This window comes from Schistocerca americana, chromosome 1 (assembly GCF_021461395.2).
Source record: "Schistocerca americana isolate TAMUIC-IGC-003095 chromosome 1, iqSchAmer2.1, whole genome shotgun sequence".
NCBI lineage: Eukaryota > Metazoa > Arthropoda > Insecta > Orthoptera > Acrididae > Schistocerca > Schistocerca americana.
In genome coordinates this window covers 933358934-933503112 of record NC_060119.1, presented here as the reverse complement: position 1 = coordinate 933503112, position 144179 = coordinate 933358934, and the positions used below count along the sequence as shown (strand labels likewise).

At 42.7% G+C, this 144179-nt stretch overlaps 1 pseudogene; it reads right to left on the bottom strand.

Annotated features, from left to right (window-relative positions):
• Positions 1-49928: 49928 nt before the first annotated feature.
• LOC124558144 lies at positions 49929-50046 on the bottom strand (annotated as a pseudogene).
• Positions 50047-144179: the final 94133 nt, after the last annotated feature.

Here is a 144179-nt window from a genome sequence, read left to right as displayed (position 1 = left end):
TACTCTGCCAACATTAAAGTCTGTCGCATCCTGTCCATTTTACCATCTGCCCAGCCTTCGGCGCCCGAGATCCGTAATGGGGTATGCCCTCTCAACCCCACGACGTCTGGGCGTGGTTTCGCATGGTTTCGCCACGTCTTGGAGACACTCACCATAGTGCTCCTCGACCACCCGACAACTCCTGCAGTTTCCGAAATGCTCGTGCCGAACCTCCAGGCCATCGGAATCTCCTCACGGTCAAACACAGATAGATCGCTCGCTTTGCCTATTCTGCACACGAACAGAACGCTCACTGACACTGCTGCACCGTGCGTGCATTTGGAACACTTCGTGCGACTTTTCTGTTTCAAATGGATTCCACCCTCATCAGTCCCAAAGCTGTGACAGTGTAACTGACTGACGAAATGTTGTTGTCTTATCTGAATGAACAGACGATTAATTAACTAACTCTTAAATCTTGCCGTTTCTTAGAACACTTGCCATTTTTTTGGTTTTACAATGGCTTTTTCTTTTTTTAAGAATACTTGCCAACATCTAATTGTGATGCCAACCTTTTATGAAAGTTTGAAACAACTTCTTCTGGATTACATGTATAAATCGTTAAACATTACTTTGATATAGGATTAGTTTTTTGAAACAAGGCTTTTTGCACATGGCTGTTTTGCCCTATCTATGCTGGTATGTAATGTCTTTTCTGGAAGCCTTTCATGTTTGCCTATAACAAATAGTGTTTCGTGGTTCAGAAAATGAAGAAACATCAGGAAAGAACGCGACGTTTCACCGCACGTTTTACCAAATGAAAACGAGAAATACTCGCTTGAAGTTTGTATTTTTCCCGCACGAAGTCGGCATCATCATTTGAATCGTCGGTATCGTCATCCGCACTGTCATTGTCAACAAGATCTTGCTCCAATTCACAAAAACTTCCGTCGTCCGTAATACAACGTGAAGTAGCCGTGTCTTTCGTTTCTTCACGTAATCAACGCACAGCTGCCGCCGTCCATCAGCTTCACTTCATTCAACATACGGCTCTTTCAGGAACCACATGAAGATCTATCGAGCCCATCAATATATGCAACTTCGTATTTAAAAGCGGGAGAAATTGTACCCCGTCACATGTCGGAACCGGCAATCGATCGAAATTTTCACGTCCCATCAGTTGACAGGATAAGCAGTCAAAGGTTTAACAACAGTAATTTTACCTACAAATAAATGTATTTTGCAATACGGGACACGATCACAAAGGTTTACCAAATGTCTTGAGTGTCGTTTTTGTTCTATTCACTGCGTTGCCTTGCTACAGTTTCAATTCAATTTCGTATTCCTTCCTATAAATGTGTACCTCATTTGAAGATGACCGTCTCTTTAACACGTATTCACGAAACTGAATTACTTGCGTTTGAAGTTTTTACCATAACATCTAATCGGTAAGAGGCACATCCGGCAATGAGTTGTCAGCTCTGGAAGACAAACAGGAAAACTTTATACTTATATGGATATGGTGTCTGTTCTTTCGGAACCGGCCGAAGTGGTCTTGCGGTTCTAGGCGCTGCAGTCTGGAACCGCGAGACCGCTACGGTCGCAGGTTCGAATCCTGCCTCGGGCATGGATGTGTGTGATGTCCTTAGGTTAGTTAGGTTTAACTAGTTCTAAGTTCAAGGGACTAATGACCTCAGAAGTTGAGTCCCATAGTGCTCAGAGCCATTTGAACCATTTTTTTGTTCTTTCGGAACAGACACCATTGATGACCTGAAGCCGTCTATAAAAATTAGAATTATATATTAATACCTTCAGCTGCTGACGGGCGTTGATTATATCAACGGGAACAGGTAAAAATGTTTGCCCCGACCGGGCTTCGAACCCATGATCTCCTGCTTACATGGCAGACGCTCTGTCCAGATGAGCCACCGAGGGCACAGTTAATAGTGCGACTGCAGGGACTACCTCGCGCACATCTGCCATGAGACCCAGATTCTCACCTTATATGTCCACACACTACATTCGTAGTGTCCCTACCCAACACACTCATTACTTGTGGAAGATGTTTCTTTCCAAGTCCCGTAGAGTTCGGGTAATATGTGCGCATCTGCACAGAAGAAGAAGGTCATGGCCGATATTGCCAGAACTATACACTTATATGGATATGGTGTCTGTTCTTGGTATATATCAACGCCCGTCAGCAGTTGAAGGTATTAATATATAATTCTAATTTCGTTCTAGACGGCTGCAGGTCATCAGTGGTGTCTGTTCTTTCGGACATGTCCTAAAGAACAGACACCATATCCATATAATCATATAGTTCTGACAATACCGGCCATGACCATCTTCTGCGCGGATGCACACATATTACCGAAACTCTTACGAGACTTGGTAAGAATGTCTTCCACGAGTAATGAGTGTGTTGGGAAGAGACACTACGAATGTAGTGTGTGGACATATAAGGTGGGAATGTGGGTCTCGCGGGAGGCATGCGCGAGAGTTCCAGCAGTCACACTACCCCCTGTGCCTTCGGTGGCTCAGATGGAGCCGGCACGGAAGCTCAGCGTGTTCGGTCAGAGGGTTAGCTACCCTCTGTAATTAAAAAACTGAGTGAATGAACCAACGAACAACCTGGACGGGTGTTATGAGACGTCCTCCCCGAACATATACAACGAACAAAATAAGATAAAAAAAGATGGATAGAGCGACTGCCATGTAAGCAGGAGAACCTGGGTTCGAGTCCCAGTCGGGGCACACATTTTCACCTGTCCTAGTTGATATCAACGCCCTTCAGCAGTTGAAGGTATTAATACATAATTCTAAGAACATAACTTTCCCCCTCTGACATCCTCTAATCCTGCAGTGGTCGCGCTGACCCTGAAGCAAGCGGCCAACTTCGCTTAGCTCACGGTCGAATCTGCGAACTCGAATTAAAATGAACTAAATCTTAGACTATTACTTTCTTTAAAAGTATTTGTGATTGTTATTGAGCAGAAAACTGTACTCTAAAGAAGCTGTTAACGCTAGTTGACGTTTATGTATTCAGCTGTTAGATGCTAGATGCATATTGTTAAAAAATACTGCTGAGAACCGAAGGCCACACGAAAAGTTGATTGCGGCTCCCGGGCAGCAGTTTGACGACCGTTACCATAGAGGTTCCCTGCCATAAGGAACATTACTGTTCTACTATGTGGTACCCATCAGGAGCAGCCGGCCGCTTTGACCGAGCGGTTCTAGGCGCTTCAGTCCAGAACCGCGCTGCTGCTACGGTCGCAGGTTCGAATTCATGGATGTGTGTGATGTCCTTAGGTTAGTTAGGTTTAAGTACTTCTCAGTTCTAGGGGACTGATGATATCAGAAGTTAAGTCCCATAGTGCTTAGAGCCATACAGGAGCATTTTCTTGTCTCTAGGGTGAGACGCGGCCACAACACGTGGAAAGTACGAGATATGGTAAAAGAGGGCGGGTAATACTGAGAACCACCTGTGCGCTGCGAGCGCCGTGTTGAGTCATGTGGGGTGCAGCGGCAGCGGCAGAGTAACGACCGCGCCGCCGCGCCGCGCCGCTCCGGCCAGCGGCCGCCGTGTGCGCGGGTCTATTCCTGGGCGGCGCCGGCGCAGCGCGCTGCCTACGGTCTGCCTATTTTAGTTGCGGGCAGCCGGGCCGGCTTGTGACGCAACACCGGGCCTCTGCAGAGACAGTGCGGTCGCAGCCCGCCGGAGGGCGGCGTGTGCTACCGGATGCGCGAGTGCTGCTCGCAACGAGATGCTGCAGCGGAGCCTGGCACTTATGCCTCCGTGTATCGCAAAGTGGAACCTCGAGACAGATATAGTGACGAAAAAAAATCGCAATATAAAAAAATAATTAACGTAGAGTAATGAAATTTCGTGACTAAATTTGTCTAGGTAACATATTTAAGTGATTAACATAGCAAGATCACAGGTTAATGTAAGTGCGAGATAAGCCATTTGCAGATGTGAAATGCTGCTAAAATAATTACCGGTGTAACCACCAGAAGCTGGCAGGGGTAAAATACAGGGAGCGAAAGGCTATTTACAATTTGTACAGAAAGCAGATGGCAGTTATAAGAGTCGAGGGGCATGAAAGGGAAGCAGTGGTTGAGAAGGGAGTGAGACAGGGTTGCAGCCTCTCCCCGATGCTATTCAATATGTATATTGAGCAAGCAGTAAAGGAAACAAAAGAAAAATTTGGAGTAGGTATTAAAATCCATGGAGAAGAAATAAAAACTTCGAGGTTCGCCGATGACATTGTAATTCTGTCAGAGACAGCAAAGGAATTGGAAGAGCAGTTGAACGGAATGGACAGTTTCTTGAAAGGAGGGTATAAGATGAACATCAACAAAAGCAAAACAAGGATAATGGAATGTAATAGAATTAAGTTGGGTGATGCTGAGGGAATTAGATTAGGAAATGAGACACTTAAATTAGTAGAGGAGTTTTGCTATTTGGGGAGAAAAATAACTGATGATGGTCAAAGTAGAGAGGATATAAAATGTAGACTGGCAATGGCAAGGAAAGCGTTTCTGATGAAGAGAAATTTGCTAACATCGAGTATAGATTTAAGTGTCGGGAAGTCGTTTCTGAAAGTATTTGTATGGAGTGTAGCCATGTATGGAAGTGAAACGTGGACGATAAATAGTTTGGACAAGAAGAGAATAGAAGCTTTCGAAATGTGGTGCTACAGAAGAATGCTGAAGATTAGATGGGTAGATCACATAACTAATGAGGAGGTATTGAATAGAATTGGGAAGGAGTTTGTGGCACAACTTGACTAGAAGAAGGGATCGGTTGGTAGGACATGTTATGAGGCATCAAGGGATCACCAATATAGTACTGGAGGGCAGCGTGGAGGGTAAAAATCGTAGAGGGAGACCAAGAGATGAATACACTAAGCAGATTCAGAAGGATGTAGGCTGCAATAGGTACTGGGAGATGAAGAAGCTTGCACAGGATAGAGTAGCATGGAGAGCTGCATCAAACCAGTCTCAGGACTGAAGACCACAACAACAACAACAACCACCAGAATGCACTTGCATTATGTTGTACAGGTGGCAGGCGTTCGTTTATGGGATGCAGTTCACGCGTGTTGCACTTCGTCAGCAACTGCAGAGACAGTTTATGTTGTCCAATGATTCCCATATGTGCTCGAGTTCAGACAGACCAGGTGTTCGAGCAGGCAAAGGAAACATGTCGACACTCTGTAGAGCATGTTGTAACCCGACAGCAGTATGTGGGCGAACATTATCGTGTTGGAAAACACCCGCTGGAATGCTGTTCATGAGTGGCAGCACGACAGGTCGAATCACCAGACTGACATACAAACTCGGAGTCAGGGTGCGTGGAGTAACCACGAGAGTCCTCCTGCTGTCATACCAAATCGCTTCCCAGACCATAACTGCAGCTGTAAATGCAGTGTGTCAATTGCGCAGACAGAATGGCCTTCTTCTAAACAACACACGGCCATCACTGGCACCGAGGCAGAACCAGCTTTCATCACGAAACACAACACACCTCTAGCCTGGCCTCCAATGCGCTCGCGCTTGAGACCACTGAAGGCGCAAATGGCGGTGGTTTCGTGTCAGTGGAATGCACGCTACAGGGCGTCTGGTTCGGAGCTGTCATTGAAGTACACAATTTTTAACAATTCGTTGTGTCAGTGTCGTGCCAACTGCTGCTCAAATTGGGGCTGCAGATGCAGTCAAATGCTCCAGAACCATACGCCTAACACGGTAGTCTTCACTCTCGGAACTGCCACCTTTCCGTCCGCAGCCCGATCTTCTTGCGATGGTACTTTCTTGTGACCACCGCTGACATCAATGACGCACAGGGGCTACATACCTGCCAAGTCTTTTTGCAATATCACAGAAGGAACATCCGGATTCTCATAACCCTATTACACGACCTCGTTCAAACTCAGTGGGATGTTGATACGGCATCTTTGTCGCCTTATAGGCATTCTTGACTAACATCAACCCACCACGTCCAATCAGAGAGATAACTAACGCTCAAGACCGTTACAGCTTCTACTTAAAGCAAACCTGATTTGCATCCTCATAGTGGTTCTACTAGCGCCATTTTAATGCGACTCGCTTAAAATTTGAATAGACATTATCTCTCAGATGTAGAAACACGTCTATCAATTTTCGTTTATGCCACAAAACTCCATATTGGTTTTGCGATCATTAAATTTTACAAACAGTGGTACTCATTTGGCAGACAGTTATAACACTGATAACTGCTGAATACCGCGACCGTCCTATTCGACACAGACTTTAAATCAAAGTTAAACTCAACTAGGACGAAATTAGCAAGCAGTACCACACTGCAAGATTCTGACTTGATGAATATAAAAATGGGAAAGAGACAGCAGTGGATGTGAAAGAATTGTATTATGAAGGTAGATGGTCAGGGTGAGACTGCACATCAGAATTAGATTAGTGCAGGGAGTACTGATAGTAAAAACTGACACGGAACGGCGGAAGACAACCTTGAAACTGTACGTCTGAAGCACAGCGTTGTGGAACATAGTGAAACAGCAGAAAAAAAACGGTTCAAGTGGCTCTGAGCACTATGGGACTTAACTTCTGAGGTCATCAGTCCCCTAGAACTTAGAACTACTTAAACCTAACTAACCTAAGGACATCACACACATCCATGCCCGAGGCAGGATTCGAACCTGCGACCCAGCAGAAAAAGAAACGAAGTGTTTTACACTAGGTCTTCGGAGGGATGTATGCAGTTCGATTTGAGAAAAATGTCGGAAGTGAAGAGATGCTCTACATCCATATGACTACTCTGCAACTCACACATAAGTGCTTGGCAGGGTGTTCACCGAACCACCTTCCTCTAACAGCTCGCCTGAAGAACGAACATTTAACTCGTTCCGTCCGTGCCCTGATTTCTCTTACTTAATTGTAACGACCATTTCTCCAACAAAATATTTTCGCATTCGGAGTCAAAAGTTGGTGACTAAGATTTCGTGAAAAAATTCTGCTGCAACGAAGAACGCTTTTATTTTAATGATCACCACCTCAATTTGCGTATCATTTCCATGACACTCTCTCCCTATTTTGCGATTATGGAAAATTGCTGCCTTTCTTTCAGTTTTTTCGGTACTCTCCGTCAATCCTATCTGATGTGGTCTCACACTATTCAGCAATACTGCAGAAGAGGGGGACGAGCTTAGGATAAGCAATCATTTTAGTAGACCTGTTACATCTTCTTCCTGGCAGTGAATCACAGACTTTGGCACGCCCACAATATTATCTAGGAGATTGTTCCAATTTAAGTTATTCGTAATTCTAATCCCTAAGTATTTAGTTACATTCTCAGTCTTTAGATTTGTGTGATTTATCGTGTAACCGTAATTTAGCGGACTACTTTTAGTACTCATTTGGATGACTTGACGCTTTTCATTATTTAGAATCAATCGGCACTCTTCTCACTATACAGGTATCTTGTCTAAATCATTTTGCAATTGGTTTTGATCTTCCAGTGGCTTAACTAGACGGCAAAGGACACCATCATCTTCAAAAAATGTAAGAGGGCTGCTAAATCGTTTATATGAAGTAGGAACAGCAGAGAGTCTATAACACTTGCTTCGGAATATCACTTCTGTTTTATTGAATGACTTTGCTTCGGGTGTTTTGTCATTACAGAGAAAGTAGAACTTAAGGACCACAGCGTAATAATGTAACATAAGTAACCAGTAATACTTTTTGTAATCACTTGTTCGTGTTACTTTTCCCGATATGCTAAGTACTGAGGGAACCTGAGTGCAATGGAATGGAACGAACACTTATATTCGGAAGAACCCAAGTTAAAATCCCCGTCCAGTCACGTAATATGCTCTCTATGGTTTCCCATTCTCATCAGGTAGATTTCAGAAAAGTTTGCCATGAAGACCATAATTGTATCCTTCCCCATTGGTCTCCAGCAAGTACTTTGTCACAATTTGTGCCTATACAGGTGGAAAATTGGACTCCACGCCACTAGATACCCTGCCAGATGCCTAGTTTTCGTAGATTATAGTATAAGCACAACGACCGGACTCAGTATCACAAAAAATCGCACCCCCTCATTGACTGAAAGGGCCTATTGTGCTAAGGCAAAACTATAAAAGCAACTATATCAACACATGCACGTTCGATTGTGGCATTTGAGTCTATTGTAGCAGTGTGCAGGAAAAAAGCGTGTTTTAAAGACTTCACTTCCATTGCATAACTTCACATTTCTCTTGGTTGACGTTTTCGAATTTGAGGCCACGTTTTACTATGGACAACATAATATTTGACATGGATCAAACTTTCATTTGCATGTGTTCATAGTTGTGCTCGTAATAGAGGCGAATCGAAATCTCTGATGGTCTGTAACTTTTCACACTGAAGACACGGACAAAGAAGACAAAACGAGCGAAGGAGGTACGGAACATTAGGGAGTGGTATGCAACGATCTACTGGAACAGTAGAATCCTTAACCACCTGAGAGAGAGAGAGAGAGAGAGAGAGAGAGAGAGAGAGAGAGAGAGAGAGTGAGAGAGAAAAGAAGGGACACATGGCTACATATTAAAGTTTTGCAGTGAACACATAGTGTGTTACGGGGCGATCACTCTATTGTATAAATAATTCAAAAGCCAAGATCGCTTAAACACTGTTTACTAGATGACCGGCTTCAACACACTAAACGTGCCATCATCGGATCTGAATGTAGCTTAACATGCATAAATCATTTGGATATAACGATACATGAGGCAGACCAGCTGATATAAAATCATTGTCGCAGAAATAAAAATTAAAAAACAACTGCTCTCGTGGTCATTCTATTCAATCAGATACATAAAACCGAAGTCAAAAGTTTTCTCTTGTGACTTCGGTTGAATAGAATGACAATGAGAGCAGTTGTTTATTTAATTTTTATTTCTGCGACAGTGATTTTATATCAGCTGGTCTGTCTCATGTATCGTTATATCCAAATGATTTATGCATGTTAAGCTACATTCAGATCCGATGATGGCACCTTTATTGTTTCGAAACCAGTCATCTAGTAAACAGTGTTTAAGCGATCTTGGCTTTTGAATTATTTATACATATTAACGTGCTGGAATATTACCTGACGTTACAGGGACTGAGTAAGGAATCGGATATGACCATGCTGAGCAAACTACACAGTCCAGTCACACTAATGTGACCACCGCATATGTTCGATGTCAACTTGCAACACCCACTCACAGACGGCAGGTGGCGGCAATAGCAATGGAGGTATGTAAGGTATGTTGGGGGAGGGGGAGAGGGGGAGGGGCGGAAAACGTGTAGTAATTGTTGTAATGCGGAAACGGAGCCATGTAACAGATGTTCAAACACAACATCATCATTGGTTTTCGGGCCAAGGGAGGAAGCATTTTCGAAACGGCTAACTTTGTAAATCGTTCGCGTGCTGCCGTGGTTAAAGTATACCGTGCGTGGCATAATGGCACTATCCAAAACCAGCGCCAAGGCAACTACGGTGCACCATGGATCATAGATGACAGATGTTAACGACGGCTGCAGAGATGTGTACTGGCGCATAGACGTGCAACTGTTGACCAACTGATCGTCCAGGTGAGGACCTACGCAGCAGGCGTCTGGTTTATGCGCACATGCTGACTGATTTTCATGGCAACGAAGGCTATAATTTGTACGGCAGTGCCGCAACTGGAAGTCACTTGTGTGGCGAGAGGTGGTATTTTCAGATTAATCATGTTTTACGCTCCATCGAACAGATGGTCTTCGGCGTGTATAGGCCTGCAACAATCGTCGGAAGGGTCCTGCCCGGGCGGAGGGAGCGTTATGGTCTCGGGAATCTGGGTGACATCGTCGTGCTGAAAGACACAATGGATCGACACACGTAAGCATCTATCCTTGGGAACAATGTCCACTCCTTCATGCGGTTTGTTTTTCCTCGTGACGATGGCATCTGCCATCGGGACAATGGAACGTGTCGCACAGCTCGCATTGTACTTGCGTGGTTCGGAGAGCACCAGGGTGAGTTTACTGTACTCTCGTGGGCCCCAAATCGCCGGGTTTAAACCCACTCGAGAAACCTAGCGCAGTTGCGCAAGGCATGGGAGTCGACATGGTTCCACGTCCCTTTCGCTACCTTCCAGAACCCCACTGACGCTCTTCCGCACTGCAAAAGGTGGTTATTCAAGGTTTTTGACAGGTGCTCACATTAATGTGACTGGACCGTGTATCTCACACTTTCGAGTAAAGTGCTTTAATGAAATCACTTATTCTCAATCAGAATGGAGAAACGGGTTTTATATGCTCACTCCGACTGTATTAACGACTGTGTCATCTCACTTGGTTCGGATTTTCGAAACATGGTAGTCGTCTTCAGTCCCAAACAGTACTGTGGCTATCCCGTTTCAAACAGACTTAAAAATAGCTGACAGATCACACATTAAAACGTGGAGAACAAATGCATTAATTGTCCACTTCAGTTTTTCTTGTATGAAATGCTGTTTTGAGATCCTAAGATTAAGAAGAGAGGAAGGAGAAGGAAGATTAGGGTTTAACGTACCGTCGACGATGTCATTAGAGACTAAACGAAAATTGGGGATCAGTGGGGAAGGAAATTGGCCTGTCGTTTGAAAAGAACCATCTCAGTGTTTGTCGCAAGCATTGATCTAAATTTGGATGACCGGCTGGGGATATCAACCGCCACCATTCATAACGGAAATCCAGTGTTTAACGAGTTGCATCAGTCGGTGAGGAGTAGGAGGTAGTCGTCTTTCTCTTTCTTTCTCAGCGTGCATCAGCAAGCACTCGCCTGTGTGTGTGTGTGTGTGTGTGTGTGTGTGTGTGTGTGTGTGCGTGCGCGCTTGTGTGTGTGTGTGTGTGTACGCGCGTAAGTAGCACACGAGCATTAGTTCTCGAAGAAATAGCTGCATCAGTGACAGAATAGAACCGCCTGGAGAACTCGTGTCGGTTGGGGCGGCGGGTCACTTGAAACTCAGAATCAGTCGCAGAGTGGCGACGTGTTCCAGCCGGAAGTCCTCACCAGAGTCCACAAACAAGAGCCGGCTCGGCTTTCTGCGTTTTAATCATCCTGTCCTCTCCATTGTGGGCCGGAGGTAGAGCAAAATAAACACACCACTCACGCTTTCACGCCTTTGCTGCTTTCAACGTAACAGTTCACACACGGGTGACGAGTTAACTTTAGACGCCCAAGGTTAAAAGCTGTGAGTTGGTGCACGTGTAAAGGAATTTGTGCGGCGTTTGTAACTTCGGTCAGTAATCTTTCTATTTTACAAAAGTACGCCGGTTTATAGGTACAGCGTAGAAAATGTTTACAATTACATTATTGTAACTTGGAGGTGGAATCTGCCGACGAGTCGAAGAGAAGCATAGGTGCTAAAATAAATTCTGAAAATCAGCGTTACTTTACATTAACCCATCAAGAAAGTTTTAAATATAAATTTTGTTTTCCTTCGCACCAAACTAAGTTTCTGTATGATAGAAGTATACTGCCTCATTTGCATACACATGCGAAATGGAATAAACAAGCAGATAAGAACTGGCTTAAACCCAGACTTATATCCTCGGAAATATTATTAAACATTACTTTATCAGACATTTGTTCCACAACCCACTTCTTCCTCCGTAACATATGTACACGTCTTTTACCGGGAAAAGTAGCGCCGTTTAAGACACTAGACTCGTTTTCGGAAGGACGACGGTTCAAATCCTTATACGGCCACTCAGATTTCGGTTTTGGACAATTTCGCTAAATTGCGGTGTGCTTCATTTGAAGGGTGTGGCCGATTTCCTTCCCCGTTCTTTCCTAATCAGAGCCTTCACTTAGATTCTAATGGCCTTGTCATCGACGAGATTGTAAATCCTAACACTGGTGCACATCTTCACGTTTTCGCGGTGCAATGACTGCTCCATTAAATTTCTGGTGAGCAACTGAATAATTCAGCTTCTTCTTCTAATATTTTGGCTGTATGCCATTCACTCATCTTCAGGGTGAGTCTGAAAGACTGATGCTGTAGCACTCGCTCCGTTCTTTTAAACTGGTAGGACGCGCCACTGCACTTGTGGCCACAGATACACAAGGCGCCGCCGGCCGGAGTGGCCTAGCGTTTCTAGGCGCTACAGTCTGGAGACGCGCGACCGCTACGGTCGAAGGTTCGAATCCTACCTCGGGCATGGATGTGTGTGATGTCATTTGGTTAGTTAGGTTTAAGTAGTTCCAGAGGACTGATGACCTCAGAAGTTAAGTCGCATAGTGCTCAGAGCCATTTGAACCATTTTTGAACACAAGGCGCCGGAGACGGTGATCGATGGCAAAGAAATGCAATGTTCATGAATTATATCTGTGTCTGCGCAGTAGATCCACGCTGAGATGCTAGTGTATCACTGTGAGCTGCACTGTCGCAACATCTTTGTAGGTTTATTACAGGAAGCGCCGGATTCCATGACTCGTCCAAGCTGAAGCCGTCATCTCTATTAATTAAATTCGAATTTCAGTTGCCTCTTTCGTCAACGAGTCCCAGAAATATGTTGTAGACGCTAAAATATCGACGTTACCGTACAGCATACAGTGACCAGTTTCAACACAGTGTTCTGCCACAGCCGATCTACGAGTAATTGACTGTAACAGACGTGTGTACCAGCGGTGTTGCGTACTTCTTTCATGAACTGTTCGAACCGCGTGTCCTATCTATGACAGGCCCCATTCGCAGGGGATCTTCTAATCCCCAACCTTCCGGGGCATCAAATGATCTTTAATGGAATTTGAGGGTGCTGCTCTCTGCGGCGGAGAACAAAAAACCAGTTTCACTTTGTGGTTGCTGAGGATCCGTCCTATTTTTGACGACGAGCTTCCCAAATACGGCAGGAGAGCCATAGATTTAAATCTTTCTGTGTCTTCTTCTGCATTGCTTAAAGTCACCTTAGATTTCATTCGTAGCGGCTTGCATATCTGCTGGTGGCCAATTTATTTATGGAGGATTTCGAGGAAAAGACCTGGAATCTTAAAGCCCACAGTATTTTTGGAGTATGTTTACGACAGGTTTGTAGTGTGACCCCATGGTGAACTACAAGAATCTTTAAACCATCTGCAATCTATCCGTGCCAAAATACAGTTTACAACGAAACTTGAAAAGCAGGAATGCCTTCCATTTTTGGATGTTTTGGTTCGGCGCAAGGATGATGGCACATTAGGACATGCAGTATATGTAAAACCGACGCAATAGCGCAAAATAGCTGCCACCATCCTTCGAAGACGATGAGTGTTATCTGAACTTTGGTTGAAGAGTACACATCATTGCTGACGAGAGCAGTCTTCCGGACGAGCTCCTACAGTTAAAGAGAGTTTCTGAAGCCAACGGGTATTCTCCACAGCAGAAATATAAGGCGCTACGAATGAAACCATCTGCATTGCGGAAGAAGCCGAGTAAATAGGTGCTCAATGTTGTACGAAAACGTCGAATTTTTATGGCCTACATCATCTACATCTACAAGGCTCGATAGTGAAAGACGCAACTGAAATTCGCTTGGCGCCGAATTTAGTTAATAGAGATAGAGGCTTCATCTTGGATAACTCATGGAATCTGGCGCTCACTGTAATTAACTTACAAAGACGTCGCGACAGTGCGGCTCAGAGTGGTACGTCGACATCCCAGCGTGGATAGACTGCGCAGACGCAGATGTAATTCAAGGACGTTGTTCTTCTTTCTTGTCTCTAGGACCTTGTGTATCTGTGGCCGTGTGTGCAGTGGCGCGTTCCGCGAGTGCTGGGGAGTCAGTCTTTCGGCTCATTCTGAAGATGACTGAATGGAATACAGCCGAAATATTAGAAGAAGAAGCCGAATTTATGCAGCTGCACACCCTACATTTACCGGAGAAGCACTAATCTTGCATCCTCGTTCTAAGTCTTTGATGATTCTCGTGAAGACATGTCTCATTGTTTGAGAGAAGGTCCTGGTGTAGTAATTAATAACTACTCTGCCCTTCTACTCATCCATGATGGTGCTTGGAAGGATGACTGTCTCTATGTTTCTGTACGTATGCTGATCTCTTTTGTCACTACTTTCTCTGCGCAGTACGCACAGGGCATGTTGGGGTGTCCTCAGAGTCTTCCCTGCGCGTAGAATCCAGAAGTTTGAAAAGCAACCTTTCACGTGATACATTACGCCTTTCTTGTCGAATATCACATTTGAGTGGGTGGTATGCTCTCACTTCAACCGAATAAACCTGACACGATCGCTGTATCTGTTGTATGCATGGTGTCCCAGAAGCACCGGTCCATTTTCAGGCGTATGAAAGGCACGATCATTCGAAGCAAAAAATTGTAGTAAACATGGACTCTGAAGTGTATACCTTAACCCTGTGGTCGCTTCATTGGCGTTTTCAATCAGTCCTGAGGCTGCAAATGCACACAGTCCACTACGGTGGGCACTCCCTACTGGTTTTCTACCCTGCATACATTTGCGACCTCAGGATTGATTGAAAACACAATGGAAATGACCATTTACAGCTGTCCACTGCAGTCAAAATCAGACACCACAGTGCTGAGAGCTTGTTAACAAGCAAGATACTGTGAAAGAAATTTCTTCTACTGCAAGCTTTTTGTTTTACATATTTTGTGAGCAGGTAGTATGGACCAAAACAAAAAAGAAAATTGTAGTAAGCAATGCCTCTAAAATACATACCTTAAGAAAGATGAGTACATGTTCAGTAGTTGAGATGTATGTTACAGTAGCGATGATGAAGAAGTACTCCTAGTTGCATTTTAGAGCCCATGTTTACTAGACTGTTTTGTTTCGAATGATCGTTCCTGTCGTATCAGCGAACATTGACCATTCCTTCTGGGTCGCCCCGTAGATGAACTTGACATGGCTTCCCATCCAATTGATGGGCAACAAGGACCTCGTCCACTCTACGAGGGTGAATCAAATATAAACGGGATGTTTGGTCCTGAGCATCAACAGTTGGTATGACCGGTCCTGCGGTTCTGGTATTGTAGGGTGGGGCCGTTAGGAGTGGACAGACCCGGCCGTTACGTACTTCCAGCAGCTTCGTCGGTAACGATCGCAATGTCGGAGCAACAGGTGCACTCCTCCACTGCACACCATCTAATTTCAATTTTCTTGCTCGTGAAGAAAATCAAATGATGGAAATTTCCCATAGATTGATTGCAAAAGTTCGGTGATCAGACATTGTCAGGGGAGCGTGTATTTGCCTGGCACAGAGAGTTCAAAGAAGGACGATAACGCGTGGAATATCAGCAACGCGATTTCTCTCCTCACACCAGCATTACCGACGAAAACATTCGTGTGGTTAGAGTCATTCTTGAAGGCGATCGACGGGCGAGAGTACCAGAAACCGCAGAACCGGTCGGAATAAGTTAAAGGATCTCTCAGGTGATCCTCATAAATGACCTACAGTTCCCTAAAGTGTGTTCCAGATGGATCCTTTGCCTGTATACCGAAAATCAGAAGTTACGACGTTACAGCATGGTTTGCGAAAGAAGGCGATGTATTTTGCAGTCGGATCGCCCCCTGCAACGAATCCAAAGCAGCCAATGACGTGTGTCGGAGGAAAGGAGAGGAAGCCCCAGTGAGAGTCAAGACTCAACTGCCTGCTGGTAAGGTTTTTTCACCTTTTTTTTTTTTTTTTGACCGGTGAGGCATTTTAGTGAGGCCATTTACTTATTGATTTTCTGCACGAGCGACGCACAATCAATGCTGCCTACTACTACGAGCTGCCGAAGAAGGTGAGGTATGCATATCGCCGCAAAAGACGAGACCGACCGATTCGACAGGTCATCCTCCTCCACGACAGGGACGAATCCAATACTGCAGCTCTAACGGTCTCCAAACGACAGGAAACGCACTGGACTCAATCAACCTGATTACTCTCCTTACAGCCCGGGCCTATCACTCTGCGTTTCTGTTTGTTTGGACCGCTTGAAGCAGCTCAAGAAGGACACCAATTTGAAGATGACGGTGACGCGGAGGAATTCGTGCGCAATAGGCTCCTGACACACCCAGCATCATTCTACGATGCTGCGGTAGAAACTTTCCTTCCCTCCGGGAAAAATGGACTCTTAAGTCGGGAAACTATGTGGAAAAATAAATTGTAACTGTCTTTTGTTTTTCATGAAATAAATTTAAAAATTATCGTTTATATTTGATTCTCCCTCGTATATCGATTATACATTAACTACATCTTTCCAGGTCATTCTTAAAGAATCGCATTCCCAGCAGTCGCACCTAGATACTTAAATAAGATCGCTGATGCTATATTAGTCAGCACAAACTGTTGACAATAAACAGCATATGCCGGCTGAAACATGAAGACACCTCCATAAAATTGTACTTACTTACAGTATGATGCACACCTTTGTTGGTACCTTCTTCTCCGCATTTACTCGTGTGCACATGTAGGTAAGTCTCTACGATCACAGTAGTGATCCTACGATTGATACCGCTCTCCTGTGTCTTCCTAGTCCTAGTGTTCCAATTGCAGCTCTTCTGCATAGAAGGTCTTTCTTTTTTTCCAGAAGGAAAAAGGAGAGGAAGATTATAAAGCTTAAGGTCCCGTCGACATCAAAGACGTTAGTGACGGAGCACAAGTTCGACTTAGAGAAGGATAAGGAAGGAAATCGGCGGTGCCCCCTTTCAAAGAAACCGTCCTGGCACGTATCTTGATTTACAAAAATCGCAGACAACATATATCCGGATGGTCGTACAGGGATTTGAATCCTCGTCCTCCCGAAGTGTTCATCTATTCCGGGCCCATTTTACACCCTTTGTATTGGAACATATAAGATTGCTACTTTTCTGTCTTCTTTCATTCTCATCACATGCGGGTACCACTGTAATCATCTTTGTTCTAACAATTCGATTATTATTTTTTTATGTTTATCTGATTTATTAATTTTTAATTCTTGATTTGTACACTCTTGATATGTGACATCTTTGTCTCAGGTGATTATCGGACGCTTAACGTTTTTCGTTTTTATTTAGTGGAAACACTATAGATCTTTAATATTAAAGGAAGAAAGAAAGCAAATAAGTACCGTGCAAGTGTTATATCAAAATGCCAAAAGAGTAGGAGACATACACGCAATAGATTAACAGACGAGGTGTAATGATTCACATTCTCATTATTGCCCCTGTACAGTAAAATGAACATAAATACAGAACCCCATATGAACACAACAATTGCAGACCGTCAAACTACTTGTACAGTGGATCGAAATCTCCTTATTTTTAAATATGCTTCAGCTTTTGTTTACTGTTTAGTTCAGTATCATTTAAGCTACGTCCGCCCCGGTAGCTGAGTGGTCAGCGTGACAGACTGTCAATCCTAAGGGCCCGGGTTCGATTCCCGGCTGGGTTGGAGATTTTCTCCGCTCAGGGACTGGGTGTTGTGTTGTCCTAATCATCATCATTTCATCCCCATCGACGCGTAGGTCGCCGAAGTGGCGTCAAAGCTACGTTTCACGCTGTAATACTACCATACTTGTTTGATTACTGAAGAGTATAATTCTTGTTTAAATACTTTGCTGTATCTAGCGCCGTTCAACATAGGTCCAACAATATTTACCTTAGCTTGGCGTATTCGGCTTCAGGCGACTGGAAATTGCAAATATTCTGTGACACGGAGTCACCCGATGTCTCCGAGTTAATATTTAGCATATGTGTTTGCTTCAGTCAAATTGGAATACATATTTTGTACATTTGATGTTTCCCATTGCTAATTCAAATGTACTTTTCGATATCAAGTTTTTCTTGTGGTACAGAGTTGCTTGATTTTTCATGTGGTTAAAAAGATAATATTTTCATCCGGAGCACATAAACATCTTACTCAGACATTTTTCGATATATTTGCATATGAACAAATAATTTGACTTTTTTCGTTTCATTTTTTCACTGTTATATGAACGAATTCCTCTCAGTACTTCTCAGAGGCGACGTTCAGTAATTAGTGTAATTGGCAGTGCATTCTCACCAGAATGTATCGCTGATTAGAAAGATCACAACTGCCAGATAAACAATGACGACGATGACAAAGGCGATTTGATTATTAGAGTCATTGCTATAAGCACTATAAGACGACATAATTAAAACATATAGTCAGATACAAAAAAAATTCTGAGAAAATATTTAGCACATTCTCGCTTTCATACACACAAAATTAGGTTCTATTAACATAAGATCTATGCGAAATTTATCTGTAAAAGACAGTTATGAAAGGAAAAGTGAATTATGATTTATAGAAAGAGACTAAGTCAGCCGCTGCAAGTAGCCATTAGACGTTGCTCTCAAATAATTTGCATCATAAATAAAATTAAAACCCATGTTACTTTTATGCCATCAAAGGCTAAAAACGAGAATAATAGCACTTATTTCCACAGCCTATACATATTTAAGAAGAGTACTACAGAATTCATAGCTTAATTAAAAAGATCAAATATTTTACCCGTTCGGGAACATATTCTGTCACACAGTATATCTACAGCAATTCTGTAAACACGGTGTGTAATTATTTAATGGTGCATTGCTTTTACGAACATGGATTGATACAGTACAGGGTGACAGTTATTGAGATATATGAAAAAAAATAACGGCAGTTACAAAGTACGGTGTGCATACACATTACTCAACATGTAAACGTCACTACAGATATTCGGATTTAGGTTATGACATGTTCGATATGCCTGCCATCATTGGCGATGAGGTGGTGCAGACAAATAGCGAAATTCTGCATGACCCGCTGAAGTGCGGGAACATCGATGCAGTCGATGACCTCCTGAACAGTTGTTTTTAGCCAATAAATGGTTTCGGGGTTGTTGCTGTACACCTTTTCTTTAATACAGCCCCATAGAATTGAGTCGCACGTATTCAGATCCGGAGAAAAGGGCGGCCAATCGAGGCCCATGCCAGTTGCCTCTAGGTACCCCAGAGCCAGTATGTGGTCCCCAAAGTGCTCCTCCGGGACATGAAACACTCTCCTGTTTCGATGGGGTCGACGTCCGTCTTGCATGAACCACATCTTATCGAAACCGGGGTCACTTTGGATAATGGGGATGAAATCATTTTCCAAATCCTTCACGTACCCTTCTGTATTAACTCGCTTTCTTTTCTGGTGTGTGGTGGAGAGTAGGTTCTTGGTGTAAGAACTGGATGACACTGCAATATTAACTCGCTTTCGAGTCTGGTGTGTAGAAGAGGGTACTTTGTTTTTTCGGTCTGTCTTTCTGTCTGTCTGTTAGGTACAAACAACAAGAAGACATATTCGTGTGTGCGTACTAATTTCCACCATGTCCCGCGCCCAATGTGCAGCTTGAACGTCCTAACGCAAACCGTTCGGAACTTGTGACGATATTACCTCATTTTCTTTTTTTGAAGTCATCAGTCTTCTGACCGGTTTTATGCGGCCCGCCACGAATTCCTCTCCTGTGCCAACATCTTAATCTCAGAATAGCATTTGCAACCTACGTCCTCGATTATCTGCTGGATGTATTCCAGTCTCTGTCTTCCTCTATAGTTTTTGCCCTCTATAACTCCCTCTAGTACCTGTAAGTCATTCCCTGACGTCATAACAGATGTCCTATCATCCTGCCCCTTCACCTTGTCAGTGTTGTCCACATATTCCTTTCCGATTCTGCGCAGAACCTCCTCTTTCCTTACCTTATCAGTCCTACTAATTTTCAACATTCGTCTGTAGCATCACATCTCAAATGTTTCAATTCTCTTCTGTTCCGGTTTTCCCACAGTCCGTGTGCCACTACCATACAATGCTGTACTCCAAACGTACATTCTTAGAAATTTCTTCCTCACATTAAGGCCTATAGTTGATACTAGTAGACTTCTCATGTCCAGGAATGTCTTTTTTGCCAGTGCTAGTCTGCTATTGATGTCCTCCTTGCTCCGTCCGTCATTGTTTATTTTGCTGCTTAGGTAGCAGAATTCTTTAACTTAATTTACTCCGTGACCATCAATCCTGATGTAAAGTTTCTCGCTGTTCTCATTTCTGCTGCGACTCATTACATTCGTCTTTCTTCGATTTACTCTTAATCCATATTCTGTACTCATTAGACTGTTCATTCCATTCAGCAGATCCTGTAATTCTTCTTCACTTTCACTCAGGATAATTCCACTCCTGAACCTTTCTTTCAATTCCATCATTCCTTATTCGATGTACAGATTGAACAGTAGGGACGAAAGACTACATCCCTGTCTTACATCTTCTTTAATCTGACCACTTCGTTCTTGGCAGTCCTCTCTTATTGTTCCCTCTTGACTCTTGCATGTATTATATATTACCCGTCACTCCCTGTAGCTTACCCCCACTTTTCTCAGAATATCGAAGATCTTACAGTATTTTACGTTGTCGAACGCTTTTTCCAAGTCGACAAATCCTATAAACGTGTCTTGATTTTTCTTCAGTCTTGCTTCCATTAACAACTAAACGTCAGAATTGCATCTCTGGCGTCTTTACCTTTCCCAAAGCCAAATTGATCGTCATCTAATTCACTCTCAGTTTTCTTTTCCATTCTTCCATATGTTATTCTTGTAAGCAAGTTCGATGCATAATCTGTTAAGGTGATTGTGCGTTAATTCTCGCACTTGGCGTGTTTCGAACCAGGGACCTATGACGTTTTGGTGATCTCATTTTGTTCATTAATGTCCTTTGCTTTTGTCCGTGGCGGACGTCCCATGACACGTGTTCTGGTTCATTGTTGATCCGTTCACGCAGTTTTTTTTTTTATTACTGAGGGCAGCTAACCCTCTGACCGAACATGCTGAGCTACCGAGCCGGCATCCCTAGCCCACGGGTGCACCCGCCTTTCATATAGATAAATAATTGTCACCATGTAAAACTATTTAAGTTGGATGATAAACTGGCATTCTGGCTGATCTTCGTCTGCATAATATCGAAACGTTATCGCTACAACTCGCCATTGTGTCTCTGCAAGACCGCCGTTAGAGTTAAAAAAAAAGAAGAAGAAGAAGATGTGATTAATTGAAGAAACAACTGGAAAGTGAAGTATACCACACGACGACAGAGCGAAGCAATTAGTTCAGTATCATGTACACTCCTGGAAATTGAAATAAGAACACCGTGAATTCATTGTCCCAGGAAGGGGAAACTTTATTGACACATTCCTGGGGTCGGATACATCACATGATCACACTGACAGAACCACAGGCACATAGACACAGGCAACAGAGCATGCACAATGTCGGCACTAGTACAGTGTATATCCACCTTTCGCAGCAATGCAGGCTGCTATTCTCCCATGGAGACGATCGTAGAGATGCTGGATGGAGTCCTGTGGAACGGCTTGCCATGCCATTTCCACCTGGCGCCTCAGTTGGACCAGCGTTCGTGCTGGACGTGCACACCGCGTGAGACGACGCTTCATCCAGTCCCAAACATGCTCAATGGGGGACAGATCCGGAGATCTTGCTGGCCAGGGTAGTTGACTTACACCTTCTAGAGCACGTTGGGTGGCACGGGATACATGCGGACGTGCATTGTCCTGTTGGAACAGCAAGGTCCCTTGCCGGTCTAGGAATGGTAGAACGATGGGTTCGATGACGGTTTGGATGTACCGTGCACTATTCAGTGTCCCCTCGACGATCACCAGTGGTGTACGGCCAGTGTAGGAGATCGCTCCCCACACCATGATGCCGGGTGTTGGCCCTGTGTGCCTCGGTCGTATGCAGTCCTGATTGTGGCGCTCACCTGCACGGCGCCAAACACGCATACGACCATCATTGGCACCAAGGCAGAAGCGACTCTCATCGCTGAAGACGACACGTCTCCATTCGTCCCTCCATTCACGCCTGTCGCGACACCACTGGAGGCGGGCTGCACGATGTTGGGGCGTGAGCGGAAGACGGCCTAACGGTGTGCGGGACCGTAGCCCGGCTTCATGGAGACGGTTGCGAATGGTCCTCGCCGATACCCCAGGAGCAACAGTGTCCCTAATTTGCTGGGAAGTGGCGGTGCGGTCCCCTACGGCACTGCGTAGGATCCTACGGTCTTGGCGTGCATCCGTGCGTCGCTGCGGTCCGGTCCCAGGTCGACGGGCACGTGCACCTTCCGCCGACCACTGGCGACAACATCGATGTACTGTGGAGACCTCACGCCCCACGTGTTGAGCAATTCGGCGGTACGTCCACCCGGCCTCCCGCATGCCCACTATACGCCCTCGCTCAAAGTCCGTCAACTGCACATACGGTTCACGTCCACGCTGTCGCGGCATGCTACCAGTGTTAAAGACTGCGATGGAGCTCCGTATGCCACGGCAAACTGGCTGACACTGACGGCGGCGGTGCACAAATGCTGCGCAGCTAGCGCCATTCGACGGCCAACACCGCAGTTCCTGGTGTGTCCGCTGTGCCGTGCGTGTGATCATTGCTTGTAGAGCCCTCTCGCAGTGTCCGGAGCAAGTATGGTGGGTCTGACACACCGGTGTCAATGTGTTCTTTTTTCCATTTCCAGGAGTGTATAACTACTCTGCATCTGCTGAGTCGATAACAGCAGTTGTAAAGTTCTTCTGAAATCCCGTATAAAGCACCGGCTAGCCTTGTTAGTGTGATTTAATTGAATAACACCCGAATATAATTTTCCAGTTAAAGCATTCTCTCGTCACATCTCTCAGTAAATGCACACTTTTGTGCATGCAGCCATGATGAGCAATTGAATTGGACACAACTTTTGCATGTATAGTTGCTTTTAAGCGTCATGATGTGGTGTTCATGAGCCACAGACAGCGTTGGGTAGCCATCCAAATTCATCACGTCTACCAACATTTTACGGAGATTTCTCGGTGCTGAGTCGAGGCGACTATTATGGGTCAGAATGGTTCGAGCGTTGGTGAGACTGTAGCATGTGAAATGACGTTGGAAGATGGTTGACTGGGCAGCAGGTACGAAGAACCAGTCCCTCAGTCATCACGGGGTCATAAATGCGGTTGTAATAGCTACATATTTGTTCAGCAGAATTCATACTGCCGAAGCAGACAGGGTATCGGTAGCGTGCGATGACCCTGGGAGGCGGCGCTTGCCCAACTCAGCATGCGGCAGTGGGAAATGGCCGCCGGCACAAGGACGACAAGGTGGCTGCAGCGTAGGAGGAGGAGTGGTGTCAGCGCCTTGGAGAACACCCTGCCAAGCCAGGCCTGCAGAAGTCAGGCGCGCAGGGCCTTGTCAATGGATCGGCCGTGCCATTGAACACAAATAAAGTGGGCAGCCAGCAGTTTGCAGTGGCTTAGGTGCTGAAGACGCCCCAGCGCTGGCTGCGAACCGAAGACCCCCTGGAGGCGCACAGGACTCGTTTGACATCGGCCAGCAGCAGGCCCCAGTTGAAGCCCCAGCGTTGTAGATGAGAGTGGATGACCCAATGGAAACGGCGGCTGGTGTGGAGGTGTTCCTAGTGTAAGCAGCAGGCGACGACAGGAACTGTACGACCGGAGCAGCCATTTTTTTGTACAGGCTCAGTGTGGCGTTATTAAGAACAGGTGCAGCTGTTCGTCACATATGGAGCCCAGGAATCAAGTGTCACGGTATGATGTGTGGTAATCACACACACTGTAGTGTCAGAGTGGCCATGTCAGCTCCGCGCTTTTCTGCTCTGCACATCAGAACTGTGCAGGCAGGGAACATGCCTATCTGCTCACCAAGCGTGAAGTTCACTAGGAAGGTTCTGGACTAACACTCTTCTCCCTTCAGGAGATCGAGTCCACTGCTCCGCAAACTTTTATTGACTCAGCGCTTTATTTAAATATTGAATTTTACATTTTTCCCCTTTTACATTTATGTACACTTTTAGTCCCAACGGATCATATTCTACGCTGAGGTGACAAAAGTCATGGGATACCTCCTAATATCGTGTCGGACATTCTTTTTCCCTGCGCACTGCAGCAACTCGACGTGGCATGGACTTAAGCAACTCAGTGGAAATTCCCTGCAGAAATACTGTATTGTACTGTGGTGCCCCTACAGCCGTCCTTAATTGTGAAGGCGTTGTTGGTGCAGGATTTTGTGGATGAACGAACCTCTCCATTAGGTCTCATAAATGACATTCGTGTCGGACGATCTGCATGGCCTGACAATTCGCTCGAATTGTTCAGAATGTTCTTCAAACGAGTCGCGAACAACTGAGGATCGGTGATATGGCGTATTGTCATCCATAAAAATATTATCGTTGTTTGGCAACATTACGTTCATGAATGGCTGCAAATGGTCTCCAAGTGGCCAAACATAATCAGGACCCAGTCCATTCCATGTAAACACAGCCTACACCATTATGGATCCACAGCCAGCTCGAGAGGTGGCTTTTTAACAACTTGGGTCCATGGCTTCTGGGGTCTGCTCCACGTTCGAACCCTACCATCAGGTCTCACCAACTGAAATCGTGACTCATCGGACCAGGCCACGGTTTCCTAGTCGTCTAGGGTCTAACCGATAGGATTACGAGCCAAGTAGAGGCGCTGCAGACGATGTCAAGCTGTTAGCAAAGGCACTGGCTTCGGCCGCCCTCTGCCATAGCGTATTAACACTAAATTTCGCCGCACTGTTCTGATGGATACGTTCGTCGTACGTCTCACATTGATTTTTGCGGTTATTTTACGCAGTGTTGCTTGTGTGTTGGCACTGACAGCTCTAGCAAATGTCGCTGCTGTCAGAGTACAAGTGAAGGCCGTCGGCCACTGCGTTGTCCGTGATAAGACGCAGTGCCTGAAATTTGGTATTCTCGGAACATCTTGACACTGTGGATCTCGGAATATTGAATTCCCTAACGATTTCCGAAATGGATCATCGGATGCGTCTAGCTCCAGCTACCACTCCGCGATCCAAGTCTGTTAATTCCAGTCGTGCGGCCATTATCACATCGGAAACCTTTTCATACGGATCACGTGAGTACAAATGACAGCTCCGCCAACGCACTGCCTTTTTATACCATGTGTATGCGATATTACGACCATCTGTATATGTGTGTATCGCTATCCCATGACCTTTTCTTCACCTCAGTTTAGTTCTGTCCTGTTCGCAATGCCCGATAACTGGTATGTTTACTGACCAGCTACTTTCTAACGGTGACCTTCTCGGTTGGTGTATGGTGGACAGGACGTTCTTGAGGCTGGACGGTTTTCTACCGTAGATAGATGTATGCTGTGCAAACAAGAACCAGAATCAAGAAGGCACCTGAAATTGTGACGCTCGTCACCATGATTCTCTGCTGGTACCTGCTGCCATACTGGTGTAACTGTGCAATCATTAGATCCGCATCAGGACGCCCCTTCTGTGTTGCTATAAACTTGTCCGGAGAACTGAGTAGTTCATGACCCACGACGCTGTTCAGAAAGGTTAATTTTTTGGTACGTACTATCTCCAAAGGTTTGTCAGTCAAGTACAGTAGGAAATATGTACGGTTCAGAGTTCTAGCCCCTTATATTGTTTCTGGTAGCTCAAAAGCTGGCCCGAAATATCACATGTCATACCATCAGTTTATATTGGAGTTCTAATTGTTCAGTTCCTCTAGGTAGCCCTTACTCATAACAATGCTCGATAACTGCCGATGGGTCATTTACGGAATACACCAAGAGGAGACCTGCTTTCTGGAAGAAGGATTCGGTGCAAGGATGTCCCACAGGTATATTTCCAAAAATTTCCTTTCCACATGTCCTTGTGGCGGTCTGGATCAACCGGCACGAGTAAACACAAAAACATTTCAACATGGCAGCGTTTCACGCCAAAAATTACAGGTTATGGCACTCTCTGCCTGAACCTACACACAATCAGTCACAACAAACAAACGTTATCTCAGGTATAGTACGAAACAAAACAAGTGTAGTGGTTACTACACTAACAAGACCAACAAACAATGTTTCGGGCAAAGAAAATGCACAAAAACAAAATAAACTGTGCCGGCCGAAGTGGCCGAGCGGTTCTAGGCGCTACAGTCTGGAACTGCGCTGCTGCTACGGTCGCAGGTTCGAATCCTGCCTCGGGCATGGATGTGTGTGATGTCCTTACGTTAGTTAGGTTTAAGTAGTTCTAAGTTCTAGGGGACTGATGACCTCAGAAGTTAAGTCCCATAGTGCTCAGAGCCATTTGAACCAAAATAAACTGTTTCCGAATATTTACTAAATCCTTCCTCAGTCAGCAATGATTCCCATTTATCCTACCAAAATATTATTGAGGCCAATGATTCTATAGCTCCGTGAATGTACCACTTAGATCAAGGTTCAAGAATCCATCATCCTTAATACTCGAGGCAAAATAATTCTTTGAAGGAAAGAAATAATTCATGTAAGGAAAAAAGAGGCTAATAATTCATTAGCTCCGTGAATGTACCACTTAGATCAAGGTTCAAGAATCCATCATCCTTAATACTTGAGGCAAAATAATTCATGTAAGGAAAGAAACTGCCACACAAAGAATCTAAAAACAAGGCAACCCACTGTTTAATTCCCAAGAATCATTTCCAAGTTCTCCAGCGCAATTACTCATAGAAAGCACACAACAATTCTTACACATTCCTCATAAAAATTAATAAGACTCCAGAGATAAGTTTCAACAACCTATGCTTTCCACACGCTATATACCCAAAAAATGAATAGTCTCAATTCCCTTTATCTGACGTTCCTTTGCAAACACTGTGTCAACATGAAAAATCAATTCTGGTAAACTAAACAAAATAACCTCCAAAATAATTTTTAACTCATCATAAAATGAATCTACCCACATCGTAGAATATGCTAACAAGAAGAGTAGCTCGTCTTATAGTATTACGAAGTAGGGGAGTGTCACGGATGTGATTAACGAGTTGGGGTGGAAATCATCGTCGGCCGGTGTGGCCGTGCGGCTCTAGGCGCTTCAGTCTGGAACCGCGTGACCGCTACGGTCGCAGGTTCGAATCCTGCCTCGGGTATGGATGTGTGTGATGTCCTTAGTTTGATTAGGTTTAAGTAGTTCTACGTTCTAGGGGACTGATGACCACAGATGTTGAGTCCCATAGTGCTCAGAGCCATTTGAACAATTTGTTTTTGTTTTTTCGGAAATCATCAAAATAAAGGCGTCTTTCGTCGCGGCGGGATCTTTTCAGGAAATTTCAATCTGTAGCTTTCTCCTCTGAAACGAAAGTATTTTGTTGACACACACCTACATAGAGAGAAATGGACATAGTAACGAAATAAGAAAAATCAGAGATCGCAAAGAAAGAAAGAAGTGTTCTTTTTCCCGCGCGCTTTTCGAAAGAGGAACGGTAGGTTCGATGAACCTTGTGCGAGGCACTTAATTGTGACCTGCAGAGGAGTCATTTAGATGTAGATGGAGATCTCAAAAATACAAGAATACACTCCTTTATAATATGTACAAAATTCACACATAATCGTTATCATAAGACGCAACACGACAGATACACTCAGTAGAACAGTAAAAATCTTAATGCACTACCATTTCGCCGGCCAGAGTGGCCGTGCGGTTCTAGGCGCTACAGTCTGAAACCGAGCGACCGCTACGGTCGCAGGTTCGAATCCTGCCTCGGGCATGGATGTGTGTGATGTCCTTAGCTTGGTTAGGTTTAATTAGTTCTAAGTTCTAGGCGACTGATGACCTCAGAAGTTAAGTCGCATAGTGCTCAGAGCCATTTGAACCACTACCATTTCTGCGGCCTTAACGAGTACATGTAGCTTGCGAGGGTGCGGGCTGTCTTTCGTTCTTACTGCAGCATCCCCCTTTTATGAGAGTGGTGCCAGTACTCGCGGCAGTAAATCTGGCCACACCGTAAAGGATGTATACGTTCTACATTTACGACCGTTGTGTGCGTCGGAAGCTGCAGTTTAACGTTCAGTGCCGAGTTCATCTCAGTAACCTGATATGAATCCTGATACTGGGTGATGAGTTTCTTCATTATCCCCTCCGTGGTGTATGAGCGTTTAAGCATTACCCACTGACCAACACGCAAATTCCCAGTTCGGTCTTGACGTTCAAGGCCATTGGCGCTCTGTACGCGTTTTCGTACTTTTCGCAGAGTATTCACGAAGTTTCGCACCTTAGGTTTGGTTATCTCAGATGCTGACGGAATTTTGCAACCATACACCACTTCGTATGGATTTTTCAGTTTTAAGCCACGACAGAGTATGACAATAATTCATTCCGATCATTGTGATGACTGCTCACATAGTGGCTTAGCGTTTTTCCTCTCATTAAATGTACACGCCTCTGTTCTGCCTTTCGCCTGCGGGATTAGTGGTCTCGTCTTCGACTTACGAACAAACAACAAATGGCGTAACCGCTTCGTCTATTCTGAAATAAAACTGTTGTCTGTTGTCTTGACTCGTGATTAACGTTCCCGAAACACCGATTTTTCAACTGATTTGAGCAATGCAGAGAGACAAAAACAATAGTAGTCATTGCACACTTGTAGTCCGCACAAAAACTGAGTTTACGGTGCGGTTTTGCACCCTCTAATTCTAGTAAAGTCAACAGGTACTCTTAAAAGTAGAAGTTTCTTGCTACACACGATTTTTTCAGGACTTAATAATTCTGTGTCTATGCCCGCCAACGCTTCGGATTGGAAGATTAGGCGTGGTGCCGTTTCATCCTTCGCATCACATAGTTCACACTCAGGGGCTCCTTCCTGTATACCCATCGTGTGCAGGTGTTTCTCAAAGTTTTCATTGTCAGACATAAGTCCTACCATGAGTTTAACCTGTCTCCTGTTCGAGTTTAGGATTACAGTACTCTTTAAACATGGTCTGAACATCATTAGCTTGCCATGTTTTTATTGTGGATCATAGTGCAATATTCTACGTGCTACCTTCTGACTCCACTATTTAGTTCTGGTTTGATAGTTTGATGACTGGGTGGTTAGGACAGGTTTCGGTCCAATAATTGGCCACATCGCGCCTGTCCTTGCCAGTCTATCACCTAGTTCATTGCTGGTAATTTCTGAGGGACCAGGGACACACAGCAGGTTGGTTTACCCCGTTGCTTTCTTCCATTGCATTCTGCAACCATCTTTGATTCCTTGGAGGAGCTGATAGAGATTTCAGAGCTGCTTGGCTATCTGAATAAAATTAGGTGCCACGACCTTTATCCACGTACACAACTTTTCCTCTCCGCATACTGTAATAGCGGATATTTCTTCCTGGAATTATGTGGCCAGCTTCCCTAGAGAGATCACTCTAGGTTGTATCCTGTATACTCTAGGCCCAACAGCTTCACCCGTTTCGACCTGTCAGTAAACTGGTCTATGTCTCTTGAACGGAGTCAGAGTTCGTTCTTCCATTGATTCTTTCTTACAACTGTTATACTGAACGGTTTTTCTAGCGACTGGATGTTACTATATGGTCAGCCTCCATTTTTCCAACCATTCCCATATTTGCCACACTCGCTATGTTGGTGTGAGACTGTGGATATCCTAAAGGAATCTAATACTGTCATGGGGGTGTTCCAGCACGTCTCCGTTCCAGCAGTGGATAAGGCTCTAGTTACATCTGTTATGGCTAGGTAGGCCAGTATCTGCTCCATGCTAAGATTCTTAGCATCCATCTTACATTCTACTTTATTCCACCATACTCTAGCCCCATAAACTATCATAGGTCTTCTTACAGTTTTGTATGTCCAGTACTTACTTTTTACTACAGGCCCTTCTAGTGTTCATAAGTGTACACCGAATTTTAGTTAGCAGTTATTCACTATTTCCTGTGCTGTCACTTCAGCTTGATAATTTGGGAAGGTTAGAGAGGTTATAAAATGTAGACTGGCAATGGCAGGGAAAGCGTTCCTGAAGAAGAGAAATTTGTTAACGTCGAGTATAGAATTAAGTGTCAGGAAGTCGTTTATGAAAGTATTTGTGTGGAGTGTAGCCATGTATGGAAGTGAAACGTAGAAGATAAATAGTTTGGACAAGAAGAGAATAGAAGCTTTCGAAATGTGGTGCTACAGAAGAATGCTGAAGATTAGATGGTTAGATCACATAACTAATGAAGAGGTATTGAATAGAATTGGGGAGAAGAGGAGTTTGTGGCACAACTTGACAAGAAGAAGGGATCGGTTGGTAGGAGGCATGTTCTGAGGCATAAGGGGATCACAAATTTAGCATTGGAGGGCAACGTGGAAGGTAAAAATCGTAGAGGGAGACCGAGAGATGAATACACTAAGCAGATTCAGAAGGATGTAGCTTGCAGTAAGTACTGGGAGATGAAGAAGCTTGCACAGGATAGAGTAGCATGGAGAGCTGCATCAAACCAGTCTCAGGACTGAAGACCACAACAACAACAACAAAATCATTCCCATACAACGTGTTAAATGATCTTTGATGGACAGAACACAGCGGTTCTCCAAGCTGGCGTCTCACTAAAAGTTCCTAAAATGTCCATCCCAATCGTTTTAAAAGGTTTACTGGTTTTTGATAACGTTAGCGTTGGAATACATTGATGGCTCAGCTTCACCTACTGTACACCTTGGCACACAGTTTTTAACACACCACTCTGTATCTCATCTACGTGTGCGCCACCATTAATATTCAGCTATTAGTCACTCTGTGGTCCTGTGCCCCCTATGTCCAGATAATACACGATTATGTACCTGTTTCAAGACTTCTTCTCGCAACGTTACTCTAACCGTAAAAGGCGTTCCATACTTTGATGTTTTACACAACACCTCTCTATGTACAGGGTGGTTATAATTAAACTTTCACTGCTTGAGAGGACCCCTACGGAAAACGAATGATCGTAGGAGAATGAAACTTTGTGGAAGCATTTCTAATACATGCAGAAGAGAAATAATGAATAAACCATTGAAAGAAACGCATTTTAATTTCCACATGGGATGGATCAAATCTGGAGATCATGCTGGTAACACAGTTTGGAACAATCAGGCAGTCATTCAGTTTCTCCTTTGAAAAGTCAACGGCCAGTTGCTGCACAGATTGTTAATAATGTTACTGTTGCCATGGATGAGAATGCTGGATTCAGTCTTCGACCTTCAAGCAGTGCATGAGCTGTGTCACAAGAGTTGAACATTCCATGGTCTACCCTTCGAAAAGTACTGCGAAGAACTGTGAAACGGTATCCGTACAGACTTCACATTACTCACCAGCTTTTGCCACGTTACACAGACATTTGAGTAGACCTTGCTCTTACATTTCTTGCAAGGGTTGAAGTGACGACATGTGGCCTTGTAACATTTTGTGAACCGATAAAGCACACTTTACGCTCACTGAGGCAGTGAACATTCACAGTTCTCGCATTTGGGGACTGTCACTACCGATGACTATTCATAAAGTTTCCCTGCATAATGAACACAACACTGTGTAATAAGTTTCCTTTAATTTACGTCTATGGTCACAATCTTTTTTTGTTTAACAGATTACCGGTTTCGGTCTTTAATCTGGTCGGTAATCTGTTAAACAAAAAAGATTGCGACCATAGACGTAAATTAAAGGAAACTTATTACATATACGAGTCACTGTGTTTTTTCGCGACGATGTCGCAGCTTGTGACAACGCTGTGTGGTGTGGCTTTATGGCACAGTATATGACTGGTACATTTTCTATGAGGAACTCGGATCCCACGGACCGAGAACGTGGTGAGTGAACAGCACACGTTATTATGATCTGCTTTGCCAACATGTGATCCCTGTCTAGAGGAGAGAGGTGCTTTGGGTGTACCTGTTTCTACTTACGATGGTGCTCCGCCTCACATTGCTCTTGAGGCCACTCGGTTACCCTGTAATACGTTTTGAGAAAACCGATCCATTCGCATATCACTCCAAACTGCGTAACGACAAAGATCACTAGATTTCAACCCTCTCATGTGGAAATAAGTGTTTTTCTCTCAATGGTTTATTTATTTATTATCTCTCTTCTGCATGTTCTTAAAAATGTTTCCGCAAAGTTTCATTGTTTTTCATGGGGGCCCTCTCTAATAGCGAAAGTTTAATTATAACCATCTTGTACAATGGACTGTGGCTGCATTGCGAATCGTTTACACCCATTGCTTGTCAGCAGCATGTTCTTCTTGCCCCTCGGTAACAGTACAATGTACTGTCTGTAATATGCAAACCTTCCTAAGGCTACTGCTTCTCTTACTGCGATTTCTACCAAGATTATGGAATATTTCATAATCAAATTCACTCAGTTTCAGCACCCAGTGCATTAGCCTACTAGATGGGTCCTCTAATCTTAATAACCACTTCAGTGGCGCGTGATCTGTTATTACCTTAAACTTTTTGCCATAGAAAATAAGTCACGCCACATATGAGGCTCAGAATTTCCTTTTATGACGTAGAATGTGTCCTCACTGCTTTGATTATTTGTCGTGAACCATAGGCGGCTGGATCTTCCTTTGCCTCTACATATTAATTCAATTTCAATCTCCGGGATTGGTCGCATCAGACAGCGTACACAGTGGTATTAGTAGACACGATGCCACCGCTTCACAGATCCACTGACCACCTCGGAGAGAGACAGTCGCAGCCGCAGCCGCAGCCGACTGTCTACGGGCCGGTCTCCACGCTCCGTCCGGACCCACCGCACTCCTCTAAACACCTTCTCTCGACCGCCGTCCGCACGCGGCTCTCCGTTCGCGTCGCAACCCCGACCCCTAGCGGCTAGTTTCTGTACTCGACCCCTAGTCCTGAGCGCCATGGCTCAGTCACAGTTAATTTTGAACGCCGACAAAAATGTTACTTAGAAAACCCTTAAAACTTTGTTGCCCCAGAAATGTTAAGTTTTCACCGAGGAGTACACGATACCAAACAGGAAAAAAACATGGTCAAGATCGATCAGCGCTCCGCAGGCAAAGTCATCCAGCAATTCCTAAAATCAATTCAGTAAATACCGCAGGTCATTCTTGGCAGCTGTTGGTATACCAAAAATCTCCACTAACATCTGTAACGTGTCCTATGACCCCGCAGAACGCAAAATTCGTTAATCCTTCTCATGCCACACGCAAAAATCATCTTTTGCAATACACTATGATTCGCTACATCCTTCAAAACACTACGACAGGGGACATAAGCTAATGATTTCCTCCAAAGATTATTTCATTACCTCACTAGAAAACTTATTACATACACCATATGGACTCAGCGAAAAGAAAGAAAACAACTAAGTGAAGCACCATATGAAAAACGGTTTTACAGGAATATTATCATTCTTTGTTACCCTATATTCTTCGTACTTCTGAAAGTCAACTACAAGAATGATGCCAGGATTCTCTGATAGTTAATGAAGGATTTGTAGTTTAGTTGTTGATGTTAAATTTTTGCAAGTGGCTTTCAATTTTTTACTTCTCTACACACAGACAGGGCTAGTTGAGCGCGGCCTCGTGAGGAGAGGAAAATTACGGTGAGAGGACTCGATGGTTCCAGAGGATCTGAACTTTTTTTTTGGGGGGGGGGGGGGGGGCGCACCAGCACCGAAAGCCTTGCATGGAATCCATGAAACCGTAGCCGCAATCCAACAAAGTGGAACTAGTGTGGTTTGGGAAACAAAATGAGCAGTAGCACAGAGCAGTTCTCACTCTGGAAGCATCGAGGATACTGCATTGAGGGTAAATGAAATGCCAGAAAGAGCGGAGGCAGGCTAAGAGACAAACAGGAAAGCCGAGTAAGATAGAAAATTAGCCGAGGAAGACCGGAAAAAAATTGCGATTGATATAGTAGTATTACGAGGGGAATCGATATTATGTCGGTGGGTGGAAAAATAGTTGAGGTATCTAAATCAGTTGAAAGCAACCTGACCAGATTGGTCCAAGATGAAAGAAATTTGAAGAAAATGGAGGAGACGAACAACTCGGTTTCTCAGTAATTACAGGCTCTGGAGGAGCTAATGAATTCTGTGATCACTATACCAGTGAAATTCTTGGAAACTGAGGAGTTTGCCTCACTAAAACAAAGTCTTCAGAACCTAAGAAAAGAGACTGAAAGCGGCGAGTCACTGAGCCACTAGTACCTCGGGCAGAGAAGAGGAAAAGAAGTAAGAATAAACAACACGCACATAATAATTTGATATGCAATGGCACGTCGTCAGCGAAGCAAATTGGGATCACTGTAAAGGAAAAGTGTCCTTCATCGACATCCGTACCCGTCAACAAACAGGACTTTGATGATGAACAGTTCTTTTCTTTAAGGAATTTTCTCACCTACACTATAGGCGGAAACCTGAGAATTAAGACTTGGCTAGGGAAATTTACGGACAGTCTACCTCAATCCTGGCCAATCGAAAGGAATCTGGGATTTATGAGTATTCATATGAGAGAAGAGATTATCTCAAATGTTTTTCCAGTCATCAGACATGTACATCCTTCGCAGAATTCGAATCAAAGTCTATGAAATGGTACTGGTAGACTGCCGAACAAAACAGAGTACGATTAAGTATCATAAAAGCGTCTCCAGTTGCAGCAACACGTTCTCAGTCTTATTCACAATATCGTGCGGAAACTTTAAAATGGTATGAGAATCTCGACCATCCATACAGTAATGGTGAGCTGATTCAAATCTTTATTAATATCATGCCAACTGAGGGCAAAAGACCTCTCCTCTGCGTTGAGAAGAGCGATCTGGTGGCATTTAAGCTAATTTCAACAGATCTCAATGACTACATTCGAGAAGCCAAGAGGATGAGCTCTGCATCAGAGCGAAAACAATACGGTAACTAACGAGACAATGAATGGACGCATGGAATATCGGGGATAATAGCAAAAGCATTCGGCCTCAAAATCAGAGGTACAGTTGGCGCAACCTAACATCCAGGCATTACGAGGATAAATGATGTTCGGGAGACATACAACGTCCACAGAGGGAGCAGGAAAACAGGGGACCAAAAACTATTGACCGGAAAAACTCTTCCCCAGATCTTAATCATCAAGATTGAATATGTAATGAGCAGAAAAGCACTTTTTTAAACGCAAATGTTTTTGTTTAATAGAGTTATCTTTGGTTGTGGTGTAATGTGTGTAATTGTGATAAGTATGTACGTGACTTAGTTAAGTGCTTCTTCACCAAACATTTTATTAGTGATTCACATTGTGTATATGTTCTGTAATCTGTTTTGGTAGTTAATACTTTATGGTTACAATGTTGTGTACGTACATATGTGGTTATCTTTTGAGGTGAGCAACAAATAACTAGATGTGTAGGACATCGGAGTTAGATGCACCTTGAAAAGTAGCTTTTATTTCTAGATTTGTGGGTATGCCCTGGTCTCATCACCGAAAAATCGCATGGTGTTATAATTCTTTTTATTGCAGGAGCATAATATGTTTTTCACAAATGTTTCAGGTTTACAAGCTGTCACCAAAAATATATTTTAATAAACTCTCCCAAAAAAAAAAAACAGGTATACACAAAACATCAATACACAACAAAAAGGTCCATATGCGCCATGCTATCCTGTGCCGTAGTTGCTAAATCAAGCATACATCAGTGTAAAATTGGACAAAATGATCGCTACAATGTTTTGTACTCCGAGAGTGCAGGAAACACATAAAAACCAAAGCTAAGATCCTGGACCACGGTCGCCATGGATCGTCATCTCATTGTGTGCAGTGATGCAAGTCGAACACACGCTGTGCTTGTTGCTTTTACGCAACAAACTGGTGGTATACCGGTAAAATCGAGAGAGTCCATTGGTTGTAACCCTGACAATGGATACCAGGAAAAACTAAGTCATATTGATATAAGACGAGCGGGTGCAATGTTCATTGCTTTGACAAAATAATAAGTAAGTTGTCCTTGTAGTGCGCCACTGTACACAAGGACATTACCCTACGCAGTGAAATGAACTATCTGGGAGTACAATAGGTTATATTTGCATTTTAATGCGTCGCTTAACGAGGGTAAGTTCTAGAACAAGTTGAAGGATCTTGAGAACTATGTCAAGACTGAGATCAGCAGTTATTTATTTGTTCTAATGATTAATATAAATCACAATGAGAGTGTATTATATCTCATCTAAACCCATACTGACACAGTGGTGTACAATGTATATGCTGCTTATTTTAATGCACTTATCATGATAGACACGAGGCATAAATGTCCACTAGCATCAGACTAAGCCCTTTGGAGGTCTGGAGCTGCGAAACTAAATGAGGCCACCGTCTGCTTAGAAATTGATGTATCAGTAGTGTGCATTTTGTAAAAAGTGACTAATACCGATATAATGACTAAAAATGAAGCATTTGTAATATGTGTATTCTACCCTCTAACAATTTTGACTTATTTAAAGATATAGGTGAGAAACTCAGAATATGAATCAGCATTTAGCATAGTAACTATCAGATAGAGGGCAAAGAAATAATAAAGAACAACATAAGAAAATTACCTTTTATTATATATGTTTGGAAATAAAACTTTTACAATTATAGTATCAGTTGGTTCTGCAAACTTAGTACAAGATAGTCATTGTGGTTGATATTGTTCTAGTTCATGTTATGTGCCTTTATTTTACTGAAATTATCAATGCCGTAGTTCAAATCTATTTCATTTGAAACTCTTCTTTTATCAAGTGGACAGATTGGCTAGTCGTTCTAGATTCATCATAGAGTGAAGATGATATTTTATTAGTTACAGTTTAGAAGAATTTCTCCCACATGATGTAACTGGGACACAAGCCGTCAAGAAGTGTTGGATTATAACTGATGTACAGAGTAATGATTCACTGACGTCCAATTTAATCATCAACTGAAAGATTTCTCGTGCTGTCCACCTAGCAGCAACGCCAATACTCATATCAGTTGCTTGTAAATGCCTATGATACATTTTTATTTCTCGAAGCACCTGTTTCTTATCAAACTCATGGTATATTTCTACCAGATTTTCCAGTGATACAGCCTCCATCACTGGAAGCTTCAAGCATAAGTTTTTTTCAACAATTTTGAAAATTTGGTGATTTCCTTCATGGCAATGTATTATTGCAATAATTTTGTATAAATCTGTCAATGATTCAAACATTAATCGACGAACTGCTGCTTGAATCTATAATCTAGTGACGTGACCCAGTTCATTTGGTATGATTTTATTTACCCTCCTTTCTTGATGGCCAATGTTAATATCCATATCATTGCATTTTAGTGCCCAAAGTAACAGTGTTGTCTATAACAGCAGTTTCTTACGTCACTAAATACTCATTCATGTCTAAGGTTTGGCGAAATCCTTTATCCAAAGTCATTTTTGCTGAATTTACTTCCTCCAGTATCGTGTGCCAGAAGTTGACGTAGGTCAAAATAGTAAAATCGCGTATGACTGCAAGAGCGAGTGCTGACGATTTAGTATAGAGGTTTTCCTTGGATGGATCTTGCATACCTTCCAATGTGCTCACAGTCGTTTTCTTTTTATATGACTTTATTAGCGCTCTAGCGGGTAACTGACATCCTTTCACAGTTTTTCCTACTTTTCATTTTTTTCTACAAGTAATTTCCATTTTTATACAGAAGACGAGAAGAGTGAACATAACTTTTCTACAGTTCCAAAATAGGTGACGCTAGAGGTGATAAATGAGACTGCACGAATTCCACAAAGGTTTAAGGAATGACGAGCTCAGGGACTGAATAGAGTTTTCGGATTCACTCCTCGAATTTTTCGTTGAACTCTTCCGTGTACACCTATCACTGATGCGGCATTCTCATAACCTTGAGCCCTGCACAGCGCATTATACGGCTCATCTTTCTCCAGCTGCTATTGAAAATCTTTTGACATATCTTCTGCAGTATTTCACAACATATGGAAAACCTGAGAGGAATTCTCAAACTTCCACAATGTTGTCTTCTGTATGGATTTATCTAGTTGTTTGATTCATTTGCTCAGTTCTGCTTTCATTGGGTGTGTTGTTAAAACTTGTTTCCTAATATTTAGCGTTTTCTATATCTTATTTGTTTCTTAAATATTTATCCAATATTAAAACATTTTGCATCACTTTTGATCCAACAGCGAACTCTTCAAGTTTCAAACAATGCTCTCTGAATGCTAGATCATGTTTCACCACCAACTGTACCAGTTATAACGAATTTCCTCTGTTTTCCGATGAAACGTCTTCACGATGACCACAGAAAGCAAAGTTATAGTCGGAAAAAAATAGTGCAATATCCAAAAGGCGATGTAAAATGCAAATAATCAGCACCAAAAACGGCACAGTTTCCTTATTGATGGTGAGTATAGCACCCATTTCCTCCAATGTTTGGTCTTGTTCAAATGGGAATAAAACCACGACCAAGTTAAGCAGTGATGTGTTCCTCTAGTGTGTTCACTTGGTCTATGTACAGATTCAAAAGGTATTTCTTTGTTTTGATATACTTCACTACTCTTTTCAATGATCACAATGCTCTGATATGCTGTGGAGCACGTATTGGCCAATGTTCTGTATCATTGGATGAAGAGGAGTCGAAGTTAGATGCATCAGAAATATGTCCATCCTCAGTAATTAGCTCATCAATAGTATCTTTATCCTATTATTTTCAGTGTCACATACATTAAAGTCTTCATTAAAATCAAATACAGCAGTATTTTCAGTTCTGTTTGTAGTCTCAACATGAATAATTGTCTGTACGCCGGAGTTAGATTCAACGGTTTGATTTCTCTTTCCTTCGTCATCTTCATTTTAAAGATATCTGAGTGAGACCCAGCGAGTGATGTAGCCTGTGCAGTCTTTGAGTCTTTCCTTTCCTTAGTTTTCTTTTCGGAGAGCCACATGGGTGAATTATTTTCACTAAAAAAACTGTATCTAGATAAAGATTTATGCGATATTGACTGTTTTCAGCAGAAAAAAGTTACAAAATGTTTTTCTAAGTTAGTTCCGGCGCAAGAAAGTCAAGGTAACTCTAGTGATTACTTTGATGTCTACAGCTGGTAAAAGCTCTAACCTAAATCTGGATGCTTCCACTGCAGTTCATCTAGTTGGATTTTCACAGTCATAAAATAAGCTTTATAATAATTATCAGTATCTTTTGAAAAAGAAATTTTTAGTATGTTGCACTTTAGTTAAGAAATTAATAAATCACTGCACCTCTGCGTGTATTCTGCTCGTTGATGGTATAAGTATCAAAAAACGTTTCTTGAAGAATAATTGCGTATAGGAGACAACTGGTCATCATTCTGCAGTTTTCAAGTTTCATGCAACTTTTTGCAAAAATTCTAAAATTTTTGAAAACATCTATTGCCAATTGCCAGGGCTTGGTAATAGATAAGTGGGTACCTACGTTTATATTTTGCACACTTGTCGGACCTCGAACTCTAAACTACCTCTTATTTACTGAACATACTTCGTACTTGTTTGAGATTTGATTCAAAATGGTCTGGTCCTGGGGAAGTGGGGGGCTCAAAATCTTACAGGCAGCTTGCTGAGAATACCACTTCTACCATGTACAATGCGCATACTAACAGATGTGTTACATTACTACACGGTCAGTGGGTCCGCGCACATTAGTATATACCACGTCAAACATTCACCCATCAGTTGTGTGAAGAAAGGAAGACGAGCCATTTAACCAGGACCTTATTTTCCATTATCACGTGAAGAAAAAAATGAGAAACACAACTAGTTCACTGTTTCCCTGTAAGACTTCTGTGTAAAAACCAACAGTTATTTCACTAAAAACTTCATACATTAAGATGTAAGTTGTAGGCTTTGTTCATTACAGTTTGGGAACTATAAATGTGTCCATTGACCAGTTTGATAGGTATGATTTCTCAGATGCACTCTTGTACACTGACGGAAAACAAGTCCCTACAACAAAAAATAATTAATGTGGAGTTACGAAATTACGGAAATACATTTGTTTGGGAAATATATTTATGTGATTAAGGTTGCAAGATCAGAGGTTAAGGTAAGCACGAGAAAAAAGCATTGCAAATGTGAAATGATAGTGCATTAATAAGCGATGTAACCGCCAGACTGTTGAATGCAGGCATGCTAACGTGTACGTATTGAGTTGTACAGGTGCCGGAAGTCAGTTTGTGGGATTGAGTTCCATGCCTGCTGCCGTTGGTCAATCAATACAGAGACGGTTAATACTGTTTGCGGATGACGCTGGAGTTGTCGTCTAATGATTTCGGGTGTGTGTTCGATTGGAGACAGATCTGGTGATCGAGCAGGCTAAGGCAACATGTCGACACCGTAAGCATGTTGGGTTCCAACAGCGGTTTGTGGGCGAGCGTTGTCCTGTTGGGAAAGACCTCTTGAATGCTGTTCGTAATGGCACCGCGACAAGTCGAATCACCAGAATGACGTACAATTTTCCAGACAGGGTGCGTGGGATAACGACGAGAGTGATACAACTGTCATACGAAACCGCACCCCAGACCGTAACATCAAGTGTAGATCCCGTGTGTCTAGCACACAGACAGGTTGGTTGCAAGCCATCAACTGGCCTCCTCCTAACCAACACACGGCCGTCGCTGGCACCGAGGCAGAAACAGTTTTCATCAGAAACACAATAGACCTCCACCCTGCTCACGAATGAGCTTTCGTTTGACACTACTGAAGTCGCAAATTGCGATGGTTTGGAGTTAGTGGAATGAACGCATGCGGGCGTCTGGCTCGGAGCTGTTCTTGAAGTAATCGATTTGTAACAGTTCATTGTATCACTGTGGTGCCAATGCTGCTGAAACTGCTGCTACAGATTCAGTACAATGCGCCAGAGCCATACACCGAACACGATCGTCTTTCTTCTCGCTAGTGACACGTGGCCGTTCGGAGCCCTGTCTTCTTGCGATCGTACATTCTCGCTATCACCGCTACTAGAAGTGATGTACAGTGACTATAGTGCTGCCAAGGCTTTCTGCAGTATCGCAGAAGGAACGTCCAGCTTCCCATAAACCTATTACACGACCTCCGTCAAACTCAGTGAGGTGTTGATAATGGCATCTTTGGCGCCTTAAAGGCATACTTGACTGTTCACGACTGCTACCGCTTGTACGAGGATGAGTCAAATGAAAACATTAAATTTTTTAAAAATATTATTTATTGTGCAGAAGTGGTACAAAGTTGTATCTCTATTCAACATAATCTCCCCCACACTCAATGCAAGTCCTCCAGCGCTTACCAAGTGCATAAATTCCTTTGGAAAAAAATTCTTTTGATAGTCCGCGCAACCACTCATGCACCGCATGGCGTACCTCTTCATCAGAACGGAACTTCTTTCCTCCCAATGCGTCTTTGAGTGGTCCAAACATATGGAAATCACTTGGTGATGAGGAATAGCGCGATTCCTTGCTTGCTCTCTCGTTTCCGGTTGGTAGAAGTGAACCCAGGTATCGTCCCCAGTAACGATTCTTGCAAGGAAGCCATCACCTTCTCGTTCAAAGCGGCGAAGTTCTACACAAGCATCAACACGTCGTTCTCTCATTTCAGGAGTCAGCTGCCGTGGCACCCATCTTTCAGACACTTTGTGGAACTGGAGCACATCATGCACAATGTGGTGTGCTGATCCATGATTAATCTGTAAACATGCTGCAATGTCATTCAGTGTCAGTCGGCGGTTTTCCTTCACTATGACTTCAACTATTGCAATGTTATGTGGAGCCACAACTCGTTGTGCCTGACCTGGACGAGGAACATCTTCCACTGAAGTCACATCATTTGCGAACTTCCTACTCCATTCGTAGACTTGCTGCTGTGACAAACATGCATCACCGTACTGAACCTTCATTCGCAGATGAATTTCAATAGGTTTCACACCTTCACTACGCAAAAACCGAATAACGGAACGCTGTTCTTCCCTGGTGCAAGTCACAAGTGGGGCAGCCATCATTATACTGCTACTGCTACTGTATGTGTGCATCTGCACTCTGCTGCCACCTACAGGCCATTCTGTACGCTGTTTGTTGCACGCTTACCAACTTACAGGATAACGGTGCGAAATTTTGATTTGTTATTACAAATTTAAGGTTTTCATTTGACTCACCCTCGTATTTAAAGCAATCCTGATTTGCATCCTCATGGTGCCGCTACTAGCGCCAGTCTTACGCAAGAAGCGCGAAATTTGGACAGACATCACCTTTCAGATGGAGAAACACGCCTACCAACTTTCGTATATGTCATACAACTCCTTGATGCTGCGATTTTTTTTCTGTGAGTGTATTTTGTACTAAATCACGTACGTTAAATTTCTAGTTGTGAAGATCCGCCATTTTAATATTATTGTATATTGTATTTGGGAGCTTAATACCACAAACATCAATTGTTTTCACCATTATTCTTTGATGTAAATTTCGGTTATACTGTTCAGTCACATCTGGAAGAATATCCATCCATTTGTATGATCCATGAAGATTAAAATCTCCAATAAAGGATTTTTAACGTTCTACTCAAATGTTCGAAGACACCGGTTTCCATGAGGCAGGAAGTTGAGTAGAAGTATATTCCATACTCTCCATAACCTTGTTGACATGTTTATTATAAAACGCACCACAATGAACTGTTTGATGGCTGTCGAGACATCAATTTGCCCCTGTCTGCACCTGTTGATCCGTAAACTGTGCTACTGTATTCCCCACGTTTGTTTTTACATGTTATGGCCACGCTAATTTGGAACATGTGGCACTGACCATCAAGATATATTCCAAGCATTTGTCCTCTCGTGAATATTGTCTCATATCCACAAGATCCACTTTCCACAAATCACTCAAGCCTCGAATTACTTGTCTACAAGGGTTGCGTTGCACGCTGGTTTGTGGAGTTCTTGAACTTCTGTCTCCACAATTATTCGATTATGTGTCTTTCCCTGAACTTTCAAATGTGCGTTAGTCATATGCAATATTTCATGAAACGTTTCTGACTCTTTCGGAAAAATGTAGGTTTGAAATTTTTAAGAATATTAGATCCATTAAACCAGATGCTCTTTCAGCTTCATTGTTTCCTACCACCACTGCATGCTTGGTTAAACTTACAACTTGCGTACTCAGCGTATACTGTTCCTCCCTGCTGACTCCACATGTTCCCTCTACCTCAGAATCCCGATGATGGTTAATGAAACATTACTAATGAAATCGCGAGTAGTATATCTACACGTACACCACTGGGTGGTAGGTGGGGAAGGGTACCTTGTACCACTACTAGCCATTTCCTTTCGTGTTCCACTCGCAAATAGAGGGAGGGAAAAACGTCTGTGTATATGCCTCCGTATGAGCCCTAATTTCTTTTATCACAGCTTTGTGGTCCTCACATGAAATGTGCATTGGCAGCAATACAGTTGGTGCGTCGGTGCTCTAAGTTTTCTCAGCAGTTTTTGCCGAAAAGAACGTCGTCTTTCATCCAGGGGTACCCATTCGAGTTCCCAAAGCATCTCCGCAATACTTGTGTGTTGATCGAACCTACTGGCGACAAACCTAGCAGCTCACCTCTGAATTGCTTCCTTTAATTCAACCTGGTGGGGATCCCAAACACTAGAGCAGTACTCAAGAACTGATCTCAGTAGTCTTCATATGCAGTATCCTTTACAGATGACCCACACTTTCGTCAATTTCTCTCAGTAGACTGAAGTCAACCATTTGCCTTCCTCCTAAAGTCTTTGTAGATTCGTTCCATTTCATAACGCTTTGCAACATTAGCCTCGTTATTTAATAGATTTGACTGTGTCAAGTAGCACATTACTAAATCTGTATTCGAACATTTTGATATTGTCATCTGCGTTAACTTACAGTTTTCTACTTTTAAACAAGTTGACATTCATCATACCAGCTATAAATTCTGTCTAAGTTATCTTAAACCCTCCCACGACACCTTCCCGTACACCCGTATCATCAATAAATAGCTACGGATTCTTGCTAACTCTGTCCATCAGATCATTTATATATATATAAAAGAGTAGCGGTCCTAGCACACTTCCCTGGGGCACTCCCTCAGGCCACTCCTCTTGTCTATGATGAACACTAATGATAGAGGTAAAGGTACTGGGTTGTATTACTTAAGTCTTCGAGCTACTCACATTTCTGGGAACTTAATCAATATGCTCGTACCTTCGCTAACCATCTCCAGTAGCTCACCATGTCAAACGTTTTTCGGGAATCTAGGAATGTGGAATCTGCCTGTTGTCCTTCATCCATGGATCACAGGGAATCATTTGATAAAAGGAAAAACTGAGTTTTGAATGAGTAATACTTACAAAATCGTACTGATTTCTGGTTTAAAGCTTTCCAGCTTCAATGACTTTCATTATATCTGAAATGAGAACATGTATAAGAATTATGTAACAAACTGATGATAGGGATATTGGTCTGCAATTTACCGAGTCAGTTATTTTACGCTCCTTATATACAAGATCCCCCCCATGAGCCATGGACCTTGCCGTTGGTGGGGAGGCTTGCGTGCCTCAGCGATACAGATAGCCGTACCGTAGGTGCAACCACAACGGAGGGTTATCTGTTGAGAGGCTAGACAAACGTGTGGTTCCTGAAGAGGGGCAGCAGCCTTTTCAGCAGTTGAAGGGGCAACAGTCTGGATGATTGACTGATCTGGCCCTGTAACACTAACCAAAACGGCCTTGCTGTGCTGGTACTGCGAACGGTAGAAAGCAAGGGGAAACTACAGCCATAACTTTTCCCGAGGGCATGCAGCTCTACTGTATGGTTATAAGGAGAAAGAAAACTGGCGTTCGGATCGGAGCGTGGAATGTCAGATCCCTTAATCGGGCAGGTAGGTTAGAAAATTTAAAAAGTGAAATGGATAGGTTGAAGTTAGATATAGTGGGAATTAGTGAAGTTCGGTGGCAGGAAAAACAAGACTTTTAGTCAGGTGAATACAGGGTTATAAATACAAAGTCAAATAGGGGTAATGCAGGAGTAGGTTTAATAATGGATAAAAAAATAGGAGTACGAGTAAGCTACTACAAACAGCATAGTGAACGCATTATTGTGGCCAAGATAGACACGAAGCCCACGCCTACTACAGTAGTACAAGTTTATATGCCAACTAGCTCTGCAGATGACGAAGAAATTGAAGAAATGTATGATGAAATAGAAGAAATTATTCAGATAGTGAAGGGAGACGAAAATGTAATAGTCATGGGTGACTGGAATTCGGTAGTAGGAAAAGGGAGAGAAGGAAACGTAATAGGTGAATATGGATTGGGGCTAAGAAATGAAAGTGGAAGCCGCCTGGTAGAATTTTGCAAAGAGCACAACTTAATCATAGCTAACTCTTGGTTCAAGAATCATAAAAGAAGGTTGTATACATGGAAGAAGCTTGGAGATACTGACAGGTTTCAGATAGATTATATAATGGTAAGACAGAGATTTAGGAACCAGGTTTTAAATTGTAAGACATTTCCAGAGGCAGATGTGGACTCTGACCACAATCTATTGGTTATGAACTGTAGATTAAAACTGAAGAAACTGCAAAAAGGTGGGAATTTAAGGAGATGGGACCTGGATAAACTGACTAAACCAGAGGTTGTACAGAGTTTCAGGGAGAGCATAAGGGAACAATTGACAGAAATGGGGGAAAGAAATACAGTAGAAGAAGCACGGGTAGCTTTGACGGATGAAGTAGTGAAGGCAGCAGAGGTTCAAGTAGGTAAAAAGACGAGGGCTAGTAGAAATCCTTGGGTAACAGAAGAAATATTGAATTTAATTGATGAAAGGAGAAAATATAAAAATGCAGTAATTGAAGTAGGCAATAAGGAGTACAAACGTCTCAAAAATGAGATCGACAGGAAGTGCAAAATGGCTAAGCAGGGATGGGTAGAAGACAAATGTAAGGATGTAGAGGCTTATCTCAGTAGGGGTAAGGTAGATACTGCCTACAGGAAAATTAAAGAGACCTTTGGAGAAAAGAGAACCACTTGTATGAATATCAAGAACTCAGATGGAAACCCAGTTCTAAGCAGAGAAGGGAAAGCAGAAAGGTGGAACGAGTATATAGAGGGTCTATACAGGGGCGATGTATTTGAGGACAATATTATGGAAATGGAAGAGGATGTAGATGAAGATGAAATGGGAGATATGATACTGCGTGAAGAATTTGACAGAGCACTGAAAGACCTGAGTCAAAAAAAGGCCCCGGAAGTAGATAACATTTCATTAGAACCACTGACAGCCTTGGGAGAGCCAGTCCTGACAAAACTCTACCATCTGGTGAGCAAGATGTATGAGACAGGCGAAATAAATGGTTCAAATGGCTTTGAGCACTATGGGACTTAACATCTGAGGTCATCAGTCCCCTAGAACGTAGAACTACTTAAACCTAACTAACCTAAGGACATCACACACATCCATGCCCAAAGTAGGATTCGAACCTGCGACCGTAGCGGTCGCGCGGTTCCAGACTATAGCGCCCAGAACCGCTCGGCCACTTCGGCCGGCCAGGCGAAATACCCTCAGACTTCAAGAAGAATATAATAATTCCAATCCCAAAGAAAGCAGGTGTTGACAGATGTGAAAATTACCGAACTATCAGTTTAATAAGTCACGGCTGCAAAATACTAACGCGAATTCTTTAAAGACGAATGGAAAAACTAGTAGAAGCCGACCTCGGGGAAGATCAGTTTGGATTCCGTAGAAATATTGGAACACGTGAGGCAATACTGACCCTACGACTTATCTTGGAAGCTAGATTAAGGAAAGGCAAACCAACGTTTCTAGCATTTGTAGACTTAGAGAAAGCTTTTGATATTGTTGACTGGAATACTCTCTTTCAGATTCTGAAGGTGGCAGGGGTAAAATACAGGGAACGAAAGGCTATTTACAATTTGTACAGAAACCAAATGGCAGTTATAAGGGTCGAGGGACATGAAAGGGAAGCAGTGGTTGGGAAGGGGTGATACAGGGTTCTAGCCTCTCCCCGATGTTATTCAATCTGTATATTGAGCAAGCAGTGAAGGAAACAAAAGAAAAATTCGGAGTAGGTATTAAAATCGATGGAGAAGAAATAAAAACCTTGTGGTTCGCGATGACATTGTAATTCTGTCAGAGACAGCAAAGGACTTGGAAGAGCAGTTTAACGGAATGGATAACGTCTTGAAAGGAGGATATAAGATGAACATCAACAAAAGCAAAACGAGGATAATGGAATGTAGTCGAATTAAGTCGGGAGATGCTGAGGGTATTAGATTAGGAAATGAGACAAAGTAGTGAAGGAGTTTTGCTACTTGGGGAGCAAAATAACGGATGATGGTCGAAGTAGAGAGGATATAAAATGTAGACTGTCAATGGGAAGGAAAGTTTTTCTGAAGAAGAGAAATTTGTTAACATCGAGTATAGATTTAAATGTCAGGAAGTCATTTCTGGAAGTATTTGTAAGGAGTGTGGTCATGTATGGAGGTGAAACATGGACGATAAATAGTTTGGACAAGAAGAGAATAGAAGCTTTCGAAATGTGGTGCTACAGAAGAATGCTGAAAATTAGATGGGTAGATCACATAACTAATGAGGAGATATTGAATAGGATTGGGGAGAAGAGAAGTTTGTGGCACAACTTGACTAGAAGAAGGGATCGATTGGTAGGACATGTTCTGAGGCATCAAGGGATCACCAATTTAGCATTGGAGGGCAGCGTGGAGGGTAAAAATCGTAGAAGGAGACCAAGAGATGAATACACCAAGCAGATTCAGAAGGATGTAGGTTGTAGTAGATACTGGGAGACGAAGAAGCTTGCACAGGATAGAGTAGCATGGAGAGCTGCATCAAACCAGTCTCAGGACTAAAGACCACAACAACAAACAACATATACAAGATATATGCGCTTTTTTTTCTAGATGCTTGGGACTTTGTGCGGTGAGAGATCTACTATAAATGCAAGCTAAGTAAGGGGCCAATGCCGTAGGGAAGTTTTTGTAAAACCGTAATGTGGTTCCACCTGGATCAGGCGACTTATTTGTTTCCAACTCTTTCACTTGCTTCTGCTTCTCTTCTGTCTCCATACGTCTTACTGGGCGTGTTTGAGAGATATTTAAGAGTTTCATTTACAGTTTTGAACGTTTATGATGGAGAATGATCTCCTTGCAACTGTCTTAATCTTATCAGTTGTACTTTCTGCTAAACAGCCTTCCACACTACGATAACTCTGTTTTTTGTTGAGATGCTGGTACACACTGAACTGACTTCGAGGTAATATGCACCCTACATACTCTCAGACTATGCGAACTTATGCACGTAAACTTCAATGTATGGATTTCCTGACAATTACAAATTTTTTTCAGTAACATGAACTTTTGCATCTAATATTTCGATTCACCTCATAATGGTTCCAAGCGCATCTGATATTGTTCTCTTCTCGAACACTTATAGCCTTAAGTCTTTCAGTGAACAATGTAACCAAGCTAGAATAGGTTTTGAGAGGTTTGTTGATGACCTGAATTTTCATATGATGATGTTTAAGTTTTTCGTTGAGAGTCTGAATCATTTGAATTTTCGTTTTATATCTTTCGGTAGTATCTCTGAATGCTACAGTTCTCCCAGACTGGGTTTTCATAAGTTCGTTGATCATTATCATTCCCGTAAAATGACGTTTAAGGCTCTCGATGATAAGTTCAGTTTTTCCATCAATGTGCAAACGGCGGTTCGGTCTGTGCATCAGCTCCTCAGAATGAATGCATGAGAGTGTGCAAATTTGTCCACGGTGAAATACATACGGATGTAATAACATATTTTTTAATTTATAAATATATGTTAGTTTCTCAGTGTAACATATCGACCATTATCTTTTAAAAGGAAACTCTCGAAAATCTCTTTTATATCACCCATCATTCAATTTTCTTGCTCTATCAAGAACCAAAAATCTATGCTGTTTGTGTGATTCGAGCAAACTCTGCGTAATAACTTCTTGTCAGTTGCTACATATGCTTTATAAATGTTTTTTTTTTAAAGTTTATATTGTCTTATTTGAAAATGATGATAAGGTGTGCATTATCCCTTACCAGCTGCTTCGAAATTGTGACGTGCGAATGGAGTGATGTTGCTGGGGTTTACAGGCATACGTAATGACATTCCAGTGAACAAAGTTTCATGCTTTTACTACACTGAAATATTTAAACAGAAAACTGATGCGTTGAAACCCCAGTCAGCCTTACAAGAGAATCGATAAAACAGTTTTATCACACATTGTTTTTTAATAAAACTTTTAAGTTGAATGAGCAGCGAAAATTTGAATTTCAACTTATACCTTTAAGAAAAAATAATATTAAGACAGTAGTTAATGAACCAGCATGACATAAAAGTTCTTGGAGTCAGCCAAAACAACTTTCAAATCATGTACTGGTTCACCTTCCTGCATTTAGAATAAACAATTTTAAAACACCCACAGATAATCTTTACATAAAAAACAAATCCAATCAACTAACATGGCAGACAGAAATCGCACAAATCTCACTAGCAATTAACAAGAAACCAGCATTACATAACTGTACTCGGAATGAAAAAAAACCTTCAAATTATGTAATGGGTGCACCTTCCTGCATTTATAATAATTTTAAAGCGCCCACAGATAACCTTTACATAAAGAACAAATTCCATTAACTAACATGGCAGATAGAAATCGATCACATATCACTAGAAATTAACAAGAAAGATTTAAATTTACACACTGAGTTCGCCGTCCTGCATTTCAGAATAAACAATATTAAAATGACCACAGGTAACCCTTACACAATAGACAACCCCATTACTACGTTGAACTGATAGCTCACATGTTGATATTACCCATATATAGTCCTCCTTCGAAAATGTGAACTACACTTTTTTCAACAATAATAACAGGATACAAAGTATTCAAAACTAAACTCCTCCCGAAAAGGCCATGAAGGGCCAACGGTACCGACCGACCGCCGTATCAGCCTACAGGCGTCACTGGATGCAGAAATGGAGGGGTATGTGGTCAGCACACAGCTCTCCCGGCCGTATTTCAGTTTCCGATACCGGAGCCGCTACTTCTCACTCAAGTAGCTTCTCAGTTTGCCTCAGAAGGGCTGAGTGCAATCCGCTTGCCAACAGCGCTCGGCAGACCAGATGGTCACCCATCCAAGTGCTAGCGCAGCCCGACAACGCTTAACTTCGGTGATCTGACGGGAACCGGTGTTACCACTGCGGCAAGGCCGTTGGCACACAGTACTCAGCATAATGTAATAAATGATTCTTGTTAAGACAAGCACGTGCATCCAAACCCACGTGGACCCAATACAATAACCACGATGCGCACCAATAACGTACTTCAATACAACCAAGTCATTCAATCGTCTGAGCAGTGAATACGCCTTTACCAGCTGTAACAGCTACACGAGTCCACGTAGGCTAACAGCTGCAAACGGCCATCTCGACCATCACCATCTTTTTTTATGAGGCTGTTTAACATCTCTCAGAGTCCACAATGCGACGAATGGCGGTATGCACCAGTTCCTGTGGGCCCCTTCGTGAAAGGCTTCTTGGCCATTCTATCCAACAACAGCTTGCCAACGGCCTGGAACCTCCGGTTGAGACCATGTGCCCCGACCAGCCCAATGGATCACCAGGGCAAGGACCGCAGCCATTCTTCATCAGCCGTCTCTGTCGCAGCGAGAAGTTTCCGTCGTCCCCCTCCGGAAGGTTCTGCCCGTACGCCGCCAACAGCTCGGACGCAGCCGATCCCGGTACGCCCTCTGCCATTACGGCAGTAGTTCAAGGTGGCGGCCGCTGGCACCGGAAACGAACCGTCACAGAAATCCTAGAGTATGTATGGATTAGATAAAAGACGTCGTCTCCATATGACTACCAGAACAAAAGTATTTCTGTATTTGTTCGTGATTTTCTACCGCAACAGTCAAATACAATCGCAATGTTTGGCTTTACCCTCTCTGGTGGCAGGATATTGCCGCTTTTGCTGAATGTTGCGTATGTTACTCCATCAATGCCATGCATAATCTCCTGTGATATCGATATTTGGACTGGAATAATACTTTTGAAATACATACACATTGTTGAAGGGAATCTCATTAAGGTGTGTGAACAATGACATAATAACATCGCCTTGCCACTGTCTAATAGACCAACAATTATCAATCGTATATTATCAGAAAGGAATGTTCCATTGTTCTTCTTCTTCTAGTTCTCAGTAGTATTGTAAGATCAGTCAGCTACTATAAAGTTCTTGTGACGAGCGTGTTTCGTGCACTCAGTCACGGTGATAACTGTATATTTACACTAGCACGAAAGGGCCTTTACAGAGAAAAAACGCTTGCATGTGGCTCTTACACTTCTTGTTTATAAATTCTTTCATTTAGTTGTATATACGAACATGCTTAAATAAGAACGTAGTTCTGCACCTACACGGGGCTTGGTGGGTTCGTAAATATTTTCGTGTATTGATGCAACACATGACTCATGAAGTTGAGCAATGATTTATTCTAGTGGATGTAGAGCTTGGTACCCTACTGCTAACAAATTGGTCGATATTTTCTCATATTGTCTATATGTATATGGTTTCTAGCTTAGGTATTAGTAAAGATGATGCTGTATCTCGAAACTGGTACACATTAAATTTTTAAATGTTTCTTCTTGCAGATGAGAGCACTCTCCATGGTAAAAAAGTTGAAGCAGTCATGGTAAGTCCACTGCGGAAATGGTATGACCACCTAATATCACTGAGCGAGTTTGACCACTTTCACTTGTAACACTATTATCAATATTACCTATTGAGCCGTGCGTGGCTCTTGTTCACGCCATCATGTATTTTGATCCTTGTTTTTAACGTACTTCCATCTCACTACGTTAATTTAAATTACTACTGTCACCGAGTTGCTGCTTTGCCTGACTGTGAGCGGCCTTAGCAGCGCGTATCGATATGTCCCCTCTCGTAGTATCTTTGCTCGAATGCTGTTACTTCCCGCTCGTTGTCTGTTGTAAGTTGGTTGGTCGCAGTTCGGGTTGCGAGTTCAGGTCTGCCAGTCAGTGGGAACACGTGTGGAGCGCAGTCTGGACCTGCCAGTCGGGGAGTTGCGATGCGGCACTAGTGCAGTCGGGTTGGAGCAGCAGTGAGCTCTGCGTCGACGTGGCTCGCCCGACCATTGCCGCCACGCATCACTTGAGCCGGGCCACGGTCTTGGTGGATCGTCGGTCGGTCGTCCTACCGCACGACGCGTTTTGGCTCGCCGATCGTTCATGAGTCGGCTCTGTGTGTGTGCATCGGTTCCCGATTTGTCTTCGTGCGTGCTTAGTTACTGTTGGGTATCATTCAAGTCTTCGTGCAAGTGTTTGTCAGGTTGTGTGTGTAGTTGGCGTTATTTCCTTGACAAGTTATCTTAAATGTTGTCGGCGTACTGCCTCTGAGAGGTCGGTCGTCTCACCGGACGACGTGTAACTGGTTCTCAGAGCGCTTTTGGGCCCCTTCAATTACCATCTTGTGGAACTTGGGTCGCCCCTTTCCTGGTGCAGGGATGTCGTTTAGCCAGTGGGCGTGTTTCCTCTGCATGGTTGGGTCCGAGCCAGTATTTCCGCCGCCGTGTGTCTGGAAATGAGTGAGAGACGCACCGGCAGTGCAGTCGCGACGGAGCAGCATTCGTGACGGACCAGTAGGCAGTCGGTCGGTTGTTGCGGACGAGGGAAGTTATCTCCGCGCGGTGCAGTCGGCTGGGGCCGCTGGCAGTCCCTGCGCAGTGTCGGAGCGTCTGTGGAGCTGTCCGATCGCTACGAGCTTCGTGGTTCATCGACCCAGGACGTCCATTCATGTTGTGGTTCGTTTCGGTGGTTCGCTGTTGCGGAGGTTTTCCTGTGAGAAACACAGAGTGTTTGCACATATTTGATTGCGAATAATTACGTCCGTAACATTTGGTATTTGAGTTTTCATGTACTGCTGATTGACGGGAAGTAAGTCGTTGTGTCGGTCGATCCGTGGCTGCCCCCCCCCCCCCCCCCCCCTGGTTGGGTTCCGACGGATCAAGTATATTTGGGCTTGCTACCTGTCTCACCTAAGTGAACGAGTGCAGACCGACCTCCCTGGAGGCCTTCTGAGTGCCACCAGTGTTTTAATATGTGTTGTTAGCTATTTTAAATTTTAGGCTTATGGTTATTTGTTTTGTTTCTTAAAATGTTGCAGAATTAATTTTTAAATTTATTTTTCAAGCTTAAACACTGCGGCCTTCTGCCTTTAAAGATTATGGAATGTATTTTAAAATTTTGAAGTTTAATTGTGGCCCTTAGCCATTGGTATTGCACCTTGCATATGTTGCTTCTTTAAATTATTTTATTGCTATCTTAACTGGATTTTTATCTTGTTGATTTATAAGGTTTCTAGTTGTTAAACATGCTGACCTTCTGCCTTTAAAGGTCTATGGTAATATATTATGAAGTTTTGAAATTTGATTGTGGTCCTCAGTCATTTGTATTGCAGTTTGCGTATGTTGCATTTTTGAATTATTTTATCGCTATATTAATTGGATTTTTATCTTGTTAAGTATTCTTGTTGAAGGCCTTCAGCGTGAAAGAGTTGCGTTCAGTAAAGATTCGGCTATGTGCCGCTTTGGTTGTAAAGGTTATTAAATCACAATAAATGACAAGTAGAAGCAGAAACTGACCTCAACCCTTGGCCCTTTCCACAATCCTCTTACCTCTCCTGCCCAGCGGGTTTAGTGGGCGTTTCACCTATAACTGTCTTATCCTCTTTGTCTGCGAACCTTGCAGAACTAACACTCCTGAAAGAAAGGATATTGCGCAGAGCTTCTGTAAAGTTTGGAAGGTAGGAGACGAGATACTGGCAGAAGTAAAGCTGTGAGGACGGGGCGTGAGTCGTGCTTGGGTAGCTCAGTTGGTAGAGCACTTGCCCGCGAAAGGCAAAGGTATCCAGTTCGAGTCTCGGTCCGGCACACAGTTTTGATCTGCCAGGAAGTTTCAAGACTGTTCACGTTTATAAACTTTAAATATACATTCGAAGTAAATATGAATGGGGAGAAATAAACTGCAATAGAATTTTGAAAGCAATGTTATTTAAATAGATGCGAAGTCTCGTCTTTTATAAGTGGTAGGTGCACACCTGCCTCCAAAGTACTGATGCAATCTAGGTTATCAATTACAGTGGTGGTCACGTTGAGGTCATCTTGGATTGTAACATTATAGTTCCGGCATCTAAACCCTTTGATCTCTGGAGAGGCGTGTGGGGGATATGGATGAATAACATCCTATAAGAGCCAGTGAATTTTAGACAGCGATTTTTTACACCACTTTCAGGTGAAATCTGGTGACTGCACCTGTGAACATTAGGTACACAGTGGGACAGTCGATGACTAAGTGCCCACCAGGACTACGGAATTTAAAACAGGCGCTCGCCACAGGTGACTATGACATTCAGTACACAACAGCTGTTGACCGTTGCTGCAGATTTCAATGCTGGCCCATCAACAAGTGTCAGCCTGCTAACCATACTCGTGTATCCTTGATGACTGCACGACAAAAAGCTTTACGCCTCGCCTGGACCCGTCAACACCGATATTGGACTTTGATGGCTGGAAACATGTTGCCTGGTCGGGCGAGTCTCGTTTCAAATTCTATGGACGTGTATTAGTGTGGAGACACCCTAATGAATCCGCGGTCCCTACGTGTCAGCAGAGGAGTGTTCAAGCTGGAGGTTCTGTAATGATGTGGGGCGCGTGCATTTGTAGTGATATGAGACCCCTGATAACGTCTAGATAGGTCTCTGACAGGTGACACATACGTAAGCATCCTGTCTGATCTCCTACATCCATTCATATCAATTTGCGTTCCGACGGGCTTGGGTAATTCCATCAGGACAATGCGACACTCTACACGTCCAGAATTGCTACATATTGGCTCCAGGAACATCTTTCTGGGTTTGAACACTTCCGCTGGCCACCAAATTCCCCAGACATGAACATTATTGAGCATATTTGGGATGTCTTGCAACGTGCTGTTCAGGAGAGATCTCCACCCTCTCGTACTCCTTCGGGGTTTACGGGCAGCTCTGCAGGATTCATGGCGTCAACTTCCTCCAGCACCACTTCAGACATTAGTCGAGTCCATGCCACGTCGTGTTGCGGCATTTATGTGCGCTCGCGGGAGCCCTACACGATGTTAGACTGGTGCACCAGTTTCTTTGGCTCTTCGGTGTATGTAGGTGAGTTTTCGAGTATCACAATTTGACGTATTACAGTGACTGAGACACAAATTATTTACGCCGTCAAGGGACCGTAGACAATATTAGACATAAATTTCACCTCGATTCCTCAAATGGTTCAAATGGCTCTGAGCACTATGCGACTAAACTTCTGAGGTCATCAGTCGCCTCGAACTTAGAACTAATTAAACCTAACTAACCTAAGGACATCACGCACATCCATGCCCGAGGCAGGATTCGAACCTGCGACCGTAGCGGTCGCTTGGCTCCAGACTGTAGCGCCTAGAACCGCACGGCCACTCCGGCCGGCTCGATTCCTCAACCTATCCGTGAATAAAGGGGTCTCACCATATTGATAGACAACAACAACGACAACAACAGAAATGTGAAATGATTACAAATTAACAACTTTCGCTACTTTCCTTTATCTGTACTTTGAAATCGTGCTTCTCGTCAAATTTTATGTCTCCTTCAGCGGGAAGAGACTACAGGTTCTGATGAGTTAATTTGTGAGTATAGAAATATCTGACATAAATTGCCATACATTTTGATTGCACTGACTGTAGACCTTAGTATGTGACATAAATTTCGACTTGATAGCTTTCCTGAATAAAATGGATCTTAATAGTATAACTCACACGCTACGGTCGCAGCTTCGAATCCTGCCTCGGGCATGGATGTGTGTGATGTCCTTAGGTTAGTTAGGTTTAAGTAGTTCTAAGTTCTAGGGGACTGATCACCTCAGAAGTTAAGTCCCATAGTGCTCAGAGCCATTTGAACCAAGTATAACTCACAGACAACAAACAGACAAACGGACGGAAAACGAGGTTTTCCTATAAAGGTTCCTTTCTTACCGATTGATGACAGAACCCCAAGAACATATTCATTGAACTCTGTGATACATCAATGTACACGATCCAGCTTTGGAAATCTCTTTCTCTCTAGCATGTACCAGAAAACAGATAAGCACAAGCACAGTGGAATTAGCTACAGTGATTAGCTTAAAATGTTACTAATTAAGTGTCCAGGTATCATTAGTCCCAACGTACTGGAGCTTAATGATAAATATTTTGTGTAGATAAAATATGTTTTAATTTTCTTTTGAACAATTTTTTAATATCATCCTGAACACTACGGTGTTGTAAGTATCACGTCTTAGTCCGTAACGTTGTCTTACTCAGTTATGACTTGAAGCTGTTAACAAAACTCTTACATTGTCTGTGTGACTTCTTCTCCTCGAATACGATTAGCATACTCCAATGTTTAAGGGCATGTGTAGTTCAAGAAGAGATAGATGAAAATGATTATATTAAAGTGGTGGGCCTATATCTTTCTAAAACATAATAATCTGAATACAATATAGATTTCTACAGAGCGTTTATAAAATAGTAGACGATACTTAGGTATCGAATCCCCTATGAACCAATGATAAGAAATGTGTTTTTGAACTTGAGTCCAGAAATGTTAAGTTACAAAATTATGAGAGAGTCATTTCCGGCTACTGATTCTTCAGTGCAACAGTCCTGTTTTTCAAGTATATTATTAAATTACTTGTATGACATAACTCTAGCAGTTAGCCGGGGACTGTACATACTTTAGGTATGACGACGCACCTGTACAGTTCAGTGTACCTATGGAAGCCCACATCAATGCAGTCTAGCTTGGTCGTTCGATACGTAGCGATGGACCAATCCTTAGGTTTCGACGGTCACATGTCTTGAAGGCTTTCATTCTCTGAGTTACATACGCCGTTGAGGTAAAAACTGTCAGTGACAAAACATTTTTCGTTAGGAACGTCGTGCAAGCGCATGGTAGAGTTTGTACTACTGTTATGATAGGGGTGTTCGAATGTTTTCGTAACTTACTGCAGCGGCAAGCTGAATCTTGTATCTAGGATATTTAGAGTGCTTTGTGTGAGCTGCTGTGAAGTTTTTAGAAAGTAGTAAATGACGAGGACAGTGAACTGTCACTTCCAGCATTATTACTTGAAAGTGAAGTATTTTAGGATCCATGCTGATATACGACATTCGTCTTATGACTACTGGAGGAAGAACCTGACATTTAAATATTGCCCACTGTTTTCAATACATTCTGTTTCACAGAAGTGTATCTGCTAATTCAATCGCTTGAAGAATGAGGGGAGTAAAACGGATTTCCATTTCTTTCAAGACTTATTCTGTCGACAACTATGTCAAAAGTTCCCGAAAGGAAATCTCTCATATGTGTGAGCAAGCTGAAAGCAGCAAAACGGTCATTACGTTTGATTCTGTATTCCGGATGTCTTGGTTAATAGAAAATACATTAGTTCATTAGTCGTTGGCTCACCTCGGAAAGATGTTGCCTGCAGTTGGTAACGAAACGTCAGGAAGAATAAGTTTTACACATAGACCTCGGCCTCTCAGCCCGAAAGTTTTAACTAATGAAAACGTTGAATAGTTAAATGCAGATGTGCTATCACTGAAGCAGTGCAAATTTTGCTCAGCTGGGTGTCTCTTTCAAAAATGTAATACCGGTGTTATTTTTCATTTGATTCCTATACGCGGAAAGTATTTCATTACTTATGAAATAAAGTCCTAAAAGTATTCTAATCGAAAATTCAAAATAAACTGTGAAAAGACTTAAAATTTATGGTAAGACATCGAAATATTACGTACAAAGGTATTTTAAACCCAACAAATACTGTACTTTCTGATTAAAGGAGTAGGAACATTAAATATCGTTACTCACAGCGTTTTTTCTTCCGGTATGACTGTTATAAATTGTAACTTCTTCTACAAATGGACGAAAAATTTATTTATTTATATTTACTGTTCCACTGCCTGAAATAGGATAACTGACCAAGGAGCATCTTACACAATTAATGGGGGGCTCTGAGCACTATGCGACTTAACTTCTGAGGTCATCAGTCGCCTAGAACTTAGAACTAATTAAACCTAACTAACCTAAGGACATCACACACATCCATGCCCGAGGCAGGATTCGAACCTGCGACCGTAGCGGTCACGCGGTTCCAGACTGAAGCGCCTTTAACCGCACGGCCACACTGGCCGGCCACAATTAATGTTACCGCCCTTTAAAAATATCTATAACAAGAGATAAGGAAGTGAATTTGTTCGTAAAATAGGATAACTGACCAAGGAGTATCTTACACAATTAATGTTACCGCCCTTTAAAAAATATATAACGAGAGATAAGGAACTGAATTTGTTCGTAAAATGGAAGAAATGTGTGAGTGGCGGGCTTGCCTATGATGTAGGGGACGAGTAAATTCATCATGGCAGAGAACGAAAACAGAAACTGTGCGGTAAATTCGTACCAATTTTTTTTAACAAAACATAGAACAAAATATATCCACAGTAGATTAATTGAAGATAGCACAAATCTGTTGTAATGTGCAGAAACACTAGGAGATTTGGTTGAACAGACATTACCATAGTGCTTCAAATTTTTTATAAATAGAACTGCAGAGGGTCGGGCGTTACTTAAACATCTCTGTCTCCCAAAGTGCTTAACAGTAGGAGAATAGTTAAGAAGTTACTTCAGTGGCAAGATATCTCAGAAGCCGTGTCTACTTTTTTTTTTTTTTGTTGGTACAAAACTTCTTATTCAGAAAGGGCTATTGACAATGCGCACACGGCAGACAGCAGAGAAGTTCTTTGGCGACATATCTCACTTAGCTCTTTCTATCATTGTTTTCACACAATACGCATTTAAGATGCCGTTTTATTCAGAGGAGACAGAATCTACAGCCCCTTTGTGTTGCCAGTAGCTCGTGTAGAGAAAAGAGCTTTCATACCGGCAATTTAGTGTCTCAGCACAGTGGGACGGAGTTTAGCAACAGGTTGCCTATTTCCTAGAAGTTACACAGTCCAGTTCATTAAGATGTCGTTAGTGTAGCCCATCTTGCGTAACAAAGGAAGACGTGAGGAGAAATTAACGTGTCATCTGCACTGTCTCAGTTGTTCCCTGTATCAGACAGCCTTCGTTACTGAAGAACACAACTTCTCGTAGAGCGTCAAACATCTGCCACTATCTCTCTCTCTGCCGCCTTTAGGAAGCCACAGCGACACAAATACTAGCCCGACGTTCGCTGGACATAAAAAAATCTTCATAAGATACATGCGTGCAACATTGACAGGTAATCTTTGTTATAAGGATCCGTAATTATTTTCACCTGCGTCTCTTTATTTCCTTCCCAGACTGTATCTGTCAGCTAACTGTGGATAATTGACTGAATTGTTTTAGTAAATCATTTTCGTCGCTGTCACACGTTTGCCGTGGAATTCTTAGCAATCTCACAGTATGCAATGTACAGTATGCAATGTAAACATAAGCTAATGTCTGTAACTGCTAGAACGAGAATCGCGAAACTGTTGACATGTCTTCTGTGCAGACAAATATATTATGATTTAATAAAGTGCATTTTGAGACATGATTTTCTAGGATAATTAATTCATGTGGGTTTAGTTTATGCTCAAGGGAATAAATTAATTTAGTGATCTGAGCTCCGGACACATGGTCATTGTGGCATGCAATGGTTCCTTCTGGAATTCCAATTTCCATGAGTCAAAGTTTTCTCTGTTTAGTTTAATGATGTTTCTGGTAAACCTGAGATATTTCGCAGAGATAACGCGCAATGTTTTTGATGAGTACTCACAGCTTTTTGAGTTGCGACAGAGATTTTTCAATTATAGAGAAACGAATGTAGGTAAGCAACGCCTTTGTTCTGTAAAATTTGCACAAAATTGTAGAGTCAGCTAAAGATATGAACGCATTGTCTGTAATTCCAATGCATACAGCTGACTTCTATGGTTTTAAACACGCTGCTGAAACATTGTTGTCAATGTAGGCATTGTGATCAAAGTGTCTTATGCTCATCCATCTGAAACAGCTATTAAAATTTTTTTACAACAGAACAGAAGAATAGAATAATGCCGGTGTTTTCAAAAGAAGAAAGGCAATGGCTCACGTATGCCATGCCATAGCGTATCTGACGGACTGCCCACGTTTATCAGTTGCAAGCCCTGTTGACAGTGTTGCTATTTCTTCTTCAACATCAGAAAGAGTTCTATAATAAACTTTGCAGTGTCTGAACTCAAGAATGGAGTTTTTTTTCTTTGAATTTACTTTTGTTCCTCTTTTGTAAAAAAAATCGAATAAAATAAATGAAAAAAGATACGATAAGCGGTTTTTGTTCACTACATTTCTATTAGTTAAAATATTAATGCTGTTTTTTTGTACTTGTATTATCACAAATGAAACTGTTAATGGCACTTGAAACAAAAACTTGGCACTTTAGGACCAGTCCGACCTCTGGAATGGCAGCTACAAATTTCTTAATACATTGTTTATTTTCTAATTAGTCTCATTGCTTTTTGCTGTGATGAGTTCGGGTACAAATAAGCCATGTAGAAAAAGTGATGTGTTTGATTCTCCTGACAAATGTGAGATTTGACACCTAGAACATTCCACATTTTCATTCTTCAAATATTGGCTGTATTTAAACTTTCCGCCCATGACGGTGGCCACCATCGATGTGGTGCTCCACCATGGTAATCTAGATATTGAGCTGGTACTACTTTTACATTCGTGAGCCTTTTACATTAAGGAACTACCCACCTTAATCACTAGGTTTTTACTTTGTTTCTGGGGCAGAGGAGCATGACGACACTGATGTCTGGCATACATATAATTTCATTGTAAATGTTTGTTAGTTAAAAGTATAATATGATTGACAGCATCATAACATGATAATTAACTTACATATTGGGTGGTTATAATTTAAGTGCAGCTACTCAAAGAGGTACAGTGTGGGCTGTGATTATCGTATGACAACGACACTAGCTAGATGTTCTAATGCGTTAAAGTGGAATCGCTGGAAAAAATTAGTTCCTATTTTGGCTACCAGTTGCAAATTTGGCGCTGTGTATGCAAGAAAGACGCATAGAAGTGTTTCCACATCTAATGTATTAGGAAGGGAACATGGCCAGAAAAGGTGAAACCGGTGAGAAAGACAGAATGTTGATTATATGATTAACATCCACTTTCACAATTTGTCCTATAGTTGCATTGGAGACGTCGAGGACATACTGTACAGTGCCAGATTAGCATTTGGTAGCCACAACTGGAATTAATTTTTTTCCAGCGTAAATCGGACCTGCATTAACGCAATAGCATATCTTCCAAGTTTTGCTGTCATACGATAATTACAGCTCACACTGGACCTCTTTGAGCAGCTGCACTTTAATTATAACCACCCAGTAAATTGGACGGAATCACTGTATAGATGCTTCTTGCCTATCACTATACGAAATTCTAATTTTATATATATTTTTGATTCGAACATAAATGCAATAGTAATCAGATTACCTTCCATTCAGAAGGCTGTTGCACTCAGCGACTGTTATATTGACTTGTAAATAATAGATTTCAGCTATCAGTCGTCCTTTTTAAATTTTATTAGCAGATCTAGATTTCAGCTAGAAACTAGCCATTCTCAATGCACTATCATTTTTTACCAATGCATGTAATGCCTGTTGGTTGGGCTTCAGCCACAGTTCATTGAATACTCATAAATGCAATAATTTATCTCACTACATGAAGAAGTTAAAGAAGTCATTAACACAAAACACAGAACAACAAATTTGAAGTAAAAGTATGTAAATTGCATGATTTTGAGTTAGTTATGTTTATTTCAGTATAAAATGATACAAAATCGTCATCTTCATAAATATTTAGCTTCAGTTTTTTTTAAACCTACATTCTTGTATAAATAAATCACTAACTAAATACGAGCGCTATTCGGAATGTTACGTTACGATCGGTCAAGAAATGGAAACTACTGTGAAAATCAAATAAAGTTTTACACATATGTCTTCGACAGTGTCTCTAGTTTCCCTGTCGGTTGCATCACTTCGCTCTTTTCAGTTCTGAGCGCATGATGAGCACATAAAGATGCGTAGAAAATAGTGTCTCGCGCCAAGTATGAGGTCCTGGTGAGAGATTTCGCCTGATGTTATGCAGCCCACCGTACCGAACTATGATACGGTTCCTACTTCGTGACAGTTCTCGGCAGCAATCTGCAGGGGCAATGAAAATGCTCCTGCAGCGTTTTCTATGGGAAGTGTTTGATCATACGCACTACAGTCGGTAATTGGCTTCCTCTGTGTTCCATCTCTGCTCACATTAAGACAACATTTTCGCACAGACAAAGAGCTATAGATGAGCGTAGAGAATTGGCGGGAAGCACAGGCGGCTGCCTTCTATGACGAGGGTATTGGAAAGTTGGTATAACGATGCGACAGATATCCTAGCTGGAGTGGCGACTATGTAGAGAAGTAGCTAGAAGATGGAGGAAACTGTCGCAAATAAAACATTTTTGATTTTCAATGTAGTTTCCATTTCGCGACTGATGGGAACTTACTTTCTGGACAAACCTTGTATGCATTCATGTTCCAAGTTTCAGCAACAAATTTTAAGTGAATAATTACTTGAATTATGTTATGTGTTGTACACTGATAAATTTCAATGCCATTCTGGATGTACAATAGTAAAATATTAAGAAAAATATGAGGATAATATTACATGAATGAAAATACTTTGTAAGTCTACTTTGTACCAGAACTATGTAAAGCACAAAAAAAATCAACTGGTCACAAATGTATATAAAGGATTACAAATTTTAGATGTCCATGTGCACAGTACATACAATTACATATTTTGTTCATAGACAAATTCAAAAGATGGCCGTTTTCAATTGGCTTGACGTTTGTACACATACTCGGGAACATCCCTTATGACAGTGCAGCAGTAATCTGCTAAAATAGTCGGGCTCCACTTTCCGTCATACCCCTTCTCAAATGTGGCGACATCTTGATGAAATCGCTCCCCATGTTCATCACTTACAGCACCACAAACTTTGGGGAGGAAGTCAACATGACTATGTAAGAAATGCATTTTCAGTGACATGTTGCAACGAAGTTTTTCATAAGATGACGACATGTTACTTACAATCTCCTTGTAATTTATTGCTCTTTTGTTCCCTAAGAACTATAAACAGTCTTAATACATTCCCATGCATGATTTTCATCACCTTGTATGATTCTATCAAAAGTATGGTCTCCAAAAAGCTTTCGAGTCTGTGAGCCTACAAAGATGCCCTCCTTCACATTGGTATTACTTAAGTAAGATAATTTTTGCCTTAAGTACTTAAACGCGTCACCATCTTTGTTCATTCCCTTAACAAAGCGTTTCATGGGACCCAAATTGATGTGCAAGGGCGGGAGCAGAATCTTTTTAGGGTCTACTAGAGGTTCACTCTTAATGTTCTTTATACCTGGTTGAAGAGATTTTCTGGTGGGCCATTCATGCTTACTGTAATGAGATGCACGAGCTCGGATATCCCATTAACAGAGAAAGCAGCAATATTTAGTATACCCTAACTGCATACCTAATAGCAGTGCAACCACTTTCAAGTCACCACAAATCTGCCATTGAGAGTCACTATACTTGATGGCTCCTAGTAAAATTTTCTTGTTTTGGTACGACTCTTTCATATGCACACTATGCTCAACTGGAATAGAAGGAAGCTCATTACAAGTATGTAAAAGCACTGCGTTTAAGCTCAACTTTGACGAATCAATAAAGAGTCTCCATTCTCATCGTTGTAATTAATTCTGAGAACTTTCATTAGACCATTTATGTCTACACTTGCCACGAGACTATCTTGCATGTTAGGAAAAGGAGTTAACTGTTGCTCTCTTCTGCGGTAGAATGAAACATTTACATTGCTTTCCAGTAAATTGCGCTACTGCATTCTTGATGCTAAAATCTCAGCCTTAGCTTTAGAGAGCTCCAAATCTCTAATGAGATCCCTTAACTCATTTGAGACAATTTTTGCGGATCATCATTTGATATATTTGGAAGAAACTCTCTGTCTTGTAATGCACATGGTTCAGGACATTCAGAATCCACACCAGAAGTAATCTCGTACTCTGTCGGTGGTTCTGGTATAGGCAATCCTTCCCCATGTAGAACTGAACGTATGGCAGATGGAATGTTAGGAAAGATCACTGTCCGCTTCTTCTTTTTAGATATTCTCTTCTTGATAGGAGGAACCATACAGAAGTAGCAGTCACTGACATGGTAAGTTGGCTCACGCCAGATCATGTGCACTGCAAGGGGCATTGAACGTCCTTTCCCATGCATCCAATTACTGAGGTTGCTGGCACAAGTGTTGCAAATCACAAGTGGAGTCCCGTTGCCGGCCGTTGTGACCGAGTTGTTCTAGGCGCTGCAGTCTGGAACCGCGCGACCGCTACAGTCGCAGGTTCGCATCCTGCCTCGGGCATGGATGTGTGTGATGTCCTTAGGTCAGTTAGGTTTAAGTAGTTCTAAGTTCTAGGGGACTGATGACCTCAGATGTTAAGTCCCATAGTGCTCAGAGCCATTTGAACCATTTGAACCACATGTGAAGCCCAGGGTTTATCCTGATCACCTATTTTGCACCCAAAATAACAGCTGTAAGCTTTTTTAATCGCTGGAGTTATTTGCTGCTTTTGTGAAGCAAATGTCGTTTCTCCACATACATAGCAAAATGTGTCAGAACTGTTAACGTAAACTCGTGGCATTTTTGTTCATCTCAGTGGCAATCAACTTGAACAACTGGTAGTTAATTTGGAAAGAAATGTGTAAAAATTATTACATGCATTAATGAAGTCACTGAAGTTGAAGAGGAGGGAGACAAAGAGATCACTAAAATTGGTATCGAAATGTTTATATCCAAAATATTGCACACAAGTATGACCAGGGACAATAATATAACCCATTGTTACTAGTTATTATGACTTCGACAAACTATTACAATATTTGATTTTAAACTTAACGTAAAAATTCGTGTATAATTATCTGACCATAATAAAACAGTGTAAAATGAAAAGTAGAGCTAATTTTGAATTGTGTTTGTGATATTCGCGATCAGCACATTAGAACTGATAGGAATTGGCTATTTTCATTCGATTTACATGGTCATTGTTGCACAGTGTAATTAATAAGTAATGCAACTGTATCACATATTTACTAACTTCTAGTAATTCTTTAATGTGAGCACCACATCTGAAGATGAAGCTGGAAGCCTGAAATCATTTAATTGATTTAATTGTAGTCTGAGCCAAATTTATCTTCACTCACAGATCCAGAATGCAAAATTCTCGCAAGACATGTGGTCAGGGTATCACTAGATACACACTGGTGGTAAAATCTGACTTATATGGCAGCATCATATTACTCTCCAAACATCTGCTGTACTCAATGTTCCGACATATGTTCTGTGATCTTCAGGGATCTTCTAAGTACCCGCGTGGCTGTGTAGTGAAGACTCTTGAAGATCCCATAAGCGGTGTCGAAACGTCGAGTATCGGAGAAGTTAGAGGCGGAATATGACGCGGCTGGGCAATTCGGTATGTTTTGCCATTAGTGACAATGATCACAAAATTTACGTGCACTGCCCTGCAAAGCCTAAGGAAAAGCTAGATAAAATAAATTAAAAAAACATATTAACTAATGGATGGCAATGAATGAAAGTGCCGGAGCATATTGCCAGCGGTCTCCAGTCATGCACAGAAAGCTTGACGTCAAATGACGTAACGTCAGCGTGACTATAGGCCAAATGAGGCTGCTCCAGCAACACTAGGCAGTTGAAGTAACGGGAAAAAGACAGAGTGTCTCACCAGAGAGCAGTTATGGTGCACTGTGGCGGTGTTTTTTATTAAAACAAGGTCCGGTGACAACATTTGAAAGATGGTACACTGGGAAGAAACCTAGGGAAACTGGAAGATTGACAAATGTAGCACAAGAGTTCGGTAATGCTCATAGCATTGTTTCACGTGTGTTAGGAGCGTACCATATCACAGGCACTGCACTGCTACCCGAAGGTCAGGACATGGTCGCCCAGGGCCAGCTACGGCAGTAAATGTTCACTATATTGTGCGACAGGCAAGAAGGGTACACGTCAAAAACAACGGCTGCACTTGCAACAACATTTAACAGGACTGCAAAGCACGCCATCTCACGCTCCACAGTGGCACGGTACACTGAGTGGAAAACATTATTGTGCACTGTATTCCCTCCCCATGTGCATATTTTCAGGGATACATTCAGTCCTGACTTAATTTTTATGGAAGACACTGCACGACCGCACTGAAGAGCGACGGAACGAAAAGAAATTTTGCGAATGGCTTGTCCTGCTCGTTTTCCCGACTTAAATCCATCGAGCGGTTGAGAGAGGCGCTGGAGTACGTCAACATGCAACAACGACCACGCAGTAGTCAACCGCATGTGTGGAAGAATGGAACACCCTGTCACAAGAGCTCTTACCAATCGTGTGGCCCGCATGGGAGCACGTTGGAAGCATTGCTGCGTTGTGACCACACACCCTATTAAGAGCCATATCCACCTTTTGGAACTTCCGGGGGACTATAATAAATCGTGGTGACTTCAATATAATTATTGCCATTTATTTTCGTCTCATTGCGTATTTCTTTCAGACACCTTCCGCATTACACCACAACAGTTCTTTCTATGCATGGTCCAAGTTTTATCGATCTATGTTACTTGGCAGTTACGTATCACGTGAAAGTTACTTTCGTTCTTGCACACCAGTGTACTAGAGACATCTTGTACGGCACAGCCGACCAAGGCATGCCAGACTGCACGCGAGCACGTTGTACGGGATGCGTGCGAGCCGAAACTCGGCCAGCCACGGTCTGCTCGGCACTTCTCGGAAGTACGGTGTACAGCGCGACATCTCATTTGTCACTGTGGTGCGTCATTTTTCGGCCGGAACAACATTCTTCAGTTCGGGAGGTTGGTGGTGTCAGCGCTGTTTACCATTCGCAAATTTTTTGTGTTGTCTAAGAACTTCACAGGTGCAGTGGTTGCAAAAAGAGAGGTAGTTTAGCGGTCTATCGTCAAAAGTCTTTAAAAATAAATGGGAATGCCAGAAGGGAAGGATAAGACTTCTCAATATCTATTATGCGGAATACAGCCGCAAATCGATGGGTAGTGCAAATTTGCTATAGCGACACTACAACATCATGCAGAAAGAATTAAAAGATATGTTTAACGATGAAAGAGCAGAAAATTACTGCGTTGCACGGACGCGATTCGTTGTTCCAAGCATTTTATGCTAGATTTTCAGGCGTGGAGCACGTGATTAAACTAGTTGTACAAATAGTGAATTTTATGAAGTCGGAGGCATTATTCCACTGCCAGCTGGAACAGTTTTCAATGGAATGGAATGAATAGCATGGAGACTGCATATCACTGAAAAATACGTTTGTTCAGTCAAGGATCTTACCTGGAACTATTTTTAGATTTAAGACTCGCTATTGTTGGGCTTATGAAGGAAAAATGAGAGTAGGAACGAAAATTAGAACCTCTGGAATGGATTGCAGACATCGAATTTTAAGTGGTCTTGACTACACACTGCCCACAGTAAGAGTCGTGTCCGGCCCAGTCGTCTAATATAGGGTGCAAAGGAAACTGTTTTCTCGGATAGCTAGACAACATTCAAGCAAATCATATTAATGGAGTTTATTACAGTACATTGAATTGACAATAGTTATCTTAGAGTATTTACAATCAGGTGTCGCAAGCAAATGGCGACATGCAAATAATCAATAGCCTTCGAAATATACAATTTCCTTACAAGCAAATAATCAGTCGACAAGTCACAGCTATAGTGTTTATATCACAGCTAGTCTTCTCGTGCGGCCGAGGCTAGCTGGAGCGGCGCTTTACTCTCTTCGTGCGGGTGCCGCTCCCGTCGCGGTGTCATCCTAGTCAGCGTTCTCTTGCCTGACGTCGTCTCACAGCCTTCTCCGCTGTATCGTTCCAGGCCGACGTGCCGGCGCTTCATCTTAAAATGTGTGTGTGAAATCTTATGGGACTTAAATGCTAAGGTCATCAGTCCCTAAGCTTACACACTACTTAACCTAAATTATCCTAAGGACAAACACACACACACCCATGCCCGAGGGAGGACTCGAACCTCCGCCGAAACCAGCCGCATAGTCCATGACCGCAACGCCTTAGACCACTCGGCTAATCCCGCTCGGCGCTTGATCTTACGCCGGAACGGTAAGAAAATGCGAGGTGAGAAATATCTTATCTCTTGTGTGATGGAGATACATTTGAAAAGAAAATCGCTTTGTGAAAGGGACAAATTCTGATAAAGAACGGCGGCTATTTACCTAAGATTACTGGTATTAAAGAAAACTCGGTGTCTGAAGGTTTCATTGTGGTCTGACAGACTTATAATGATAGTTGTCTGAACGTTTGAGAACACTGTCGATCATGCGTTTGTTTTCGAGCTGTTTTCAAGATCAATTGCCTTTACAGTTGAATGAATATCTGTGCATGTGCAGATGGAACTCATTGATCTGCAATGTGATTGCTGTTTAGGTCCTACATTGTTTTGCTCAAAAAGAGTTTCTACGTCTCCATAATGAGGTTGTAAGCGTTACAAAATATTTTAATCAACATACTTGTGTGAAAGGCCTTTCTTGATTATGAAACTAAGTAAGTCACGGTTACGTGACAACCTAAGTACGAAAATCTGTGAAATTGTCTCCATCTGTCTATATTCCGACAGTTCCTACCAGATAAAAATTATATTATGTCTGACGCGCCAGAAACAAATAATACTGAAAAATTGTTTTGTTTGTGATCTATAGCTTTGAGAAACATGACATGAAGTTGTATGCAGTGAGACTGCGTTGCCACGTAAACCATCTAAATGCGCCGGTTTCGCAGTCTCCCCCCCCCCCCCCCCCTCCTTACCACTGCTCACGTACAGTGTGTTGAGGGGGTGGTGGAAGTGTGCAGTCGCGATGGAAGTGTCTGACAGTGGGGCAAGTGTGTAGCCAGGCGAGAGACCTATGCCACACGAGCAGGAGCACTGCTCGTGTGCCGAATTCTTGGCTCTCCCTGTTGTATCGCATTCCAGTTTATGGTCTTCAGTGGGACAAGGCTTACGAAAGGCAGCGGGTACCCACCTCTGGGATAGCCCGACTGTGCTCCCTGCAGAGGCAAGCAATGGTCGCCCAGGAGGAGTCTCGCATCGTAACCAGGCCAGTCCGTGGAGAGCTTTGGACCGTCGCGATGGAAAGCTGTCACCAGCAGAATGTGAGCATAGCGGCTGTGGTAGACGATGGCAAGGATACAATTTCTATGCAGCGGCAGCTACTGAGTTGTCCCGGGTCTCCCAGACTCGAACAGAAGAATTTTGTGCGGTGAAGTGTTCTGCTATTCTCGTGTCTCATGGTGAACTTTCATTGTTTCGTCCGAGAAGTGTTCTTCAGCCAATGAGATATGACGTTACAGACTTGTAGTTACCCTAAGACTTCTGTGTGTCAACTTTATTCATCTCCCAGAATCCTGTTGCTACTATAAATTTTCACATATAGCTGCCAGATGCTTCCGGCCTTCGAAAAGTTCGTTGTAAGACTCGCTAGCTTCTAGTGGCGTCTTTGATACATTTTTTTCCACTCTGCTGGCCTGCACGTGTTCGCCAGCTACCTACAGTTGTGGAATCTCAATGGACAGCCTAGGGCTCAGAGTAGGATGCTGAGGCGCCTGCCAAGAAACAGTTAACGAGCCATTTCCGGAAAAGACTCTTTTTGTCGCGGTGCTATGCTTTCATTTCACATGAACTGCCATTGTGGCTCGAATCACGTCATCGCAGATGAGTCACCTTCATATTATATTACTTCATACCAACATTTGTCATCACATTATCACTGTCACAGGAGCACAGAACAGCTAACAGCTTTACCGAGAAACTTTTAGAGATTTTTGTGAATAAGTTGACACAAGCATCTCATGAGCTTCAAGTGCTCTTTATTTGTTGTTGATGCTTTAGACATGTAACGCCTGCGAGACCATGATGAATTTGAGTTTTAAAACAAATAAATCAGCTACTGATTACTTTCAGCGACTTTGACGTCGTGTGTACAACAACGGATACCCAATAGCGCCGTTGTAGCTATGATTATGACCGCCCCTGCAAGATTTGAAATTTGCCCCCCCACTCTCCCAAGACTTATTTTCCTCGAAGGGAAGCAACACAAGAACTTTGAAAGAGCGTCTCTCTGGGGGTTGCGTCCCTGGTAACCACCCGCCTGGCAAACCCCTACTACAACGCTGACTAATACTAATAAAGCACTTTAGTCGAATAGTACAACCGACTACTATGAGCGCTGTTTCGGTTTTGGGATTATGTGAAGACCCATGTCACAACTAAGATAACAGACGGCGAACACAAGCAATTGGGTCCTGCCTAAAATGATCCGCCTCTGCTAAGTAATGTGTTTGAGTTTCGGAACCGTCTAACAACCGTTTTACACATTTCTTCGTCAGATGTGGGGGTTTCCTAAAGACGAGGCGGAAGAGCCTAGTGATCATTTTGCTGAAAGCTGGCAAAGAAGGAAATACCCTCTAAGACAAAACAAAAAAGGAAAAAAAGAAGACGACGCACCACGAAGGACTTATGCAAAGTGGTCACAAATTGATATTCATGCAGGTGTCGACGGAAAATGCAAAATAATAAACTTTAGCAGCCGATGGATGAAAGTGTAACGGAGCAGCGCAATTTCACCGCACCAGCTGACAAGGACAGTAAAAAGGCGATATACCAGCGCATAAACTCTTGGTGAATTTTATTCCGTTTACTGCATTGGACAGTAACTATGCTACACAGACAGGTGCGTGAACAACGTACGCAGATGTCAGCATTTGAGAAAGAACGTTAAGTTGGGCTCAGAGGAGCCGATTGGGGTAATCGGCGAATCGCTCGACATTTGAATAGTGGCGATGCCACTGTTGGACAATGTTGGCAGGAATGGGTGAACCAGGGCCGAACACAGCGTAAAGAGGGAAGTGGTCGACCTAGAGAGACGACAGAACGTGAGGTCCGAGCAGACGTCAAATAAATCATCATCATCAGATTTATCATTATCGATCAGCCGTGCAACTGGTGCTTCAGTGACACCAAGGATCATTAATAGGCAGCTCACACAAAAGGGACTGAGCTCATGGCGCCCCTTGCGCCAACAACCATTGACATCTGTACGGCAATAAGCCCGTTTGCTGTCGTGTTGGGAACATTTGGCCTGGAATTTCATTGACTGGAGTAGTATTGCCTTCAGTGATGAGTCTCGCTTCGAACTGAGCCTCGATGATCAGCAAAGGCGTGTTTGGAGACGCCCGTGACAGCGATGGGGTACCAACCTGGCGCACGCCATACCGCGCGACACCCGTGTGTGATTGTTTGGGGTGACATTTTTTCATTTCTTAGCAGGACCTCTTTGATTGTCGTCGTCGCCACCCTTACAGCACAGTGGTAAGTCGACGATATTCTACGTCCCGTTCTGTTCTCCTCATGGCAAGCCAGCCTAGGCTTATACTTCGGCAAGTTAATGCCCACCCGCACATTGTGAGAGTTTCTGCTGATCGTCTTAGTGCTTTGCAAACCCTACGTTGGCCAGCAAGGTCTTTGGAGCTCTCCCCAACTGAGAATATTTGTGGTGTTATCAGCAGGGCCCTCCAACCAGTTCGGGGTTTTTACGATCTAACCTGCCAGTTGGAGAGAAATCTGCACGATATCCCTCAGGACGACATCCAACAACTCGCTCAATCAAACTTCTTGCATAAAAAAGATGGACCAATAGTTACTGCCATGCTCAGTTTGTGAAGCTCTTTCTCTTGAATAAACCACCCAATTTTTCAGAAATTGTAATCATTTGTTTGTCTGTAAATGTAAATCACGTATGCTGATATCCTTACCATTTGGATAATTTCTTCGGAGTGCGTCGCTTTTTATGTTAGATGTAATCCATAGAACTTTATATCAGTCGCACTACCACGTCACCTTTACAGATAACTGGAAAGACTGATTTTAAATCGCCTATCCCCTGTAATTGACTCCCTACTTACACCTCAGGAATCTGGATTTTTGCCTGGCAAAAGCTGCACCGGATAGCTGCTAAATGTCACACAGTGAAGTTCGTAAGGTGACAGGAGTTGTATCTGTCGACTTATCAGCAGGACATGACACTGTCAATCAGCATCTACTACTGGCCAAGGTCTACAACCTGACCAAGAATTTTAGCCTAACTAGGCTCGTCGCTACTCTTTTGCGGACTTGCAGGTTCCTCGTCGACCTCCAAGAATAGCGTAGCCGATGAAGAAAAACGGCCTCCGGGACTGAGATGTGCTGGCTATAATTCTGTTCAATGTATACACGAATGACCAATCCACAGCACCCAATAGCAGAAGCTTGTATGCCGATGATCTTGTTTTAGCCACCCGAAGCGCAGATTTTGCATCAGTGGAGAACATTCTCACGAATTCCCTTAAACAACTTTCCAGTTACCACAACAGAAGCCGATTTAAGCCAAATCCCTCAGAGACACAAGTGTGCATTTCATCTGAGAAACAGGGAAGATAATCACAATTTAAAGATTTCGGATGTCGAAATGGAACAGTATGATACCCCAAAATATCTAGGAGTGACACATAACAAATCGCTTACTTTCAAGAATCATTGCATAAACTGCAAGTTTCTACGGAAACTGGCCGGATCACATTGGGGGGTGGGGGTGCGGGGTAGTCAACCCGAAACTCTACACGAAACAAGCCGCATGGTATGAGGCACCTTGTCACGGTTTACGCGGCTCCCCCAGTCGGAGGTTCGAGTCCTCCCTCGGGCTTGGATGTGCGTGTTGTTGTTAGCGTAAGTTAGTTTATGTTTGATCAAGTATTGTGTAAGCCTAGGGACCGATGACCTCAGCAGTTTGTTCCCATAGTCCTTATCAGAAATTTCCAAATTTCTACGAACCTCTGCAGTGGCATTATACTATTCTGCGGCAGAGTGTGCATATTCTGTTTGGTATAATTCAGCACATGTCAAACAGATGGACACGTGCAGAATGATAACAAGTAGCTTCAAACCCACCCCAGTCGAATGGCTTTACCACCTCGCAGGAGTAGCACCACCGCCTGTTCGAAGACAAATAGCAGCGAATGACGAAAAAAAGAAAGTGGAGCAGGAGGAAACGTAATTGAAAAAACGCAGGGGAAAACTGAAGTCAAGCAGGAGTTTCCTTTGAACAGCAGCAGCACTTAGAAGTACTGCTAATAAGCAGCTGTGGAGGGCTACAATTTAGCTACTCTCTGGCTAGAAAGGAGTTTCAGAAACTCTACCTCCTGGATATGGTGTGAAATGGACGATTTGGAAGTCCCTGAGTAGACTGAGGTCTGGAACTGATAGGTGAAAGTTTAATCTGATAAGATGAGACTATACTGACGAAAATTATATTCAGTCTGACTGTGCAGAAGGCAAGAGTGTTCATCATATGCTTCAACGCCGACTGTGTCCAGCCCCCTGCACTGAAGATGAACTTCATTGAGGAACAGAAATTGCTTGGAAGTGGCCAAGTTTTTGGCAAAAGTAATATAGTCATAACTGTTTATAATACGTATGTTTCTGTTACGAGAATACATAGATTCCTCATCGATAGTGATATACCATCTGCGGTCGCAGTTCTGGTTCCACTTTCAAATGGACTTTTTTTTTTTTTTTTTTTTTTTTTTTTTTTTTTAAAGAAAGTAACAGCTACGTTTGAATTAAGTTCTGTGCTGTGCCTGCGCTTGGCCTACAGGTATATTGACTTGTTAACTAATTTACCTCACATCTGTTACTCACATATCGCAAAATCGAAAGAAAAGCAGACTGACTGCATTCGTCAGCCGGGATGTAGTGAACGTTTAACCTATAACGCCGTGCGCGCACGATAGCAATGTTTAAAAACAGTCAAACAGACGTACAATATGAGAAAGTGAAGAGTATAAGCCTCACTGGTTCGGTGAGTAGGAACCTACGGATATTACACCCAACAATGAATTACCGTTCATTGATGAAACACAAAGCAAGAAAGCTAGCAAATCTTCTGGAAACTTCTTTTACACTAACTTGTACAAGGGCGAGAAGAGAAGTAATGACTCCGAATTTTTTTATGTGAAATCTCTTAAAGGTGTTTAAATAAAGGAACCGTTATTAACATTCTACATCTTTATTCCTCATATACGTATTTTCAGTCCTCTGTCACTAAAGGGCTCCGAAATGTAGAGTGTAACGATGCTGTGTGTAATGTAACCGTGCTGGTGCGAGAGAAACAGTGTGCTGTAATTGAGTTTCGAATTCGAAGAGTTGGTCCACACGTGGAGCACCCTCTCCTTCAGCAAGACAATGCCGGAGCACACACGAGCGCTGCGGCATCTGCAACAATCCGACGCCTTGAGTTCACTGTCATCGAACATGCTCCTTAAGTCCCGACTTGGCCCCATCTGATTTTCGTCTGCTTCCAAAACTTAAAGAATGCCTTAGAGAACTTAGCTTTGATATTGATGAAGCAGTGTAAGCAGATGTAAGGTTGTGGCTCCGTCAACAATGTCAAACATTCTGCATTTACGATACCAACAAATTGGTCTCTTGTTGGGAGAAATAAGTTCGTCACCGGGGCTACTATGTTGAGAAATAAATATGTAGACATGAAGAATTAAGATGTAGAATGTTAATAACGTTTGTTTTATTTAAAAAGCTTTAAGAATTTTCTCATAAATATTCGGAGGCATCACTTTTCAGCAAGACGTCATAATTATGTTAATGTAGCGTTGGCAGCAAGGTCTGTAGCCAGGGGCATACTCTCAAATGAAAAAAGATAGCTGAAGAATTCGGCTCATTCTTGTTAGAGAATTCGCATAATTTTCTTGAAAAAATTTAGAGATGTTTCAACACTAATGCTCAAATACGATTTGAGAACAATTTGTCTGAAATACGAGCACACTGTAGCACCTACAGCAGTGCCTAAAACTATCAAATTGAAAGTTTGAGACATCGGTCCACCTCGACTGCTGTTGTTTGATTTGCAAGTATGTTTACTTACTGCATTTTGCAGGAGTACCCAGTTTCGGCCTTAAAGTCTTGTAAGAACGAAATTTGCCAGTTGTGTGAAATGCAGCAAATAAAAAGACTTGCAAATTAAACAATAACAGGCGGGATGGAACGATGTCTCTAACGTTCAATAAATTCACTGCTGTTGTACTTTTATATAAAAATTATTTATTAACAAAGCAAGTAACTCTTCGTAATAGCCGACCGAAGTGGCCGAGCGGTTCTAGGCGCTACAGTCTGGAACCGCGCGACCGCTACGGTCGCAGGTTCGAATCCTGCCTCGGGCATGGATGTGTGTGTTGTCCTTAGGTTAGTTAGGTTTAAGTAGTTCTAAGTTCTAGGGGACTAATGACCTAAGAAGTTAACTCCCATGGTGCTCAGAGCCATTTGAACCATCTTCGTAATATTGTTACTACATCGAAAACATGGGAAAGATGTCAATAAAACCGCACTTCAGTCATCTGCACATACTTCCTTTTTCACATCGTAGCCCGAGAGCTAAAAAGATACTTTTTTATATAAAACTTTGCAATTTTTTTTTTGCAATACCTCCAATGAAAATTCTGTTTTAAGAAAACACAGTCGACGATGAACAACACGCTGGCCTACTCGACATTATCGGTTGTTTCACCTATACGGACTGAAATGGAATGTTTCCGCCAAATATTTCCGTCGCTCATCTCTATTTCTTTGATTTTATTACGAATTATTTTCTAGGACGACCAATCCACAAGAGCACTCAGCAGTAAATTGTACTCGTACTCTCACACTCTCTGGAGTCTGTATCGGTTATACGCAATTTTCCGGGAGCTGTTAGACAAATTAAATGCAGAACCTCTCTGCAGAATTTTTGTAGTAACTAATTCTCCATCAATCCGGCAATAAGTCTGTTAAGTGCGGCAAATGTTTAAAAAAATATGACACTCTCTTCTGTTTTCGTCCTATAGCTTGAACCTCTGATAACTAATCGAGCAAAGTAGTCCATTAGTTAAAACAATGGGCTCACATTCGTGAAGATTGTGATTCAAATTTCTGTCCAGATATCAAGAGACAGATTCTTCAAAAAAAAAAAAAAAGAAAAAAAATGGCTCTGAGCACTATGGGACTTAACATCTGTGGTCATTAGTCCCCAAGAACTTAGAACTACTTAAACCTAACTAACCTAAGGACATCACACAACACCCAGTCATCACGAGGCAGACAAAATCCCTGACCCCGCCGAGAATCGAAACCGGGAACCCGGGCGCGGGAAGCGAGAACGCTACCGCACGACCACGATCTGCGGACACAGATTCTTCATGGTTTGCCTAAATGCAGGGAAGGGTTCTATGAAAAAGATACACCTAGTTTCTTTCCCAATCCGTCTCTGCCCTTATCGTCAGTGATACACCATAATCTACGTTTTCTTCTTCTCAGTGTAATTCAGCACCCATGCTTGTCTTTCCGGGTCACGGCAAGCAGCCATTCTGGACGCAGCTCCGTTGGCGCTCCCCGTGCGGCCTTGACCAGCCGCGTGCTGACGTGCGCCTGGCCGCCGCCACGTAAACACCCTGGGCGAACTAGACCCACTTGGAAGTTGGCGTTCCCCGTTGCGCCATCCAGCGACCCGTATTGCTACTCTAAAATTAATGGCCCGTCTCCGGCCCCTGAGACAGCGACTCTTCGGCCCCGTTTTTGTCGGAGATTTCGTGACGCCATGGGGACCGGCGACTGCGCATCCTGCAGGTGAAGCCATCGCATGGAGAGGCCCGCCTCGGAGCAACGTCACACGAGGCGTCACCGGGTGGAGAACAGCAGCTTTTATCTCGGCACGGATAAGCTCAACTTCCAGTGAGAAGATCCAGTATTGGAAGGGCGCCGGCCGGAGTGGCCGTGCGGTTCTAGGCGCTACAGTCTGGCGCAGGTTCGAATCTTGCCTCGGGCATGGATGTGTGTGATGTCCTTAGGTTAGTTAGGTTTAATTAGTTCTAAGTTCTAGGCGACTGATGACCTCAGAAGTTAAGTCGCATAGTGCTCAGAGCCATTTGAACCATTGGAAGGGCATGGTAAACATTCTGGTGAGAAAGAAATCGGTGTTACCTTAAACACTCTCACAGAACGCTGCCAAGCTGGTATAATTATTTCCGTGGCTGTGGGATATGTTGATTACAATTGATGCTCTTAGAACTGAAGGGGCCCAAAGCTTTCGAGAAAAACAGATGTCTGTGAAAACGAAATTTGTAGCCAAACCACCAGTCTCATAGGTCTGTATTGTTTTCTAACCAAGTCTCAAATCCTATATTTCCTATGAAAAAGTAATATACCCACTTAATGTTACGAAATATTAATTAATATTTAGGACTATATTTATTATTAATGTTAATTCACAAAATTTCCATGTATAGGCTAGTGACAACAGTGTCTTTTGACAGTTGTAAAGTTTGTCATTAATGTGAAGCTACAATTAGAACATTAAGTACAGATACTAAATGCACGACACGTACACACACAGTTATGAGCTGTTCCAACACGTCATGGTCCTCGTTATCATCGTTTTCAATACGCACATTCCTTGGATTGAGGTTCAGAAAAAGCTGCAGATATACCCGCGATTACGAAATACTACTATTTCGAATGTGATGTGGCCACTAAATTATATTAGCAACATTAGATAACAATTAAATAGCGCAGAGCAACAAAATTATTCTTTGTACTTTGGGCCCATATGGAAATGAATACCAGAGAAATCGGTGAGTCAACTTTTCGTGAATGATCACATGAACAATGTAGGTCTACGGAGACAGATAAAACTCGTTCACCATAAGATACGCAAATCTCAGGAGCATGCATATATGCTATTATCTGAAAATCGATGACGATGTGCTTTAGGCCCTTATGATTCTCAGTGCCCAATTGTACGACCACATGTTCAGTTCAGAAAAAATCCATTCCTGTAGATGAAGAATGGTGTGGGCAAATTCCGGTTATTGCGTGTGTCTAACGATACTGGAATTTTTCAGGTGAAGATCGCAACGCAAGAAGCCCAATAAGTGCAGCTTATCGTAATCTTCTGGAGTCATCGAATCATTAGGATGAGGGACACATGAGCATCATACCGACATATCGGCTGCAGTTCAAGGAATACATAATGATTGATGAGGAGCTGAACTTGCGATAATACACTCCTGGAAATTGAAATAAGAACACCGTGAATTCATTGTCCCAGGAAGGGGAAACTTTATTGACACATTCCTGGGGTCAGATACATCACATGATCACACTGACAGAACCACAGGCACATAGACACAGGCAACGGAGGATGCACAATGTCGGCACTAGTACAGTGTATATCCACCTTTCGCAGCAATGCAGGCTGCTATTCTCCCATGGAGACGATCGTAGAGATGCTGGATGTAGTCCTGTGGAACGGCTTGCCATGCCATTTCCACCTGGCGCCTCAGTTGGACCAGCGTTCGTGCTGGACGTGCAGACCGCGTGAGACGACGCTTCATCCAGTCTCAAACATGCTCAATGGGGGACAGATCCGGAGATCTTGCTGGCCAGGGTAGTTGACTTACACCTTCTAGAGCACGTTGGGTGGCACGGGATACATGCGGACGTGCATTGTCCTGTTGGAACAGCAAGTTCCCTTGCCGGTCTAGGAATGGTAGAACGATGGCTTTGATGACGGTTTGGATGTACCGTGCACTATTCAGCGTCCCCTCGACGATCACCAGTGGTGTACGGCCAGTGTAGGAGATTGCTCCCCACACCATGATGCCGGGTGTTGGCCCTGTGTGCCTCGGTCGTATGCAGTCCTGATTGTGGCGCTCACCTGCACGGGCCAAACACGCATACGACCATCATTGGCACCAAGGCAGAAGCGACTCTCATCGCTGAAGACGACACGTCTCCATTCGTCCCTCCATTCACGCCTGTCGCGACACCACTGGAGGCGGGCTGCACGATGTTGGGGCGTGAGCGGAAGACGGCCTAACGGTGTGCGGGACCGTAGCCCAGCTTCATGGAGACGGTTGCGAATGGTCCTCGCCGATACCCCAGGAGCAACAGTGTCCCTAATTTGCTGGGAAGTGGCGGTGCGGTCCCCTACGGCACTGCGTAGGATCCTACGGTCTTGGCGTGCATCCGTGCGTCGCTGCGGTCCGGTCCCAGGTCGACTGGCACGTGCACCTTCCGCCGACCACTGGCGACAACATCGATGTACTGTGGAGACCTCACGCCCCACGTGTTGAGCAATTCGGCGGTACGTCCACCCGGCCTCCCGCATGCCCACTATACGCCCTCGCTCAAAGTCCGTCAACTGCACATACGGTTCACGTCCACGCTGTCGCGGCATGCTACCAGTGTTAAAGACTGCGATGGAGCTCCGTATGCCACGGCAAACTGGCTGACACTGACGGCGGCGGTGCACAAATGCTGCGCAGCTAGCGCCATTCGACGGCCAACACCGCGGTTCCTGGTGTGTCCGCTGTGCCGTGCGTGTGATCATTGCTTGTACAGCCCTCTCGCAGTGTCCGGAGCAAGTATGGTGGGTCTGACACACCGGTGTCAATGTGTTCTTTTTTCCATTTCCAGGAGTGTAGTATGACAAGAAGATTCGACACAGGTCCACTCAGAGGTACTACAACACGAGGAGGTCGTAGGACTGTTCGACTGGCTCTGGCGAATAGCTGGATGACAAATGTTAAATGTTACAGGCAAAGTATCGTCGCGAGCCATTCCAAAACACATTACTGGAAGCTGGGTTGAGATCTAGAGTAGCCATACATTATTTACTACTGATACCATACTACATACTTGCATTATCCAGAGCCACACTGAGTAGCATTCTGCACTGTTCTGCGACGAGTCTCGCTTCTGCCTGTGGCAGTCAGAGGGACGCTAGCGTGTTCGTATACGAACTAGTGAAAGGCCACAGGAAGCAGGTATTTTCGAGGCCAATACCTCACCAGCTCCTGAGGTCATGGTGTGGGGAGATACTGGATATTGCTACAGGACTTATTTAGTAATTACTGAACGGAGGCTGAGTCCAGTCCAATATGAGGCAAGAATAAGAAACCCTGCTGTCATAACCTTCATTACCGGCGTACCAAATGGCATTCTCCTGCACAATAAAGCAAAACCCCGCACTGCAATTCGCAAGACAAACATCTTGAGGAATTTATTGACATTTGGCTGACTTATTTGGTCACCTGATCTGTTACCCTGAAATAGAATTCTGAAACGTTGTTCCAGCTTAATAAGTAAAGGCCTCAGTGACATGTGCTGTGCATCACTGGGGCAGGGAATTTTTCCAAACAGGTTAACATATGCAGCTGTTAAACCTCTTCACAATAAAGGTGACAAGAAAGACCTAAACAATTATCGTCCAGTTTCCTTACTGAGATCTTTTTCCAAAATATTTGAAAAAGTAATGTACTCAAGAGAGTTTCCCCACGCTCCGTTTTCCAAAATATTCGAAAAATATGTACTCAAGAGTTGTCTCACACTTAAGTGGAAATAATTTATTTAGCGTATCATGGTTTGGATTTCAGAAGGGTTACATGACAGAGAATGTAGTTTATACATTAATTAACAAATAGTACAAGCCTTAAATAATAAAATATCCCCAGTCGATATTTTGTGATCTTTCCAAGGCGTTTGATTGTGTAGACCCCATTGCTTCTTCAGAAAATCTCAAATTTTGTGGAACTGGTAGCTTCATGTACAATTGGATTGAATCGTATGTAACAAACAGTGTGCAAAAGCTTATGATGATTATTCAAATAATCTCGAAAGGGTAGAAAGTTTTAGTGATTGTGGAGAAATCGCAAAGGGAGTTCCACAGGGTTCAATTTTGGGCCCACTCCCATTCCTAATACTGAATAAGTGTATGATTTTCCACTTAAAATTCAACAAGCGGGGCTGGTACTTTTTGCAGACAATACTAGCATTATAATGAATCTCGTTAAAAAGAAAGCAAAAGAAGAGATAGTAAATGATAGTTTCTAAACAATTCTAAAGTCGTTCTCAGAAAATGAAATCTCCATAAATTTTGAAGAATCACACTATATTCACTTCTGTACAATAAATAAAGTTATACCAACAATTGGGATGTAGCACATGACCAGGGGCTAGTAAACACTGTAGAATGCTCCAGATTTTTGGGTGTACATATTCATGAAGCATATTACTGAGTTTCTCAGAAAATTAAGTTCAGCTAGTTTTGCTCTTCGTATAATTTGTAATTTTAGAAACAAATGAATCAACCTCTTAATACATGTTGCACATTTCCATTCAGTGACGTCTTATGGAATAATTTTCTGGGCTGAGTCAGCGCTTCGAAAGAAAGTATTGATTGCACAAAAGAAAGGAGTAGGAATAATATGTGGTGTTTACCCACGGATGTTATGTAGGTACCTTTTCAAGTAGCTGGGCATTTTAATTGCGCTGTTACAATACATACAAGGTGACAATTATTGAACTATATGAAAAAAACCTAAATTAATTACAATCTACGGCGTGCACACACTTTATTCAACATGTAAACGTCTCTACAGATATTCGGATTTAGTTTATCACATGTTCGATGTGCCTGCCATCATTGGCGATGATGTGACGCAGACGAATAACGAAATTTTGCATGTCACTCTGAAGTGTCGGAACATCGATGCCGTCGATGACGTCCTGAATGCCTGGTTTCAGCTCAGCAATGATTTTAGGATTATTGTTGTACATCTTGTTTTTAATAAAGGCCCACAAAAAGGAGTAGCATGTGTTCAGATCCTGAGAATATGGCGGCGAATTGAGGCCCACGCCAGTGGCCTGTGGGACCCCAGAACCAGACTGTGACCCTCAAAGTGCTCCCGCAGGACATCAGACACTCTCCTGCTTCGATGGGCTCGAGCTCCGTCTTACATGAACCACATCTTGTCGAAATCAGGATCACTTTGGATAATGGGGGTGAAATCATCTTCCAAAACCTCCATATACCGTTTGGTAGTCACTGTGCCATCAAGGAATGTCGCACTTATTATTCCGTGACTGGACATTACACACCACACAGTCACCCGTTGAGGGTGAAGAGACTTCTCGATCGCGAAATGCTGACCCTGAGTCCCCCAAATGCTTCAGTTTTGTTTATTGACGTGAGCACCAATGGACAGTGGTTGGAGGATGGTGAAATAACGAGTAGGTCGTATGGTATCGGACGACCACGTCTCAACACGGAACGTTGAGGTCGGAGGACCCTCCATGCGTAATTTAGGATGGACAGCGGTCTGTGTCAGATCTGACAACAGAGTACAATGCTGGTGCAGGCAAACCGCTCAAAGAACGATGTTGAGCATGGAGCTCCACCGCACACGACCTCTACGTCTTCCTGTGTATGCCCAGCGACATCATTAGTTATGACTACAACGGGCACAGCATCACTGAGTTTTTACCGTGGATCAGTAGAAACGTGTCACCTGTCGAATCAATCGCATTTCTTGTTACGCTAAGTCGAAGGTTGAGATCTTACACGCAGTCATCCTGGCGAATAGCTGCACAAAACATACACCACGCCACAGGTGTAGGCCGATGAGGGAAGATTTATGCTATGGGGTACACTGAGTTATGCCTCCATGGGATCTGTGGTGCTAATCGAAGGCATCATGACAGCAGTGAACTACGTGAACATTATTTCGGACCACCTGCATCGCTTCATGCGTGAGGTCTCCCCGTACAGCGATGACATCTTCCAGCAGGATAACTGTCCGTGTTGCAAGGTCAGAATCGTGCTTCAGTCGTTCAATGGCCATTACAGTCAATTCACACTGATGTCTTGGCCAGCAAATGTGCCTGATCTGTACCCACTGGCACACACATCGGGCGCCAGCTGCGTGCCCGTAAACCACCATCCCGTAATTTGCGGGAATTGCTTGACTGTGCGTAGACGTCTGGAATCCTGTCAAGGACTTGTATTGTCATGCCAAGCAGTGTCTCTGTCATAATGTGTTTGAAAAGTGGAACAACAAGCTATTAAACAGGTGGTAATAATGTCTTCGCTTATCGGTGTAACTTCACACCAGCCCACAGCCAGCAGTCTTCACGTACTAGCACAGATTGTGTTTCACGCATCCTGTAACACCGAAAATGCAGATGAAATACCTTCTGCACCATCCAAAATTTTTTGCTGTTTAATATCCGTTGATGCGGATACTTCAAAGTAGGAGGACGTCTCATCAACACTATCAAGTATGCATACGATTTGCGAGTGCTCGCCAAAAAAAAAAAAATGGTTCAAATGGCTCTGAGCACTATGGGACTCAACTGCTGAGGTCATTAGTCCCCTAGAACTTAGAACTAGTTAAACCTAACTAACCTAAGGAAATCACAAACATCCATGCCCGAGGCAGGATTCGAACCTGCGACCGTAGCGGTCTCGCGGTTCCAGACTGCAGCGCCTTTAACCGCATGGCCACTTCGGTCGGCTCGCCAAAAATCGGAGACAGCTGCAATACATGATGAACAATTTGGTGGAAACGGGAAGAAAATACGGCATGGAAATCAACATCGAAAAATCAAAAGTGACGCGCATATCAAAACGTGAGAAACACTTGAAGGGAACTGTTGACAATCGGGAACTGAAAAATGTGAATCAGTTCAAGTACCTGGGAAGTTTTATCACAAAGGATGCCCACTGCAGCAACGAAATCCGAGCAAGAATCGCCATGGCCAAAGCTGCTTTTAACAAGAAGAGGACTCTGCTGAGCAGCAAGTTGAGTTTGGCATTGAGGAAAAAACTGATGAAGTGCTACTTTTGGAGCATTGCACTGTATGGAGCAGAGACATGGACCATGAGAAAGAAGGAGAAAAAATACTTAGAGAGCTTTGAAATGTGGTGCTGCAGGAGAATGGAAAAGATCAAGTGGGCAGATCGCATAAAAATGACGATGTACTGCGAAGAGTAGGAGAGAAGAGAAGTATTCTGCGTACAATTCTTCAGAGAAAGGCCAACTGGATTGGACATGTACTTAGACATGAGGGACTCATGCATGATGTCATCGAAGGGAAACTCAGAGGAAACGCAGGACGAGGAAGAAGAAGAATTCAACATCTGGACGACATGAAAGATCGAAGGAGATACAACAGACTGAAGGAAGAAGCTGAAGACAGGGAACAGTGGAATCAGAAATTCTCCGTACGAAGACATGGACCTGCCACTAGGCAGAATACTACATAATAATAATAATACTTCTAATCCGAATTTGAAAGTTTTATTACAGAAACTATATTCAGTACGTAATGGACGTAATAATGTATTTATTTCTGACTGCATATAATTGATTGTAATTATAATGTAAATATTTTAAATTGCTGGGTAATAGCCAAGTGAACTTTCTTTAAATATATCGATAGCAACGATGAAATAGCAGTAGCTGTGTCGTTGTTTATCTTCGCGAGTCTCTGTCGCGCTGCGAGCATAGAGGAAGGAGGGCCGCTTGAGTCTTGAAAGAATGCGGAAGTGTTTGTTGGGCGCTGCAGCAGACGCGGGGTGCAGCTATGATCGCGCCAGTGTAAGCGCGCCTACTTTGTTTACCCACAAGTATTGAGGGCACGGTGGGAGTGGATAGGCGGAGAAAGCTGCAATTCCAGCTATTGCCTGTTCCATAACTATCCGTGGCTCTGGAAACGACTCGTGGTTCGCAATCAGCAGGAACAGCAGCAGCTCAGCACTTTCATCGGCTACATTGTCTGTCGCCCACACAGCTACAACATCGTAAGACTGATGACTGACGGAGTATAGCTAGTGTTGTACAGACATTACCCAGTGGCATTTCTCTCACAAGCTCTTTCTTGAAAAATAACCTGCAATAGTTAAAACTTGTAGGGAACCGTGTTCTCATTGTCCTCAAATATTATTACGAAGCAGGGTCCCTTTCCTGTCAATGCAATCACCGAGTGTCGGAAAAATATGAAAATTGATTAAACATTTACTGCCAGTTTCGTTTGTTTTCTAATGACCAGTTGCAGTCTAAATTTTACTGCCTCAGTGACTGTTCATTCTTGTATTGAACAACAGAAGCTTAAAGAATTTGGAATTTTGAGTATTAAATTAACTCACTCAAAGTAACGTAAAATTTCAGTGGCAAAACTAATAGCTAAAGATACGTCACAAAACGAGAGTGCGCAATTTCATTTATTCTGTATTTAGCTTAGGGAGTGGCTTCTGCTGGCTTGGTAGATATTTTATTGTTGTTATGTTAAAAGTAAATCGGTTGTTCATTTGCATTCAATTTAATCTTTCAATAATCAAAAATAAATAGCATGCCTTTTTCCAAATTTTGCATTACGTTACGCTGAGGTTACTGGAAGTACCTTTTTATGTACAAAATTTCAGAAACAGCCAGTCATTTATTTACCAAGCAACTTCATTTAACTTTAATTTCAAAATTTAGTAATTCAGAATAAGAACCTGCAAACTCAATGCTGTCTGATTCATTTATTTTTTCTTGAACTGGTGTGTTGTGGAAAAGCATGACAACCTTCTATTGCCATCAGTATGTTTTCTATTAAGCATTACGTGGTACCCTTTTCCTCTCCCGCGCGGTTCGTGAGCGTCTGCATCGTATTCCACCATTTCAAAATTATGAGTATTTAGATTAGGTTTAGAATAGATTCTTCCTTCAGAATGATCTATTGTAGCCGCGCGGGATTAGATGAGCGGTCTGAGGCGCTGCAAAAAATGGTTCAAATGGCTCTGAGCACTATGTGACTCAACATCTTAGGTTATAAGTCCCCTAGAACTTAGAACTATCTAAACCTAACTAACCTAAGGACATCACACACACCCATGCCCGAGGCAGGATTCGAACCTGCGACCGTAGCAGTCCCGCGGTTCCGGACTGCAGCGCCAGAACCGCACGGCCACCGCGGCCGGCGAGGCGCTGCAGTCATGGACTGTGCGGCTGGTCCCAGCGAAGGTTCGAGTCCTCCCTCGGGCTTGGGTGTGTGTGTTTGTCCTTAGGATAATTTAGGTTAAGTTGTATGTAAGCTTAGGGACTGGTGACCTTAGCAGTTCAGTCCCATAAGATTTCACACACATTTGAACATTTGATCTATTGTACACTTTCCTGCTACTAACCGGTATTACTTTCCTTCAGTAACGATAGCCTTACGAGCTGTAAAATGTCATTAGGCAGATTGCGATCACAGTCATTTATATCGTTATCCAATAGGCCGATTGGGAAGGGGTAGAGTACTGTCCCAATAAATTCTTCAATATGACATTTACTAGTTTTGCTTCTTTGCGACAGCAGAGTGTAGTCCCGCCTGTGACCTCTCAACTTATAATTGTGTTTATGATGGACGCCAATTCCGAATGGAATGAAAATTTAATGATTTGATAAATGTTCGCTGTGAACACATCCACACTCAGCGACACTGCACGGATTGATACATGCCTGAAGCAAATTCAACTCAATATGTACTGTGTGACTGAATACTAACTACACTTTATTTCGAGTTAGTCCATCTACATTGTATATTTAGACGCAAGTGTGTAGCAGACGTTTCGAGTTGGTCCATCTCCATTGTATATTTAGACGCAAGTGTGTAGCAGACGCTACTGCCACCAGAAATACATCATCAGGGATATACAACTGAAAAAGAGGCATGTTTCCCGTTTATATAGAGAGGTAATGATAAATTTAAATGTGAGCTAGAAGCCAAGCAAGCGCAATTCTGCATAGAAAAAAATGGTACATTTAGGAACTATTTGTTACGCAATGTCTTAGATTTTAATTTTACTGTTTTCTAATCCGCCGAAGAGAATACTGTGAACTATAACAGATTCTTATGTGTTGTTTCAGATGGGTGCCTAAGTAATTCCACTTGTTTCCTCCATAAGCGGATGTGAGCAAAATGTTGCCATTTTGATGATACAGACGGCTTACTTGGTTTCTCTGCAACGCGTGATTCAGTACCGCTATCTGCGACAGAATGTGACCAAATGAGAGGCCGACGCGAAGACTGAGAAGAAGAATGAGGTTCTCTGAAGGTGAATATGGAACTGTGTTTAGAAATGTTTCGGTGAGTGAATTTCAAAACCTGGAACTTTTTATTTATCTCCTATCCTTTATCAGGTAAATGTGCTTCTACTTTTTTTATCTCTCGTCGTCTGTCGTTATCAGCTAAATAATGTATTTGAACTTACTGTTGGGAGATGTATCCTCTTTTTGATTTTTAGTATTACATGGCTTAGCTATAGAATTAAAGTAATGATTCCGTTGTGAGTCAACGTAACAAATTCTCATCTACGTTATGTACATGTACTTCAATACTGTGCAAGCTGCCTGACGTTTAGTTGCGGAGGGTACCACTAACTGATTCCCCCTTGCCTGCTCTATTCGCGAAAGATGAGTGGGAAGAATGGTTGTCAAAAAAAATGTTCAAATGTGTGTGAAATCTTATGGGACTTAACTGCTAAGGTCATCAGTCCCTAACCTTACACACTACTTAACCTAAATTATCCTAATGACAAACACACACACCCATGCCCGAGGGAGGACTCGAACCTCCGCCGGGATCAGCGGCACAGTCCATGACTGCAGCGCCACAGACCGCTCGGCTAATCCCGCGCGGCAATGGTTGTCAGGCAGGCCTCTCTATTAGCTGTAATTTCTCGAAATTTCCCGTTGTAGTCATTTCGCTAGACGTAAGTGGGAGGAAGTAATATATTGCCGGAAAGTACTCTCTCGAAATTTCAGTAGTAAGCCTCTCTTGCAATGTCTGAGACTCGAGTTTGTTGACCATCTCTGTAAAGCTCTCACGCTGACTAAGCGATCACGCGACGAAACGCGCCGCTTTCCGTTGGATCTACTCTATCTCTTTTATTAGTTCGCCATGGTAAGGATCCCAGATTGACGAATAATACTTAAGAATCGATCGAACAAGCGGCTTGTAAGCCTGTTCTTTAGTGGATGAATTACAATTTGTTAAGATTCCTCCTATGAAAGCCTCGAATTTGCTTTTCGTACTGTTTGTTTTATGTGGTCATTTCACATAAGGTCGCTCAGGATATATCCACATACATATTTTACGGTGTTTTCAGCAATTTGCTATCAATAGCGTAGTTGTAGGGTAGTGGATTTCTTTACCTAAGTACGCGCAATGTGTTACATTTATTTACGAGCCCGCATCTCGTGGTCGTGCGGTAGCGTTCTCGCTTCCCACGCCCGGGTTCCCGGGTTCGATTCCCGGCGGGGTCAGGGATTTTCTCTGCCTCGTGATGGCTGGGTGTTGTGTGATGTCCTTAGGTTAGTTAGGTTAAGTAGTTCTAAGTTCTAGGGGACTGATGACCATAGATGTTAAGTCCCATAGTGCTCAGAGCCATTTGAACCAACATTTATATACGCTGAGGGTTAACTGCCACAGTCTGCACTATTCATCAATCCATCAATATATTGTATGTAGTCTTGCATATCGATACTGTCTTCTGGCGTTGTTACGTTCTTGTAGACAGCTGCATGATCTGCGAACAGCCTTAAGGAGTTTCCGACGGATTCTACTAGATCAAATGGTTCAAATGGCTCTGAGCACCATTGGACTTAACTTCTAAGGCCATCAGTCCCCTAGAACTTAGAACTACTTAAACCTAACTAACCTAAGGACGTCACACACATCCATGTCCGAGGCAGGATTCGAACCTGCGACCGTAGTGGCCGCGCGGTTCCAGACTGTATCGCCTAGAACCGCTCGGCCACCCCGGCCGGCTCTACTAGATAATTTTTATACGCGTTGTAAACTGTAACTGGCCTCTGACACTTCCTTGGGGTACCTCCGAAATTACTTCTACATCTGTCAATATTTTTTTTCGTTAAGAGCGAAGTGTTGAATTGCATCTGCAAGGAAGCCTTGAATTCAGTCGCAAATCTGGACCTACACTCGGTAAACCCGTATTTTGTCACGAAATAAATCTCGGGTGAACAGCCTGGTATGAGTGTGCATTGGACACAATATATTCGGCAATCGACCACGTTGCCATCATCAGGTGCGCTGATGATAGCAACGTGGTCGATTGCCGAAATATTGAGTCCTATGCACACTCATACCAGACTGTTCACCCGAGATTTATTTCGTCATAAAATACGCCTGGAGAAATTGAAGAATCACATCGTATTTTGTCACTAAATGGCAATGCGGGACGATGTCAAATGCTTTGCTGAAGTCAAGGAACACAGCATCAACCTGGGCGCCGATGGCTACAGCACCGTGGAGGAACAGAGCGAGATATATGCGGAATCCATGTTAATTTTTATCGAGATTTTTCATTCTGCAGAAACTTCATAGTACTTGCGCATATAACATGTTCCGTAATTCTACAACAGACTGAGTCAACGATATAGGCCTTTAATTATGTGCATCTGTCCTACGACTCTTCTTGAAAATGAGAATGACCTGGGCTTTTTTCCAGTCGCTCAGTACCCTTCGTTGCTCTAGCGACCTACGGTAAGCTGCTGCCTGAAGGGGACAATTTCTTTCGAATTGTCTCTGCAGAATATTACAGGTATCTCATCTGGTCCTGATGACTTTCCACTACAGAGCGGTTGTAGTTGCTTTTCTGTTTCGCGATAAGTTATCCCAGTATGCGCTGAAGGTGCGCAGTGCTTTGTCGTCATCACGGAACTGTTGACACCGCCGCGGAACGTGCGCGCTGCGCCCCTCCGCAGATGTTCCGTGTCGCCGGCAGCCGCGAGCAGCTGATACTCGCCGCGGACCCTCACGTGTTAATAAAGCGGTTTTTACGGCGCCGTTGTGCCGGGAGGCCGCCGCCGCGTCCGTCAGCGCCGCGTAAACTGTTTACCCTGCAGTCAGCGGCGGCGGCAACAGCGAGGCAGGGAGGAAGAGGTTCCGTGCGCCAGCCAGTGCCCGGGGCAAGCTGGCGCTCGCCAGCGACTGTACCACACGCAGACTTCCACTCTGCAACACTCACTGCCTCACTCACATTCACGTTGCGGGGTGCTAGCTGGAAAATGGTACACTGCTTTCCTGTACAATGTTACTTTCCGTACGAATAAAATTGCCGGTAGAGAGGAGGAGGTATTTCGTTTCTGAAATTGCAACTGTGTCATTTCCTGGCGTCAGGTTGTTTCTGACTGTTGCACACTTCCCTATGACGTCACTACGTTTATTATTGTTTTTTTTTCATTGTTGCTGTTCAATATTCTCGACCCTTATGGAAGAAGATTGGTCGGCAGCTGACCAAAATGCCGCTCTTCAGAAAAAAAAAAACACTTAAATATAAAACAGCATAAGGGTTAAGTATTTAAGTTATTCTTGTTGTGGTTTCAGTCCGAAGAGTGGTTTTATGCAGACTCCTTGGCAGATTGTGACATTTAGTGGTCAATTCCACATTGTATGGAGGTGTCCACGTACTTTTGGCCAGATAGTGTATAACTGTTTTACATTTTGTCTTTCTTCTACTCCTCTAGTGATGTTAAGTAAAAATTCTTCTTCATACAGAACTGTATGTAATTTGTTTTTCTGTGTTGTGTGGTTATCCTATCGAAGATACTAATTCATCAAATTTCTAGTAATTTATTTGGCACTCCGTTCATGTATGTTTCACAAGCAGACTTTTAAACAATTTCCATGTTCAGAAAACGAAACACTATGTAAACTAATGAAGTTTCATACATGACCCCCTGCTTCACATTACTTAAAAAAAGAAATAATATTCAACTGTACAGTCAATGTGACAGAACATTTGGCTTTTTGTGATAATATATTTGATCTGTACACTCAAAATTCTTAGACAAATTAGAAAGTCAGTTGGCGTGCTTTCTTTTTTACATGTTTTCTTTATGTTGTTGGTATAGTTGTAAATACTACTGACATGTTGCTAACATCCTGTAATACATGTAGTGGTTACTAAGAATCTTATTTTTGTAGAGATATTAAATAAATGTTAGGGACTATAAGTTTCTCTAAAAATTAAAGGGATTGTCTACAGAGAAACAGGTTGATCGTGATTAACACTATACATACGAATCATGTCGTGTAAAGATCTAATAACTTCATATTTCAGTCTGTCTGGACATATATTCTGTGAAAGTGATATGTGTATGACCGAGTATAATGCCCAGTTGTATGAAGAGAACAGGCTTATCAAGTATCATATGAAATGTGATTTCGCAAAAGGTCTTACATTTAAAATGAATTAATATTTTCATTTTGCTAGAAGTACTTTAAGCTCAAGCGACTGAATACTTACGCTATTCTTGTGGCTTATAATGGAATGTTTTTCTTTTGTTTGAGATGCCTATTTTCTGAGTTACATTAAAATATATATCAGCCAATTGCATGGTAATATATAAAATGTGGTCGTTGTCTTTAATAATAACCATTCTCCTCCTTCGATAGCTATGCAGTTTACTTACTAACTGTCGTAATGTTATGTTAACTTTTGCTCTTGAAATTATAAATTTCGAACATAACAAGCCACTTCTCGAAGTTTCAGTTACTTTTCTCGACTTAGAATAGTTACTTATCCCTGGTAATTTTACGTATTTTTATGAATACCTTTAGTTAGACCATTATGATTTTCCTACTTCTGTTAACGTAGTTTTACTTCTCTCGTGCCAATTCTGATAAATCGTTAACTGCAAATGTTATGAACATAAGACGTGCTCATAAAAGACAGTTCCGCTTCTGTTAAAAATATATGAACAATTTATTTGTCAATTATAGAGCTCTTAGAGGATTTCTGTCGTCTGTAAATGGTCAACAAGTAATCGTAACGTGAAGGCGGTTTATAGAAAATCTGTGCCAGGAGCCATGTCTAGTATCTAATCCTAAATAACAGCCAACACAACTAAATGCATACAAAGAGAAATAATTTTCAGTATCACTGAGTACATTGAAAGAAGCTGTTGTGTTCGTCAGGTATCTTGGACAGAACGTTCAAAGCATTTAAAATGTATTTCAAGCACAAATTAAGGGTCTATGTTGTTTGTGTAGCAATGAAGGCGTTTGCAAGATAACTGCGTGATCTTTTCTTGTGTGTTGTTCGTCTGGTAGTATACATTTCGTGACTGTTGATGCTTTCAACAAGTGACTATCACCAAGAAGCTGTGAAGCACGACTACAGAGGGAAATAGTGCACGAACCTCGAGCAGCACAAAAATACTTTGAAGACAATATTGGAGACCGGATGCTGAAATCACTTGCAGTAGTGTGAAAATAATTGTTTCTTCTGGGAGGTGTTTATTCACGAAATGGGCTGTCGAAGTAGTGGCAATAATGTTGGAGCAGAGTGTATAATGCACGGTGGTGTCTCATCAGTGACACGATTTGTTTATGCGTAATAATGGCACAACATATTAGCGCTTGACTATAGGAGAGCCTACAAGAAACATGAAAAATTAATTGACATTTGTTGTATATGTAGATAAAAAGGCAGAACTTGTTTTGCGTGAAATGAAAATAACTCCATTATTCGCTGCGCGTCCTTATCGAACATCGGAAAGTTCACATTAGCATGTGTCGGACGCAGATTTATTAACAAAACGAGATGCACAGTTCAAGAATTGTGTTCATACTGCATAAACTTAGTACGCCGCTGGTACTGCACGTAAGCGACATTTGACTACAAACAGTAATTTATCCAAAGCAACCTTGCTTAAAAGAAAAGACTGCTGTGCAGTTTTGTTGTGTTTGGGACAATTAATTTCATCATGTAGTTTAATATTTTACTTAGAGCCGAACTAATTTGATTTTATACGACGTATCGAAGAGCTTAAAGAGTGAGTTCGTACTGAAAACTGTAGAGCTCAGGTAACAAGTGGATCATTATTTTTTAACAAATATGTCGGTGTAGCCATTATCCGCAGCAAGCATTTTATAAGCTGAGACGCCTTTTTGCTGTCGTAATCAATATCTGGTAATCTGGAATAATACAGTTTTGTTTTTATATGCTTTACTTTTAGATTACAACACATTTCACGTCTTTATTTTAACATTAATAAATTACTGCTTACAATTAATAGTTTATCAGCCAAAAAAATGTATTTATTCCTCTCGAAGCATAGACTTAGTGCTAGCGCCTTCCGTTCGTTTCAGATTCTGCAGTTGATCTCGCACAAAGTTATGGGAACTTCAGTACCTTAGGGTTTTATTATTATTATTATTATTATTATTATCGTCTCATTTTTATGCGTTCCTACATATAACTACATGACTTGTTTTTGCAATTTTGTGGTTCACAGGCTTTTTAGTCGGACGTACAAGTCACCTCTTTAAAAAAAAAATTTACTCGGTATCAGCCGTAAAGGCTTATATGTTTGTTTTTGAGGCACAGAAATACTTCCCTTGAAATTTGGTTAGCGTAACTGCTGAAACTAATCTTACAAATTCTTTTCTAAGGTGCGGTGGTGGCACTTAAAATTTGTCCATTAATTAATGTTGGCATAAAGTTCTCCGTTATGTTTTCTAATGAATAGAAACAACAGGCAATCCCTGCGACAGTATATAGATCTACTATTCTGTTCTATTCCATTTAAACTCGAGTACAAGAGTTTCATCATAGGATCTGAAATAGGCTAACAAGGGGAGGCCGCCAATTGTGAAATTCAGATTCGATTCATACTGCGCATAATAAAAGCTCATGGCCAGAGATGTAATGTGGCAAAGCACCAAGATGCACTTCTCAGCCGTTGTCGAGAAAATCGACTGTTAAAAGAAACCGTTGCCGTGAAATACTCTCTACGATTAAAGGTTTGCTACAGCGTCGTGGCGCAGCGGTAAGATGCCGGCACGGTAGCTCAGCGTGTTCGGTCAGAGGGTTAGCTGCCCTCTGTAATAAAAAAACTGACTTAATGGATCACCGAGGAGCTGATACGGGTGTCTTACGACGTCCGCCCCGGGCAGATGCAACGAACAAAACCGAACAAAATGAGATTACCAAAAAAAAAAAAAAAAAAAAAATAAGCGCTCGGGTTTGTAATCCGAAGGTCGCCGGATCGAATCTCGCGCTATGCAATTTTTTTATTATTAGTTTTTTGTAATTCAAATATATATATAATAGTATATATATATATATATATATATATATATATATATATATATATATATATACTATTAATGAATTGCTTATGCATGTTGGTGAAGGCGGATCGCTCTCCAATTGTACCGCCTCCATTTTTCCGTTTTTTTAACAGGGTGTACCAAAGCTCTCCCGTCCGCACTGATTTTCGACGATGTTATAAGTTGCGCTAGGGACCGCATCTACCTTCTTTCAAAGTTGGCAGGCAACTACGCTGTTACGCGGCGGCTCGTTTCGGCCCATTCAACATCTGTCCTTCAAGTGTAACGAGCGAGTAACGGAGTTTATATTTCATACCTGCCACAGCGAATTTGTGTTCGTGGGGTCTCTATTCTAATTCGAACGTTTGACTTACGCTATACGTATTCGTTTCGGAATATCGTTTCTGCGTCTTCCGTTAACTATACGTGGTTAACATTATGAAGACAATTAATAACATTTGTGAAATACAACTTTGTTTGCGGAAAACATAATGATGTTCGAAGTCGCCAGTTTTTCCCCGACAAACGACTTTCAACAACTTATTGTATGCATAATTGTTGCAACTGATTGCCGGGAAATATATATATATATATATATATATATATATATATATATATATTTGAGTCACAAAAAACAAATACTAAAAAAAAAAAAATATTTGCACAGTGCGAGATTCGATCCTGCGATCTTCGGTTCACTAACCCGAGCGCTTACCGCTGCGCCACGACGCTGTAGTAAACTTTTAATCGTAGAGAGTATTTCACCACAACGGTTTCTTTTAACTGTCGATTTTCTCGACAACGGCTGAGAAGTGCATCTTGGTGCTTTGCCACATTACACCTCTGGCCATGAGCTTTTATTATGCGCAGTATGAATCGAATCTGAATTTCACAATTGGCGGCCTCCCCTTGTAAGAGCGAGCTATGAAGACAGTCTAAGTAAAATCAGGGAAGCAAAATGAACTGTTGAAGATTTAAAGACAATGCTGTCTTATCTGTTTCGTAAGAATATACATAATTGAGTTTAGCTTTTGCATCCATATATGGATTCTCTGACGTTAAAAGATACAAAATGATCATTACTGTATCTACTTCTATGTGCCTATTTTGCAATTCACAATTAAGTGCCTGACAGAGGGTTCATCGAACCACACTCCAAGCTATTTCTCTACCGTTTCACTGTCGAACGAAGCGCGGGCAATCAGAACACTTGAATATTTACGAACTATCTGTCATTTCTCTTAGCCGGCCGAAGTGGCCGTGCGGTTAAAGGCACTGCAGTCTGGAACCGCAAGACCGCTACGGTCGCAGGTTCGAATCCTGCCTCGGGCATGGATGTTCGTGACGTCCTTAGTTTAGTTAGGTTTAACTAGTTCTAAGTTGACTAATGACCTCAGCAGTTGAGTCCCATAGTGCTCAGAGCCATTTGAACCATTTGTCATTTCTCTTATTTTATCATGATGATCATTTCTTTGTATGTAGAAAAGCTCCAACGAAATATTTTCGCATTCAGAGTAGAGAGTTGTTCATTAAAATTTCGTGAAGTAATCCTCCCGTGAAGAAAAATTTCTCTTTTAGTGATTGACACGTCAACTCAGGTTTCATATCTGTGTCACCCTCTCCCCTATTTTGTTCACTAGCTGTCCTTCTTTGAAATTTTTCGATTGCCTCCGTCAATCCTATCTGATACGGATTCCACACCACTGTGCAATACTCTAGCAGAGAACATGCAAGTCTAGTATAGTGAAGGCAGTCTCTTTAGTAGGCTTGTTGCTTCATCTAAACCGCAATCTTTGGTTTGCTTTCCCCACAACATATTCTATGTGATGGTTCCAATTTAAGTTGTTTGTAATTGTAATTCATAGGTATGTAGTTGAACTGACACCCCCTTATATGGTTGATTTATCGTGTAGCCGAATTTTAACAGATACCTTTTGGTACTCATGTTGATGACCTTAACCTTGTCATAATCTAGCATAATTATCTTGGATCAGTTTCCACTATTCTCACCTACAGTTATTTTGTCTAAATCATTTTGCAACTGATGTTATCTTCTGATGGCTTTACAAGACGATAAATGACAGCATCATCTGCATGCTGCTCAGAGTGTCTTCTACATAACTTATACAGATTAGCAACAGGAGCCCGCATCTCGTGGTCGTGCGGTAGCGTTCTCGCTTCCCACGCCCGGGTTCCCGGGTTCGATTCCCGGCGGGGTCAGGGATTTTCTCTGCCTCGTGATGGCTGGGTGTTGTGTGCTGTCCTTAGGTTAGTTAGGTTTAAGTAGTTCTAAGTTCTAGGGGACTTATGACCACAGCAGTTGAGTCCCATAGTGCTCAGAGCCATTTGAACCATTTTTTTAGCAACAGGAGAGGGCTCATAACGTTTCCATGGGCAACGCCAAATGTCACTTCTGTTATACCTGATGACCTTCCGTCATTTACTCCGAGCTGTGACCTTCCTGACAGGAAATCTCGAGTCCAGTCGCTCAACAGACTGTACTCCGGAGACACGAAATTTGATTAGAAGTTGCGGTATCAAAAGCCGTCTGAAAGTGTAGAAATACGAAATTAATTTGAGATCCTCAGTCGATACAATTATTACTCCGAGTGCATAAAGAGCGAGATGTGTTTCAGAACAATATTTTATGTCACAGCGCTGATTATTTATCAATATATCGGTTAATACGAGGTACTTTATAATGTTCCAAAATGCTACTGAAAACAGACGTCAGAGATATGAGTGTGTAATTCATGGAATTTCTCTTATTTTCTTTCTTGACTGTCCAAATTTCCAGTCTGTAGGTACGGATCTTCCATCGAGTGAGCGGTTGTGTGTGATTGCTAAGTATGGAACTATTCTATTAGCATACTCTTTAAGGAATCAAAGTGGTCAACAATCTGGAACAGAAGAATTGGCTTAATTGACTTAAGCTGCTTTGCTACACCGAGGATATTTACGTTCAAGTTAACTCATGTTGGCATCTGTTCTTGATTCGCATTCTGGAACATTTACTTCATCTTCTTTGGTGAAGGAATTTGGAAAACCGTGTTTAGTGATTCAGCTTTGATGGCACTTTCATCAATAACTTTATCATAACATTATCACTGCTGTCGCGCAGTGAAGGTAGTGATTGTATCTTTCGGCTGGGGTACATTTCATAAGAATCTCTTTTGATTTCGAACAGAGTTTCGTTGAGGAAGTTATTAAAAGCATCTCGTTTTGAAGTCAGCTCTGATTTCGAGCTTCAGAAACATGTCACCAAGATTGCAGATTTTGCTTTCTTTTAAATTATGCACTATTTTTATGTACCAAGGGAGATATGTACCATCTCTTATTAATTTATTTGGTATATGTCTCCCAACTGCCATCGACACTATTTCTTTGACTTTAATCCACATGGGCTCTATGCTTATATAGTTTGGAAGGAGTGTAACCTGTGCCGCACGAAAGCATCAAACGAATTTTTACCAGCTTTTTTTAAATAGTTATATTTTGCGTTTATTTTTGGTGGATTTGGATGTTACGGATTCAGTTTCGCTATAACGACCTTGTGATCACTAATCCTTGTACCCGTCTTGGTGCTTCCTATTTACTCAGATTTATTTGTTGCTAAGAGGTTAAATACATTTTCACAACCATATACACTTCGAGTAGGCTGTTGAACTAATAGTTCAACATTACCTTCGGAGGAAGCATTCAGTTTGATTTCGGTCGTTGTTTTATGCCTGCCGCCAACTTCAAACATGTATTTTCGCCAACATTTCGAGGGCATATTATAAGTGGGACACATATTTAAAATGAGACTCAAATTTTCTTTGAACTCTTCAGAAACTGTATCATCTGAGTCGGAAGATGGAGGTTTCAGTGAAAGGAACCAAATTATGAATATAGTGCAGTTGGCATGTATAACCTCTACACCCTCTACCCACACTAACTGACAGGTACTTTCTACATCTATTTCGCTACAAGGTAAACTCCTTCTAACAGCAATAAAAATTCCAATAACAGCTGTACTTAATCTGAATAATTCTGAACATCGTTCGGTCCTTTCCAAAAATGTTGGCTGAAATTACCTCCGGTTATCGCCAGCTTTCAATACCTATAACGATTTGAGCTTCAGCTCTTTCTATTAGCGCTTCGAGCTGTGGTTCTTTTTCAACAGCTAAGATGATGTACAATTACAGTACCAATTATTGATAGGTGTACTGTCGTCCTGGGTTTTCCCTGTTACCTTCAAGACTGAAGTCCTTTCTGTAATTTCCCGAGGCCGACTAACTCAAAAAACTGTCCAGTTCATTACACACAGCCCTCGCTACCCGAGTAGCCGCCACCTGTGTGTAGCGAACCCCTGACCTATTATGTTTAGCACTCTGTATTTCCATGGTGAATGACAATACGAACATGGTCTCACTTACTCTGTTTTCAGTTGCAGATCACGTTTGAAGTATACGGCAACGTTGCTAAATTCCTATCAGAATGAATCCGAAATGAGTAGATATCGTCCGTTTCTCCTGACTTCAGCAGTGTGTTAGAAAAGTGTTGAATTTTTTGAGAGGTGGTAGTACGGATCAAACAAGAAAAATTAATACAATAAACATGGGTTCGGAAACGTAAACACTTTACGTGATCTGACCACTTTTTCATAGCATGTATGGCAGTCATCGCACACTGCTTCCAGTATTTTCGACCACAAAAGTAATGCGCGCCTCTCCATCTTAGGCGAGCCGAGTGAACGAGGCCGTGCACTGTTTACTATTGAGTTGCAAGATAATTTGGCTTCATAAAGTGCTGGAAATGTCGGCCAAACGCCTTATCAGGTTTTACGTGCCATGTCCGCGTTTTTGACTACGCAATTATTTCCTTTGGTTGAACCATAGCAGAGAATCATAACCCTTGTGTAATGCGCCGGCCGCTGTGGCCGAGCGGTTCTAGGCGCTTCAGTCCGGATCCACGCTGCTGCTACGGTCGCAGGTTCGAATGCTGCCTCTAGCGTGGATGTATGTGATGTTCTTAGGTTCGTTAGGTTTAAGTAGTTCTAAGTCTAGGGGACTGATGACCTCAGATGTTAAGTTCAATACTGCTTAGAGCCATTTGAACCATTTGAACTAGTGGTGCAAAAGAGAAGAGAAAACATTGAGAGATTCCTACACATAGAGAGCGTAATAATAGTAAACACGCCAACGCAGTGACTGCACTCGTATTCACAACTCAAAGCCTTTCGGGGTTGTCGAGCAAACGACGGTTCCTCGTGGCAGTCGCGGCAAGAGATTAAGTTATCATCGAGCTCGCCGGTAGAGGCTTCACAACAACCTGCTCTATTACAGAGATACGATCAATCCAAGGTTATACGTAAGGTGGGATGGTATTTACATGTAGTCAAGCAAGTAGCAGGCGGCGGAGCTTTAACGAGATAACACAACTATCTGAATCAAAACTGGAAAATTAATAATCCCGGATTCGCATCAGATGGGATATGCTGCAGTTCTACACTCTTGAAGTTTCCGAAAGCATTAACGACGGATTTTATACATGAGCTGTAATATTTTTCAAATGGCTGGTTCAGGCCGAATGACTATGTTCCGGAGCTGCTCTGGGATCTTACAAAGGAATCTTTTTAAAAATGGAGTTCTTATTTCAGTGAAATACTGTTGAAAAAGTGTAGACCACAAATGTTGATGACAGACTGCGATGTTGGTGTCATGGGTTTAGATTAAGGATAGCAAGGACAGGATAAGGAAGTTTAGGCGTGCACGTAAATGTTCCACCGGCTTCTTTTCTTATTTTCGTCTGTTACATACAGTGTTTACAAAATAGAATGAAGTTTAGTCTTTTATTATATGATCCTTCTGATCTCTCGGATTTTATCCGAGAGATCAGATTAATTAATAATGTTGATTAATAATGTTATTCGTTAACTCACGAAAAGTTTGGTCAAATCAAAGACATCATGTTCCTCGAACTAAAAGCGTCTTATATGAATCGCTTGTATACCACAAATAATACTGACGAAATAGTCCATCGATGAATAGCTGGATATCAATGTCCAACGGCCACAATATTTCGGCTAGCGACCACATTGCTATAACCAGCTGCGCCGATGAACTGGCTGCGTAGGGACTGGCGCAGCGCCGGCAGCTGTGGCTGAGCGGTTCTAGGCGCTTCAATCCGGAACCGCAGGTTCGAATCCTGCCTCGGGCATGGATGTGTGTGATGTCCTTAGTTTAGTTAGGTTTAAGTAGTTCTAAGTGTAGGGGACTTATGACCTCAGAAGTTAAGTCCCGTAGTGCTTAGAGCCATTTGAACCATTCTCAACTGGCGCAGCCCTTTCATCTGACCCCCCCCCCCCCCCTCCAGCCAGCCTATCACTCTGTCCGCCCAGTATCTCCACGCCCCCTTCCTCCCGGCAACACGTCGTACCATCCGAGACTCGCACCATGGGGCATGCGCTGACAGCACCTCTGCTACTGTTCCATCTGACTCTGAAGTCACTTCGTTGTGAGACATCTCCTTCCTCTTCTTAATCACTAATTGCAGAATTCCAGGCCTTAATACGGATGTAACCTCTGCCACGACGGTTCCCTTACTCGAATGTCGGTATCTTCTTCAGCGATACAGTCCCGGAACTTAGCAGTGTGTGACAGAACTTTAGTATGGTCGTAATCCATTGCTCGTAGTTCCGACTGGAAATCTGTCATGACTGCCGAGTTGTTAGGCTGCTGCAAGCTGATGTGCCACTGGCGTTCTCGGCAACGATCTTAGATGATGATGATGAGGATGATGTTTGGTTTGTGGGGCGCACCCGTACAAATTCCCAACCTTTGGTCAGTCCAATCTCGCCACTTTCATGAATGATGATGAAATGATGAGGACAACACAAACACCTAGTCATCTCGAGGCCGAGGAAAATACTGACCCCGCCGGGAGTCGAACCCGTGACCTCGTGTTCGGGAAGCGAGAACGCGACCGCGAGACCACGAGCTGCGGACAAGGATCTTAGACAGTATACACTGCCTGACGTATGCATCTCTTGCCACATGAGCGGGATATCTGACTGACACGTCACGCGACTGGCGCCAGTACTTCTGTCGCGCTAGTGTCATCTTTGCTTTCGATTTTCCTTTGAAATGGAAATGAGCGTTTAGCGTCATTGGCCGGTAGGCTCCTTACGGGGCAGGTCCTGCCGCCTTGGCGTGGGTCTAAATGGCTCTGAGCACTATGGGACTTAACATCTGTGGTCATCAGTTCCCTAGAACTTAGAACTACTTAAACCTAACTAACCTAAGGACATCACACACGTCCATGCCCGAGGTAGGATTCGAACCTGTGACCGTAGCGGTCACGGGGTTCCAGACTAAAGCGCCTAGAACCGCACGGCAACACCGGCCGCCTTGGCGCGGCTCTTATCACATTCGACGTCACATTAGGCGCCGGATGGGGATGAAATGATGATGAAGACAACACAACACCCAGTCCCTGAGCGGAGAAAATCCCCGACCCAGCCGGGAATCAAACCCGCCCCTTAGGACGGCGGTCCGTCACGCTGACCATTCAGCTACTGGGGCGGACGATTTTCCTTCGATCGGCCGCGAGTCAGTTGTTCATTACGGGTCCGGCTATTTAAGTCTGCAGCGCCGAGGCAGCGTGTCATTGTGTGGCCTGTCGGTCGCGAGGTACTACGGGATCGGGAGGTTGGCCCTTACTTGGTCCGCATGCTCATTGCGCGTGTTACGAGTGGACTGCTGTGGCCGGAGACGGCGGCGAAGTTGAGTTCTGGCACGACGCGTAGTGTTTGGTTTTGTGCTCACCACGCAGTGAACGTTGAGAAGAAGAGTTTGACGGAGCGTCGCCTGTATTAACCGTCCGCCAGCTCAGATGTGAGTTTGGACCCGAGTGTGCCATGGCACACATGCCATGATAACGGGCCTTCGGCATTCCACCTTGGTTTCTTACTACTTGATAAAGGATCAGCAGATGTATATAAGCAAGACTGGTGAGCTGCTCATTATTTAGTGATTGTATGTTTGTGGTGGTGCTAACCGTGCTTTTTAAATACAAGTATCTACACATTAGTGACGAGTAACGAAAGACGATGCTGTCTCGTAAAGTCACATCATGTCTCATGAAAATATAGTTCTGCTCGGCCTAGTCTTTAAAATAAACTCAGCTGTTACTATCGCGTGGAGTTATGGTGTTTAAATGAATGCTTAAGTCGGTGTGTTGAAAACGCATTTTAGGCAAGCTTTCTTGTTTTAAATGTTGTGGTTTTATGTCTTCTGTAGTAGGAATATGTAAATGCAAGTGTGCTGTTGTAGTTTCTTTATGTTTCAGTTACGTGGAGCGCAGAGCATTTCGTCCGGTACGGTGGCGCGTGGCATCGGGGTTTGACGACTTGGCCGTTTCCAGCGGAACTGTGATTCGTTTGACCGGCTCCATGTGAAGGCCGTGTTCCTCGGTCACGTCTTTAAGTGACGTGTAGCTTCGCTCTTTGTTTCTGACTCCGTCAGGTCGTTAAGCTTGGTAGCCCGTTCTGGCGAATGTACTTCGGGCACGAAGTATGACTTCAACCTTGTAATGTTGAGGGGCTCTCTGTCATTAGTGCCCAATCAAATTCATTAAGGCTCCGCTTGGTTAATTGTCCTTTTTTTATCATTTCGGATGTTGTTTGTTGTATCTTGTGTGTGAATTGTAAAGGTTTAAATTTTTATAAAGCAAGGTCTTATGTGTGTGTCTTACCAAGCAATGTTAAGGGTCTCTTTTGTTAATTGTTTGCTATTTTAATTAGTGTTTATCTGTACTGGCACCTACTTGATCATTCTTTAGTCAGGAGTTTGGGCACCGGCTGCCTGCAGTAAGGAGCGTTAAGGTTTTAGAAGTTACCTTTTTATTCCTTGGGTTTTGTAATATTTATTTACATTACTCCTTTAGTATGAAATTTTATTGAAAAGGGAAGTCATTGTAGGGCCTAGTCTTGGCGACTTGAGTTGTTTGTGCCAGGAGCAACTTTAATTAAGGCTTTATACATTGATTAAGTAACCGTTCATAGTGGTCTGAGGAAAGTTTTATTGTAATTGTCGTGTGGTTTTTAAACAACAAGCTGTCTTGTTGTTTTAAATTGTGTAAGGTAAATAAAATTGTTTAACACCAGCTGTGTATGTTTGATATCTGCTGCCTTCTGTCAAATGATAAGATACAAATGCGCGTCCCACAGATAGACACCGGATTCCCATAGTCCGAGGTCATCTTTGCCTCTACCAAACAGTGCCCGTGTTTTAGCTGGTGAGCGGAAGAATTTCTTTACTTGGTGTTTGTGGAGGGTGTATCCTATCTTTCCGGATATTGCGCCACAAAAGAGAGTAACCACAATGTGTGCATCATCCTCAGGACATAGGGCTCTCGGAAATTGCTATTCCGCGTCGCAGTTCTTTCCGACTCCTAAGCAGTCAGTGCATGGAAACACGTGATGATGACAACATCGTCTCTTGGTCAAATATTCAACTTGTTGGATAGTGACATCCAGCCGTTCATCCGCGAACTATTTCATGAGGCACTACGCCTGGAGAAGCTGAAAATCGAACGACAAATAATATTGCTTCCCCGAATACATATAAAACTGGGATTGATGAAGCAGTTCGTGAAGGCCCTTTCACAAGATGACTCCTGGTTTAAGTATCCTTCTATGATATTTCCGTTCATCAGAATAGAAAACCTCAAACTTAAATTTTTTTGCCATCTCTCAAATTCGTAAAACTGATGAAGGACCACTCATTTCAAGACACAATGGATGTTGCAGAAGAAGACACATAAATGTCCTCAGGTCTGTTACAAGAAAGTAAGAAACATTATAGGAACGCTGTAAAAATCGTGTTGGAAAATTTAAAGAAGTAGTATGAGCGTAAAAGAGCATTACCCACGCTCTCATACTGACTACTTCCAAGAAAATCTGGGACATATTAGTGAAAACAGGAAGGACGCTTCCACCAGGACATTAAGGGGATGGAGAAGAGGTACTACTCATAACGTTGCTAGGACATCTATTTGTGGCATTTTTTGCATATATGCAATTGGCTGGAAGCTTATTTGAACATCCAGTTACTAAAATCTTTACGACATGTGCTCTTATTTTGTGAATAATCCGGATATTATTAAAGGAAATGGATCAACATTACGAACTGATTCTGGAACAAATATTTTTTGAGGAGTCGCGTGACAAAATTTTAAAAGGTGTGGACTTGTTTAACGGTATGATGTATCTTACTTTTGTGGCGGCGTTCGTAGGGACAAACAATTCGCTGTAGAAACGGCTTACGAAGTCACCGCCACACTTTTAATAGCGGGCCGACCGGTCCGCTGGAACAGTGAACAGAAAGATGAAAACCCAAACACTCTGATCAAATAAAAGTCGGTACTTATCTTTATTAACGAAGATACAGAAACACAGTAATGAACTCCGTGTCTACAGAGATCTGTCTAGTTCGAGTCGGAGCGGCTAGGTCAGCGTCGGCTGACGACAAACAACAACTCTGCTGCGATGAACACACAACTGACTAGCAAGTACACAATTCGGTGGCGAGTATACAACTGAGCGGCGAATACAGAACTGTCCTAGCGCTCGCGACTCCAGCGCTTAAGAAACCAGAAGCCAGCGGTGGCGCGCGCAGACTTGCGGCGATTTCCTGTCTCGCTGGCGCTGCTTATGCGGACGGCGTCCGGACTTTGATGCTGCCAACCTTTTGGCAGCGGGCTCCGGTGGCATTACTGGCTAGGATATAACACTTACGCCATGCCTGTTCAGAAAGGTTCCGATTGCTGTCAAAACACTCGATACATCAGCAGCAATAAACTGCGATATTCACTTCCGCTATCTGACTTTCTGGATGTGGCCTTGTCCGTCCGCCTTAATGTGCAGTGTGATGACTTCTGAGAAGTGGAGGTGCTGCAGACGTGAATCGAATTTCGGTGCCGGATTAATGACCGTTGCTCTGGTATACCGGCCAGCTTGAGTACAGTTTTTACTGTTTTTCCCACAATTGTCTTGGTAACTTCTGGGCGCAGAACAAAATTCATACAATTGAGCGACTCAGAGAAAGACGTTGCTCACTACTTTCTTCTGTTAGAGTAATAGGCGCTTGCGATGACGTCAAAGGCATCGTTATGGACTGTGTGGCTAGTCTCGGCGGAGGTTCGAGTCCTCCCTCGGGCATGGGTGTGTGTGTGTTTGTCCTTAGGATAATTTAGGTTAAGTAGTGTGTAAGCTTAGGGACTGATGACCTTAGCAGTTATTCCCATAAGATTTCACACACATTTGAACTTTTTTTTTTGTCAAAGGCATCTGGCCGCAAGAAATAATAAGTGGTAAGTCGTGGACGAGCCAACACCGAGGCTCACGCGGAACGCCGTGTATGCACGCGCGCGCTGGAGTGCCCTGGCAAGCTGCAGCCCGCGACCGGCTGACAGGCGCCAACTAGCGCGGAGAGACACGCCTGTATATTTTGGTGGCGTTTCGCGGCGGTCAGCACTCGCTTCTCCGCGCCGTCCAACTATGCCGTGGGGCTCACGGCCCCTGCACTCACTCACACCTGTGACGCACTTGCTGAAAAATCTCATAGCTATCGCAGTTTACTGCGGCGCTATAATTTCGGTCCCGTTGACAGCCTTGTGACGTAAACAAAAAGCACTCGCCCTGACCATGGACTGTAATGCCGTAGAGTCATCTACAGTCTGAGAATGCAGACCTAGATGTGTGTGCTAATCCGTAGTTTGAGGAGAAAGAACGAAAACTTTTTTCTTCTTTAAGTGATGGGTGAGGTGAAATGCCTTCTAACACTAATATATTACTATATGAGAATTTGTTCTTCCTTTCAGATTTCCCGTATGTATTATCAGTCAGTATCGACATCCACCCGGATACCCGTGCTTGTTAAAGCGCCGCTTCCGGGATTGAGAGGTGCACTGGCTCCGACCGAATCCACCCGGCGGACTAACGACGAGGCTCGGTGCGCCGGCCAGCCTGGATGTAGTTTTCAGTCGATTTCCCATATCCCACATCCCTTTAAATTAACTACAGTATGCCGCCTCTGCGCAGGCACAGGACAAAGGCAAAAGAAGGAAAATTAGCTTCGAAATGAACGTATCATGCGCAGTGTTCAAAATCAAATGGCTCTGAGCACTATGGGACTTAACATCTGTGGTCATCAGTCCCCTAGAACTTAGAACTACTTAAACCTAACTAACCTCAGGACATCACACACATCCATGCCCGAGGCAGGATTCGAACCTGCGACCGTAGCAGTCACGCGGTTCCGGACTGAGCGCCTAGAACCGCTCGGCCACTAGGGCCGGCATGCGCAGTGTAAAGAGAAACATAAGATGCTGCGTCTGTATTTTTCTGCGCGAGTAAAACACTGTTAGCTCAAATTCAGTGCTCCAAAACCTTCGTCTTTGCTCTTTCGGTGAAGCGCATTGTACAGGCTGTATTCTGTGTTCATTTAAAAATCTTGAACATGTTGCTCTTAAAAAACTGGAATGACGATAAGTATAGTTTGTGTTTCTGATATTCAAATAGTCCAAAACAAGTTGTTCTTGCTTCTCTGATGCATTTCGGAAAGTCTATCGCATTCAGAAATTGTACTGATTACTACAGCACGTTTCTAGATGTAAAACATCCATAGTTCATATATAAATGTATACAGATTTAGTGGCAACTTCTGCGATGCTATTGGCGTGTTTTACATCAATAAAACTACTTTCTCTCCCCTATTTCACACACACGCACATACACACACACACACACACACACACACACACACACGCACATACACACACGCACATACACACACGCACATACACACACGCACATACACACGCGCACATACACACACGCACATACACACACGCACATACACACACACACACGCACACACACACACACACACACACACACACACAAGTGCGCGCTCTTTCTCCGTTATTACCTTTAAAACGATGAGGAGCAAGCTATCCCTTGAGTTGCGAGAAGAGATGTTGTCACTGGATTTGAGATCAAGCTGTGATGCCGGTGTTCCTGATTTACATCCGAACTTCATTGGAAGCTATCGATGCGAGCGTTTATTGTAGTAAATCAAGAGAACCCATATCAACTTTCCACGTCGGCAATATCTAAACCCAAGGCTGAGTTCCGGTTTTATGGATGGAATCCACCAACCGTACTGGTCCGAAAACACAGTTATGTTCGTTTTCCCTGTAGCTCGTGTATTTTTGAACACTTTTCGCTTTGGCGAATTAAAATGTCACCACTGACAAATTTACTAGTTAGAATCTCTTCGACGTAAGAAATCTATTTTTCATTGCCAACGATAGTGAGACTCTGAAGTATCATCGGCTGTAATCCGTATGCTGGGGAAATGTTTGTCTTTCACCGCTAGTTTAACTTGCTGTGAAACAAAGAAAAGCAACATCGGATTGAAAACTTTCATTAATAACAGGCGGATTATTTGTGGCCATTTCTGGCCACGGCCCTTAAGCGCTGACTAACCACTGCAGTCGTACGCTCCTGGTAGCTGAGTGGTCAGAGCGAGGGACTGTCATACCTAACGGCTCGGGTTCGATTCCCGCCTGGGTCGGAGATATTCTCTGCTCAGGGACTTGGTGTTGTGTTGTTGTTATCACGATCATTTCATTCCCATCAACACGCAAGTCACCGAAGTGGCGTGAACTTGAAATACTTGCACCAGGCGAATGGTCTACCCGACGGAAGGCCCTCGCCACACGGTATTTCCATACCACTGCAGTCGGTTAAGTATTTCAGAGTCACTCACCTTTTACTTTTTAACCGAGCTTGTAATTGTTTCTAGCTTCAGTGATGTGTAGTGGAAGATGCGCTGTCGAATTCCGTACAGCATTCCGATGATAGCATAAAGTAATTTGCATCCAATTATTTTGTTACAATGAGTATGAAAGCTAATCAGCGCTTTATGAGAGGACGTCAGACATTTATAGACACCTTTACTTCAATGTCTGCAATCGCCCCCCTGGTTTGACATATTGAGTCGTGTAAGAACTTTCCTTTTGGGTAAACTCCGATTGTGGGCTGCACATGACAGCCGTTACCTAACAAACGTTGGTACACCATTGGAGAGTGATTCAAGGAACATTGGTTTAGAACCGATGATGTTTAGTGCCATCTTCAGGTGTTGTTGGCAACAAACTCCAACAATACAGTCGAGAAGGATGGAAATTTGGAGTATAAGGACAGCGAGAGACAGTGGGGAGGGAGTGTGGGACGTAATCTCTTGGTATCTAAACCTCCAGAATCTGTTTGTACACTGGTGAGCCAAAGCAAGGTGACCACCTGTTTAACAGCATGTTGGTCCACCTTTGGAATGCAGTACAACAGCGATTCTACTTGACTTCGATTGTGGAAATCCTTGGTGGGTTTCTGGAGGTATGTGGCCCCGGATGTTTACCCACAGGTCACACAGTTCCCGTAAATTACGGGCCGGTGGGATGCGGCCCCAGATGTGGTACCCGATAGCGTCCCAGACAAATTCCAATGGGTACAGATCAGGTGAATTTGGTGGCCACAACGTCAACTTGAGTTGCCTATCACGCTTCTCAAACCGTGTATTGTGATTCTGGCCACGTCATCTGGACTGTTATCCTTCTGGAAGCTTCCATCGCCGTCGAGGAAGCTCAAATATGAAGGTTGTCCACAACAGTAAGAGTATTTACGTAGTCCACAGTCGTCAAGAGCTCCTTCGCTTACTCCCACAGGTCCTATGAAAGCCTTTGTGAATACTCTCCCCATAGCTTAATACAGCCCCAGCGGTCTGCAGGGTGTAAAATAAAACGTGATTCGTCCGACAAGGTGATATACATTTCCATTGCTCCAAGGTCCCAACTCGATTATCCCGTGGCTACTGCATATGTAATTGACGAAGCCGTGGGGTCAGCATTGGTACACGTAGGGGTTGTCTGCTGCAGAGACCCACATTCAACAATATGCACTGAACGGTGTGCTTGAACACCTGCGTGCACCAGTATTGTAGTCTTTCGTCAGATCTGCCACAATCGCCGCCTGTACTGCTTAACAGACTCAGCAAGACTGCAAGCACACGTTCTGTGATGAGGCCCGAATGTCCAACACCTTTTCGCCTGCTCGTGGTTTCGTCGTCCTTGAAATTCTTTCCATAGATGTTCTAAATACTAGCACGCGAAAGTCGACCAGCTTCGCCGTTCCTTGATGTTTGTTCCCAGGCGCCAGACTATAGTAACCTGGCATTTGTCAGAGCAGCTTATTCCCGTGGATTTCCTCATTTTTAGCCGTTCCTAAAATGATTTCCCATTCGTCTCCGCTCCTTACCGTGTCTGGTGCTCGCAGCAACACCAGGCGACACTACATCTTGCGGTAGGCACTGGTCGTAATGTATCGGCTCATTGTGTGAATTAGAGCCAGGTGCTAAGGAAGACGCCAGAAACCGTCCTCCAGTCTCTATTCTGCACTTTCTTTGTTTTTCGTGGCCCTTATCTCGTCATGGTTCCAATGGCTCTGAGCACTATGGGACTTAACATCCGAGGTCATCAGTCCCCTAGAACTTAGAACTACTTAAACCTAACTAACCTAAGGACATCACACACATCCATTCCCGAGACAGGATTCGAACCTGCGACCGTAGCAGCCGCGCGGTTCCCAACTGAAGAGCCTAGAACCACTCGGTCACAGCGGCAGGCCATGTTGTCATGGAGTCGGCGTATTAATTATTGGATTTGGTAATTTTAGTGGTACAGGGCGGCCGAATGGCCTTCCTATCGCCACCCCTCCCTCCCTCCCTCTGGACGGAATTTGCGTCTGCGTTTAGTGTGATCCAATATGAAAGTGTGCAAATGTTATCCAGATAACTGCAAATAGTGTAACAGAGGTGGCACGTTTGTACGACCCTTGTATGCATCTACTCGGATGGGGGAAACCTAGAAACCACATCAAAGCTGACTGGTATACAGACGTTCGTCGTTAATCCGCGAGACGGACACGATCTGGGCTAGGCTCACCACCCCGAATCCCGGAAGCAGCGTGCTGGCGCGCACGGCTATCCGGAAACGTCTGTTTCTATTGTACAGCGTTCGTCGAAAAAGTTCCGAGACTGATTTTATTACTGACGTATAGGCGACGGCAGCACAGTAACTAGTCTCTGCATGTCTATCTTTTTAGCGATGGTCGCGGGCTTCGGCTATTTGATAGAGGATGTCAAATTAAACACATTTCAGCCGTCAATTTTCAACCTTATTTTATCAGGCAACCAGTTTCGGTGCTTTCTTGCGCCATCTTCAGGCCCCTGACCATCGTGTAGGAATAATCTACTTCGCTTGTGATCGAAGCAGGGACCAACACTTCTGGTATTAGTAGATATCCACTTGCTACAGTGACCACTTCAAACCTCACCCGCCGATTGTTACATAAACATTCCAAACACAGTTACTACGTTGGCAGCTTGAGCTAACAACACTATAAAAGACAAAAATGCGTTCGATCAGTCAGTTATGAGCAAGCAGTGTTAAATAGTGGACCACAGTGCAACCACTGTGTCAATATTGATGTATTACAAATTATAATGGAGCAACATCTCTAAATCAAGTGTAAAAGACATTCTACAAATTTTTTGAAGAAGAGATAAGTGTGAAGAGCCTGTCCGTACTCGAATAGAAACGACGACGATTGGATACCTGCAGAGGTTTGACTGAAATGCAAAACGTGGGTAACTGTTTTCTGGAAAAAAACATCGTATGTGACGAGAGTTAGTGTCATAGTGGCGACCCATCACAAACGACACAGTGCAGAAATGAAATGAAATGTCGTGTGGCTAGGGCTTCCCGTCGGGTAGACCTTTCGCCTGGTGCAGGTCTTTCGATTTGACGCCACTTCGGCGACCTGCGCGTCGATGGGGATGAAATGATGATGATTAGAACAACACAACACCCAGTCCCTGAGCGGAGAAAATCTCCGACCCAGCCGGGAATCGAACCCGGGCCCTTTGGATTGACAGTCAGTCACGCTGACCACTCAGCTACCGGAAGGAACAAACATTCTAACGACATAACCGACATTAAAGTCAATGAGACTTCAAAGAAGGACTTTTTGTAGTTCCATGTGCCTATATGAACGTTCTGTGCATTGTACTCAAGAAGGAGGGAACTATGCAGAACACCTGAAGCAATATTTTTTACTAATCCAGTCTCGAAAGATATTTGGACTGACTGGGTATGTCCAGACAGGGACCGACTAGACGCGGACTCTACGCGTAGAATTAGGTTGCGGGGACAAGAGATATTTGTAGACATGGATGGTAAAATAATGTGAAACAGTTGCAGATATGGGAGAGCATGAAATTTGCCAGAAAACATTTTTGTAGGGTGTGTGTGTTTGTGGTTTCTCTCTCTCTCTCTCTCTCTCTCTCTCTCTCTCTCTCTCTCTCTCTCTACCTCCCTCTTTCCTTTTACCCAGCGTTCCTGTGAGCCGAGCCCCATATGTGCATTCAGTCGGCCACAGTGACCAACCGTCCATTGATACGGCTCTCAGCACTAGCTATGTAACAATGATGTATTGGCTCCCAGTAACAAGCAGTAAAAACCTCATTGACGACTCTGAGAGATGACCTTTCCTGAAACGTGGTCCGCAGCAGCGATTAATTGTTTAAATGATATAATGCCACCTGCAGCTGTAATTTTTTCTTTATTCATTGCACAATTTAGGTCTTAGACCATTATCAAGTGTCCTATTAAACGGTAACAACACACGGGATGGTTATAATTAAACTTTCCTTTCTTGAGGGGGAACCGTTGAGAAGAGTAATCGTAAGACAATGAAACTTTGTGGAAACATTTGTAAGGAGATGCGGAAGACAAATAACTAATAAACCATTGAAAGAAACACATTATATTTTCTACGTGAGAGGGTAACATTTGTTGATTGCGCTCCATGTTTACTCTACAGGCTACAACGTGGCTCGATGTGACTACAGCCGGCCGGTGTGGCCGTGCGGTTCTAAGCGCTTCAGTTTGGAACCGCGTGGCCGCTACGGTCGCAGGTTCGAATCCTGCCTCGGGCATGGATGTGTGTGATGTCCTTAGTATAGTTAGGTTTAAGTAGTTCTAAGTTCTAGGGGACTGATGACCTCAGAAGTTAAGTCCCATAGTGCTCAGAACCATTTGAACCATTTTTTTTGTGACTACATTTGTATCCATGACAGCCTGGACCCGCACTACGGTTGCCGTTCCAGAACTATTTGCAGCACTTTTCGAACCGTGTATCGCGGAATGTTCAGCTGTGCACTGCTTGAAGATAGCACGTTGCATTTAACATTCTCAGCCATAGCTGTCTTCAACAATTCGTGGTGCAGGTGGCCATCGTCCTCTCCCAGGAACTTCCAAATCATGTTCTTCATACTCGGTGTAGAAAGAGGACCCCTCCGTATTCTTTCAATGCGTCGATAGTTGCGAAGAGAAGCAACACTCATGCTATTGATGTGATACAACAGCATTGCGAGTTAATCCCTGCTTACCTTCTCCAGACCCATTTTGACTGTCTGCACTCTAATGCTTCTGTTACACGTAACTAACATACTAACATGTCACATCTTGGAATACGTTGACACTCATATTGATAAATATTTACAAAAATTCGTCCATGGCACATGACGTCAATAAGTATCTCTCTTTTCTTTACGGTGATTTCCTCCCCCTCGCCTCATATGGGCGGGGGCTGGTTGCCAGCGATACAATATCCCGCTTTTCAGCCAAAAGCCCTTACGATTTAGATAAAGGGCGTGACAACAAGAAATTAATACACAGTCACGAGGTCTTTAAAATCTGAGATGATTGTATGATACTATTTATAGAAAATATAAGTTTGTTTTCCTTGGTTTTTCTTTTAATTGAAATCAAAAGCGACTAGCAGCTAAAGTTAAAAAGAAAAAGGTTGGCGACGTTCATCAAAAAGGGGCACCGCAGTTTCACAAAAAAGCTAAAAAATGTATGAGATGATTGTATGATACTATTTGTGTAAAATATACAGTTCTTTTCCTTTTTTATTGAAAACAAGACTAACAGCTAAAGTTAAAAAGAAAGAGGATGAGGACGTTCATTAAGAAGGGGCAACGCAGTTTCATTAAAAACCTAAGGGACCTGCACTAGGATAAAAGATGGGAGAAGTAGCGATGTGCCCTCGTAGGGCGGGGAGACTGTTCAGGTGTAAATATACAGGCCATTGGGAGGCATCTGAGAAAACGAAGGTTGGTGTTAGGGTGGATAGTGGGAAGACAGAAAGGGAAGGTGAGTTTGGTGGGTGGACAGAGCCACGTTATCAAGACGAAAGGGGATAGGGAGACGGCGAAGGAAGCGGCAGCGGGTAAGCCCTGATGTGGAATGAGATAGACGACGAATTATAATACGTAGGATGGATATATATCTGGACGTATTTCATTGTCTGAGATAGAGAGTCGAATGACGTTTTTATGGTATAGGATATGAAACGTGGGATGCGTTTGTAAAGTTGCAGCAGCGTAGCAGAATTGGTGATCAGAGGGTAAACAATAGGGTTATTAGAATATGGGATATGCAGAGGTGTTCGACGTGGGTGAGAAAGGGTGGAAATTTGATGAGGTGGTAGAGGATCCACGAGGGAGAGGGTGAACGGATGCAGAAGATAAAGTGGAGTGCATGACGTACATGGATTTCACTGGGCTAATAAAACTTGGTTGCAGCTGATATCCATCCAACAGTTTCTCAGGAAAGGATGGGTCACATTAAAATTTTGTCGATGGGGAGAATAGTGGATGAGGTGTAATCCTGAAGTTCGGCCAGTTAGTATTTTCAGTAGCTTAGCCTAGGCGATCCTTTTGATGTATGTTTCTATACTAGTCTCTGCACCTGCATATATTTAAATAGCTTCCACCATTATTTTGCTTATGAGTGCAGGTGCTATAGTTCTCATAAATCAATATTACTACCGCCATTAGTATCTGTCCACATCATGGTCTTGTAATTTTTGTGCAGTTCACATACCATCGCATTCAATGTACACACTTTAGCCAAACAACGCTTAATTTGGCCATGGTACTGTGAAAATGTTGTTTCAAAGATCTTATATTAGAGTATCATAGACATAAAAAGACATGCACTTAAGGTGCTTAGATGAGGCACACAGGTATTTTCCTTCATATGAACTTAAGAGTGATCAGATAGGTAAAATTAAAAGATCAAAATGTATACACTCATGCTCATAAATTAAGGATAATTGCAGAATGTGGTGCCACACAACGTGGCACTACCCGAAAGTGACGCTAACAGAATAGGCACTTAGGGAACGCAAGCGACACAGATCTGTAAGTCCACAGTATTGGTGATAAGTGGAGAAAACGTCCCGATACACATGTGCTACAAAACGCCACTGTTTCCTGCTCATGTACCCCGACATCAATATGGGATATGATCACCATACACATGTACACAAGCCGCACAGTGGGTTGGCATACTCTGGATCAGGTGGTCAAGCAGCTGTTGGGGTATAGCCTCCCATTCTTGCACCAGTGCCTGTCTGAGCTCCTGAAGTGTCCTAGGGGTTTGAAGACGTGCAGCGATACGTTGACCGAGAGCACCCCAGATGTGCTCAATGGGGTTTAGGTCTGTAGAACAGGCAGGTTTCAAGGTGCTCCTCCACGATGGCAGCTCGGTGGGGCCGTGCGTTATTATCCATCAGGAGGAAGGTGGGACCCACTGCACCCCTGAAAAGGCGGACATACTGGTGCAAAATGACGTCCCGGTACACCTGACCTGTTACAGTTCCTCTGTCAAAGACATGCAGAGGTGTACATGCACCAATCATAATCTTACACCACACCATCAAACCATGACCTTCATACAGGTCCCTTTCAAGGACATTAAGGGGTTGGTGTCTGGTTCCTGGTTCACGCCAGATGAAAACCCGGCGAGACTCACTGTTCAGACTATACCCGGACTCGTCTGTGAACATAACCTGGGACCACTGTTCCAATGACCATGTACTATGTTCTTGACACCAGGCCTTGCGGGCTCTCCTGTGATCAGGATCAGTGGAATGCACCTTGCAGGTCTCCAGGCAAATAAACCATGTCTGTTCATCGTCTGTAGACTGGGTGTCTGGAGACAGCTGTTTCAGTGGCTGCAGTAAGGTCCTGAGCGAGGCTATCTGCAGTACTCCGTGGCCGTCTGCGGGCACTGATGGTGAGATATTGGTCTTCTTGTGGTGTTGTACACTGTGGATGTCCTGTCCTGTAGCGCCTGGACACGTTTCCTGTCTGCTGGTATCGTTGCCATAATCTAGAGATCACACCTTGTGGCACACGGAGGGCTCGAGCTACGACCTGCTGTGTTTGACCAGCCTCCAGTCGTCCTAGTATTCTACCTCTCACAAAGTCATCAATATGTGTTCTTTGAGCCATTTTCAACACACTGTCACCATTAGCACGTCTGTAAACGTCTGCACACTTACTCGCTGCACCGTACTCTGGCATGCACCAACACACCTCTGCATATGTGGACTGCTGCCAGCGGCACCATGCCACGACCGCAGGTCAAATGCACTGCATGGTCATACCCCAAGGTGATTTAAACCCCCAAACCGCCCACCAGAGCGTTGTTTCACCATGTATCAGCATTATCCTTAATTTATGAGCATGAGTGTCGTTTACCAGTCACATAAACTAAAATCCAGTTAAGTGGTACTCTTACAGCTGTATAATAAAAAACCACCTCAATTTGTCATTGTATGGCTATGTAGTCCGTCACATTGGTGCCATATATGTTTGACACCATAGCAGCAACAGCCTGTCCTGTAGCCCTACAATACCTCATCATGGAGCAGGGGACAAATTTTCCAGAAATTTTCCATTTTGCAATTCATTTGGAATTCTATCAGATTGGTTCCTTGGATGGGTATAAATTTGTATCTCACTTATCAGCCCCTTACTTTACTTTTTTACACCTTACGTAAAACCTGTAACTAATCACTAAGTGACCTATGCTTGGAGTCCTCTAAATGTGCAGCAAATGTGAAGGGGCTTCTGCCACTTATCATCGTGTGCTTTTCTTCTCGCTTGACCAAAATGAAACAGAGCGCTATGTGCAGGACTAATTCTATACAAGCCTAATTGTAAGAAATATTTCGATTTATGTGTCTTATGTCTCAATAGTTGTCAACTATTATTGCTCCTGTAGCTTGTTCTCTCTTTAGTGTTCTTAAAGCGGTGAGCAGTGTGTTGGAAACATTAACTAAATATAGGTAGACAAGAATTTTGTTTCCCTTCTTTCACACTCACAAAATGAAATGTCATCAAGAATCTTTCCAATCAGCTTAGCAATGCAGGGAATTTCGGATGTGACTCTAACATCATTCATTCCTGATTGTTTTTACATGTCAAACCTTTCACAACACCATACCTTCCATTAGGCTACTGTGTATGTCTTATCCCAACTATAATTTTTTTACAGATAATAAATCACATGTGTACCATGTTTGGCTTAAATTGTTTCAAGCGTTCTTGAGTTATATCTAGTTGGAAGTGAGTTTTTTTCACGAAAGCTCCATGTTTATATGTGCATTTCCTTTAGCAATAAGTACATTTGCCCACATTATTTGTATTAAACTTGTATATGATTGCTAAAACAGTAATTGAGTACATAAAATGTAGTAAATTACAATTAACTCATATGGGGACTCCCTAGAATGAACATAATGCAAGAAAGAATAAATATCTTAATAAACAGATATGTCATCATTTAAAGGTATAGGTCATCATGGTGGAGTAAAAATGTTTCAGCCTATATTTGAACTAAGTCTTATACAAGTAACAGAGGAAATATTTTTAACAGACAATTACAAGATATGATATAAATGTAGAAATAAGGGATGTAATAGGAACAATATTTCACCAACATACAGAAACCAGTAGAGTATCTTTAATTCATAATACATACAGTATGAAGCTCAACTACACACTGAAATTTTAAAGAATTAAGTGTCTAAATATATCAGACAATTTGTGTCCTATTTACATATGGTGCTGTGATGTAGGATGTGGAATATTTTATGTGTCTCTGAGTTATTCCCACTATAACATGAACAGAGGTCTTGTGGTATTTTTGGATAGTTTTATAAAGAAATACTGTTATTTTAACTTATTTGAAATAGTATATCTGTAAGAAGAGACACATTAAACATGAAGTTATCATAGATTGTCTTCTGTTTCTTTAATAACACAATCGAGACATAATGTGTAACTATAAAAACCATTATTATGTTTTACCCTATAGCATAACATAACACTTTGACATCCACTGCCATTGTGTTAAGTTTTAACTGTTGAAATAATTATGAAAAATCCACCTCAATTGCACAAGCTACCTGGTGTTTACCTAGGTTTCAGCGTGGGTAACCACGCCTTCTTCAGAACAAATATAAAACAGCTTTCCTAAACAGGCATAGTCAAAGGCTAAAATGAACACCTACAGTGGCAAGACCCAATAAAATTTTTTTACAAATACCAATACCATCGTATGTTGGCTGGGGCAAGGCAGCACACACAGTGTTGAGATAAGTAATATTATTGACTTGGTACGTATGTACCATGTATACTTACGATTGCTGATGTGCTGCAATGCTGGAAGTTTTTAACTGTTGTGTTAGGTTTTACCTTGTAGCCAATCTTGACTCAATTCATATAAAAGTTCAAAATTAAAATAATTGTTTTCTAATATTTTATAACTACTTGAATTTATGTGTGTGACAATGTAGTTTTCTCATGCCAAAATGTGTGTAATTATTATCATACAAAATAACTTTTGAGTGATTGTGTATTAATCTTATTAAAACAGCAATTCACACTACATAATAGATTGTCATTTAAGTATCTATAATTATCAGAAACTGAAAAGAGTACATGATAGTTTTCTATGGACAATAGCACCATTTAAGTAAAAGAAATGTATAATAATACTTAGAAAAACTTAGCACTCATTTTTAGATAAATGTATGGAGAAATACAGCGGACTAATCGACATTAAGCAAGGCATACTGTGAGAGATCAGTGGTCTATGTCTCTGTAGTTATCTTTGATGGTCACTTACGTGATGTAACAACCTGTACTCAGGATGTTGGTAGTCACTGAGCTTGTTGGAAGTGAAGTTACACAGTAAATCTGCAATAAAGTATTCTAGAGACAAATGGAACATGTTTTTTACCAATTCAATTACTAAATTTTCGCATTTGTTCCGATGTGATTGCAATAAATGTAATTCATGTCATTTATTGATGCATGCAAAATGTTGCGATTGGCACACATGACCAACATCAGCACCTTTGATGGTACTGAAAATAGCACAATAACTTTACAGATCTTGCTAAAGTGTGTATACTACTCTTTCAGCAGGAGTACAAATGTGCCTTGCTGTGAAAAGTTTGTTCATGACATCTAACAAAAATACCGATCTTTGGCTTTTTAAGTCAATATTAAGCCAGATATACTTAAAAGAGTAGAAAGCAAAATGCTAGAACGACTTTTTGTTGAATAGGTACCTATTGACTTATATGCAATGTTTATAAGAATTTGTATCAGTTTCTTTTGTCTGATACTGACATCATTGTCTGTTTTGTTTATAATTATGAGCTGCCAGAAGATATTCCACACAGACGGCAACTAATAGCATATTATATCAATGACAGTTATACAGTGGTAGTGGTGAGAGAGTGTGTAAACATGTCTATCATTATAAATACATTTTTCCATCTGTAAGGTTATTGCTGGTAGTTACAGATTCCAGGTTGGCAAAAACATTGTGAACATGCTCACACACACACACACACACACACACACACACACAGATTTCATATAATATGAAAGATTTCAATAATAAGGAAATTCACTCATAGCTTCTAATTTTTTTGGTGAAAGTGTGGTATTCCACAATGGTGTTTTACCTTGTTAGTAATAATATTCTTAGCAAATGATACTGCTGTCTTGTCCATGTGGTTGGCTCTCTTTTTCTATCTGCCATACCTGATTCAGTAATTTACTATTAGAAAAACTGAGCTTTTAGAATATTAAAAGAATAGGTAACATATGACTAACATCACTGCTGATGAAGGAAATACAGAAAAATGTGCTACATAGCTCAAAAATATGTAGACAGGATGGATTTCTCTGGGTAAGGAGAGATCAGTAACAGATTTCTGCAGCGTTCAATCCTAGGTTTATAATTTGTTTCTTATGTTCAGAATGCAAACTAGTTACACTAAAAGCTTAAGTGGATCATTTTAGGATTTAAACTCAGTCTCAGTGTATGTACAGCAACATAAGAATTGAGAATGTACTCCTTGAAACAACTGTTTACTGACATCTTCAAGTTTTGTACACCTGTTCTCCTCAATTGCATATAATGTTACCATGTGTTGATAATTATTACTTTGGGACAGTAGAATTTCAGCTACATAAGATACAATTTTTGTGCCATACGTTTTTTGCCCCTTTATTCTTTGCAAGGCATATTCAGTGGTGTGGACTGTGTACCTATTTGTTTATACGATTTAGTATTCATTTAGGACATTGTAAATATTGGTTATAAACGATTCTGACACTTTATGATTTCCTATGGTATGTAATAATTTAAAGTTCTACTTGCAGATTTCGTGGATGTTGATCTATATATCGTATTCTAGTTCGTTTGTTACAGCTACTGTTCTTCTGATAACTGCCATTTGAAATTTCACTTTCACTCTTTTTCATGGCATTAGGAATTGAACACACGTTTTTGATGTTGAGATTTGGATGGTGTTGACAACTGTCGAATGTTAGTTTGCAATAACATTTGACAGTTGGCAACACCATCCAAAACATAACATCAAAATATGTGTTCAGTTCCTAATGCTGTGAAGTGTGAAAATGAAATTTCAAATGACAGTTATCAGAAGAAGAACAGCTGTAATAGAAAACTAAAACGTAACATTCAGATCAACATGTATGAAATCGGTTAGTAGAACTTTAACTGGCCGCAGTGGCCGAGCTGTCCTAGGCGAACCGCTACAGTCGCAGGTTCGAATCCTGCCTCTGGCATGGATGTGTGTGATGTCCTTAGGTTAGTTAGGTTTAAGTAGTTCTAAGTTCTATGGGACTGATGACCTCAGATGTTAAGTCCCATAGTGCTCAGAGCCATTTGAACCATTTAGAACTTTATTGCTAAGCTACTTCATGGGAAAGTAAAAAGTCCCAGATCTGTTAACAACCTGTATACACGACGTTCTGAATGTTAACTATACAGTATAAACAAAAAATATGTACATATTCCAGGGCACTGAAGATGCCTTGCAAAGAATAATGGCGAAAAGCGCATGGCGCCAAAAATTGTGTTTTATTCAGTCATGTTCATAGTCATAATAGCCAACATACCATAAAATTATTTATAGGTCCTGCATACAACAGATCTCATAATTAAGAAGAGAAAAAGAACTCTCGCAACACATTTAATTAAGCATATCGAGAACATCTAGCACGACAAACTGTGTAGAGTTGGTAGCACTACTACTGCCGTCATTGCGCGGCCCAAGTGAGTCACGTGCTCCACAGTCTATAAAGTCATCACAAATTTCAGGATTTGGGCGCCTACTGAACCCGAACACCCTTTATTATTGCAAGCAGCGGTTGCTAGCATTTAATTCGTGCCGCCCACGCTGGGCTGACAAATTTAACTCGGCGTAACTTAAGCCCGAGACAGGAGTATGAGAAGGTGGCCGGCGGCCAAACATGTGCGAATCTGCGGCCCGCGTTACGCAACGGCAGACAAGCGCGCCCGGGCCCGCCTCGTTATAAAACGGCGCGCCGTGCTCTTGCCAGTATCGCAGCCGCCATCTTTGCGCAGTGCTGCCAACGGTGGAACGCTTTATTGTGCGTGACAGGCGAGACGAGGGACGCCCAGAGAGATTTATGCGACAAACGGAGTGCCTCGTCGGTTGCCAGAGATGACCCAGTTGAGCGGCCCGCCAAAGACCGCGACACGGTGGCTATTTTTACGTGCTGATCAGCTGGCCTTGACGACTAGTTCGTCCATCATCGTCAGGGCGCTTTCCTAAGCAGCTGGCTTATTACTGCGATGCCTTACCCTGGTGGATAATTATTTTGGCCACATACTAATGGCACGTTTCCGAAACGGAAATATTACATCTCGGCAAGGACGACCCACAACATCGGGTTCGGTTTACAGAAAGGGTGAGACTCAGTTTGGGCGAAAACCGTCTTTTAACCTATGACGTAAAGTTTACAGATGAGGTGAATGTCAGTGTTAACAGAGAGGTAAAGAAGTAGAATCACAAGTAATAGTTAGATGTCAGGTTTTACTTGGCAGATATATCGAAGGTAGTCTGCTACTCTAAAGTGACTATTTTGGTGTAGAATTCGGAGTTGTCGTATTACCGGGCACTTCTTCATTCGTGGTAAACTAATAGCAGTCCTATCTGCAAGTTTTATACGAAGATGTGCTACCGTTGCTGCTTTCTTTTTGCACTATCATGCCCTGCATGATTACATCATTAAGCGTTAGTTGCTCGAGTATACCTGGTGATCGAGTTTTTCTGGAGAGGGCTAGGTCGTAGAAGTAGGAATGATTACATTGTTCTTGAAGTCTGAGGGTTTTTCACCTGTCACGTAAATAGTGCACACCAGCTAGAGAATACGACTCTAGAATTAGAAGAATTTCGTTCCCTACTGACGGGTACCGATGGCCATTCTTCCCATGTAACATACGTGATTGTAATGCAAAGTCGGTAATTGAGAGCACTACCCCATGTGTGCTATGCCATACATTGTGAGGTGGCTTTCGGAGTACAAGTGTAACTGTAGATGTCAATGTTGGTATAGATTCAACGATGGGCGGGAAGGAATTCACAGGGAGCGGGAATGAACATTGAACTGTCGAAGTTTCCATCCCAGTGCTTTTGGACATTGTTCTGCAGTTCGAAGATAATGCAGTACTTTTACTACGATCAAGTAGGACTACGAGAAACGTTTGGCCATATGACCTATCAATTATCAGATGCGCCGAGGTCTGATTTTTGTTAGTCGTTTATACGGCTTTAACCTAGTTAACCCGTGCAAGGTGCAACTATATCGCCAGCGGCGTAAATGGGCTAACTGGCGCCCAGAGCAAATTTCAACTTGGCCCTTCGGCCCCCCCCCCCCCCGACCCCCCAATACCTTCCGAGAAATCTCCATTTTTTGTTCAACTGTCATTATCTAGCCTGTTTATTCTGTTTACTTAGAACAGCACAACTTTTCAATGAAGTAACAGGTTCAAAAATGGTTCAAATGGCTCTGAGCACTATGGGACTCAACATATTAGGTCATAAGTCCCCTAGAACGTACAACTACTTAAACCTAACTAACCTAAGGACATCACACACACCCATGCCCGAGGCAGGATTCGAACCTGCGACCGTAGCAGTCCCGCGGTTCCGGACTGCAGCGCCAGAACCGCTAGACCACGGCGGCCGGCGAAGTAACAGGTACTCAGTTCAATTTACAAGTGGAACTTTGCTTAACGAGCACCTCCCATGAAGCGCAATTCGCATAACGAGTAAAACAACTTGTGAAAAAATGACTCGCTTAACGAGCGATGTTTCGCATGATGTGTGATGACGATTTAGTGTGACGTCACTAGCCGTTCGTGCACGACGGGAGAAACGTTCTACAATATGAACACTTATCACTGTCGGCAGCGGCTTATGAACAATGTCTTTAGTACGTACTGTAGTCTGGGTTTAGCGCTCTTTCTCCTACTATCTTAGTGCAGCTTGTGAGGACACATTTTTCTAAACTTGTGTTCACACAGTGTTTTTTTGTGTGGAAATTTTAATAACCTTCGCAGAAATGTCCCCGAAGATATAACCACAAGAAGACGACCATAAGAGAAAGAAAATAACGTTAGAAATGAAACATAAAATCATTGAAAAACGCGAATGTGGTGCGAGCGTTGCTGATTTAGCACGCGCATACAATCGGTTTATATCAACTATTTGTACTATTTGCTGGGACAAGATTATTGAGACAGATGCTTCAAAGGGAGCGACAAGAGTATCTAAACAACGGTTTCGTGTTCTGGACGATGTCGAATGATTGCTCTTTATATGGATAAATGAAAAGCAACTGCAGGGCGAGAGTATTAACCAGAACATCATTTGTGAGAAGGCGAGAATTATTTTCTCCGACTTCGTTATGAAGACGCCAGGATCATCAGCGGCCGAAGAAGTGTATAAGGGAATCCGTGTGTGGTTCAAGAAGTTTAAGAGAAGAACCGACGTCCACAACTCTGACGTAAAGGAAGCAGAGAACTTCATCAGCAACTTCAAGATGCTCGTAGATCCCGTGGGTTATCTGCCGCGATAGGTTTTCAATTGTAACGATACGGATCTATTCTAGAAAAAGGTGCAGAAATGTATCTTTATAACAGCAGAGGAGAATGCATCGCCTGGTCACAAGCCAATGAAAGACAGTCTCACGCTCTTGTTCTGTGCCAATGTAGGCGGCGACTTGAAAATTAAACCGCTGCTTGTTTACCATTCAGAAACTCCACGAGCCTCTTAAGAAGTGTAAAATCCAGAATAACAGGTTAAATGTGATGTGGAGGACTAACAACAAGACTTGGGCCTACGGTGAAAATATTTTTGCTTGAGATGAACCTGCCATTCCAAGTCTTGCTTGTTATGGATAACGCTACTGCCCACCTCCTTGAAGAATTTCAATTCGTCAAGATCCAGTTCCTGCTTCCCAGCACCACTCCGGTACTCCACCCTATAGACCAGCAGATAATTTCTAAATTTAAGAAGCTCTACACTAAAGTACTCTTCGAGCATTGCTTTGAGTTGACTGAACTTAACAATCTCATTCTCAGACAGTTTTGGAAATATCACTTCAACATCGTTGCCTTCATCAAGACGGTCGAAAAGTCATATCTGCTCGGAAGAAGGTTTGGCCAGAGCGCGTTCTCGAATGTGACTCTGAAGCATCTGCGTCAGTACCTGCGGAGCGTGTAGTCAACGAGATCGTGTCTTTGGCTTAGAGCATGGCACTAAATGTGGATAACAACGACGTCGATGAGCTTGCGGAAGACGACAGCCCAAGAAATGACCACCGAAGAGCTTATGGATTTGCAGTGTGTTTCACAGCAAGACGTTGTGGTGAGGAGTTCTTCAGAGGAGGAGGAGGAGGAGGAGGTGGTGGTAACAGCAAAGCAGGAATCCTCTGGCGCAATAAGAGAAATGCTGAAAGGATGAGAATCGATTGCATCGTACATTGAAAATCATCACCACACTAAAGCAGTGGCTACCCGCGTTACAAATTTATTTGACGATAATGCTGTGTCGCTTTTTCGCCAAGTGCTGAAGCGTCGACAGAAACAAGTGATTATAGATACCTTCCAAGTAAAAAAGAATTAGTTATGCATTGTAAATAATAAAATACATCATACTGTATACTGTATACAACAGGAAGCCATTTCTGAAAGTATTTGTATGGAGTGTAGCCATGTATGGAAGTGAAACATGGACGATAAATAGTTTGGACAAGAAGAGAATAGAAGCTTTTGAAATGTGGTGCTACAGAAGAATGCTCAAGATGAGATGGGTAGATCACATAACTAATGAGGAAGTACTGAACAGGATTGGGGAGAAGAGAAGTTTGTGGCACAACTTGACTAGAAGAAGGGATCGGTTGGTAGGACATGTTCTGAGGCATCAAGGGATCACTAATTTAGTATTGGAGGGCAGCGTGGAAGGTAAAAGTCGTAGAGGGAGACCAAGAGATGAATACACTAAGCAGATTCAGAAGGATGTAGGTTGCGGTAGGTACTGGGAGATGAAGAGGCTTGCACAGGATAGAGTAGCATGGAGAGCTGCATCAAACCAGTCTCAGGACTGAAGACCACAACAACAACAACTGTATATATATAATTTTCTTTGCATAAATAGCATGAATAAGATAAAATTCTAGTACTTTCTCTGCATGGAGCGCATCACAGTATTTTACATTAATTTGTATGGGATAAATTGTTTCGCTTAACGGGTATTTCGCACTACGAGTAAGATTCTGGAACGAATTATGCTTGCATGGGAAATAAACCAAGTTGGTAATGATCGCAACAGTGACATCGTTCCTGTTTCATACTTTCACTGCGATCAATGCAAAACCACAACAACCAAACACAACGAACGAAAAACATGCCCATTAAACTTTCGTTGTGCTGGCGCGCTTAATACAACGAGAGTGGCACCACCTGGTAGCTGAAAACAAAGACACAAGTGCCATTGTAGAAGGTAGAGGCACACACAAATTCCCGAAATGATAAAGTTTCCCTCCTTCTCAAGGATAAATTCTCTGTCTGTAAAGGTAGTCGATTGAATTCCGTTTGAAAAGAATATGGAGTGCCTAGAGATGGACGGAAGTTGACGACCTGTCGACAGAGGTGTGGCAGCAGGTCAAGGTTCTAAAAGCTGACTGCAAGATGTTGGGATCAAAGTCAATGAAAGATGCAGAAAAGACAAAGGCGTCCTAAGCGTTGAGGAAGATGAGGAAATTTGATTAACTGGTGAAGAAGGCGGGAGGCGAGAAGTAGACGGACATGTAACGCAGGTCGGAATGCATGGTGCTCCGTTATTTGGAGTGAGTTTGGAGGCGGAGAGGTACATGAAACATTGGCGTATGTAGTCCGAGATATTTTAGGGTGACTGGATGGATGTGAATTGTAAGGTAAAGGTTTCGGGGACTGAAATTTCGGGTGGTTTTTCCTACAAACATTGGTTTTTTTAAGAAACTGATGGAGCGGTAGCACTGATTACAGCAGGAGATGAAACTATTAATATGGAGTTCAAGAGGTCGTTCTGAATGACTGAAGGGTAGGATGGATGGGAAGGAAGGCGATGTCGTTAGGGTATTGGAGTAGGTACACAGGAAAGGGGATGGTGTACAGTAAATAAAGGACCGGTGGCAGGACGAATCCTTGGAGTACTCCTGCAGACCTGTGGAAAAGATCAGTAAGTGAGTGCATATACTCGTAGAGGCGTTATTGTCGTACGTGCTGACACAAAAACTACCGTTACAAGCGAGGGTATTGGTAGCTGACAGATGAAATGAAATGATCGGATGGCATTTATTGGCCGGGATAGCCTCTTCGGGGCTAGTCTTTTTAGTTGACACCACTTCGGCGTCTTGCGTGTCAATGATGATGAAGGACACAGAACACCCAGTCCCCTGCCGGGAATCGAACCCGGGCCCCCTTGCGTGGTAGGCGGTAACACTACCGCTATGCTACGAAGGCGGACAGTTGACAGATGATAACATAACTAATTACTTACTATTGGAGCGAACAAATGTGTTCGCAATAGCCTGTTAGGCAAGCTGAATGTTATTAGCGTTGTATACAAGAAATTTCCTTGCATGTCTACAATACAGGGTGAGTCACCTAATATTACCGCTGGATATATTTCGTAAACCACATCAAATACTGACGAATCGATTCCACAGACCGAACGTGAGGAGAGGGGCTAGTGTAACTGGTTAATACAAACCATAAAAATACGCACGGAAGTATGTTTTTTAACACAAACCTACGTTTATTTAAATGGAACTCCGTTCGTTTTGTAAGCACATCTAAACATATAAACAAATACGTAATCAGTGCCGTTTGTTGCATTGTAAAATGTTAATTACATCCGGAGATATTGTAACCTAAAGTTGACGCTTGAGTACCACTCCTCCGCTGTTCGATCGTGTGTATCGGAGAGCACCGAATTACGTGGGGATCCAAAGGGAACGGTGATGGACCTTAGGTACAGAAGAGACCGGAACAGCACATTACGTCCACATGCTAACACCTTTTTATTGGTCTTTTTCACTGACGCACATGTACATTACCATGAGGGGTGAGGTACACGTACACACGTGGTTTCCGTTTTCAATTACGGAGTGGAATAGTGTGTGCCCCGACATGTCAGGCCAATAGATGTTCAATGTGGTGGCCATCATTTGCTGCACACAATTTCAATCTGTGGCGTAATGAATGTCGTACACGCCGCAGTACATCTGGCGTAATGTCGCCGCAGGCTGCCACAATACGTTGTTTCATATCCTCTGGGGCTGTAGGCACATCACGGTACACATTCTCCTTTAATGTACCCCACAGAAAGAAGTCCAGAGGTGTAAGATCAGGAGAATGGGCTGGCCAATTTATGCGTCCTCCACGTCCTATGAAACGCCCGTCGAACATCCTGTCAAGGGTCAGCCTAGTGTTAATTGCGGAATGTGCAGGTGCACCATCATGCTGATACCACATACGTCGACGCGTTTCCAGTGGGACATTTTCGAGCAACGTTGGCAGATCATTCTGTAGAAACGCGATGTATGTTGCAGCTGTTTGGGCCCCTGCAATGAAGTGAGGACCAATGAGGTGGTCGCCAATGATTCCGCAGCATACATTTACAGTCCACGGTCGCTGTCGCTCTACCTGTCTGAGCCAGCGAGGATTGCCCACGGACCAGTAATGCATGTTCCGTAGATTCACTGCCCCGTGGTTTGTGAAACCCGCTTCATCGGTAAACAGGTAGAACTGCAACGCATTCTCTGTTAATGCCCATTGACAGAATTGCACTCGATGATTAAAGTCATCACCATGTAATTGCTGATGTAGTGACACATGAAACGGGTGAAAGCGGTGACGATGCAGTATGCGCATGACACTACTTTGACGCAGTGCACCGGCTCTCGCAATGTCCCGTGTACTCATGTGTGGCTTCATGGCAACAGCAACTAACACACCAACTGCACCCGCTTCTCCTGTGACGGGCCTGTTATGGACCCGTTTGCGTGCTACGACCATACCTGTTGCATACAGTTGGCGGTAGATGTTTTGCAATGTGCGGCACGTTGGATGCTCTCTGTCCGGGCACCGTTCTGCATACACCCTGCAGGCTTCAGCTGCATTTCGTCGACACTCGCCATAGATGAGTATCATCTCCGTCTTTTCAGAGTTCGAATACACCACGGTCACAGTTCCTACAACACTACACCATCACAGACGTCTGGTAACACGGTGTACTACAGTTGGTCTGCGTGCGGAGACGAATGCAGAATAACAATAGCAGCAAGCGCTACATGCGGACATTGCGACAGCTAGACCAAACCACAACAGTGCACTACAGCCACACTCATAAACACGGTCGTCATCGTAAACATGTCCCTGCAGATGCTGCTCGCCAACCGTGGCCCGTATTTGTTACAACACGCAACTGAACGTCGGAGGTTTCAAGCGTCAACTTTAGGTTACAATATCTCCGGATGTAATTAACATTTTACAATGCAACAAACGGCACTGATTACGTATTTGTTTATACGTTCAGATGTGCTAACAAAACTAACGTGGTTCCATTTAAAAAAACGTAGGTTTGGGTTAAAAAACATACTTCCGTGCATTTTTGTATGGTTTGTATTAAACAATTGCACTAGCCCCTCTCCTCACGTTCGGTCTGTGGAATCGGTTCGTCGGTATTTGATGTGGTTTACGAAATATATCCAGCGGTAACGTTAGGTGACTCACCCTGTATAAGAACACAACATAAACTGTAACAAACACACGAAGATTACATTAGGAGGCACTTTCAATTCACATGCTATATATCGCCGGCCAATAAAAGTATCCTGAGCGGCTTAAATTTTAACATATAATGAAATGAAACGCTTACTGCGACGTGCAGTTACTGGCAATACATATTTAACTCCTCTGCAATCTTTTCAATACTTCCTTCCATTCATCTGCCCCCTCTTCCCACTTCGTTTTCCTCTGTTCTTTTACGTCCTCAATTTTACCTGCTACTTCTTCCCCCTTCTACCTATCGAGCGAGGTAACACAGTTATTACCGCACTGCCCCTGCATTCGGGAGGACGACGATTCAAATCCGCGTCCGGCTATCCAGTTTTGGATTTTCCGTGATTTCCGTAATTCGCTCCAGGAAAATGCTGGGGTGGTTCCTTTGAAAGAGCACGGCCGATTTCCTTCACCATCCATGGAACGATCTGAGCTTGTGCTTCGTCTCTATTGAACGCGATGTCGAGGGGACGTCAAATTCTAATCTTGTTTTTCCTTTTCATTTTTTCTTTGCCTTTTCTGTTCCTATTTTGCACTTCTTAGAGCCCCTACACAAGCATCAATTTATCGGCCCACCGACGGACAGATCAATTTTTTGGCAGCGTACACACATCCCGACCGACTCCATTCAGCGATTACAGCGGCGCCATGTGATTCGTTTATCTTGCGTTTATTAAGTTTATGTTCTACGGGATTCCGCGTCGTCTTACACAAAAACTGTCTTAGACGGAACAAGGAGAAAAAAACGAGAGAAAGCTGTGGGCAAAGAAGGGGCTAATGCAAAGAAAGAAATTCACCCACTCTCTGTTATTTAAGGAGCTGGGAGACAACGATTTTCGTAATCATCTAAGAATGGATGAAACATGGATTTAGAAGCTGCTGAACACAATCAAACCACTCTCAACGAAAAAGAAAACAGTAATGAGAGAGGCTATAAGATGCGAGAAGAGGCTGTTAGCTACATTACGGTTCCTAGCCACTTGCAGAAGTTAAGGTGACCTCAAATCCAGTGCTGTTGTAAGCCCATAACCATTAACTAAAATCATTCCTAAAACCTGTAACGCGATTTATAGTTGCCTGAGAAATACGTCAAGGTAAACTACAATAAATAAAACAAAAGTTTTTCGTGTAAACTTTATTAATTTATTTATATATCTATATGTAGCATAAAAGATGCCACTGTAAGTTTAAAAAACTCATTTCAAATTAGAAGAATAAAGACTAAATATGGTGGCGCACGTCATCTAATAAATGCAACTGATACGTATGAAATGAAGCATTTAGCAACTGTTAGATATGAAAAATAAAAAATCTCACACTTTGCTCTTCATAGCAGAAGGCTGGATGAATGGGACTAAAAATAACTGATTGACGAATCACGGTTTTTGTCTATATTCAAATGACGCACGCCGTCGAATGCACCGAAGACCAAATGAAGCATTTCATCCAGAATTTGTGCAAGGTCAGGTTTAAGCCGGTCTGTGATGTTTTTATTATCCTGAATTGTGCCCACTCACTCATGTGACCACCAATATGAACCAGCATTGGAAATGATCAGGTGTTGCCTTTCAATCAACATCTGCACGACGGGTATCCTATTGACTACCCTATTTTTCAAGTCAACAGCAATAGAGTTCATCGGGCTGGAAGAATACGTGTGTGATATTCTGAACACTTCTCCATCCTATTGCATTTTGACTAGCCTGAAATATCACGTGACTTGAACCACATAGAAAATCTGTGAGACGTGTTGGAACAGCGGGTAAACCGCCAACATTAGCATCCTCGCAATTTGGTGGTACTGCGCGATCAAATCCCCAGCGAATGGGTTAACCTGGATGCGACGTACTCGCACAAAAGATGTCCAGCGAACTTTCGCAAACATTAAATTTCTTCAGGAACTGTGTCAATAAAGTTTCGTCCGTCTCTCACTCTGTCCACTTACATTAGAGCAGCGTTTAATTCCGCGTGCAGTGACAAAAGACGAACTTCTGTCGGACAGTTGGCACGACATTGCTACCGGTGGGGTTGTGGGGGGGAGCGGGGAGGGATGGGAGGCGGCAGTGGTGGTTCAGCTGTCGGGTGGTCTTACTCGACCGACAACCCGACAAGAAAAGTTTTTCTATCGGTTGGCCAAAGCGCCTGCACACTCCAGTTTGTCGGTAGGTCGGTTCGTTGGTACATGTATCATCATCATCATCATCATCATCATTAGCCAGTTCTATCACTTAATGATGTGGCGTCTTTGAGTCGGCGTGTAACAAAACATCCCAGTAAGATCGTCAATTTCTTCTGATCCTGATCTTCCCGTTGTCAATTAAATCCTATTGTCCCTTATATCCTTGTTCCATCTGTCTGGTGGTCTTCCTCTAGGTCCTTTTTGGTAAATTGGGTTCGTTGAGGACTTGTTTAGACCATCTGCCATCTTTTGTTCGAGCAACATGTACAGCTCACTGCCATTTCAATGTATTCACTCTTTCAATTATGTCAGTGACCTTCGTTGTTCGTCTTATTTCAATTGCTCTCTTCCTTTTTTCGTGTAACCCGACATTGATCTTTCCATTCCTTTTTGGGCCACTGTTAGCTTCCTAACAAATGAAGTCATTTAATGCCCATGTTTCGCAGCCATAAGTTATTACTGGCAATATTCATTGGTCAAAAGTAGATTTATTCAGCTCAATCATAATCGTAGATTTCAAAATTGAAGAATGTCTCCCGTAAGGTTGTCAGCTGAATTTAATTCGTCTTAATATTTCTGGTTTTAGATCTCCTTTCATGTTTATCAGTTGACGCAGATACATATATTCTGCGATTCTTTGGAGTTGTGTACTTCCAACTGATGATTTACTTCCCTCATGTGTCCATTCATTGATCATTATCTTGATTTTATCAATGTTCGTTTTTAGTCCAGATTCAGAGCACACTAATGCAAGTTCATTAACTAATACTTGAAGTTCTTCTATGTCATTAGCAAATAGGACAATATCATCCGAAAACCTCAAGTTGTTCAGTCTTTTTCAGAGAACTTGAATTCCCTTTTCTAACCAATTCAGTTTAGACATGGCTTTTTCTAAGACTGCTCAAAATAATGGTTCAAATGGCTCTGAGCACTATGGGACTTAACTGCTGAGGTCATCAGTCCCCTTGAACTTAGAACAACTTAAACCTAACTAACCTAAGGACATCACACACATCCATGTCCGAGACAGTATTCGAACCTGCGACCGTAGCGGTCGCGCGGTTCCAGACTGTAGCTCCTAGAACCGCTGGCTACTGAAAATAGTTTGGGAGATATAGTATCAGCGTTTTCGGTGCTGTAGGAAAGTTAGTTCTGGGGTGCTATGCAGCTGTTGTGACAGTTCGTTTCACTGGGGGGGGGGGGGGATGAAATGGCATGGAAATTGGGGAACAAAATGAGACTCTTCCTAGGTACTGTAGAATGTGTTCACAGGATGTGAAAATAGCAGAACAGGAGGGGAAGATTTGAGCCTTTCAGACTGAATTGTATGAAGCTAGGAAGGAACTAATTAGGTTAAGGGGGGAGAAGGGTGAAGAGAAGTGGGAAGTGGTAGCAGGGAACAGGGGCCACAGAAAGAGGACAGTTTCATTGTTGGTACAAAAAATAGATTTGCCCTGCTGCCACACGTATGTAATGAAGAGCCTCATGTAGATGTAGGTGTAGCTGATGCACAGCAGAATTCAGTTAGGAAGCCTGTTGCTTCAGAAAAAGTAGGAAGTAGGAAGAAAATTCTGCTGTTGGGTAGCAGTCATGGAAGAGGTGAGGACCAACTTCTGCGGGGAAAATTAGGTGACAGCTACCAGGTCACAAATTTTTTCAAGCCTAGTGCATCTCTCATCCAAGTGATAGACGGCATAGGATCTTTGTGTAAAGGTTTCACCAAGGAGAAGCATGTTGTAATAGTGGGTGGAGCAGGGAACAGTATCGATACGGACCAGGGCTACCACATTGAGAGTGACCTGATAAAAATAGCATCAGCAACGAACCATACTAATGCTAAGTTTGTGCCTATTTTAAAGCGGTACGATCGACCCCAGTTGAATGGCTCTGTGAAGAGGATCAATATGGAGTAGGATCGACCGCTTCAGGCTGGTGCTGAGTCAAGGATTGGTTTGGTTCCTGTTGACACTGTTGGTAGGTGGGGCTTTACTTCTCACGGCCTGCATCTCAGTAGAATAGTGAAGGATATACTGGCTAGGTTGACAGCAAATTCATTAAAGGGGGACACTGCAACTCATGGAAGTAGTTATTTCTTAGGTTAAGCTCATTAACTACACATTCAATATTGAAACAAAATACATCTGAAAATGTTAAGCGTAATACTTACGAAAATAAAAAAAGTAACAGTAAATTTACTACATCAAAATATCAGAGGCTCAAAAAACAAAATTAATGAATTTCATATCTGTTTAGATGAGCTACAGTCTACAAATCCTGTGGATATTATTTGTATTTCTGATCATCATTTAGATAGTGAAATTGAATGGAATGGTATACCTTAGCTTCAAAGTATTATAGAAAAGAGATGGAGAAAGGAGAAGTTCACATTTACATTAGAAAGGGTCACAATTATAAAAACATTCTTAAATACTGTAGTGATCAGCATTTTGATACATGTGCCACCCAATAGAAACACACAAAAGAAAAAATAAGTATAGTCACAATATCCAGGGCTCCAACTGGTGATTTCCAGCTGTTCACTAAACAACCTGATGCAGTATTAAATTTCTTAACTTCTAAAAATAATGAACTCATACTAAGTGGAGATTTTAATTTAAATTTTCTGGAGGATAGTTACTCAAGATCCGTACTTCTTATAATCTCATTCCCTTAGTACAGTTCCCAATCAGGGTTATAGCTACCAGCAGCACTGCTATTGATAACATTTTCAAAGATACTACCACACTAGCAGATTATAGTATAAATCCAATATTTAATGGCCTTTCAGATTATGATGCCCAGTTGCTTACATTTAATATAGTGGTGGCTGATTCAACTAATAATGGGAAGTGGGAAACTATATGAATAATAAATGAAACAGGAATTGAAGGTATAAAAAGCTGTTTGACTGGAAAGATGTATTCAATTCACCTGGGATAAATGAGAAATATACCTGTTTCTCTAATATGGTCATAGGTCACATTGAAAACTGCTGCCCTAAGAAAGTAATCAAAGCAAGTACATTAAATGTTTCAAAACCTTGGATTACAAATGGAATAAAAGTATCTTGCAAAACAAAAACAAGACTGTACTTAATGTCAAGGGAAAATGATGACTACAGTGCTAAATCACATTACAAATTTTATTGTAAAATTCTGAACAAAGTAATCAGAACCTTAAAATGTATTTATTTTCAAGAAAAAATGAATGCCTCTTATAACAAGATAAAAACTATATGGAAAATAGTAAAAAGTGAAACAGGAAAAACTAATCATGCAAATGAGGAAACTATGTTAAATGTAAATAATGAGTTGATTAGAGATACCTCCAAAATTGCAGACACTTTCAACAACTTTTTCCTTTCAGTAGCAGACAACTTAGGTTTGTATAGTTCCTCAGAGGACAGCTTAAAATATTTAAAAAATGCATTTCTACAGAAGTTTGACAAAATTCAATTATATCCTACCTCACCAAAAGAGATTCCAAATATTATTAGCTCTCTTAAAAAGAAATGTTCCACTGGTTATGATGAAATCAGCACTACCATAATTAAATGTTGCTCCTCAGAACTTCGTGACATACTGAATTACTTATGTAATGAATCCCTCCACAGTGGTACTTTTCCAGGTAGCCTTAAATATGCTGTTCTCAAACCATTATACAAAAAAGGAAAATCATCAGTGGAAAACCTCTGTCCCATTTCATTATTGGCAATATTTTCAAAAGTGTTTGAAAGGGTTATGTACAATAGACTTTATAAACACTTAGTACAGAATAATATTCTAATTTGCAATCAGTTTGGATTTCAGAAAGGATTGTCAACTGATCAAGCTATATTCACTTTTACAGATGATATATTAGAATCAATAAATCAAAAGTTATTATCACTTTGAATATTCTGTAATCTGGTTAAGGCTTTTGATTGTGTTAAGCATGATATCCTTATACAAAAGTTAAAACATTATGGGATAACAGGAGTAGCAGGCTCATGGTTCTCATCCTATCTTTTTAAAAGAAAGGAGTGAGTGTCTGTATCAGTCTTACCATATAACAATAGTCATTCATAATATGAAACCATCAGACAAGGGGTGCCCCAGGGCTCTATTTTAGGTCCCTTGTTGTTCCTATTATATATTAATGACCTTCCATATGTAGTGCCACAAAATGCAAATTTTGTCTTATTTGCAGATGATACAAGTACTGGTATAAAAAGCAGTACCCATGATCTCAATGAGCAATCAGCTAATGAAATATTTGTAAGTATCAATGAGTAGTTCACAGCAAATGGATTGTCACTGAATTTCGACAAGACCCAATACATACAGTTTAGTACCTCACAAAGAATACCTGACCCTATAAGGTATTCAAACAATGAAATTAAAGCTGCAGACATTGCCATATTTTTAGGGCTACATATTGACCACAACCTAAATTGGAAATCTCACACTCTAGACTTAATGAAACGCCTTAGTTCAGCTACATTTGCAGTACGCATGACAGCAGAAATAGGTGATTTAAAAATAAAGAAATTTGTTTATTCGGCCTACTTCCATTCACTAATGAGTTATGGAATCATCTTTTGGGGAAAATCCTCTCACAAAGAGATCATTTTCAAAATTCAGAAACGAGTCATCAGAATTATATCTGGTGTCAGTCCTAGATCATCATGCAGAGACCTCTTTAAGAAACTTGGTATTCTAACTTCTACTTCTCAGTGCATATACTCACTGATGTCCATTGTCATTTCAAACATGTCTCTTTTTACACAAAATAGTGTAAAACATGATTATAATACCAGAACCAAAAACAATCTATGAAAGCTTAACATTAGTACAAAAAGGAGTCAAATACATGGGTACTCATGTATTTAATAACTTACCAGAGCATATCAAAGGTCTTGTAAGTGATAAAGATCGGTTTCAGAGTGAATTAAAGAACTTCCTGTTGGCCAACTCCTTCTACTCCATCGATGAATATCTTCACAAGGATTATAGCTCATTACTCTGTCTGCATTAAAATTGTGCAATATCCTCGCATCTGAGAAAAAAACCTTTGACTCTTTCCAGATCCCAGAGACTCCTCACCAAGGGATCCATGGAAAACGATAAGCATAATGTAATGTCACCTTGCTTTACAACCTTTTCAGCGGGAAATTCATCACTATCTTCGGCAACGCTCACAAAGGCTGTGGAGGTTTTGTAAATGTTATGTAATATTTTGATATAGACCTGTTCTACTCCTTGTTCTTGTAGAGCCCAAAGACATAGCTGTGTGACATCGAATCAAAGGCCTTTTCAAAGCCTGTAAAAGCAAGGCAAAGGGGTAGATGGCACTCATTTGTTCTACTAATTATTTCCTATAGCGTGAAGATATGGCCAACTGTGCTAAATCCTGATCGGAAACCGGCTTGCTCAATGGGCTGAGCCTGGTCGAGTGTAGTTCTCAATCTGGTATTCAAGATCCCAGTGAAAACTTTGTACACTTTGGAGAGGAAGCTGATAGGGCGATACTTCTTTATATCTTTGGTACTACGTTTTCTATGTATTAGAATCATTTTGACTTTATTCTAGACCCTTGGTACGTATTGTTCCACGGTGCAAACAACCTGAAAATATCTTAGCTAAATGCTTTATGGATTCCTCACCCATCAGCTTTAGAACATCGCCTGGGAGGTCATCACTACCTGGAGCAGTCCCTTTTTTCATATTGTCTACTGCATGTTTGACTTCTGATGGGAGACAGCAGTATCCAATTTGTCTAGGATCAAGGTATCATCATTGATTTTACTGTATAGGTTAGTATAGAAATTTCCAGTGTATTCAAGTACTTTTTTCTTATCTGTAATTCAGCCTTGAGCTGTGTCTAATGCTATTAGCTGATTCCTTCCAATACTAAGTATTCGCTTGGTTTTCTTTCAACTAGATTTATTCTCAAGACTGGCTATTAGCGTGTCTTCTTCATACTTCTTGATGTCATCTTTCGTCCTCTTTCTCAGAGCTTTGCACAGCTCTGCATATTCTATCTTATCTTTGTCTGTATCAACTTTCATTCTTCTTCTCTTGTCCTTCAAACCTGTTGTTTTATTTCTCAGTTTCTTGGGTTGGTTCTGAGATTTCCATAGGGCCCCCCTACTTCTTCAGCTGTCGTAATTAGTACCTTTGATACTTCTTCTACGTCACATCCTTTTAATTTTCTCTGAATGTATATGTGCTTCTAATGTTTTTGTCTGTTTCAAAACTACGTCCCCATGGAATCGGTGCTCAGGGCACGCGGTGCGGCTGCCATTCCGTAGTGAAGCTACTGGACGTCACTCAACATACAAGTCTCAACTGCTCCATATACGCAGAAGATGGGTCTGCTGCCACTGTCATTCCAACATGGCTGTTGTCTGCACCAATTAGTGTGCCAGTAGGAGCAGCGGATCATACAAGCTCGAGGTTTCAGACGGAACAGGGCAGTACAAAGTCGCACTGCATCGAGAAGAGCAGGGCGCATTAGCGTCTGGTGATATGTTGCTTCCTGCACGGGACGTACTGCTGCTGGGGCGTGTGATACAGGGAGAGGGCAGAGCTCGCACTACAGAGGCTGCTGGCTGCAGGCTGCAGGCGTCCTGATAGCCGCTAAGCGGCGCTTTGCAGATAGCCACCGCTCTGGGAATAGGAGTGCTACATCAGCGCGCCTCGAGGGCTGCGGCCGTCTCAGAGGAGCCACACAGAAGCAAACGGCAGTCCCCCAGTCATTCCTACAGCACACAATGCAGCGTACGTCAGGATTTCGCGTCTGCCATCGACACACCACTGATTAGGGGCAGATAGACGCACTAGTTAATTATGCTATTTCAAAACTGTCTTAGCAAATAATAAAAGTGTGGATTTATTTTACTACAGACATTCGTTGTATTCAGTGTTCTCCAATCAGGTATATATGCAATTGAGGCATTTTCAGGAAAAATGGTCCACAGGTCTGTGTGTCCTTTTTCGGAAAATTGTTTAAAATAAGTCACCGAATCATGTAGAATATTACACTAGAGTTTCGTTTCACTATCTTAATGCTAGAGGCCAGGCCAGCTTTTCCTTGATACACCTGTTCATAGCAACTGTCGCTAAGGGAACTGTTTTAAAATTCAGACGTATTGTCTTCTGAAACGCGAACCAGTAGGTTCAGTATTAGGCCCACTTACCCCAATATATCATTCCGACTTTGGTTACAGAAATAGAATAGTGAAGTATTGGAAAACCTGAGACTATCAACACTGCCGTTCAGCCCAATGAAGCGAGAAAAAGAAAAAGAAATCAGGATTTATATCACCTCGGTTCCGAGAGTTCCGGACCCTTTACAGAAAATTGGAGTAGAGATCAACATAAATATCATTTCCGCTCTTCTTACTGCTCATGAAAACCACACACTGCCTATTGTACCACCATACAGTGAGACCTCCAGAGGTGGTGGTCCAGATTGCTGTACACGCCGGTACCTCTAATACCCAGTAGCACGTCCTCTTGCATTGATGCATGCCTGTATTCGTCGTGGCATGCTATCCGCAAGCTCATCAAGGCACTGTTGGTCCAGATTGTCCCACTCCTCAACGGCGATTCGGCGCAGATCCCTCAGAGTGGTAGGTGGGTCACGTCGTCCATAAACAGCCATTTTCAATATATCCCAGGCATGTTCGGTAGGGTTCATGTATGGAGAACATGCTGGCCACTCTAGTCGACCGATGTCGTTATCCAGAAGGAAGTCATTCACAAGAAGTGCACGACGGGGGCACGAATTGTCGTCCATGAAGACGAATGCCTCACCAATATGCTGCCGATATGGTTGCACTATCGGTCGGAGGATGGCTTTCGCGCATCGTACAGCGGTTACGGCGCCTTCCATGACCACCAATAGCGTACGTCGGCCCCACATAATGCCACTCCAAAACAGCAGGGAACCTCAACCTTGCTTCACTCGCTGGACAGTGTGTCTAAGGCGTTCAGCCTGACCGGGTTACCTCCAAACACGTCTCCGACGATAGTATGGTTGAAGACATATACGACACTCACCGGCGAAGAGAACGTGACGCCAATCCTGAGCGGTCCATTCGGCATGTTGTTGCGCCCAACTGTTCCGCGCTGCATGGTGTCGTCGTTGCAAAGTTGCGCATCATGAAGCCCATTGCGCTCAGTTTGAGTCGTAACACGACCTCCTGTGACTGCACCAAAAGCATTATTTTCAGGTCACGAATGGAAGTGATTGAGGGAACTCTTGACTGCACAACAATACGCCATGGACATCATGGGTCCACATGTGTTGCCACTTATGTGCCAATATCGTGGTGTCATTTCAGGACAATGATCGTGCATCATTGGCAAGCGACTCTTTGAACTGTCTGCCTGATGTTGAGGTATTCCTACGATCATCAGATCTCAAGGTCTGTTCCCGACAGAACACTTGTGGGACCAGATCGGACGTCAGCTCTATCCCAGTGCCACGGAAAAGGTACTACATTGGCATAATTTCATGTAATATTTCTGAGGGTTATCTAAATTACATTCAATTAATCCAGCAGATGAATCTACCGCTGTTGGTTTCACAAACTGAAAACAAGGACAAAGATTAGCTAGGGAGCCATTGTACATTAAGTTAATTTTACTGTATTTTACAACATCCTGTGTGATCCTTATACCATACTTCTCTTCAAGAATAAGCTCTATAATGTGTGATTGAAAGAGTAATTGGGCATTTGTTTCTAACTACACAGTTGAGGTAGCTTGTCTTACTTCTTCTTTGCAGAGGCCGTGTAGTCTTCTGGTTTATGGTCTGAACTGGCGGTAGGTAACGAGCTTCCCGCTCTTTTAAAATGTACGCCCTCTGACTAGAGGGTTTAGAGTACATGCAAGAAGCTGTGGAAAGTACCAATGAGTTCTCCGTTAGAATTTTGTGTGGTAGGTTTCCTGGTCCCACAAAGGTTGGGTGAGCGTCTGGAGCCTCGAGAGAGTGTTTTACGATTGGGCGAATACTACCCCCATTTTGTAAAAACGCACCGGTCAAGTGATGAATGAGATGACTTTCTAAAATGTTGGGCACAGAGAGATAATATGTGGCTACGACGTGAATAAGATATGTTCTTATGAGCGCAGTGCAAGCTGAAATTGGGCAGGATCGGTTCAGCTATTTCGTATTCCGATGTACGAGGGCGTTCTGAAAAATAATGCCTCTGAAGTTTTTATGTAAAAATTTTTAAAGATTTTTAAACAAAAAAATTATTAACATTCTACGTCTTTACTCTCTTTGTCTACGTATTTATTTCTCAGCATAGTAATCGTAGTGACGAACGCATTTCTCCCCACGAGAGGACAATTTGTTGATACTGACACTGTAAAATGTGTGACTTTGTAGACGGAGCCACAACCTCACCTCTGCTTTCAACGCTTCATCACTATCAAAGTGAAGTCCTGGAAGGTGTTAATTGAATTTTGCAAACAGATGACAATCGAATGGAGCCAAGTCGGTATGGAGAATGATCGATGACAGTGAATTGAAGGCATCAGATTGTTGCAGATGTCGCAGCCCTCGAGTGTGGTCTGGCACTGGGATGCTGTAGGAAAGAGTACTCCATATGTTGATGACTTTTTCTAATTCGTGCTTCCAGTTTTCTGAGGGCTTCGCAGTACCTAGCTGGGTTTATGGTGGTGCCATTAGGCATGAATTTCAAATGCACAGCACCTTGAACATCCCACACCACTCTGAGCATGACTTCGCCTGCTGATGCCATGGTCTTGATCGTTTTTTGCGTCGGTGTGCTTTGTGGTGAATCTCTATTGATGTTCTCTTGTTTTCGGGGTCAAAATGGTGAATCCAGTTTTCGTCACCTGTCAAAAAGTTGTGAAGAACTCGTCTTTCTCAAGCCCAAAACGCAAAAGAAGTTGTTAACAGATGTTCGGTCTCCTCTGTTTCATGTCAGGATTGAGGCACCGTGCACATAGTTTTCCGTGCTGCAGTTCTGCCATGATGGGCTGTACAAAGTTTAGGCACCCATGATCTAGGGTGCTAGCACTTGTGAGGGCATTGCCAAATACGCGTATAATTTTTTTGCCGTGATGTCCCTTCGTTCTCTATTTTTTTCTTTGTTCCTACCGGCATATGTAGTAATGTTAATGTAACGTACTTAGTTCAAATGGCTCTGAGAACTATGGGACTTAACATCTGAGGTCATCAGTTCCCCAGAACTTAGAACTACTTAAACCTAACTAACCTAAGGACATCACACACATCCATGCCCGAGGCAGGATTCGAACCTACGACCGTAGCAGTCGCACAGTTCCGGGCTGAAGCGCCCAGAACCGCTCGGCCACCGCGGCCGATGTAACGTACTAATGGGGTTTTTAAATGTAAAGATGTAATTGTGATTATTTCGTTTGCCAATGGATAAATATGTTTCTTGGTTTGTAACTGTGGAAAAGTTTGTAAATCACTTTTTTGGCATATTATTAACTGTGAAAAATGCAGTCTAGAACATTTATAGAGATTTATGTAATTTACGGTAATGATATAACATCTGCAGACAGGGACCGGCGATAGCGATGTCGATAGACGAACAGAGTACATGTAGTACATCTTCATCCACACGGATACTGGGCAAATCATATTTAAGTGCCTGGCAGAGGGTTCATCGAACCATCTTCACAATTCTCTATTATTCCAATCTCGTATAGTGCGCGGAAAGAATGAACACCTATATCTTTACGTACGAGCTCTGATTTCCCTTATTTTATCGTCGTGATCGTTCCTCCCTATGTAGATCGGTGTCAACAAAATATTTTCGCATTCGGAGGAGAAAGTTGGTCGTTGGAATTTCGTGAGAAGATTCCGTCGCAACGACAAACGCCTTTCTTTTAATGATTTCCAGACCAAATCCTGTATCATTCCTGTGACACTCTCTCCCATATTTGGCGATAATACAAAACGTGCGGCCTTTCTTTGAACTTTTTCGATGTACTCAGTCAGTCCTAACTGGTAAGGATTCCACACCGTGCAGCAGTATTCTAAAAGAGGACGGACAAGAGTAGTGTAGGCAATTAATTTTCCAAGTGTCCTGCCAATAAAACGCAGTCTTTGGTTAGCCTTCCCCACAACATTTTCTATGTGTTCGTTCCAATTTAAGTTGTTCGTAATTGTAATACCTAGGCATTTAGTTGAATTTACGACTTTTAGATTAGACTGATTTATCATGTAACCGAAGTTTAACGAGTCCTTTTTAGCACTCATGTGGATGACCTCACACTTTTCGTTATTTAGGATCAACTGCCACTTTTCGCACCATTCACAAATCTTTTCCAATCGTTTTGCAGTTTGTTTTGATCTTCTGATGACTTTATTAGTCAATAAACGAATGCATCATCTGCAAACAACTTCCCCCAAATCGTTTACATAGATAACGAAAAGCAAAGGGCCTATAACAGTAACTTCGGGAACGCCAGAAATCACTTCTGTTTTACTCGATGACTTTTCGTCAATTACTACTGGTAGAAGGTATGGTGGACGATGTGTCTGTGAAGCGTGCTTGGGGAAATGATACTACATTTTTATGAAAAGCACCCGGAATTATATAGACAGTGACGCTGAACTATGAAAATGTCAATTCGCTTTACCAGTTGAATTTTAAGATTTTGATCTCATTTTTCACAACACAGTCACTAATTATCAAAATAAGATAAAATTATGATTATGGCTTCTTAAGATACGGGGGGGGGGGGGGGGGGGGAGGAGGGCTGGGGGGGGGGGCGGGGGGGGGGGGTTGAATTCCAATTCATGTCAGCAATGGTAAAGTATGGTAACGTGGATGCACATGGGCACGCCATAGGCTCCAGATTCAAACATCAAAAAAAGTTTTGCATCACCTCGGTTGCGAGAGTTCCGGAACTTGTAGAGAAAATTGGAATAGAGATCAACCTGAACATAGTTTCCGCTCTTTTTATTGCTCATGGAAACCGCACATTGCATGTTGTACCACCATACAGCGAGACCTTCAGAGCTGGTGGTCCAGACTGCTGGACACTCCGGTACCTCTAATACCCAGTAGCACCTCCTCTTGCGTTGATGCATGCCTGTATTCGTCGTGGCATACTATCCACAAGTTTATCAAGGCACTGTTGGTCCAGATTGACCCACTCCTCAGGGGCGTTCTTGTGCTATGACTTCTGATATCATCCCTAATCCGCCGTGGATGGTATAAATGTTTTATGCGATCAACGACAAATCAGAAAACTGGGTGTTATAGAATTAAATGATGGAACCATTTTAATCATCACAGTCTGTCAGTTCTATTCCTTTAATGTACCATGCATGTAAATTACATTATTGGCTTGTTTAGGCTTTAGGCCATTTTCAAATATGTGATACTGATGATATGTGTGTCACACAACAAGCTGTGGCTTTGGACCCGTACGTGCAGAAAAAAAGAAATTCTAGAAATATCCCAAATGAAGCAACCTGGATGCAGAAAACACACACACACACACACACACACACACACACACACACACACACACACATGCGCGTGCACAGGCGCTCGCTATCACAATTATCACTACCAACACCAGCGCCCGTCAACCATCACATACACTGAAGAGCCTAAGAAACTGGTGCAACTGCCTAATATCGTGTAGCGCCTTCTCGAGCACTTATTTGAAACGAGACTCGTCCGACCAGGCAACATATTTCCAGTCATCAACAGTCCAATGTCGGTGTTGGCGGGCCCAGGCGAAGCTAAAGCTTTGTGTCGTGCAGTCATCAAAGGTACACGAGTGGGCCTTCGGCTCCGAAAGCCCATATCGATAATATTTCGTTGAATGGTTCGCACGCTGCCACTTATTGATGGGCCAGCATTGAAATCTGCAGCAATTTGCGGAAGGGTTGCACTTCTGTTAGTCTGGACGATTCTCTACAGTCGTCGTTGGTCCCGCTCTTGCCGAATCTTTTCCCGTCCGCAGCAGTGTCGGAGATTTGATGTTTTGCCGGATTCCTGATACTCACGGTACACTCGTGAAATGGTCATAAGACAAAATCCCCACTTCATGGCTGCCTCGGAGATTCTGCGTCCCATCGCTCGTGCGCCGACTATAACACCACGTTCAAACTCTCTTAAATCTTGATAACCTGCCATTGTAGCAGCAGTAACAGATCTAACAACTGCGCCAGACACGTATTGTCTTA